Source organism: Amphiprion ocellaris, chromosome 2 (assembly GCF_022539595.1).
Source record: "Amphiprion ocellaris isolate individual 3 ecotype Okinawa chromosome 2, ASM2253959v1, whole genome shotgun sequence".
In the NCBI taxonomy this organism is placed as follows: Eukaryota; Metazoa; Chordata; class Actinopteri; family Pomacentridae; genus Amphiprion; species Amphiprion ocellaris.
In genome coordinates, this window is record NC_072767.1 from 2494021 (window position 1) to 2609191 (window position 115171).

Consider the following 115171-nt stretch of genomic DNA (forward strand, 5'->3'; position numbering starts at 1 on the left):
GAATTGTTGCACCAGCTTGAATTAATTGCTTCATTTGGTGGCATGGAATTGAACTGGATTTATCCAAATTAAGTTAAAAAGTAACAATAATGCCACTTTCTTGAGTTACATGAACACAAATCATTTGAACAGTTTGCTTTGCTGTAGCTTCATTTTAATGAACACCAACATGAAGATCCCTTTTCATCCAACTTTAGTTTTTGCTTTACCCGAACATAAAATGTAAGAAATGATTTTGTCACTAACCTGGTTTGCTTTAGTCAAAAAAAGAAGAGAATATGAAGAAATCTGGATGTCATGGCAGGACTTTAAAGTGAAATTTCAAAGCCAATTTCATTAAATTACCTGAACTTCAATCTAGTTTTAAGTCAAGTAATGCAGAAATATGAGTTCAAATTACACATCATATTAAGCTGGTGCAGTTAGTAACAACTTAAATAGTTTATTTATTGTTGTTAATTGCAATTATGCATTTAATTAAGTGGTTCAAATAGATCCTTTGAATTTCTTTTTAGAGTGCAGACTTAACAATATTGAAAATACAATGAATAAAGGTGACTTGTTCTATAGGAGCCATTGCAGGCTCAGTTGTTATTCAGGCTCTTCATGTTTTCCGTGCTCAGATATCCACATTTGCATACATTAGCGTGTTTAAAATATTCAGAAGGAACCATATTCTAGAAAAAATATCATTTAGAAATATCCAAATCTTACACGTGTATTTATTCAGTGTCTGCAGCAAACATACAGGCTCAGCGTGTTATTTCACAATGTGTTGAGACGTCGGCGTTGGGTCGTGCACCGTTTTTAATCGTGGCAATGTTCTGTTCCTGATATTAATCTTGTAAGTTGAAGCTGCTTCAGAGCCTGAACTCCTGATTCCTGTAATGAGCTCTGATGGTTTGGTGGTTGATTCATAACGGACTGCAGGAGTCACTTTTGTGTTTTCACTGAAAGGAGGCTTGTTTTAATTGGCGGTCAGTGTGGAAAGCGTGCACACACACACACATGCGCACATTATTAATGCACAACACTTAAGAAATACTCCTCACAGTGCATTGTTTGCACGCATTCACGTCCATCCCTGCGATCAGACTTTGAAGCCTCTTCCTCTGCTCCTTCACGCTGCACAGCAGAGATAGTTTAATTAAAGAACAACATTATCTTAGGACAGCTGCACTCCTTGCAGCGAGGAGTGCCCTGTTTTCAGTGCTGCGTCAGGAGAGCATACCGTCTGCTCATGCACTCCTCTAGCCTATGTGGCCCACGCTCTCCCAATAGCTTTTAATGGCGCGATTGTAAAACATCTTGTCACATGAGAGAGTTACAATGATGTTTTACAGCCCCCAGCTTTCAAAGATGAGCCATAATATTGCCCCCTGTAACTTTTAAGACGGCCTCAGTGTGTACAAAGACTTGCATAACGCCAGGGACCAGTGTTTCAAACACTCACTAAAAGTCAGAGCCTGTGTGTCCTGATGTAGCTCATAAAGCAGGTACTTAAACTGATATAGACGCAGATACATGATGCAGATATAATACCGAGCACACTTACGGGGTACTGCATGCACACACACGAGCACGAACGCAAATGCATTTATATGTGGCAGGAAAGAAAGATATTATCCAGAGCTAAGTATAAATTTGAGCCATTTTCGAGCAAAACTGAAGCTTCTCTAAAAAACATAAACACAGGTACACTGCAAAAAGTGAGCTGTAATTGAGGGAAGTACTGTTTTAGATCAATCTCAATTCTATTTTGGTGATTCCAGTTTGTTTTTGTTGATGTTATGAACTTGAAATCACACTTTGTTCCTTTAAACTGGTATATTAATTCTGGCAAAAGTGCTAAAGTTAGGTTTACTTCTCCTTTACGTACGTTGTGATGTCCTCTGTGTCTAATCCTCACGTCTTCCTGCTTTGTGCTGTCTGATAAACTGGGTTAAGACAGTTTTTGAATGGGGCAGTAATCCTCTGTTACAATGGCAGTTTACTTTTGTAGATTCCATCAACTTGAAATTGCACTTTGCACCTTCAAACTAGTATTCTAGTTTTAGCAAAAATGTGTAAAATTGGGTTTACTGCTTCTTAAACGTGTACGTATGATGCAATGGCGTTCACGAGTCTTTAAAATCTTCTAAAACTCAATCAACATTTTCTTTGACTCGGATTGTGGAGTAAAGAAAGAGAAGGTTAAGTCTAATGACAAAATCATGTTTATTTATGCTTACATAATACCTAAAATGAAGCTGTAGCAAAATAAACTGTTCATGTGAGAGAAATCAAATGATTTAACCCTTTGATGCACAACATGGGTCAAAAGTGACCCAAATCCAATGGAAAATGGGTATCTCCTAACCCACACTGCACATCAAAGGATTAAGTAGATCTAACTTGAGCCAGTGGCATTAATATGACTTGTTAACTTAATTTGGATAAACCTAATTAAATACCATAGTACTAATTGAAGCATTTTATTTAATTCGGTCCAACAATTGTCTTTTTTCAATATAATAATACTGATAGTTGCACCAACTTAATATTATGTGTAGTTTAAATTCAAATCTCTCTATTAGTGGATTTAAAACTAAATTGAAGTTGAGGTAACTTAATGAAATTTGCTTGATAACTTTATTTTTTCTCCTTTAAATTAAATTTTTCAAGTCCCTTCTTTTAACTTAATATAATTTCACTGGAAGCAATTCAATGAAGTCGGTTGAACAATTGTCTTTTTTCAGTATAATAATATTGATAGTTGCATCAAATTAATGTTAAGTTGAGTGAAAACTCAAATTTCAGCATTAGTTCATTTAAAAATTAAGTAACTTAATGAAATTAGCTCAATAACTTAATTTTCCTTCACCTTGAGTTTGAGATTTCAAGTCCCTTACTTCATACTAAAATAATTTCATTAGATGTTGTCTGAAGACTGATGCAAACTGTTGGTTTTTAAAGCAGTTTATTGAAGTTGGTCCAACACTTGTCTTTTTTCAGTGCAGACAGATACATAGAGAGTGGACAGACAGACAAAGTAGGTCAATGAGTTGTCATGGGGCAAATGGATTTAAATATTATTTCACATGGACAACAATGTAAAGTTTGCATCCAGTGGTTATTGGCGAGCGTTCCTTTATTTTTAATGAGTGTTTTTAGAGGCTGATCTGTTGGCCAGGTGAGCGCCGGTGGGCCACATGATGTCTGAGGCCAGCAGCCAGGGCGGGCTGTTTAAACACATTTTTTTCTCCCTCTCCTGCTAGTCAACACGATCATAACCCCAGCAGAACAAAGGCATGAATATCCATTTCCAAGGAAAAGGGTGAGTGCCCTCTCCATGCCCCCCTCACCCTCCTCGCCCCTCTGTCTACTGTACCCGTTGCCCTGGTAACCCCATGGACAGAATGCAGATCAGGGGGACCAACGAAGCGACCCCCTTGTCTCCCCTCACAATTCACCCTGATGATGGCTAACACTTTTGTTCATGGAGAGGGCAGGTGGGAGTTACAATACGCTTCAAATCATCGCCCACCCGAGATCTCCCCTTTACTCTTCCTCTCTACGCCCCCCCCAACCTCTGCCTCCCCCGTTTTCTATTCCTCTAACATCTTCGTCTCTTTCTTTAACTGCTTTTTATTCCGTCATCCACTTTGTCTTTTCCGTTCGCTCAGCGAGTCCCGGCAAAGCTCGCCAGCCGCAGATGTGGCGGCGGGTTTAGTGAGAGGTCAGTGTTATCTAAACAGACCCATTGGGCTATTTGCTATAGCACCCTCCATCAGGCAGGAAGCTCCGAGGAATCAGCCCATCACTTCAATCAGCCACGACGGCATACAATGAATTTATAATGGGCCGGAGCTGGGCGAAGGACGAAATCAGATGAGAGAGAAGGAAAGAGAGGAGAGGATGTCGGGGAGGACGAGAGCAAAAAAAGATGGAGAGTAAGAGCCAGAGGAGGGTTTGGAGTCGGTCTGTGTCAATGACCACTATGTGGGGGAGTGTGTTGTTTGCTTGCCGTGTGAAACAAACAAGTGATTGTTGAGGGGCGAGGAGATGAACTATGACTTTGTTTGACAGTAAACTGTACAGGACGTGCGAGTGTGAGGCTGCAGCGTTTAATACAGTACAGTAGATGTTATGTTTGAGTATATACACAAATTATACATACAGTAGAACCTGCTAGCAGCAGTTCACATGCATCCATGTACAGGTGTGTGCACTCAGATGTATTTATTGGCCTGTGTGCAAAGAGAAACAGTAATCTTATCGCCGCTCAGAGGGTAAGTACATGTGACAGTAGATATATACAAACTCTTGATCAGTATCTTGATAGATTGTCAGATAATGACTCTTCAGGCAGATATGGACAATTGCTTCAATATGTATGTTTTCTTGGCTTGTGCGCCGACAGCTTGGCTACGTGCCACCATCTACATTTCATGGTCCAAAAGCTGATGGCGGTCCAGTTTCAGCCTGGACTGACTGTCTGCAGCCAGCCGCCTACTCCCCAGCACAGCCTCTGACCTTCGACCACATTAACCAGCGCAGTCAGACTCATCTCCCCGTCTTCTCTTATCACCTGGAATCAAACATTAAAAGAGGGAGGGAGCCGGAGTTACTCATAAAGTCGGAGAAATATGGACACAGAGAGGGGGGGAAGATAAAGACAGTGAGAAGCTCAGAGAGGAAGAAAAAACACCAGAATAACTTAAAGGCTGCAAAGTGAAAAGAAAGAGAGGAGGAAGTGGTTTGAGGAGTGGTATGAGGAGGATAAACTGGATAAAACACTAACAAAAAAAGAACTGAGCACGCCATCGCCTTATGCGCCGTCACTTGCTGTGTCTCCAAGTTTGGCATCTAAAACAGGCGGGGCGGAGTTCAGCAAACAGGCCGTTTTACGAGTACCATTCTGCAATTACCTGTTACCTTGACTGTCGTGGTTTTAAGAGCGGTCTGGCCTTGGAGTTACCTGGATACACCTGGAGGAGAGGCGATAAAAAGGAGCGGGGGGTGTATTAGAAACTCAGGGCGGGAACGAGCTCCTATCTGAGCGACCACAGCCTCCACCCAAAACTCCCATCTGTCCGCTGGCGCCCACACTCATACCCTATCTGTCTGTCTGTCTGTCTGTCTGCCTGCATGTCTGTCTGTCGCTCTGACTCATTGTGTGCTTTAAGAACTTGCCTCTGCAGTTTCATCATTTCCACCACCGCGTATGTTGCACGGCTGCTCCTGCACGCACAGAGATTTTCAGGCTGATAGTGATGGGTAGGAAAATATTTGATGTCCCCAGCCTGGCCATTTAACATTCTCACCCCATGCTCTGACCTTAAAGACTGCGCACGCATGCATACAGCGCGCACGGCTCGGTGTGTTCTTTGCTAATGCGGATTGGTGCGCAGTGCATCGCTGTGTGTTTGTTCGCTTAGCTTTTAGCCCCGGTTAGCTGACAAGACCCCCTGTTCAGACAGACACACACACACACACACACACACACACACACACACACACACACACACACACACACACACACACACAGTCCTATTAGCAGGACGTATCAGAGCCCATTTGACCTCCACCTTCTCCCTGACCTCTAGCTCCATCCCCTCGGGAGAGCCGGCAAAGCAAGGCGAAGGAAAGTGTGCGAGAGGATGGATGAATGGATGGAGGAGGAGGGGAGCTGCTGCTGCGTCGCTGTCTGAATGTGAGCAAACACTGATGGTCAAACACAGCCTCCTCCACCACTTGTGTTCTCTCTTCCACTCCCTGCAAAACCCTCTTCAGTGACATGCATTGGCATCGGGTCACTGCACCTCTTTTCACTCTAATCGCCCTAAAAATACTGAAAAATGCAGTGGAAAAGTAGTTTTGCTGCAGGGTTATGTAACGCATGACACTGTATGCATACTAGCTTTGTCTTTATTGTACTTGGCTGTGTTTGAAATTTCTTTAATTGCTCAGTTTCCCTTTTCAAATGCTGAGAAATGTGCTGAAAGATTTTCAGTTTATGACCGAACTTGGCAACTTCACGTGTTTTTTAATGCTCTAATTTTAGTATCTGTTATTCACAGTTGCAAAAGGTTGAGTTATGACAGCAGTTTTGCAGGAATGAACACAGTTTCCTAGGGCTTCTTCCACTACAAGGAGCAAGTCATGCTGCTCTTCTTACATCCATCCTCCATGCCGTCCCTTTTCCTTTCTGCTGTATAGATCACCAAGTTATTATCATGAAAAAATGCAATGCTATTTTCAACAAAGTAACTGACATTATATTGAGCTTTGGCCTTCTGCTTATAAATCCTGCACTTTCAGACATTTCTGTTATGTCAACTTTAAACATTTCCCTTAAATCTCCTACTTCCTTCCATTGAGTTACAATTTTTCCACCAACTACACTTCTAAAGTGTTGGATATTGAGCCAAGTTTTGGTGCTGTGGACTTTTACAGTCCAGCTTGGGCAAATTTCAAATAATGAAAAAAAAATATCTGCTGCTGCACAGAAAAAAGGCCCAAGTTAGAGCAGCACAGAGAGAAAACTCTTCTTTTTTTCACACCTCCATCCTGTGTTCTCCAGCAGACAGCGTCTTCCACTGAAAGGGAACAATGGGGTTCTTAATCAGTGGACCTTTCCCCCTCGCCTGTTCCTGGGTCAACTGATGGCCCACACTGCTTTGTAGCAAGTGAACGGCATAAAATATATGTTTATGAAAAGGAGAATTAATCACAGTGGGTATCTTTGGATAAAGTCATATTTGTTTTTTATACCCTTTCTCCAGCTCTGTCTAGGACAGCTTTCATGTGGCTGTAATTACCATATTTCATTAGCGTGTGGAGTGTCACCGCTGGAGCATCAAAGCGGTTGGCTCTTCGTATGTGCGGCAACCACTGCCAGGGAAGTACACAACTATCTGTTTTTTTCCCAGAATAAATTCGCCCTCGCCTGTTTTTGAGTGCACTCTCTCCCTCAAGCTGCTGTCGATATCAAAGAGAACCCATTCCGCATGTGAAGTGCCCCTTGTGCAGAATAATAAAGCAGTGCATCATGGCAAAAAACTGTGAAACACAACACTCTCACCACCATCCTTCAATGCACACGCAAGGACACACACGCACATACACACATGGACACAAGCACACATGGTATTCCTTTCTCCTTTGTACCTACTTTACTCTCCTTGGTACACATTCGCTCCTTCTACCTCAGCACTTAAAAACAAACTATTTTGTCTTCCTGCATGCTGCGATACAGAACGAGCTGTGCAACATATGTGTTTACTGTTCTCGGAAACTACATGTTTATTTTCAACACAACATGCGTGAATCTTTTTTCACAGCAGTGTAGTAGAATAAAAACACAACTGTCTTGTATTATCATTATGAGCAAATCCAACAACTTAAAGTTTATATCTTTGTGTTGTGCAGCTATTAACTATATATCTATTTTTAAAAAGCCAAGGATGTTTATATTCCTTTATCACAGAGACAAAAGCCAATATTGTATATTTTTCTAAGCTTGTCAAACCAGCAAAGCAGGGGTAAACAAGTGACATCTACCAGAGATCACAATTGCAGTCACAGAATAAACAACACTGACTGTGTTGAATGAATAGAAACAATAAGTCACCCATTGCATCAATATCGCCTTTTATTAAGTCTTGAATAGTTTCTGAGTTACATTGAAGCTGCACAAGCAATAGTTTCCACTACAATTGCAGATAGTATTCGTTTTTGGCCGAATAATAAAAGTGAACAAATAATAACATCCTTTAAAACACACAGTGAAGGTGAAACCACAACTTAGCAGCATAATGTGACCCTTTAGTTGTAAACGTTCACCAGATGCTGTGTTGCTTTCGAGACTTGCACCTGACCTGTGTTAAGGCGCTACAAGGCCACAGGGCTCAATCCTGCAGCTCAAAGCCACCCATCTTCAAGGGACTCGGACAATAGGACACAATAATGTCTCAACCAGCACAAACACGGATGAGCTGTGAGTTAGCAGAGCCATCCAAACAGCACCGCTTCCCCTCCGCTATCAGCAGGTTTATCTGCAGGGAGATGAGCTATCTGCCCCTCAGGCTAAACACACTTTTTGTTTTCCCAGAGCTTTATGGCTGCCCTCGGCTAGACGGGGAATCAAAGCTCTCACCACACAGGACATGGTCAGGGTAGACAGATGTTTGCTGCGACTCATAATTACAGATTTTGCGTTTCAAAAAAAAAAAAACACATTTTACCAACATCCTTGAGCAACAGCCGCACAGAATAGACCTGATTAACTGAGAGACAACACATGTGAATGTGAAAGTTGTCTTGACTGTGTGACGACAAACTCCTTGGCGTGTTATTGCTGTGATCCTTGTGGAAGCTGCAGCTCAACAATCAAAGCGATTCACACTTGAAATGCTTTTAACCGCCCCAGAGATCGATGCTCTCCTTGGCGCCCCTGACTTTCACTCTTTATTAGGTATTGATCAAAGATGAGGCTGCGACACTTGTGTCTTCCGCTATTGTGCATTTTTTTCTTCTTCGGCAATTTACTGCACCACGTGTCCTTTTAACACTGTATGTCCAAGACCTTGGACAGGAGCTTTAACAAATGACGCCTTGTTCTGCTGCTGTTTCTTTCCCCTCCGTCTCTGAGTTGTCAGCGAGCACCTTTAACATCCTCTCAGGGGCAAACGCTGCAGTTTGATTCTTAATCCTTTTACCAGAGGTGATTTTTAACAACTTCCTGGTCCCCTTTGAGTCGAGTCAATGGGTCTGAAGCCTGATCCACTGCAGGCTTCCTTCAGGCCCGCTAAGCCTTAACCTGGGAGCCCCCCCACCCCTCCAACACCTTCCTAAGAGGCCGATGGGGAGGCAAAAAAAGGGGGGAGGGGGGGGAGCAGGCCGGAGGGTGCCTGAGGTGTGCGGAGAAACCAAGGACCTGCCACATTATATGCTTTAACATGACTGGCAAATCCACCACGGTTAAACAAACTTAACCTTCATTTGTGAAACGGTGCAAATCAAAGGGCAAAAAACGACTTGTGCAAGTAATTACCACCGGGGGAGAGCAACAGGGCGAAGGAAGGATGGAAGGGGAGGTGGTAGTGGTGGGGATCGAGGGGGGAGGGCAGGGAGGGTCTCAGGGCCAGCTCAGCGTTAACAAGTTGAATGGAAGGAAATGGGAATCATTTAAGGTGAGGGGCATTTTTAATGAGTTTGCTCAGAAATTGATTTTCCACTGTAATCTTTTATTTATATGCGGCAGGCGGTGTGTCCCCGGCAGAGTGAGGGTCAGCCCTCAGAGCGCCCTGTCAAGGCCCCCGCTCCCTCAAACAACACCCCAAAGCCCAGGGAAAATGGTATTCTAGCTAAGGCAAATATTGTCCTGTCTTGGCTTAAGGGGCGAAAAAGCTGTTTGTTCTAAAAAACTTGCTCTTGTCTTGTTTTTTTCCTGCTGCTTAAGAGACGACTGTCAAAAAGAAATACTCTAATGAAAGATGAGTTAAAACTGAAGCAAATCTCTGCAATTAATACTTAGTAGAAACATTTAATGAATTAAAATAAATAAATAAAAATGACACTTAGTGTACATTATCCCTTTATTTCTAGTTCCGTTTCTCATACAATTAAATGATGTGATGCCCAATAAATTCAGATTTATTTGCCTTTAGATATACACATATATAAATACATCGCCCTTGTAATGATTTATGCAAAAAAAAATCATGTTCCACACATTTAATTATAAGAAATGCAAATCAAATTTGCTGAAAATACTAAATGAATTTAAAATTCTTTGCATAATTAAAATTTTCTTAGTAAAGAAGAACGTCTGACAATATTAAATCTGGGTTTTGTTTCTCATTTTCTGACCAGAACTTAAACAAGATAATGTGATAAATGCTGCAGGGCCTGTGACCAGTTTAGTTTGATATTTTTTGCACATAAATTTAGGAATTATAATATATCTGTACATACATTTCAAGTGTGTTTTTTCTTGTGATTATTTCTAGGCTTAAAGCTGAATAATAGATATCAATTTCATTGGTTTAAAATGCGCAAATTGACTTTTTATCCTAAATGATTGGTTGAAATCCCTCTATATGAAGGTTTTAGAGCCATATATAGTATCAGAAAAGCAGCACCTACCTTTCTCTGTGCATGTCTTTACTCTCAGGCTGCTTATGAGGCCTTTAAACAGGTTTTTCATCAGCACCACTGTGTCCGATTTGCTGCTGCTGAAGTTATTATGTGGCTCTAGTGCCGTTTAGTGGCTGAAGTGCTGAACTACAGCAGTGCAGCCATGAAGGCCAGTGTGTCCTTAAAATGATTAGATTTCAACTGTGTGAATGCTGAGAGCAACACTAATATTTTTAAATTAGAACGATCCATTCTTAAACTGACTTATTCATTTTGTAAAACCAGAATTTTCCGCTTTTTGCTGCTTGATCAGCACTTCAGGGGTTAAGTTTCCTGCACACAGACACTGAGATGATACTTATTAAGAGTGGAGAGCGTTCATCGTACACTTTCCTCCTCCAACCTGAAGGCGGTTTAGTTCTACACCACAGTATACTGTAGGGGTTGTCTACATTTCTGCAGCCAGCCTTTTATTTCTTTTTTCTGTTTTAGTGCAACAGTGCTGTCATGTTTGGAAGAAAATCTCAAATATTTTAGTTGACTCACTCTGGATTGATCTCAAACTGGGAAACCTAATGGAATCAAGGTATTGTTGATGAAATTTGCCTCACCAGTGCATTTCCTGCTATGACGAGCGGAAATATATACAATGAAAAAATGTAAGAAAACTGTTTTTCTTTCGTGTTCAACAAACTGAATAAAGGTGTCAAAATTAAAAACAACAGGCAAATGAAATTAGAAACTCACAAGGCTAATATGCAATTAAATTCAATATTAGATGGCACCATCAAGCTGAGCAACTGTTTACAGTCTCTACACAGAATCATTTGTGAATTTTTATTCGTAACACAAAGCACTCTACACTAAAAACACTAAATTTCAAGAAAATTAAATATACAACGCAATAAAAGACCAAGTCAGGAGGTTGAGATTTACCAAGATGAAAGGCCAAAAAGAAGAAGTGAGTCTTCAGCAGTGTCTTAAAAGTTTCTAAAGTCTCAGCAATTCTTACATTAAGAGAAAAACTGTAGGTGCAGCTACTACCAATGCTTTTGACACATCTGTAAGCATCTGGTTGGAAAATGCAAAAGTTCTGCTAAATAAGGAGGTATCGACCAATTTAAAGTCTTAAAAACAAACAGTAAAATCCTAAAATCAATCTTGAAATGGACAGAAAGCCAGTGGAGGGGGGCAGTATTGATGATCATGTTTTCTTTTTCCTGCTTAAAGACAGCAGCTGCATTTTATACCAACTTCAGACCCTGAATAAGCAACTGCTCTACACCCACATACACAGTATTACAATAGTATAGCTTCTAATAATAGTCAAATGATGAATGACTTGACTTCAGCTGAAAGAGATTATGCTATTTTTGAGCTCTCATACAGTTGTGGAGCTTAGAGTAAGTGAACATCTAAGATTTAGATCTTTTGAAAGTGAAGCTCGATCATGCTGATAGCTCAAAGACCGATGTGAACAAAACAGCTACTATAGCATGAAGAATTTATGCAGTGACTGTTTTCTTTTCACTTTATGCACTCAAACCACTCCAAAAAAGAGTCATCTCGATGTTAATATCTCTACAATGTTGGGTAGACTCAAATTAGACTTTGACCAACTTGTCGATACAATTTGATCATTTGACTACTAATTCTTTGACTTACTCAACTTCCTGAACACTTTTCTGAGCCTGTGACTGAAAGATTTAGATTTTAAGTGCATTGTCCTAATATGCATTTACATACTATATACTCAACTTCTTATCTATTAACAATCTGATGCAACCATAACACGCAGATATTCTTGGTTTCTGCCAGCAGATGGCACATTTGGATAACCTGTTGCACAAGTTTCCCTCTTCGCCACTAAAATGCTCTTAACTGCAATTTTTCTTCCAGTTTATGTCTTTATCATGTTTAACCTTTACAGTTTACTCATTAGTTTAGACAGTATTTTTTAATTGAGTCACCTTGAAAACCTTTCTAAATTTGCAGATAAGAATCTGTGCATGGAAAGCAACAGGCAGCGTCTCTCTTTCCCTTTTTTGGCTTCTTCAGGAGGCTTTTGGGTATTTAATGTTTTTTGTTTGCTTCCACTCTTTGTCAGTGACCGTTAAGGATCCCCACACTGTGAAGAAACAGCTCTCAAAACACTTCATTAGTTTTCAGAGTTTATTTTTTTCATTTATCTTTCAAAAAGCAGGAAAATATACTCTTTTCTTCCAGAAATAATAAATATACAATATTTCTTTATGAACAAAATGCACAATTTACAAAGTGGCAACCAAGTGCTCCACCTCATACACAGTACTGTATGCATTCAAATCATTTATCACAGAGTTATAACTGCAATTAGTATGTTCTAGTCTCATTATTAAGGTCAGTCTTATTTGTCTATACAGTATTACAGTTGTCATTAGGTAGAAAATGCCAACTGTTCAAAGTTACAATTCTTCATCTTACTATGCGTTTGTTATTCTCTCTTAATATTTTCATGAGGTTTGGATTCCACCCTTTACAGCCCAACACAATCCATTCATGGCTTGGCTGAGAGCTTATTCCACACATTTTGAGACTTAATTTTGATTAAAAACTTGGCTTTTCTTCAGGCTGGAGCTGATCTTTGACAGCCGAGCTTTTCCTCCTGAGGACGTGTTGTCCCGACCGACTCTATCTCCATCTCCATGTCTGCTGATGGTCATTCCTTTTTCTGTCTTTATCATGTACATTCCATTGCTCTGCTATGGATGCAGTAGTGTCTTAAGTGTTTGCCTGTGAGATAACAACCGTCTTGTGGTCAGGAGGTGAACAACATGTGTGACAACAGCCAGGCTAAAACACAGGACAGAGTGCTGTGGATTACAGGCGACTGGGCTGAGCTGGAGCTCGGCGGAGTCGAGGTGGGTGAACTGGGCTGTTGCTCTGTAGCAAAGATCTCCATCCGTCTGTGCTGCTCCTGATGAGTCAGTGGAGACTCCACCGTTACGTAGCCGTTGATTATCCTCAAGTTAGGTGGTGGAGTTGTGCTGGAGGAAGGAGAAAACACAAAACGATGACCTCAGATGTGTAAACTACGATAGGGTGAAGGTACCAATTCTAAAAAGTAAAGTGAGGTTGTCTTCAGTTCAGTTTATATCAATATTTTATGAAGCGCAACTCACTACATACGTCATCTTATGGCGTTTCACATGGTAAAATGAAGAAGGTAGTAATTTGTAAAGTTCCCCAACAAATCTGAAGTTTCCTTCGGATTCCCTTTAAGCAAGCACTTGGCAACAGTTGAAAGGAAACAAAAACCTCCGGCAGAACCAGGTTCAGAGATGGCAGCCATCTGCCTTACCCGGCTGGGTCAAGGGTAATGGTACTTGTCCAAAGGGACGTTTTTACACAGAAGGCATTGTGAGGCAACATGAAAAATCAAATAATAATGTGGAATAGTAAAGGTGTTCTTGGGGTTTCTTAAGAGGTATATATGATTTACATCAAACAGGAAATGGTAAGATATGAGAGGTTCAGATATGTAGTGGGTAAGAGTTAATAATTTATCCTACTAATTTTCAGACATTATTTAGGCATTTTCAGGTTCTGTTTGTTTTGGTGTGTTTGTTTGTTTTTTTAAAAATCATTGTGTGTGCTCTATTTAGTCTATTTGCATTTATGACACCTTAGAATGTCAAATTAATTACACTAACAAAAATCTAATTGTGCTGCTTCCCAGCATTGGACACTTGATGCTCATCAATGCTCATCAACGCAGGATTCCCACTTTCCTGACCTCCGCTCAACGCTCCACATTTGCCTAAAGTATCTGAGAAGTTGAGAAGTCTCAACTTGAAGCAAATTAGGATTTTTTTGAACATTAAAGCATGTAAACATATCCTAGTAGACCCCAAAACTTTAACTATAAACCTGTAACATGTGCAGAATATGGGTTTTTTAAGAGGATTGATACTGTGCTCAGGTCTGTACAGGAAAATGTAGCTGGAGCCAGTCACTATTTAGATTTGGACCAAAGAAATTGTAGAAAACATGTCATTGCGATATTTCTGACAAATATAGCAACTTGCTTTGCAACTTCAGTATCAAGCTTCAGTTCAATATTCAATGTGCAATAGACTCAAAACGTGATGAGCTTGACTGCCATGCAAGGAGGACGGCATTTTTCACTGTTTTGGTGCACCTTTAATCTTTGTGTGCAGAGATGTTATTGATGATTTCAGTGCCTTTCTTTTTATTACTAACTAATTAATAACATTTTCGCTGTGTTTTCAGCAACTAAGCCCATGATGGTCTTTCTCTCAGGTACAACATTTCAGTCTTCATCAAATCTCATTCGTAAAGTCTTTACAGATGTCCGCCTGTAAAACATTATTCCTGTTTCGGCTGGCTTCGTGAAGCTGAATATCTCTGCAGAGCTAAACATCAGTCACAGATCATAATAGAGATCTCACCCGTCTCCGATGCGAACCCACAGGTCGCTGAAGAGACGAGGTCTGCCGTGGCCTCGGTGAGCTTTGCGAGGCCTTTTGTGCCGTCCGAACTCCTCCAGCTGGCTCAGGCTGTCGGGGAGCAGAATGTGAGGCAGCTCCTCTCCTCCGAGGCCGGGCATGAAGTCCGGTTCTTCCAGCTCCACCTCCGTCTCCGGACTGGTCGGATCGCTGGTGGTAGACACCGTGCTGGTGTCGGTGGTCTCCTCGCTGGATCCTGCTGCAGGTGGTTCTTCATCTGGTTTACTGGTGGAGCAGGACAGAGCCAGTTAATATTAGGGATTGACCAACATGGAGGTCTTTTTTAGGGCCAGGGCCAATGGCAATTATTGGCACTCAAGAAAGGCCGATAACCGATATTTGGAGCCGATATACGTTAAATGTAATGTTTTAACAGCATGAAACAGCAGAGAACTTGTCATTCATAACTAGGTTTCTTAATAAAGTAGACCGTCACTGAATATGTAAAATAGAAACAGGAGTGATTAAATGATCTCCTCTGTTTATGTGGGATCCACTCAGATTGATCAGTTTGCCTCCTGTAGTTACGTCTACTGTTCTTCTTAATCTTTTATTGTTCCACCAGTTTAATTGCTCATGAAGGCCCAGATCTTAAAGTATTGTTAATTATTGTTTTCCCGACTCTGTTTCAGGTTAATCTGTGGCTGCCTTCTAACTTAGCCGCTAGCTGTTAGCATTTGTTAAAGCCGCTGTGAGAGAAGCTAGTTTCCTGGTTTGTGGCAACGGCTTGTGTTTCTTGTTCAGTTTTTGCTGCTTTAGAGACATTTCTGAGACCACAGAGTGACAGAGTGAGAGAGAAGGCTGCGACACACCTGAAGTATTAATATATAATTTATCAATAATCGGTCAATAAAAATACAGATAATCGGAAAAATATGCCAAATATCAGCCATGATAATCAGCCAGACCAATAATCGGTCTATCTGTAGTTAACACTCATTTTTTTACTATATGAATTGTGGCTATATCAAGAGGTTTCAGACACACAGTTTACTTATAGAGTAGTTTTTGTTTTTTTAAGAATTTTTTCCCAAGATTTCAAACTTGCAAATGTTATTGGTGGTGGTTTCTGACTGCTCATTTGCTTTCCACTTACAGCCTCTAACTTCAATGAAGGACACGAACACCACAAGAGATCCTTAGGCTTATTAACGCCATCCTGAGTGGCAGAAATACCCAGCAGGCAGCAGTAGAGGAAGCTGTAATTCATGTGGCCATACTTTGTGCATCACAACTGACAGCTGACCAAAGAAGGCCACCCAGAAACCCTGAAAACCTTTACCACACTCCACCTTCTTCTTCCACCTATTACTCATACTTTCTTGTTCTTTCCCTGTCAATGTGGCTCGCGTGTGACTTTGTGTTTGAAGGTAGAACATAAAAAACATCTTCTACACATCATTTAAGATACTGAAACACAGTAGGAAAAGTAAGAATAAAATACAGTAACATTATTTCTTCTGCAGAATCGTGAATATTACTAAATTGTACAAGTAAACATTTTATGATAGATTGTAAGCTGGATCTTGGTCATGATTTCCACCAGAGCTGCTCACTTATGGTTAGTTTTGTCTGTCCAGTCATTATAAATTTGATGGTCTGCACTTCTGCTTTTACAGGCTCCCCCTTCTCATCCAGGCCCTCATGGCTTGGTCAGCAGCGATGATGGATCCAAACCTGCGGTCAAGCTACTGTAGAGCCAAAACCCTGGTCTGGTCTGTCAGTCATACAATCGCTCTTTAAGACGTTTCGCCGAAACACTCGAGGTCTGAGGCTAACGGCTTTGGTACACGCACATCTTGTGGTGTTTTTTTTTCCCATGCCTGTCACATCACCTTGTATCAGGGAGAGTCTGTGAGTGTGTGGCTGTTTGATGTGTGTGTGTCCAGCGTACACAAGTGTTTTCGCGACCACAGTAAGTCAGTCCACTTGTCAGCTTTTAAACCACCGGCCGAAGCCCACAACTCTGCAAACAGGGTGGAGGGAGATAGAGAGGCTGCTTTTACAGCTGTAATTTGCAGCGAGAAGTTTGCTGGACAGAGACGTTTTTTACTGGTATTAAAAGATTCTTCTCTCTTTGTGCCTTGTTTTTCCATTTTCACTCCGATTCAAGTGGCTGTTGTTATTATTTTATGGCCTCGAGGTGAGAGGGGAGCTGCTCTGTGCCAAGGAATGGGTGGGGGGGGCGCTGCACACACAGATATTAAAAGGGATTGTGAAGAGTTTTTGTGTGTAAAGAAACACTGCAGGGTTGACACCAAGTGTGTATATACTGTTTGAGAGTGTACAACCTTGCTGCCCTGGCTGCCTGGCATGGAGCATCACTGCACTCAACCCTGCATACTCATGCGTATGTATGTGTTTGTGCTGAGAACAGGCAGAACCACCGCTGGCAGTTTGCCTTTGGCAGCTGCGAGAGAGAGAAAGAGGGAGGAAGGAAGGAAGGGAGGGAGGGAGGGAGGAGGGGAGGAAGGTGAGGGAGTTGATGAGGTATCAAAGGATTCCTGCATAGCTGAGCTTTATTTGTTACAGAGCACATTTTGGACCGTGTCAGTAATGTACTTCCATAAATCTGCAGAGGTTAAATGCTTCAACTCTGCAGAGAATTACATGGACTGGCAAAGTTGTTGTTGTTGGGGGGGGGGGCAGATGCCCGTGGACACGCATATGTGCACGCCTGCCAAAAGTATGAGGGCACGAATGCTTTGTTTCGCAGCCCTTATTACCATAACATTATCAGCATGCTGCCGGGACATAATCACACTCTCTCCGTCTTTTTCCATTCATTATCTTGTCAGCTTAGCAGACGCTCTTGGTTCGGTTTCAAAGTGTAACCTGTGACTGATTACCTGCATCACGCTGGAGTCATCCAATACTCAAAACCGAATTAGCTTCGAAATAAAATAATATGTATCATCACCATCAATAACTCAGGCAGACTCCATGATGTCAAGAGTAACCAAAGCAACCATGTAGTTTTGTTTTTTTGGGTTGTTTCTTTGTTACCACAGCACGGTAATCATATGACACGCTCTGTTCTCTGCTCACTCACTCTGTGACCGGCTCTTGGTGATCAGATGGCATGTGGACGATCTCGTAGCCCTCCTGTCTGAGGATGTCCAGAACACTGTGGTTCCCCAAGAAATGACCTAAGAGCAGACAGGAGGTCAGAGGTCAAGACAGATTTCAAGGGAAACAAGAGAGAGTTAAAACTAGGTTCTTTCCAAACATATATTTTAAGTTTGTTGCTAATCATAGTCTGGATTTGTTCTCATGGGAATTGGTTAATGGTATAAACAGTATGTTAATGTTGTTCAGTGCATGAAACTTCCAGAAATTTTCCACATCTTATCAGTGGAATGCAAGAGATGACAATGTTGGTTGGTCAGTCCACCAGTTTAGTAAATGATAAATGGTCTGCACTTATATAGCACCTTTCTACCTTAGTGGTACTCAAAGCGCTTTACAATGTTTCTCATGCACCCATTCACACACTCATTCAAACACTAATGGTGACAGAGCTTCCATGTAAGGTGTCTGCCTACCATCAGGAGCAACTTAGGGTTCGGTGTCTCGCCCAAGGACATGCGAAGGGCCTGAGGAACAAACCGCCAACCTTGCAGTCAGTGAACAACCTGCTCTTCCATATGAGCGGCAGCCGCCCAGACTTAAATGTTTCAAGAATTATCAAATGTATTTGCCATAAAATATTGTACAGACATTAACTTGTGCTTAAAATACTTTACATTTTTAGGTTTAGTTCTGTTAAACAAATCTGTGTGACATCATAGTTGCGTCACCTGCACCTGTTTTTTGTGCACAGTTGGTTTGATTGTTGGCAGAGCTGCTGGTAAAATCAGACATTGATGTTGAAAATGCATCCACATCTTCTGACAAGCTTCTGTTCCATCCATCCATCCATCCATCCATCCATCCATCAGTTTTCTCTATACCGCTTTATGCTGTAGAGGGTTGTGGGGGATTGTTGAAGTCCCTGTCGACAGGTTTTGCTTCAGTTCATTGTTGTAAATATTATCCTTCTATATTTCTATGTAACCGCTGTGTCATGACATTAGTTGCTTTTGGCTCCAGTTATTGTTCAGCAGCTGCAGCAGAGTCACACTCAATGTTAAAGTTTCCAAAAACCCAAGACTTTGACAGAACAGGAGAACTTCAGATGATTTAGAAACATAAAGGTGGTTTGTGAAATGTGGAAAGTTTCGATTGCAGACTACAACAAGAAAAAACATACGTGCTATTCTAGGACATGCACTGCCAAAAAAAGCAAAACCACAACCACTGTTTACTCATTAGTAGGGAGAGCTCTTTGATATCTTTCAGCCTTGTAGCTGCTAAACACACTCATAAAGCTCAAAACTCAGCATTAACTGACCTTAAATGGAATAGTCCTGTTTGATTTTTTGAAGGAAAATTACTCATTGAGATTAATTGACTAATCTCTAAAATAGGAAAGCTTAATTAATAGAAAAATAGTCTACAGTGGTAGCTGTAATTGGATACGTTGCTGTTAAATGTCTGTTTTTGTCTGAAAATTACCACAGATCTTGTCAGAATTTCAAAAAGGGCACCAAATAAAACTAACTGTACTGTAAAATACTAGAGTTGAGCTACAGTTGAAGTAAAAATCTGTTTTCAGTTAATCTCATTTATCATTCTCCCTTGGTGTGTTGGCAGTTTGTGGATTTTACCAACTTGAAATTACACTTTGCACCTTCAAACTGGTATTCTAGGTTTAGCGACAATGCATAAAATCCTGATCCTTTAGCCTCAGCAGTTTGATGCTATGACGTACACTTCTTCAGTTTTCTCCACTGCAACTCAAACGCCATTTTCTTGGAGTAGGACACAGAGAAAAGAAAAGCAATCACCGGAAAATTGAGCAACAAAATGTTTTACGCCTTAGGTTTGGGTAAAAAAAATGGAAACTTCAAGTTTCCTTAAAGTTAAGTTGCAGCAATGCAAATTGTTCATTTGAAAGAAATCTAATTATTTAAGTACATTTAACTAAACCAGTGGCATTAATATTACTTTTTAATTTGGGTAAATTGTTACTAATTCAAGCTTAAGTTCGTCCAACAGTCTTTTTTTTTCAGTGTAATGTTCTGCACAGGATAAACTGATTTGACTTTTCTTGTGACTCACGGAGTCTCCTGATGGACAGGACAGTTTATTTTGACCCCATTCCACAAACATCATTCTCCTACTCTAAATACTCAACACTAAACGTCTATTAATGTGCTGCTGAAAATAGTCACCACTAATGTCTGATACAGCGGCCAGATCTTACCTCCTCGTGACAGAATGACCTCATTAAATCAGACATTTTTCCATCCAAGGCGTCGTTATAGATTGTGGTAGTAGACAGAAGTAGATGGTCTGCGACATAACAAACTGTTCAAATGCAAACTTGCTCTTTATCTGCTGGCCTCACTTGTTACTCAGTAATGACCCCATATCGTCATCACTCCTGCCTCCCTGTCTCACTCTCCATCGCCTCGTGTCTGATTCCTTCAGTCTAACATCAAACATGCAGGCCTCAGCCCCACGCTGATGAAAGCCTCTTTTTTTTTTTGGGTTTCTCCCATCAGCCGATAATCCTGCGCGTCACTCAACCCAGCAATAAGCTGTAATGTAGCCTGACATCACCCTCCTAGCACACACACACCTCACAGAGGAATTCATATTCACATATACACATACCTGCACACACACCTCGGCTTATTAACAACACGTTGACAATATTCGAGCCTCTTACTTGCTTTCTGTCAGGGCCCTCTGCTCCCACTCGCCCCCCTCATCTGCCAATTTTATCATTATGATGTTCCTGATCATTCCTGAGAGTCATAGAAAGAGGCACACCGCGTTACACTTTCTTGGCAGCCGAGTTCAAAGGCAGCAGCGGAGAGAAGAGGCTTCTAACAACAGAGCGTCGGCGAGATCAGATGGGATTACACAGAGGCCTGAGTGTGAGTGTTTGTCAGGGTGAAGGTGAGTGTGTGTGTTCGTCTTTTGTCAAACTTATGCAAAGTAAATATGCTCGTACGAGGAGAAGCTTGGATGTTTTCTCATTCTTGTTTCTTTAAGAGCAGGTTACTTTGACCTGCAGTGAAAATAATGACCTTAACCTACAGGGAGTTTTCACAAAGCATAATACTGTTATATCTGATCTTGTTCTGTATTAAAAGGTAACTATGGAAAACAGAAAAGCTAAAATTAGATAATTTTAATGGTAAAAAATCATTTTAAAAAGCTACAATGTCAGAAATGCACAGTTTTTTACCTGGATTTTTGCTAACAATTTACTTATATTTTATAGACTGTCCCTATTTTGGTAAATTATAGATAGTTAAATAATTGTTCTACTAATATTTTATATATTCTTCCTGTTTTGTTAAGTTATAGAAGCGGATAATATCTAGAAAATCAAGAAATTGTAAATATTGTCTGTAAAAAAAATGGCTAAAACTGAATAACGTCCACATAATTGTTTATTTTTACAAATAGTAAACTTTTTTCTCCACATCATTTGAAAGTAAATTTTCACTTCTTTTTTTTACTGCATTTCAATTAGCAAAAATGTCATTATTTTACAGATATTTACCGTTATTTGAAAGACACATTATGTATATTAATGATCCATAAACAGTATTTTTTAAAAATTTATTATTTAAAATAGGTTTTTGAACAATTTACTGTTATTTTACAGATTTCCCGTTTTGTTAAATTACAAGTATCTAATAAAATAAAATTAAGAATCTACATGTTAACTGTAAAAAAAAAAAGCCCAAAACTGTCCACATAAAAAAATACTTTTTTCACATTGTGACTGCAAAAAATCCCCAACAAAATATAATTAATTTCTATTTACTGATTTTTTGAGAATTTCTTTTAGATTTTTTAGATTTACATTATCAAGTAATTGTTTTTTAAATTTATATTGCTGTGTAGAAATTAGTTTTCTTTGGCATGAAAGAGTCTTTTTTGTATCTTTTTTCTCAAAAAAGCCTAATTAACTGGACCACGATTTAGTGTTGAAAAACAATAAAAAGGTAAAACTTCCAAAGTTACATGCACTTTATACACTCAAAAACTCCATAAATATGTTTGGCTGCTGCCAACAAGAATTCTTCTCGCCTCTGCACCTCTCTAACATTCTTCCCTCTTTCTTTCATCCCCTTCTCCTAACAAGACGTCGGGGCCAAACTGGACTCGTTCGGTGGCTGAACGCTGACAGATTCAACCTGCCTCGTATCTGTGTCAAGCAGCTATTTCATTAATTTGTGCGGTCGGCTGCAGAGAAGATCACGTCCTGTGTGTTCAGCGGGTGTGAGGTCAAGCTGACTGTTTCATGTGTGTTGACTTGATTTCCTCTGCGCTGCCGTCATTCATAACTCGCACAGATGAGGCATTGTGTTTGTGCGCGTTTTTTTCTGGATGATGACATTGTAGTTTTCCCTCACAGCTGGCAAACAACCACATTTCTAAGACACACCTGCTGTAAATCACGAAAACAGTCAATTTTCCTGAAGAATCCTTTCATTCTATACCATATTTGTTGTTTCCAGGATCCTAAATGTGCACTTATTCCTTAAACCACTTACTGCAAACAAACAGCAGAGCAACACAAACACTATTGTCTGATCACACAAACATGACATCATCCTCAGGGTGAAAAACCACCACTTCTTAAATTTTCGCTAACTTTCATGTTTGAGCTCAAACTGAAAGACTGTACGGTTCTCCATGAGTTGGCACAATTTGTCAAACAAACAACAATGTTTTCTCCCAGCGCCTTAAAATCTGGTATTTTGGAAAAAGTTTATTCGCGGGCGTTTCATCTGACAACAGTGGCGTATGTACTGTTTGTTTCTGGTCCCAGTGTGTGCGTACGGAGATAATAGCTCTCTTTCCATGCAGATGAATGCACGTGTGGGAGGCTGAGCTGGTGTGTTTGTTTGTGGAGTATCCAGACAGTAAACAGTGTGGTGCTTCTGAAGCAGAGCGGAGTCCAGGCAAACAGCTCCATTAGCTGAGACGTAATGAGAGGTCAGCTGACTGCTAATCGCTCTCCTGCTGCAGGAGGCCGACTGCACAGGTGGCACACTGCAAAACATGATGCTGCTGCTAAAACTCTTGCTCATTTTGTGGTTTATTGTGTATAAGAGTACATTTCTCCTAAAAGTTTTCATTTCTTCTGGTGCAAACAACAGGTTTAAGTCTCAGTGCAGTGCTCCTGCAGTCACAAATACATAGCTTTCCATTTTCTAATCAGTAAATTTGCTGGAAACTTGACAAACAAGAAGGAAAATTGACAAAAATGTCTTCTTAGAGCTGCCTTGCAAACATCTGTACGCTGTCTGATGATTTGCAGTTATGAGCAGTTTCTCTTTATCCATTATTACCATTTTAATGACTCAGAGCTGATTAATGATCATGATTAAATATCTAAAAAGTGACTCGATCATGGCACGTGGCACGTTCACATTGTTAACTTTTAACCAAAACCACAATCAGTGTGTTTAAATATACACCAGTATCCCAGTTATGATTTTATCCTGGTTTAGATTATATTTAGGATGTGGCGTTTATGTGGTGCATAAAGACATCTTGTTATTCATATTCCTATATACACAATAAATACAAATATTAAAGTTACTTGTTCTGGCATGCTTGATATTTAGAAGACAAGGAGGCGCTAGATGAGAACATGCAGCTGTGATTGGTGGAATAAGGCTGCCAAGAGTTCAGTGAAGACAAACTTTATGTGCCCGAAATCAGTCACTACACCCTATATAGTGCACTTTATACTGTTTGTCATTTTGCAGTGCTGTTCAAATGTTCAGTTATAATTATATAGTGCACTCAAAATATCCCATAATGCACTGTGAGTAGTAGTGTACAGCCGATGGTCACTAACCAAGACATATGTACCACCATACATTGTCCGAAGGAGAACGAGACGAACGAGAGCCTGGAAACTTGACATTAAAATGTAAGTTGGTTAACATTTAGGTTGTGTTGTTGGATTTGAATTTGATGTGTTTGTGTTACGCTGCTACAGCACAAATCACGGCCTGCGAGCTACGTAACAAATATCTGGAGTAGTGTCCGAAATAGTATTTTGCTGCGGTGAACAGGGAGTGAGTGGATGATTGGAGACACAGTCTTGGTTTCTGTTTCTGTTCTGTCTAGGGCTGGACCCGAATATCCGAATATTCGGTCATGACGGTGGTATCCAAATGTTTATTTTGAGATCTGAATATTTGGATCCCACCCCCCGTCGGACAGTGTTGCGCAATCGGTATTCGTCTCATCAGTTCGCCCGACGTCGGACGTTACAATATACACGGCTCGTGTCCACCCCATGCCCCCGGTCAGACGTTGCAAGCTGAACCGAATATTCGGATATTCGTCATTAATCGGGCCGAATATCCGGAGCCCAGCCCTAGTTCTATCACTTGACTGTAACCTCACCTGTACAGGTAGCCAACAGCAATCGGTAACTTAGATAAGCTACACATATATATGTAGCAGTATCCCAGTTTCTTCAAAGTACTCCTGCCCACATATACAAATCTCAAAATTGGGACATAGGCTTAAATCAGGGTATCATGTTTACATGCAGAAACACAAAAACGGGATACTGCTTCAAAAACCCGACCAAAACCAGGATATTCCAGTCCATGTAAACACATCTTTCCCAGTAATCAAAGAGGGTTTGCTGCCCAAATCTATACATTTCCCACAATTCACCCGAACCAGCCTCCTTAGATCTTTATCATCTCCTTCTCTCAAAAAAACATACAATTTTCCACTGAAGACAGTCTGTAAACATGTAATCTGTAGAAAACTGGGACAAACTCAAAACTTCAAGCATTTTACCTCTTCAGACTGTCATTTTCCAGTGTGAAAATAAAACGTAAAACCTGTTTATCACTGATATTAGTATGAATTTGGGGCACAGCTTGTGTCTTCATCATCATTTTTATCACAGCATTTAATCTTAAGCTAAAAATAAGTTCAAAACATAACTTGTGGTAACGTGGCTTCAAACCACAATTACTTTCGCATATCACCCAGCCCTCTGGTTTCTCATTCCAGTAGCCTGTCATCACTCCAATAAAGCAGGTACGCCTTAAATATAATCTGCTTTAAATACGTAGCAGCAACCGTGACTTTTTGCAGCGTTCGCCCTCTGACAGGGTGTTTCCCTTCCCGTGGCTCTGAGAGCAGAGTTAATGATCCAGTGACTCCTCTGTTTAATAACCTTTCCGTCCTGAGTTTCACTTACAGTAGCAGCTTAATGTGCTCCACCTCTGCCTCAGTCTGTGTTTACTGAAGCCACCTCTTCACTCTTTATCTGTCTGGATTTTCAGACTTTATCGTGTCCTCTAGAAACATCTTTGCTTGTCTGGTTGTCATTGCAGCTCTGCATTATTGTTTGTCTTTCTGACTGTTAACTTTTCCACCTTCTTCATGCAAGTTTGGGTGTGAATGCGTCTGTGTTTGTTGCAAAAAGAGGTGCTGCAGCCACCCACGATCGAGTCCAGCCATGTCAGCACATCTTTGCACACTGCCAGCTTTGCTCTGCACTTCTTCCTCTATCTCTCAGCTTCACTGAGCCTCCTTTCATGCCCAGCGCCTCCATCCTATCCACCCATCACTCCATCCTTTCCCTTTTCTACATGCCTCTGGACATCGGTCAGAGTGCAACGAGAAAAAAAAACAATCAAGCAGGAAGAGAGAGGAGAACAGAAAACAGATCGATTCAACAATGGAGAAAATGCACAGGAAGGGAATTATGTTATTTTTCAGTTTTTGCACAAACAAATCTGCTTGCAATTACGCTGTGTAAACACTGCATCAAGTGATATGCACTGGTGGTTTAAAAAAATCCCACATGTGGCTTGCGAGCAGACCACCTGATATGAAAATTGCACAAACAAGAGCACAAAGGAAGACAGAAAACAACACAGAGGAGAGTAGGAATAGCAAACCGGAGAGCGGTTTGAGGGGAGATGGAAAAGAGAAAAAAAAAAAGGAGGAAGGGGTAGAGGATAGATGGAGAGCGGGATCAGAGGGACTGTAGTCTGCCTGCTGGGTTCTGTTGCTACATTATGGTCCAAACAAACACAAGCTGTTACCTCTGAGCCATTCGAGCAGCAGACGAAAGAAGATGAAGGAGGAAGAGCGAGGATACAAGACAGAACTACATTACAGTTGACAAGGGTGTGTTCCACTTAGGATTTGTTTGGAAATGTGAGTGGAAGTGCCAACAGACATGATGAGGGAAAAATTTATCTCATCTTCGCGTGTTTATGAATTGGTGTGTAGGTGTTAAACAGGTGACAGATTAAAGGAAAAACATGCAAGGTGGTGGACCACCATGAATCACCAGAACAGCTTCAATGCCCTAGTCTACTGGGTGATGAACACTGTTCTTCCAAAAATAAAGAGAAACTATTTCTTCCTTTGGTGTTTTGATGATGTTGATGGATACCAATGTCGAAACATCGGTCTAAAATGTTCCATAGGCGTTTACTTGACTTTAATTATCTCTTTTTTAGCCTTTGAAAAAGTAAAAACACAATAATTGAAATGTATAGAATTAATTAGTGTGTTTACCTCATTGACTATATAAAGGCGGACATCACTGAACTGCTCACAGACAATGGCTGTGCCCTATTTTTGCATAACTTTAAGCGTTAATATTATTTAACAAGTGAATTATAGAAAAAAATGCTCCCTATACTGTAATAAAGGGGTAAATTACCAATACAAACCACAACAGTTTCTATACCAGGCTGTAAACATGCTTATCTCTGCCGTAAAGTTGTCTGTTTTAACATGGGAGTCTATGGGGATTTACCTACTTTTGGATCCAGCCTCAAGTGGCCATTTAAGGAACTGCAGTTGCATGTTTTGCCATTAGAGGATTGTTTTTGGAAACCAAATGCTGCTAAATGAGCTTATAAATTACCTGTAAATGCACCGTCCTTCCTTGTACTTGGATTGCAGACCCTCGCACTCTGGTGACTCCAAATCTGTCGAATTTACCATCAGTTTTTAAAGATGTCCTTGACAGCATGTTTCTAGCATTTTAGTGCACATATAGGGTTTTAGATGGTTCTCTATTAAAAGCTAATCAGTGCAATCTGCTCTAACAAAGTCCTCATAGGCAACTCTCTCCATTCAGAAATTATCTTTAGGCATTTATCTCTAACCTATCTAAAAGAACAGGAAGAGAGCAGTAACACAGTGAAAACTACATGTATAGAGTCAAATCTGACAAAAACAAAAAAAAGCTTGGTGATTTTGCCCCAAAATAAGGTTTAAAAAGTGATTTCACTACAAATTATACTTCTACTGCACATACTCAGTTTTATACTAATGTGCTTGTGTCAGTGCAGCAACATGGCTGGATGTGTCCTTGCTAGACTGTGACGAAAGAGATGATTGGCTGTTTTGCAGGAGGGCGGGACATGTTTCATTCAACCACCATCTTTGTCGCTACAAGATTCTTTTCTCTCCCTTATAATGTCTTAGATCCAATTAATCAGTCAACGCAGTTATTTGTGTAGATCTTTACATACTAATGGAATGGAACACAAAGTGCTTTACAGAGCAAAAGGAACAAAAATAAACAACAAAGAAACAATTAACATGATGTTCGAAAGAAAGCACTCAATAAAAACAGGAACTGAGAAAACGTCATAACTGCAGTCACAAAACGCAACAGGCAGGATAAGTCACACATTAGAATATAAAAATAAGAGAATAATAAATAAAGTTGTGACAGAAAGGAAACAAAAAGAAGCAGAATGGTGCTTTTTTTCTACCTGGCAGGAAGTGATAAATCAGACACACCTGGACCAACATGGAGGACAATAGTGAGAAGTGAGAGTGGCAGTAAAGGAGAACTTTCCACCGTCTGTTCAACTTTGCTTGAAAGAGTAATATAATAAAGTCACCAGAGTAGTTTTGGAATCCAGAAAGAGCTGGATGGGTGAATGTTTCCTGGTCCTTAAGAAACTGCTGGATTTAAGCTGATCCACGGAGCAGGACTGGATACGCATCATTTCACCTCTTTGGCTGCTTGAACAGCTGCTCAGATGTCTGTACCTGTTGGACCTTGATTGAGATAAGTCTCCTATTTTATTCTGTTCAAATCTTCAGGCTTCTTCTCTTTCCCATGTGTCAGTTTATGATATATAATCCCTTCTACCTCACTGAAACTCACCCACAACCCTTCAAAACTGAACTGAGGCACGCTGAAATGAACTGACCTGACCTGGGATGAACTGAAATTAATTGAAATGCTCTGAAATTAACTGAAATGGTAATTCATTCAACAAGCATAATACGTTCATTTTTTGAAGTTGATTATGGAACTTTAATCTTCTTTTTCAGAACACTATAATGCAATTTCCAGATTTTTAGTTAAGTTTCTGTTGATTTGTTGTTGTTTGTCAATGAGATTGATTCAGATTTGAGTTTTATCTAACCTGATTTGAATAATGAAATTGTATTGATGGCTATATTTCTATTTTGTGTGATTTCATAGAGTGTCAGGCTATACTTTTTATTTGCTTCGGAAAACATATTTTAAAATAACAGTCGAAGAATAGCATTCAGGACCCAACTTAAGTTGAATGATTTGAATACTTAGGATATCCTTATGTTACATTGTCAAAAATTTACATTTTTGAATAGTTTTTAACTGTTATTTTTTTACAATTTATTTTTATTCAAAAGATTTTACCAGTTTTGTTGAATTGCAGATAACTAGTAAAATCACAGAAAAAATGTTAATTACCATATTAACTGTAAAAAATAATAATAATAATAATAATAATAATAAAAGTACTGGCCCAAACTATGATTTGTTCTTTTACAATTCTGCACAGTAAAATTACTCAAATTTGTTGTATTTAACCAGCTAAAAATAGCATTATTTTACCAACACTTGCTGTTGTTTTCACAGTTTTTATAGTTTTTATGTTACAGTATTGTTTTTTGACATATTCTTTTCAGGCATCTTTGCTGTCAGTTCCAGTTTCTGCCAGGATTTCTTTTTCTCTTACAGTGTACACAAGGAAGCACTGACACATAAAATAGACTAAAATAGAAAACTAAATACAGAAAAATACATTGAAATATGAATAAATAAAATCAATCAAAAACTGAAAGTGAAGCAACTGTTCCTAGCTTGGGGTTTAGCTTGAGAACACTGCATTGTTTCCAGTCATTGTCAGACTTCTGCTTCACGTAAGAGCATCTATGTTTGTTGTACCATCCAGATTAGATTTTTCCTTTAATAAGTCATCTGCTAATGTGCTAACCACTGTGTGTTCTCCTATATATCTGTGCACCTGTCTGTGTTATAGGGGAAAGTCTTTTTCTGTCTTACCCTGCGTAGCTCTACCACGCTTTCCCTGCAAAACACATGAGTAATGCAGCAAAGATTTTAATAAGCCCAGCATCCCTGCGCCTTGCTGTGCACTTCCATTTACAGTTTAACAGTACCGGGATTCCTCTATAAATCACACAGCAGCCCTTTGGATTAACCGAGCAGAGCTGGAGAAACAACTACCCACAGCGCGTCAGGAATAGTTGAACCGCTGCCTTGAAAACAGAGCACGGCTTTCACTTGATGTGTAAATCTAAAATGGTAAATTCCACTTCTCTGCCTCACTCTGGGTCTCTAGAAATGGAAATAATGGCATTCTGGAGCTTCCCCCTCACACCCCCCATCCATTCCTCCTCTCAATAATGACTTCATTTCCTACGTATGCAGCGAGAGTCCATCCGTCTCTCTGCACCACACTGAGGTGTTCTGAGTGACAGCTGTTGACAGGGCTGTTCATGTCCAAGTTCTGGTTGATGTTCTGGTCAAATACAGAGATCAAGAGAGCTGGAAAGGATCGGATCCAGAGGCCGACCGCTGCATGCGGTGGTCCTGACGCCGGTCCATGTTAGAAAGGCTGCAGGGAGGGCTCAGCGGTTCAGTGTCACGAGCTTTAAAGTGATTCCTCACGTTTAAATATTTAGACTGTGTGAGCTCGCTGCTGCAGTTTGCAAAGCTCCCCTGGTGGGCAGCGAGGAAAAGTGGATGAGGTGAGGGGAAAAGTAGGAGAGCAAAGGGAGGTATGAGGAGGAAGCAGTGCTGGAGGAGAAAATTCTTCCCATTGTTTGTTTTTGTTCTTTGGGCTGTAGTCTTCAATATCTCTACATACACGCATGTGATGGAAGAAGTCGTGGCATCCTCAGAGCCTGTCTGATGGTGGTCTTTACCTCTTTCATCTCAAGTTCATTTTTTTTCCCATGTCCTAGTTAAAGCTCCCACACTGAGCCCTTTTTCAGCAAAGTAATCACAATCTGATAACCCCTGGTCTTAGTGCTGTTCAAAACGCGCTGTTTCAGTTTCTGTAGCCTTTAATGCAGTCGAGATGTGGCTGTCCGCACCCCATTCAGGAAGAAAACTCTCTCTGCATCAGTGACTGACAACAAAACACACAGCTAACACTACACTCTTGGCTAAGTGATCATTTGACATGGAAATATCACCAAATATGCAGCTTAGCCGTTGTTTTTAACACATGCGTTTGGGGAGTTCCTCAGATGCTGGGAGTGCATGAAGACTCCTGTGTTAACTCTTGCAGCTAGCAAGATTTAATATGCTAATGACTGAGACATTTTAGGGTTCACAGAAGCAACTTTAGAGAGTAAACAAATGCTGTAGACTAAGAGCCAGCTGATTTTTCTGAACGTCTCACCACGCCAGCAGTGTGCAGCCAGTACACTGTAAAAAGACAGTCGTTGGATCAACTTAAAGGAATTACTTGAATTGGTTTCAGAATTTTGAATTAAGTTATCCAAATCAAATCGACAAGTAATAATGATACCATTGGTTAGATGTGCTTATTTGAGATGAACAGTTTACATTTCTGCAACTTAGTTTTATGTAACTTGAAGTTTCCCATATTTCAAACTTACCTATTTGCTTTGATGAAACTTAAAATGTAAAATGTGATTTTGTCTTACTGTTCTTTCCCTTTCTTTACTTCTGAACACCAGAAAAGTGTAATTTATGTCAGCGGCAGCTTAAATGTGGTTTTTACAGTGTAAAGAGGCAGGATAATGCACATTTTTAGGTCATGACTATCACCCAGCTTCTATATGGAAACTGAATAAAATTTTGACTGGCTTGTAAAGCTGGAATGGGGACTAGATGAGGAAAGGCAGAAGTAAACGTCTTCCTATTCTCACCATATAAAGCCATATTCTGCTTTTATTTTACCCTTCTGAGTTTGTAAAATGTATACAAAACCCGATGAAAATGGCTTTTCACCATATGGGACCTTTTAAAGTTACAGTTTCTGTTAAAAAGGCTTTTTAGAGGCCTTTCTTTTACATGTGAGCAGGTATAAAATAATTACAGATTTCCCTTTATTATAAATGCTTATGTGTGTGTCATCTTGTTTATGTGCTTTAAAGAGTGTGTGTTCGTGCATCAGTATGAAGCATGTGTGTTCTGGTGGAACACGGATACATTACGCAGACCTGCTGCACCGGCAGGCATGAGCTCAGAGATGAAAGTGAGTGTGCAGGTATGTGACTGTGCATGAAGCCTGTGGCGTGTGTGTGTGTGTGTGTGTGTGTGTGTGTGTGTGTGTGTGTGTGTGTGTGTGTGTGTGTGTGAGAGAGAGAGAGTGTGTGGCAGAAATGAGAGTTTCACATCAGCTGTTTCACAGACGCCGGCTGGTTCTCATTCTTATCTTTTAATCAGGCTCTGATGTACACCGGAACAACAGGTGAATGCAGTTAACTACCAGGCAGGAAAACCAGCCGAACTGAGGCTCCCTAGAAGTGAACCGTAGTGTTATCGCATTCATGGGCCGACATAGTTTCTGCTGCGCTCACCGAACCCAATTTAAACGCTCAAAAGATCAAAGTGACGAAGACCGAAGCATCCATGTGTTTATGAAATGTAGCATTAAAGTTATTGGCTCTCGATAAGCAGTGAGATGTTCTTTCAGCTGCTAATGAAGTGTGTAATGTCTGAGCAAGCTAATGAGCTGTACTGATTTAATTACAGTACAGCTAAGAGTTACCATAAGATGGTTTCACGCAAACTCACAGTTACATTCCTGAAATTTTACAAGACGACATAACCTTACATGGGCACCGCCACAGAACGAATTCAGCTCCCAGAGTATTTCAAGGGTGGAAATGTGCAACTGAAGTCAACTGTGCTCATATGAGGAAGAAGCAAGTTGGGTTTATTTGCAATTTTTGTGTATGAAGTTGGAAAAATGGTGAGTTTTGCGGAAAATTCTGATCTTTTTGTTTGAAAGAGAATGTCATACAGTATTTGCCTAAAGCATAAGTAAAATTGTTTGTTGTAGGCCAGAAAAACTGGACACAAAAATGACCAAAACGAGACACAAAATGTGTAAAAATGAAATGGAAAACAACTAAAAATGATACACAAAAGGAGAAAAGCGAGACAGACAAGAACAAATGGCACAAGCTGTTGGAAGATACATTCAGCACGGTGAAACATCTTTGTACAGCTGATGAGCAGAGTAGAGTTTAAAAGTTTCTAGCAGCACTTTTAAATGTAGTCTTCATTTATGTTAAATTAAGTGATTATTAAGTGACTGATACCACGTGTTATGGTGTGTTTGCATCAGGCTTTTAAAAGATGGCAAACTTCCTTAACATTTGGCCTCAGTTTTAGATTAGTCACGAAAAGGGTTTCATAATATATCTGCAAATTTTATTGCACAGCTTTGAGGGCTCTTTATTGGACACTGAAGCCGGACAGAAGTATGTTGATCCACAACAGGACAACGCCGGCTTCTGCCAAACCACTCTCGCGTTAAAAATACATTTAAATGTATGCTGAGGCCAAACTGTCAGGAGGAAAACACTGATAGTATCTTTCTATCTCTTTCTCCCCGTGTCTTCACCACAGAGCTGAAAACTCACAAACACACATGATGTGAATATATGTTATCTCTGCCACTCTATAAAATGTTCCCGCACAGCATGAGGCAAGACGAAGACAAGCAGCAGCAAGAGATGGTGTCGCTTTAATATAAGAGAAAGAGCAGCAGATGGAAGGGACTGATGGAAAGACAACAGATCAGACAGACAGACAGACAGGTAGAAAGATGGAATCTGAGCTGCAGACAGACTGGAGTGGATGTGAAAATGAAGAAAAAAAGGCTGAGAAAAGCAGATATGCAGCGAGGAGGTAAGAGCCACGGAGACAAAGTGTCAGGCAGCCTCCCTCCTTCAGTCATCACTTCAACACCACAACACCACAACACCACAAGTGACTGCAGAACATATGTGTCCGTTCTGCCTGCACAATGGGCTATTATGGGCCTGCACAGCGGAGCACACGCTAAAGTCAGCTTTCAGCAAACACATCCAAAGTGGCTCAGACTTCAAAACAAACAACAGTACATGTGTGTTTTTTGACAGCAGCTGCTCTTTCTGGCCGATAAATATCAGCCCATCATGTGATTTTTGTATTGCAAACAGACACGTGAGCCTGTGAGTGTGTGTGAGTGTGAGTGAAGTGGTGTCTCGGCCGCGGCAGCGTCAGGAAATTCCATGGGATGTTTTCAATAAGAACGGGCAGCAGCAGCCAGGGAACTGGCAAATGAAAACCTGCTGAAGTGCACCACAGAGCTGAACAACACACTGCCTACTCTCATAGCACAAATGATTACTCCGCATGTGTGTGTGTGTGTGTGTGTGTGTGTGTGTGTGTGTGTGTGTGTGTGTGTGTGTGTGTTTTCAGTTTGAGAGGGCGACGGAGGATACGTTTTGTTGAGTGAGCTGAGTGATGGAGGAGGGGGGGAGTCCACTGAGGTTTGTGCCTGTTTACAATAGCAACAGAACAAGTGTCCGGTGCGTGTTCGGCTTGTCGGCGCACATGCTTTTCGCTTTACTGCTATCATCTGGTGTTGCTGTGTCATTTGGTCCAAAGGGGAAACAGTGATGCGCTCGCTTGGCCTCGCGAGGAAACGCTACGTCATGCTACGGTGGGTGCCTCTGATTGGTCCCCGTTACATAATGCTGATAGTAATAGTGAACAGCAGTGACCACAGTTGGTGTTCAGGAAAAGGATGAGAGACTGTGAGGAGACGGAGGCAAAGATGGAAAAGCTGAATAGAAAAACTCGATTAAGATCAGTTCAGTAACACAGTGTTCCTCACTTCACCCTAAAGGCAACAGTCTGATGTTTCTCCATGTTTCCAGTCTGAAGCTGAGTTGGTTTTGTTTTTAATTTACCCCCGTTGACCCTTTGGAGCAATTTGAGGGGGAAATCTGGTCTGGAATCTTGGTTTGAACTGATGTTAAGCCCAGATTATTTGGTAATATTAGAGCTTTACAGATCCAGACTTAAACCTCCCAAACCACCAAACTCATCGTGGCCATCCTAAATAATACAACATAGAACTTTTTTAATCCCAAAAGTAGTTTTTTTTGCCAGATATTGCTCAGAAAAAAACTAAATTACATAAGAAATGCTGTGCCTAGAAGAAACATCTAAGCTAAAATAGGACGAGCATAAAAAAGTAATGCTGGCAATGACTCTAAAGTGCTCAGTAATATTGCACATGAAAAATTAATATTGTACAATAAATTGAAATGTTGCACCTGAAAAATAAAACATTGCACATTACCAGACATGTTTGATAGTTAAAATCGGTCTGGTTGTAATGTGTGGAGCTTTGGATGCTGTTTCCAAACAATGGCATTGTATTCTGTTCTATCCCCTGAGGCTAACATTAGCTTCAGATATTAAAAGTGATAGTTAAAATCTCATCCAAATAATGCTGACCATATCGACCCAACCGGTCGAGGCAGATGGCCACCTTCCCTGAGTCTGGTTCTGTCTGAATGTTTTTTCCTCCTTCTCTACTCCAGGGGTTTTTTGTTCCTTCCATCTCGCTCATAGGGAATCCAAAGGATTGTTGGGTTTTCTGGTCTCTGTTTAGAGTTCATAAGATCTCTACCTACTATGCGAAACGCTGTGAAATGACATATGTTGCGAATCTGTGCTAAACTGAATATCTCTACCATCATTTTCTCACCCAGACTAGTTTAGCCTTTTAGTTTCTTTTCTTCACTGCAACGTATCACAACAAGTGGTTCCAGCATAGTGTCCGTTTTGTTTACATCTGTTTCCCATGAGGTCACAGGAGGTGGTGCGCTGCTACGCTAATCTTAATGATATCCAGTAGCATGTGATGCATTATTTGTAAATCTTGCCATGTGTCCATGTTTAAGATTAGAGTGAAGAATATCTGTGAAGTTTCTCTTTATATGATGCAAAGCTGATTTTACAATCTGATTTTGAAGCTCCTGTGGCGTGAACTCGTCCTCATCGGCTGCTGGCTAGGAGTGAGCAATCTTAAAGGTGTTGTATTGTAGACGATCTTAGTTTTGTAGAGGAATTGTACAGATTGCATCATTAATTAAGCGATAATAGTGCTGTCGTAGCTTTCCTACTCCACCTAGACTCAGCAAAACTGTGATTGGTTGCAACACAATTAGGATGATGCTCAGTGAACACATCTGAAAGGTGTAACTTGTATTATAACCTGAGGACAGCGTGAAGGGTGCAGAATAGTGGCAAGCGAACCAACATCCTGAACGAAGTGTTGTAAATTCTTCTAATCTTACTTAAAGTGAAAAGTGTGACTGTTGCTGTTTACACTAATTGTGTAAGTTAATTACCTGAACTGTGTCTCGGTGCTGTTTAATCATTTAATTGATTCATTACACAGCAGCAGTCCTGTTAAGAAGTCAGATGATGTAAGATTTCCTCCCCATTTTTACGCCACTTTTCAGGTTAATCGTGTTCTTTTTAGGTTTTTTTCACTTTCTGCATTGACATTGAATTGGATGATGAATTTGACTGTATGTACACTGTGTTTATATATAGTATAGTATAATGCATTTAATGCTGTCACTCTTGCAAAGACACTCCTTATTGTAATGTGTTGGGTTAGTTGAGTCTGTACACTTGAAAGTAGTAATTTACTAAATCTGGCATTAACTTCATGTCAGAGTTTTTATATTTATTGTGTTTATATTGTGTTCATTCTATAAAAATTCTGACTTATTTGTAATGTTGCATTTCTGGATGTTCAGTTAATGTCAGAAACTAACACTATCTGTGTATATGTGCAGCAAACAACGATCTGGAATCATGTTCATGCTAATTTCTCCTGAGTAAAGAACATACTTTGCTGGTGCTCTCATTGAAGCTTTGCAGTGATCAATGTTGATTATCCATCTTGTCTTATAGGGTGGAAACTCAACAAACCTCAAAGTGGCGGCGATACAAATCACCACCTCCAGTCAGAGCTACAAGAACAAAAACAGGATGCAGGGATTTGTGAGATTGGCCTTGACTCGAGCTGATAGACTTTGTATCCTGACGGCCACATGCACAACTAATCAGGATTTCAGCTACATCTGTGGGGGGAATTGTGATTCAGATTGTGGATTCTAACCCAAAAAGATTGTCATATGATCTTTTGGCCATTTTTTCCCCCACCCCTACTGTTGGCTGTGGTGTGGACATGGCAGTAGTATAAATCTTTTCTTATAAATCACAGCAACAAAGCAAATTTGCACAAAATATTCTTTGGAGCTGCTTCGGTATTTTCTTTTTTGAATCATTGAGTATATAAGATTAAAAACAACGTAATGGGAGGCAGCCCGAATGCTGAAGTAATTTGAGCTCTAATTTTTTGGTTCCATAAATGTTCTGAGAAAGTTCTACCAATATTTTCAGCGTGACATTTTCTTTAAGTTCCCAGAATGTTCTTCTTAAAGGTGGGATGACCAAAGTGTTTGGTGACCATTAGACTGTCCTAACATGCTCAAAGCTGAACTGAATGTTGCACGGAGAGCATGAGTCTGTATGATAGAACACTGTGAAACCTGGTGGGAATGTTTATAGATTGTGTAATGTGCTCCCTCAAAAACATCCACAACACGTCCTTAGAACGTTGCAGACAGGGTGTTCCACTTTTGTCAATATATCACATTACAGGAATGTCTTATAAAGAACATTCTGCCATCCATCGTCTTGATACGATCTTGAAAATGTTGCATGGAGAACATCCATCCTTTATTATCATTGGTGAAATATTTTATAAAACAACCTTGTTTAATGAGTTTCCTCAACAGCATCCTCAGAACATTGCAGACAGAATGTTCCATTTTTGTCAGTAATTCATGTTACAAGAATGCTTTATAAAATCACTGAAGGCCTTGGTAACATCTGGAAAGCATTTTTTAAATGTTTAGAATGTTGAAAGAAAGAAACAAAGAAACATAATCTGTGGCCATCCTCTAAATGTTAAAACATTATCTATATAGAATGATTACTGGAATTTAAAATATTCTTTAATTATTCTTTGAAAATTAAATTAAGAAGTTTTCTTTAAAACTAGATAATGTTAGTCAATGTTGTAGGAATGTTCTGCTAACTGGGACAACATTGCTGCAGCTAATGTCTTAGCAAATATTGTTTTTAGATCCCCCAAATACAAAAAAACTTTAATTTGTCTCATGTTTCTGTGACATAAAAATCATATTTTTTTCAAATCATGTGCACACTTTTTTTTTTATAGCTCCAACTCCTAAAAAAGAATCCATCTTTTGCTGCTAAAGTTCTTTACTGATGACTAACTTTGTCCGGTCATTTGTTGCTGGGTTTTTAACAACCATTGTGACTAAAACAGCTTTTTGTTCACATTTGACATAGTGTTCATAAAAAATCCAGGCTGAAAAAATAGGCTGCTGATGAGTTTTACTGATGCATTGTCGACTTACAGTAAACTCACCACACAAGAGTCCAACTGCTGTAATCTATTGTGAATTAGTGGCTAAAATATGACTGTTTTATGCGAGCGAGAGAGAAAGAGAGTCGAGCTGGCTGAGCTGCTATTGTCGACCATCAATATCATAAAATGTTGGCCCAACAGCAGCTCCGGTGAGACAGTAATTCTGCTCAGTCAGTCTCTTTTATACTGCCTGGGATAATTCAATTATGCCTGCTGGAGCTCTTTTACCTCTGTAATTTGTATTAATAACCTATTGGTGAAAGTGAAGAAAATAAAGAATGTCTGCTACGACACGTGTGTGCCTCCAGATGTGTGTGAAAGGATGGAGGAGAGAGAGCTTTTCCCAGTACAAAAGCATACATTTTGCACATAAAACAGCCCTTACAATACAGGAAGGTGTAGGTGTACAGCGAGAGGAAAGGGGGAGGCTGGGAAGTAAGGTGCTGAGCTGAGCAGAGATGGATTTCCTGCCTCAACCACTTTATACACACGTCGTATAGTTTAATTACCCCCTGAAAAAACTCCTGGATCGGACCTCGACATCAGTAATTCTAGAGGGCCTTGACCTGAGAGCTGCCCCAGCTCTTTCCCGACAGTCCTGGTTTCCCTCTGAGCTCTGGACCTTGTTCAGGCTGGAGGCGATCGGTCCAACGCGAAGGCTGCTGGAGGGGCTGTTAATATTTATCTGTTGTGTGGCAGAAACGCAGCGATAAACGCAAAAACAGCCACTTGACCTAAATAGCCGCAAGCAGAAGTTTTCAGTAACAAACACATCTGTCACATGCAGAGCCGTGATCCAAAACATCTCACCTCCCACTTTACGATTATTTCATTTTAAAATCTGCAAGAATAAGCTGTGCAGTACAAACTGACCGCCTGCACTTACACACACGTCATGTTCATATAATTTCTGAGATCTGACCATAAAGATTGGATTTTATGTGATCACATTATTGTACGCCCACATTTGGCCTGAGAACGGCTGTAATTCATCTCCCCGGACTGTATTTACTTTAAAATATGTCTGGATAATCTTAACCCTCACACCCCCATCCTCTTTATTTCCCTTCATTACTCAAACTATGCTCTGCGGTTAGATTATGATCAGATTATAAGCAGGGAACCCCTTTTCACAAACCAAGCCTCCCCGTTTCAAGAGCGAGATCTGAAACCTTGAAGAGAAATGCGAGCATGGCCAGATTTGTAGGAGCTCCGGCCGTCACTTAATATGTCCTGGCATCGCCGAATGATAAAATTTCATGGCTGGTTACAGCCAGTGGGAAACTGGGACCAACAGGGACAGTTACAGGACCATAAAGACATGAGTCAACGTCCTGAATACAGAAATAAGACATGAGAAGAAGGAAGCTTTGTGATTAGTGCACCAGAGACGTTTTATTGGGGCTAATTTATGAAGCTTTTTACATGTTAGTTTTTGTAAATCTGGAACTCAGAGGCTCAGTTAGTGATCTGAGACATTACTTATGTCTAATTAGGAAAGTGGATCTCTCTCCTTTATATATGCACTGGTAGGGCATATGATACACATGGCGCCTATAAAACGTATTCACACCCACTGCAAGTTTTCCCCTTTTCTTGATTTTCAAGCATTGAAACATGGTCAGTATAATTTGGCTTTTTTGACAGGAATTTACAAAAAAAAATTTTATGTCAGTGAGAAAAGATATCTTCAAAGTAATCTTAATTAAATCAAAATGGGGGAAAAAAACATGATTGCATTAGTATTGACCACCTTATTGTCTTTAAACTATTTCGGTGTAGCTTTGGCCATTTGCTTCAGCTTATTGCCATTCTGGAAAACAAATCTTCTCCCAAATCACAGTTCGTGTGCATCCTGCATCATGTTGCTCTCCAGGATTTTCCTACCATTTGCTGCATTCATGTATTTTAATTTCTACCTTTACAAGCTTTCTAGGGCCAACTGCTGAGAAGCATCCCCACATCATGATGCTGCCACCGCCATGCTTCATATAATGATGCTGCCACCACCATGCTTCACATCATGATGTTGCCACCACCATGCTTCACATCATGATGCTGCCACCACCATGCTTCACATCATGATGCTGCCACCACCGTGCTTCACATCATGATGCTGCCACCACCGTGCTTCACATCATGATGCTGCCACCACCATGCTTCACATCATGATGCTGCCACCACCATGCTTCATATTATGATGCTGCCACCACCGTGCTTCACATCATGATGTTGCCACCACCGTGCTTCACATCATGATGCTGCCACCACCGTGCTTCACATCATGATGCTGCCACCACCGTGCTTCACATCATGATGCTGCCACCACCATGCTTCACATCATGATGCTGCCACCACCATGCTTCATATAATGATGCTGCCACCACCATGCTTCACATCATGATGCTGCCACCACCATGCTTCACATCATGATGCTGCCACCACCGTGCTTCACATCATGATGCTGCCACCCCGTGCTTCACATCATGATGCTGCCACCCCGTGCTTCACATCATGATGCTGCCACCGCCATGCTTCATATAATGATGCTGCCACCACCGTGCTTCACATAATGATGCTGCCACCACCATGCTTCACATAATGATGCTGCCACCACCGTGCTTCACATCATGATGCTTCCACCACCATGCTTCACATCATGATGCTGCCACCACCATGCTTCACATCATGATGCTGCCACCCCGTGCTTTACAGTGGAGACAGTGTGTTTGTGATGATGCGCAGTGTTTGGTGTCTTTCAAACATGGCATCTAGCTTTTTGGCTAAAAGTTGTAACTTTGGTCTCATCATAGCAAGGAGTGACTTCAGGGACTCCCAAATGCCTTCTCGTAAACTCTAGTAGAGGTTTTGTGAACAGTGGCTTTCTCTTTGCCACTCTTCCATTAAGCTTTGATTGGTGAACAACAGGCAACAGTTTTATGTACAGTCTCTCCCATCTTAGCCACTGAAGCTCATAACTTCTTCAAAGGAGTCATAGGTGTCTTGGTAGCCTCCCTCACTAGTCTCTTTCTTGCACAATCACTGTTTTTTTGTTGTTGTTTTTTTAAACGACCTGCTCCAGGCAGATTTACACGTGCCACTTGATTTATCACTTATTCTACATTATATATTTTTAATGAATTGGCATTACTTTGTAGAAATCTGTTCTCACTTTTTTGTGTAAGAGTTGGTTTTATTTATTTTTTAACAGTTTTTCCCCCAGTAAAGCTAAATTATATTGACCATGATTCAATGTTGCAAGAAGCAATTAAAGGACAAAACTTCCAAGAGGGGTGAATACATTATATGGGCACTGTATCTTTAAGGATAGACGTGTGAGAATTTGTGGAAAAGAATTAGTTTTAAAAGCCTGTATTCCATGGAAAGTTATAATGACTTGGCCGTTAAATCTGCAGTCAAACTTCAATGTCCAGATGATACATTGATTTAAATTTTAAATATGTTCTCTCTAATTTCTGTAGAAATCCATTGCGCTAGGTTAACAAATTCCTTCGAAAATGAGTATTATTCAATCTATATTTACGGCAATAGTTCAACTGTAGAAATAGTAACAGCTACATTCCATAAGCATACTGTAATTAATGAGTATTTCTATTTTAGTGTCACTAGTTTTTGAAGTAAGCAGCCCCAGTAACCAGCACATAATTAGCTGCTGCTGTTGTAAATCAAACACTAATTACATGCAGACTGTGAGCGTAAAATTGAATGAACATGCAGTACGAATGTTCCCTTTACTTTCACGTGTATAAATCTGGTCCTCATTGACTTATATCTGTTTTTTCTTGCCAAAGCTTTTACTGAGACGTCTATGTTCACTGTAGATGTGTGGGTGAATGTGCTTGTTTGTTCATGCTATAAAGCCTGCACTCATACATGCACCGGTATGGCATACATGTCCAAGTATGAGTCTTAGTGTATGCGTGTGCATGCAGCAGACTAACTGTAATGGTTCATATCACTTCACACTAGCTGTCAGGTTTGTCACACACAAGGCTGCAGCCTGTAGGTGACCCGGCACACATGTTCACCTCACGGCTACCCGGGCCACATTGGATATACCGGAAAGCCAACACAAAGCTGCCACACTCAACCTTTTAACAACCTGGAGATCATACAGCTGTATTAAAACTGATGTTAATAGTCTTATGAGGCCAAACATGAAAACCCTTAATGGTTAACTTTAATTGTCTAAATGAATTTAAGCCTCAAATTCTCCTCGTCTTGTTTGAATTGATTCATACAAGATAGCTGGGCCTGTGGTTTACCAGATACTGCATGTTGCAGTGAGGAATGACTGATTTCAGTTTTATGTGTTGCGTGCCATAGTTTTATTCTTGTTCAAAATGCTTGCTAAGTAATACTGGTGGTCTGTTTAATGTAAACTCAGCCTCATTTGCTGTCACATATGCTTCTTAGTGCTTCCCTTCTGTACATTCAGTTACTGTATATGTTCACTTTGCCAGTGCCTCAGCAGTAGTTCATTCAGAGTTTGAAAACCGTTTTAATCTTCTTGGACAGTTTTCATTGTATTATTGAATTATGTAATTGTAGTTTATGCCATTTATTCTCTTACTATGTTTATTTTAGGGCTGCGCAGTGGATCGGTGGTTAGCACTGTCGCCGCCTTACAGCTGGGAGATCCACAGTTTGAGTCCCAGCCTGGGCTTGGGATCTTTCTGCATTCTAAATTGTCTGTAGGTGTGCATTTGAGTGTGCTTGTTTGTCTCTATGTGCAGCCCTGTGATAGACTGGCCACCTGTCCAGGTGTCCCCTGCCTTCGCTCTAATGCTACGTGTCCAGTAGATGCATTTGAATGAAAATGTGTGAAAATCACCCGCTTGGTGGGCGTGTACTTGAGGCCAGTAGCCGGTGTTCAACTCCTGCCAACCCTCTTCTCCAACTATCCTGCCCCTGATTGGACAAACACATTGACTCGGGAGCTGTCTGCTCCTGGATTTCAAGCCGGATTAACATGGCGGCTCGGCCACAAACTTTCTCTTTTATTACAAAACAGTTCAGCAAAAAGTATTTCTGAAAGCATTTGAGGCGAGAAATAACCTGCACAGTAGTTGAATCTGTCTTCATTTTAGTTCACCGACGGCTAGTTTACATGTTTGACGAAAGTTTTGCGATGCGTCGGACCTCTGCACGCTGCGTCGAATTTGCAGAAAGAAGAAGTCGGGTGTATTTTATGCAAATGAGCTGCAGCCCACTCCAGGAAGACACACCGGATCGCAGCTCGAAACGCACCACAACCGGACCAGCATGCAATGCAGTGCGTTTCACATAGACAATGAATGGGATGTGGGAAATTGCCGGATCTTGTGGACATGTACTTTAAGTCAGCTGGAATAGACTCCAGCGCTCCCATGACCCTAATGAGGATTAAGCCGTGTATAGATAATGGATGGATGTATTTCCTTAAGTTTGAACTGAGCACAGACTTAACAGCATTAAAACTACTATCGGGTGAAGTGAAAAACACTGATCATCTCATTAAGAAGCAATGTTCTGTTGGGAAACCTTAGATCCAGGTTTTTGTCTAGATGTCATTCTGAAGTGCATCCTCCTACAATGTAAAAACTGTACATAACTGGCTCGAGAAACATGGCCAAGAGCCCGTAACACTGAACTGCCCTCCAAACTCCCTAGATCCTGATCTGAAGTAGCATCTACCAGCACAACACCTGGCAACCCACAGGACCCATAATATTCCACAGCCAACACCTCAGTGCCAAACACCACAGGATTGTTTTAATGGAATGAAGCACAACTACACAACACGAGGCAGCTGGTCTTAATGTTGTGGCCGATTGGTGTGCTTGTAAATATAATCTGAGGTTCGCTGGCTTTCACATGACTTTCGCTGTTTCGCTGTCTGCAACAGGAGAAGGACGCTATCACCAGGATTTATTTCCTCATATACATGCACCAGTTACTTAAGCGTTATTCCACAAATTCATTCCTCCATCGCAGCCATAGCACATAACTAATGTGCAGTGTTCACTAACATGTGCACAAACAGCTGGATGGTGCAACAGCGGCCCTGTCCAAACACCACAAAGAGCATAGGGAGCAACAATGCTCAAAGGAAGGAACAAGACATTCAGCATTAATCACACACTATGGCACACACATATACGTGTACACAAACACACACACACACACACACACACACACACACACACACACACACACACACACACACACACACACACACACACACACACACACACACACACACACACACCCTAGAGGCAGTACCACCCATTTTCAGATGCACACAGTCATACAGTAAACAGACACACAGGTACCCACCCACCACCTGTTTTTGTGGACAAACACACTTACATGTGCTCACACACACACATACACACTTCCCTGAGGACACACTACACCATTCAGGAAACATTAGCAGCATTAGCCAGGAATGCTAATTGAAACAAACAGCTCATGTTTCTTCATTTCTGAGGTGGGAGCTGGCTGTTATTGAGGCTTCTGTAGTTGTGTATGTGCACATGTGAGTGTGTGAGCATACAATTGCATCGACATACACTTTTTTTTTGCATGAAAGAGATCTGGGAACCATTGTGCACCATTATTGTCCTGCTTTTTCTCCAGTTTTGCTTTCAAAAGAGAGCAAATTTTTTGACCATAAACACACATTAGTATTTACAGAATCTCTGCTGCAGACCGAAGCAAAGCCGATCTCTCTTCCTCTTTACAATTATGGGAAAACACATGCTCTCAGCTCCACTTGCAAAGTACTGCCATGATGCATTCTGATTGTTTAGCCAGCAAGTCGAAGGTCAGCGGATGTGGTGGAGGCTATAAACTGAACCCGTATCTGATCCTACATGCCATGTGAAGGTCTTACCTGCACCGAAAGCAAAGAAGAACGTCTGGTTGGGGTTCCTCTGCAGCAGGGCGGACACCCGTCGGGCCATTCGCTCGTTGCGTTTGTAGATGAGCTCCTGGCGGAAGTAGCTGTCAATCTGCTGGGCCGTCATGCGGTCATGAGCTGGCAGGGAGCTGTTGATGAAGTGAGGCAGCTGAGAGGAAGAAAGAGCGTGAGAATACGAGAGCTTAAAAGCCTTTACATTGGAAATCCCGTGGCAGAATTAAGAGTTGATGAATCATTTAAATTGTACATCAAACGTGAAAAAAGAAAGGAAGGGCGTTAGAGAAAATTTGAGATGGAAAGAAAGGAGTGGGTTGAACGGGGGTGTTGGTGCCCATTTGAGTGTGACACCTGGCAGCCACAAGTGTTTCTGATGTGACGGCTTGACAGAAAAGGACCAACGCTGCTGTATGGGTTGGTTTTTAAATGAGAAAGCATCAATACAAGAAGGAGACAGAGGGCGGAGAGACGTGTCAACACCATATGTGTGTACAGGCTTTACATTTGTAGACAAAGAAGACTGTTTATAAGTGTGTGTGCCGTACTGGGTGGACTGTACCAGTACAGTACATCCATGAGTGTGTTTAATTGCTGTGTGATTTATTACGAGCCAGACAGGACCATGCTGGCTCTGTTCCACTTTTGGCTCCATCGGTGGATTCTACAGGTTGTTAATCTGTGAAGATGAGTGGTGGTTCAGTAGCAGCAACACACAGACACTCCTAAACCTACATAATGTCTCTCTTTCTCCGTCTTCAGCCCTTCTTTATTGCCCAAACTGAGTTATTTTTTAGCTCTTTCACTTGATATATCCATCCATCCATCCATCCATCATCTATACACCGCTTAATCCTCATTAGGGTCGCGGGGGGGCTGGAGCCTATCCCAGCTGACTCAGGTGAAGGCAGGGGACACCCTAGACAGGTCACCAGTCTGTCACAGGGCTACATACAGAGACAAACAAGCACTCTCACATTCACACCTACGGGCAATTTAGAATAATCAATTAACCTCAGCATATTTTTGGACTGTGGGAGGAAGCCGGAGTACCCGGAGAAAACCCACGCATGCACAGGGAGAACATGCAAACTCCATGCAGAAAGATCCCGGGAAAGCCGGGACGCGAACCAGGGACCTTCTCGCTGCAAGGCGAAAGTGCTAACCACTACGCCACTGTGCAGCCCTCACTTGATATATGTGCAATAAAATCTAAAATGCATGAGTGCATCCCATCGTTCGGCTCCATCTATTGATACCGTTTGCTGCTGGTTATAAAGACGTCTTTCCTTAGCTGAGGCCTGTTTGTGCTGTTGTGGTTGAAATTCTTTTCCGTGTGCTGTAATGGATTTTTTTTTCTTGAATAATGGCAGTGTCAGTAAGTATATGATGTTGGCCCCGATGTCTGCTGACCCACTGTGCAGATTACCACAGAATTTGAGTTCCATGCTAATCTTGTTACTGCGCTCTTTGGTTTGTTTTTAAAGAGTCCATGTTGTGCTTTTTGGGTTTTCCGTTTCCTTCAATGTGCTATAGCTTCTCAATGCATGTAAAAAGTCAAAGCCTCAAATCTGAAGGGAGCTGGGGTGTTCTTCCATTACGCATTTGCATAATCATGCGGTACATCTGCATAGCGCCTCCTCTGCAGCTAGTTTAGCTCAAAGAATGAGCAGCTGCCTCACAGTCTGCCATTATGTCCTTGCTATAGCTGCTCCTTTTAGAGCTACTTCCCTCTGCATAGACCCAAACATCTATGATTATAGTATATATCCAGTGTTACCTGCTTTTATCAGACCAGTTGACAAATCAGAGCAGACTAAGGTTGTTTTTTTTTTGTTTTTTTTTAAAGAGACAGGAGATAAAATGCAGCATTTCAGATGAAGATGCTGCAGCAATGTACAGCAGGTGAAAAAGAAAGTCAACGTATTCTAGTAGACCCTAAAAAACAATATTATTAATATGGAAATGTGCTTAGTATGAGGTATTTAAGAAGCTCATGAGTAAAAACTCTATATTGATGTGCTACTTTATTTTATGGGACAGAGATTGGGTAAATAGTGGTCAGAAAATCAGCAAGTGGAGAGGAAATAGTTATTAAATGTTTAAAATGGTGTGTTACTTTAATTGCGGGTAGATTGTTCAAAAATCTGTTACAAAATCGGGTACATTTGGCAGCAGGAGTTACAGAAAACATGGTTAATAAACAGTGAAATACTGTGACATGAAATGGTGAAAATAACTGCAAATATGTGTAATAAGGTACAGATTTTTCATGTAGATGTTACATAGAGTTTTGATTTCTTTTTACAATTGAGATGTAAATTGATACTTTTTAAGAGTTTAAAAGTAAAGTTCAAGAACTGCTCCTTGACGACTTATTATCTGTATGTTCCTGATTTGTTCCCCAGTAATTCCTTGGTACTACATTATAAAAGATTATTTCAAACCTTCCTTTAAATCCTTCCTCCTCCTGTATAACCTGGAGAACATCTGAAGCCACTCAGCCTTCAATCTTTCTTCCCAAGTTGAAAAGAATGAAAAGATGACGAGCCGGAGATAGAAAAGCTTCCGTGCACATATGCAGACATGTTTAATCTGGGCTTGTATTGGAGTGTGACAAGTAAACACAGACATGGATACAGAAAACTGCTGTCTGCAAATGAGCTACAAGTTGACGCAACAGTAGAACAGCTGCAAATGGTGTGTAAATAAATATGTGTGTGTCAGAGTCTGAATACATGGAGGGATTTATTGTTCCACGTGTGAACAAGGTTCTCTTCAGCATCCATCCAAAATCTGTCTCATTTAGTCCCTCAGATGCTCCTCTTAGTCTGTTTCACATAATGATTGAATGGTTCTGATACACAGTTACATCAGATGTGTGTTTATTTTATTTGTGACTTGTGTTGCATGTATTCACAATAAATTAATATGGAGTTCTTCAGTGCCAGTGCTTAGACATTTTACATTTTCCGTAGCTACACTTATGATTTAGATCTCTCTGCATTTCAGCTGCATGACAACCTGGTTGTATTTTGCTTCAATATATAACGTAGAGTAATATTCATAAGAAAGAGAAGAAATTCTAGTCAAAATTATTCACATTTGGCAGGTTGTTGGCTTCAGACTGATCAAATCCAACTAACATTACTCACTTAAGTATCAGTAGACCACTGCCCTGTATTCACTAAAAAAAATAAAATTAAAGTCTTTAATTGTCATTTTTAAAAACAATTTTCTGTTATTTAATAGATTTTTTTCCTGTTTTTGTCAATTACAGAAAGCTAGTAAAGATTTTAGTGCTGTGACATCCCAAGAAATTTTAAAAATCAATATTTTTATAAAAGTTAATTTGTTGTTTTACAGTGGCATGACTGTAAAGTTACACAATTTTCTCCTGTATTTAAATCAGCAAAGAATATTAATTATAGGTATTTGCTGATATTTGAAAGAAAAATTATGTAAATTTAGGACTGAAAAATGGTTAAAGTTTTTTTTTTCCCTGTTTTCAGTCAAATCACAGAAAAAAACATTAATTTAGATGATGACTGATCAAAAATATATAGTATTAAAAATAGTGATTTGTTTTTTTTTACATGTATGACTGTAAATCTACATGTTTACTCATAAACACCTTTATTATTTTAATAAAACTTTACAGTTTTTAACCTATTTTTTGTGGAGGGTTCTTGCTGACAGATTTTCACTGGGTTTTCTTTTTCTTGGTTTTTTGCAGATTCATTTCTTTCTTTACTATCTGTGCTTTCTCATGGTGAGTGAGGTTCATCTGGATTGACAGGACGCCTTGAATAATAGATAAAATGACGCAGATCTGGACAAACATCAGGGAATAAAGTTAAACAGAAAGAGATGTGAAGAAAGACCTCGTTGTTGCTCTGATGAGTGAGGATAGTTTGAGTGTTTCATGACGAGAGGGAAAAAAAAGTGTCCGGTCAGAGAGGGGTCAAGGTGGGAGTGTAGCGGTAAATGCAGATAAGTTATCACAGGGAAGGCCATTAGCTGCTCTCTATCCCGACCTGCACAGGAAATGTAAAGTGACAGCGAGATATTCACTCCCTTTCTCACTACTGGATCTGCTCTGCTCTCACTTTCTCAGTTGCTCTGTCATGTGTCCTGCCAGCAGTTTACTTCTTTTCTTTCCTTTTCTGTTTGATTTGGCTCTTTGAAGTCCTTTTTTCCTCTCCTGTCCACTTACATTTTCTTCTTTCCTTTTATGTTTTTCTTCTTGAACCATAAAAACACATTATACTGAATAATAGATGTGTGTACAAAACAAAGACTAATGCAATTATGTTTCACCTGCAAGCAGATAACTAATATTCTTGAGCTGACACTTAAATAATGTGCATTAACTAATGTTCTGTGCTCTGTTACTATTTATGACACTGTATACTTACATTTTTATTTTCTCATTACAATGCACATTTTTACATTTTATGCTTATACTTTTTTACTTATGTTTGTACCTCTAAACCATATTTTTCTGTTTATGTCTGTCCATCATATATTTTTGCTTATATTTCTGAGACTTGAATGGGAACAACTGTAACGTAAGCAATTTTCCTTCAGGGATCAATAAAGTATCTCTGATTCTGAATTAAATTCCTGTAAAATTTACTTTACAAAACAATGCAGATAGCGGTTGTGGACAAGTGCAGATATCACATTCATTTTCATCGTGCTACATTTGCTTTTAAAGTTTGTGCAGGAAATGTAAAGATGGATTCAATGCAATAAAAAACAAGAAAAGCACTCAGAGAATGCAGTACTCCACCAAGGCTGCTCAGTCGTATCATTTCCGACGGCTGAAAGCTTGAAAAACATTTGAGGATCCACACTATAAGCCACATCACTGTGAAAATCTAACCAGTTGGTTCTTGTGTCATTTCTGACCTTCCCTTAAAATTCCATCCAAATTTGTTAATCCATTTTTGAGTAACGTTACAAACAAACAAACAGACAGACAGACAATCCAACGCTGATCGTCACATAACTCTGCTTAGGCTCCGCCTCCTTGGCAAAGTAATGATTCTTGCCTTTATCTTGTTTCTTTTCTGTGCCTGTTTTCTTTCCTTTCTCGCTTCATCTTTGTTGCTCTGATGGATTTGGGACCAGTCGAACGCTGTGGTGCATTAACCCGTCCTGCCCCCGGTGTTCCGGGTTGTGGTCTGGGGCCCATCATCGGCCTCCTTCCAACATGATGAAGATTGAGCTGTGAGAGCATCAGAGGGTGTCGGAGGCCTCTGGATTAAGTCCTACCTATCAAAAAGCACCTGCTCTTTTACAGCCCTGCTAGTTCACTTTCACACACACAAAAGCCGCTATAGATCACCAGGCTACAGGCTCCGGAGTCGGGCGTCTTGATTGTTGTAGCATATGTTGGGGAATGTTAATACATGTTATTATGACAGGAGGAGCAGGGGCAAAGTGGTATGATTTAAAGCAGGAGTCAACTACAGCCAGACATGCAGGTGAAACTGTGGCTAACAAGCTCTTCGAGGCCTCCGGGGAGAAAGACGTGGATAGACAATGAGAGAGACAGATGGGGAAACAACGGGTGAAAGAGAGGAGATGTGTGGCTTTTGTCAAGGCTTTCGAACAGAACTGTCTGAGTAGGTTTCTCATATTTTGCGTGCAAACGATGTGGAATCTCTGCAGCCGAGCGGTGAGTTGAGGTTGCATGGCGTGTTGGGTTTAATGGGACTTAAGGATCAGTGAGGGCGGTTGACACGGCATAATTGATTTACGAGAAGGGCTTTTGAGCAAATCTGCATTTAAGGGCAGAGACGCTACTGCATGTAGCGTCACAACGGCCTTTCGACTGATGGAGAGCCCATCACCGGAGGAGCAGAGGCGATGTTAGGAAACCCAAAGTTGGAGGAGGTGAGATGGTGTATTTACGGCTGAGTCCAAAGCTATTAAAGTGTCAGACTATCGAGTAACTTGAGGTTGAGAAGGATTAATATGGCAACGTGCAGATTTGTGGAATTGATGTGCAAGCCTAAAAGTTTGAGGTGACGATAGCGTAATGGCAGAGAAGTGGGTATGAGAGATTTGCCAACTCAAATCGAGGGTCTGAGAGATTTTTGGTTCTTGAGCGCTGTTACAGATGTTTTTGGACTGTAGCTGCAAGTAGCTTGTGTTTTATGTGAATATTTGACTCTATCAGAACCTAGACCATTCTCTAGTCCAACAAAACATGATTAACATAGGATTTTTAATCTTGGCAGAATAAAAAAGCCTCTAAAACGACTGTTGCCTAGTGGTAGCCTAAAATTCTGCACTTGGATGGCTCTGTAAAGGGAAAATTACAAAACAGAAATATAATTTCATACTTTTAGTGCAGACACGTTTGTCTTTGATGGCAATTGTCTCAATCTAAGTGATCACTGAATCATAAAATCCTGGCCTAAAGACACTGCAGACGACAATTTGGATCCCAGTTGATCATATTTTGTCTTTTTATACTTGCAGGATACTTTATTTTGTTGGGAAAGAATTACTGGGAGATATGTTCTATGTTTCAGCTACAGTTCTACAGTTTTATTTAGCAGACGCTTTTATCCAAAGCAACGTACATCTGAGAGTTGATACAACACAACCAAGGATCTAGTCAGGAGAAAACAACCAGGGGACGTACATAAAGATCTATGGATATATAAGGATTTTTTGTTTTTTGCCTTTTGCAGTCTGTCAAGTGCAAAGGTGTTCAGTCCACCCAAAATCACCATCAAAAAATATGAAATTTATGTGTGTAAATATGGTTTTATGACTGAAATTAAACCAATTACTATCACTTGGTATTGAAGGCTGAATAGTATTAGTAGAAAAAAGGTGAAAGTGTAAATGTGCAGTGGTAAAAAAGAGTGCAAATGGTGACATCGCCTCCATAGGTGTGATTCATTTTGTAAAATAATCCTGTAAAAGTGAGAAGAAAAGGCTCATATTTTATTTTGTTCTAGTGAAATAGAACCTCAATCTGTTGCTTGCTGCATATCATATGAGATGCTGGGAACTAAGAAAGCAAAAGAAATAAAAATCTGTCAGATTAATAGTTTTGTAGTGACATTAAAAGGTTTCCCTGTTACAACAGTTAGTTGGCTATAACGATAATATACATGGCACGAAACAAACAATAATTAATTCCTGACAACAGCAAAAAGACAAGATTTCAAGAATAAGCAGTCTTCCTTTGTGTTAGTAGACTTTAGCCAGGCCATGATCTTAATTTTAGCTGATTTTTAACCTGAACCTAAATGAGCAGGGGTGTCAAACTCATTTTAGTTCAATGGCCACATACAGCCCAATTCGATCGCAAGTAGTCCGCACCAGTAAAATCACACCACAATAACCTATAAATAACCACAACTCTGAATTTTTCCCTTTGTTTCAGTGCATATAAGTGCATTCTGAAAATACTCACCTTTATTGAGCTATCCTTGTACAAACCATTATAAACATCCTGGAATTTCTCCAAAAAGTGGCCATTTCAACTATATTATGCCTCAGTTTATCATTTACACATTACAACTTGCAGATTGTAGTGTGTTTACAAAGGAACACAACATTCACTCACAGGTATCTGGAACTGAACAATCTAGTATTTTACTTTATGATCAAAACAACTTGTCAAGATCTAGAGATTTTTTTAAATTTACAGTTGTTCTCTGTAATTTTTACACTTTGTAAAGTCATCCCACGGGCCGGACTGGACTGTCTGATGGGCTGATTTTGGCCTGCAGGCCGATTAGAATAGAATAGAATAGAATAGAATAGATTAGAATAAAATAGAATAGAATAGAACAGAATAGCTTTATTGTCATCATACAGATGAAAACATACATAGCTGCCACTATGTATGTTTGACATCGCTGCCTTAATGCAATATAAATGGGTGAGTTATTTAAAAACTCAACCCTGTACAGTTGTCATGACTGAGGAAATTAGCTATAGAGAACAAAACCATACATAAAGTTGTTCATTTTATCATGGGACTCTATGGGGATTGACTCATTTTTGGAGCTGGAGGAGCTGCAGCTTTTGAAACTTGTCTTAAATTTGTCAGTCCTGCAGTTTGCAAGAAGTGTGTGTACGTATATATTGTGAAGAATATTTTTATCCCACGAAAAAAGCTGCAGGTACCTGATGACATATATGGTGTTGACTGCTTTTTGTTCCCGAGTGCCTGCGTTCCAAGCTGAGCTGTTATCAGGATGACACCGAGCAGCATGACCTCAGTGTGAAAGGAATTTAATACGTGACATCTTTTGGCTGCAACTTCACAAAATCTGACGAAACGTACTGTTGAGAGCATAAATGCAGCGATACTTCTCCAGCACATTGTTGTTGTAAGTGGGACAACGTGGGAGATAATATCGCAATTTTGTATGTTTTGGCAAAGTGCAGTAGTGGCAGCAGATCTTTTGCGTTGTGCTCATTTTGTGTTTTGTGCGTTGTCCTTTTGGAAACTAGGTGTTTAAATCGACTCCAGTGTAACTCTGTTTAGCTGAAAGAGAAGCGAATAGGGAGCGATTCTGTTTTGATTTTCTGAACTAGGTTTGGGCGGATGGACCGAATATATCAACTGTCAGTGACTGGCTGAGTCCACTGCCAGTGGTTCTTATGTGGGGGGATTTTTGGATGATTTTGCTACAATTAACCTGTAAATCACAATTCCAAGCTGGGCCAATAGGAGCTGGCAGTTGGAGTTGAAGTGTGTGAGAAGTAAACCAACAGAGGTGATCGAATTACTGCTTATAAGTGTGTATATAGACCCAGATTTCAGTCTAACAGTTATAGAAATGTCATGTATTGGGGTCAGTGGCCTAGAAAAGTAAATAAAGGCTTGATTTTTGCAACATTACGATGGTCTGTCTGTATCTCCTCATCATTGCAGACTTGATTCAGACATTAACGGTCATCATTAACTATGATTCAGACTAATTTTAAGACAATTAGCCTAAAACCAAAGGTCTCCCTAGTTTTATTAGGAGCTGCAACTCTGGAAAGTTAACACAGCACCTCATATGTGCAACTACAACACAAGTGACATTCCACATCTTAACTTGTGAACTTGATCGCTTCAGTTCTTGACAAATTTGTGCATCAGTGTTCATGATACTAACAATTCGTGAGACTGACTGTTCCATGTTTTGGTTTGGAGAGGATTGGCTGTTCACAGATGGATGCACTGTCAATGTGTTTGTGAGACAAAGGCTTTGTTCCAAATCGCATACTTTAGCTTTCAGTACATACTGCAGCTGCTTTTTAAAGTAGCATACGATGGGGACGTACTACTTCATCATAATACTGCACCCTAAACTTCAACTTTCCTCCTCATATATCCATCACACTCTGCATTGCAAAATGAACTGTCATGTGTCTGTGCGCTCTCAGGGGCTCGAGCTTATTTGTACTCACGAGACATTTTGACTTATTTGATGTAGCCATGCAGAGGATTATGGGTCAGAATGGCCAGAAAGGTATGCTGGCTTGTCTACTGCAAAAACCAGCGATGGATGTAGTTGGACATCCTGCTATTTTTGGCATACTGTGTTTGACATACTATGGATTTGGACATCCAAAATCTTTTTCTGGCATTCCATATAGTGTAGTAATGTGGATGTTTGAACACGAAACAGAGGAATGCAGCTGCACTAATGAGATTTTACCCATAAAAGCAATAAAAGTAGAAAAATCAATATTTGCTGGTAAATGTTGATACTGTGGCAGATCACCACACATAAATCAGCTTATGGGAAACACTGATCTGACGCCATCAGAGTCCTTCTGAGATAGTCCCACAAACATTTCAGCAATATCCAGCTGTTAGACAGAGGGTGGCCACTTGGAATATTGAAAAATTATCACCCAAAAATCCTTGAACCATCTTTTATTTCTTAACCCTCCTGTCAGGTTTGTTTCTCAGGAACGGCAATGATGTTCCTGAGTCAGTCTGACCTAGGAACATGTCAGAAACCAAGAAATCCTGATAAACACTGCTTATACCTCTTTATTAACTCTGTTACTAATCATTTCAATCAATATTTAGTGCAATGGTGTTCTTTACCTCTCATAGATCATTGTTCAATGAGGACAACTCACTCGTTTTTCATAAAAAATGCGTCTTAAAACTTTTTAAATATACATTGGAAAGACCTACATATAAAATAGAATAGTTTCACATGGTATTGATTATGAACAATTTTGATTTTATATGTTGATTACACTTATTAAGCCAAGCAGAAGAAGTTCCATACTGGAAAAATACTTTTAACTATTATTGAGATTTTTTCTACTTTAAAGTGGGTCAATATGATCCACAACATAGCAGGAGGGTTGAAGTTATGCAGAGAGGAAGGGGACCAACCTGTGAGGTGTCGTGGTTGAAGATGATGGAGCTGAGGTCACCACAGTTGTAGTGCGTAATGAGGTCCTCGGTGGTGTAGGAGCCCTGCAGGCTGCCTGCTCGGACGCCCTCGTGCTGCAGCAGCGTCTGGTTCAAAGCAAACAACACCTGCGGGGAGAGAGACGGAAAGACAGGAAGGCTGCTGTTACTTTCTGCATCAACAAAACTCCCATTTCTCTGCTTTGCGCTGGAGAGGAATTCACCACAAAGGCGGATAAATTGTGCAAGTGTGGCCAGCGTTCCTCTTTAAAAAATGTAATGTGACCATAATATACAATGAAGGCCGTTATGCTCCGCGTCTGGGAAACGCAAGTTCTTTTGCAGCGTTTTCATTTCTATTCAGGATATTTTCATACACTTTCCATACAGGCTGACTACAGGTAAAAGTAGACCACAAAATACATGGCAAGATTCCCCCGACTTTCTCCTGAAGGAAGGAGAGAACAGGGGAAGAAAAGGGAGAGCTGAAGAGAGAGAGAGACCCTTTAAAAATAAGCCTTCTTTCTCTTTCAGCAGAGCCGAGGTGCCGTAAATTTACAGCGCCCATTAAAATCAAAAGTAAACCCTCTTTAGAGAGAATTTATTGCTTGCAGCCGCCAGCCAGCCTAAAAAACCCCACAGCTGTCCTAGACACTAGGGGTTAACCTCACTGCTCCCTCCCTCCACAATCCCACGCCACCTCTGACTGGTCTGGCAGCCGAGACCGGGTTGTCAATCACCGTTAAGCTCTCTTACAGGAACCAGAGGTGTGTTTGACGGAGAAAATCTGCTTTTTTAAAAATATATCTTTCTTTCTGAATTGCACTGCGACAGATTCACACAGCTGCAGCCACTTAGACAATCTGAGCCGACTTGATCAAAACATTCAGCTCATCGTATCTTCAGACTTACACCAATCTGATCCGTGTCTATGATCCTAATTACCAAGAAATCTGACTTCGGAAAATACTGCAGGGGGAACGCCAGCATCCAGACTCGGATGATTTGTGGAGCAGCTTAAGGCCGATACAGCTGCGCAACTGATTGAGGCCGATGTCAAAAAGTCTGGGTCGTAATTCTCGCAATTAAGTTATGTTTTCACAATCATAAATGCCCATATTGTGCATATTGAATGTTTCAACTCCAGGTAACCTTTATGGCGGGATAATCACAACCAAAGCTCTATAAGCTCAACCTTGTGACTCTCTCTTTCCCTCCCTCTGAGGTCACTGTGTTTGCAAACCAGTCTTGTGGGCTCCTTTTTTGCTTTGGTCTGCTGTTTTTTACATAACGCAAAGAGACAACTGATGAGCTAACGGCATATGTGACTCTCTCATTATCCTCCGTTTTGGTCTTTACTTTGCTCCTTCTCATCTCCCTGCCAGGGCCACATCTCTGCCCCTTTCCTCCTGCTGTTTGTATTTATTCTTTTTGACAAACTTCTCCCAGTGTTTCCACACTGTTGTCCATATCTCAGCTCCAGACTTCCCAAATCCAGAGGCCCTCCTGCTGGCTTCGTAATGACACTACCTCGTTTCAGTTTCTCTTTCCGTGTGCCGTGAGATTCGTTATTCGCTTTAAACTCCAGGTATTATTGAGACGAGATGCCAGGCTCAGAGAGCTTAAATCTGCCTGGTGGCTAACTGGTCAGAGCAGCTAATTCTGCTGCTGTAGAAGCTGATTCTGTGCCAGTGAGTTGCCACTTCCCTAAGTCCTTGACCCACAGGGCTGTCTGCCACGTTTCAAAGGTTTTTCCAAGAGAAACACCAAAGCAGACCCTGAGCAGACTCTGGGTCAGGAGCTGGCACGGCACAAACACACCTGCCAAGATTTTTTTATTTTTTTTTGGCAACGCGGCCAACTTCAGTAGTTTCCCTTAACATGTCAAACTGCTCCAGACGCACAGAGGGGCGAGCGCACGGTTGGTTGTGTTGTTAAGGGAGTTGTTATTTCAATATTGTCCGTCTCCTGGGGGAAGAACATCCCTGCAGCTGTAACCATGGCGCCTGAGTTTGTGCTGGACTGAATGAGAGCACGTCAGTCACTGCAGGGGAGGCGAAGAGGGAGAAGGAGGGGAAATGCAAACATTCCCTGTGTGTGTGTGTGTGTGTGTGTGTGTGTGTGTGTGTGTGTGTGTGTGTGTATAAGTAGATGCATATATGTGTGTGTGTGTTGCGTGCACACGTGTTGACTGACAGAGTGGGTGTTCTCGTGCTGAAGTGGTCGACTCACTCTGACAGACCGACTCTTTTACAGCCAGACGCTTTTCAAAGTAACGAACATTGACTCTGTTCGCCACATAGTTTACTGCTGCAGGTTCTTGCTTCTCTCTTCTGTTTTTTTTTTCATCTCGTCTAATACATGCGTGAGAAACTCCCATTGTAATTAAATAAAAAGCTTTATAAGAACAAAGCTGGAAGGAGCGGGCCGCACGGATTGTCTTGGAACCTGCGATCTGAGAGCAGCACTCCAAAAATTCATTAGCGAGCGCTGGAAGGAAAACAGACAGAAAGGGTCGGGCAGGAGCAGGAGCAACATAAAATAAAATAAAAATCTGATCTTTTCAAGTTTCAGAAAATGTCATTTATCAAGATGTGTGTACATTTGCAGCAATTGACCTTGAAGTGCATTAAATCCTGGCTGTTCGCTTGCCATAGTGTGAGCTTGTTTGAAGGTTTTACGGGTCTGAGACATGTAATGAGTAGGTGCCGATGACAAGGTGCTGGAACAGAGAAAGCTCGCTCTTGTCGGCTACATCACTCCCCTGTTCTACCTCCTTAAATCTGAATCGGAGAATGTGAGTGATGGATGGAGCTAAAGGGCTGTGGGCAGCAATACAACAGAAGGAAGTGTCAAACTGTGGAGGCCAAACACTGAATTCTGGCAGAGAAGAGAAAATCTAATATACAAAATTTACTTAAGAGCTACTCAGAAGTTGCTAAAAACAAATGAAAAGCACACAAAAAAAGAAAGACACATGTTCATCCTGTCTGCTCCGATCTTTTCCCCTCCCTTATGTCCACTTTCCCTTTATTTATGCTGTCCATTACTCACTTTTTCTGTCACAGCTCTGCTAAAACAATGAGATACTTTTCCACGTTCCTGCAAACTGACAGAAAAGAAAGAAAGAACAAAGGAAGGAAAGGAGGAGGAATAGCATGAGGAGGACAGAGAACAATAGCCAAAGTGAGTTGAAAGTGTGAAAGAATGGTATAAGACAAATAAAGCCTTGTTCTCTGTGAGGAGCATGTGTTGTACATATGGAGGTGATTCTTCTCCAGTTGCGCAGTGGAGAGTTTGGGCTAGTGGTTATAAAATCTATGGCTAAGACCTGGAAAGGCTACTGGGTCTAACCAGGCAGTCAGGTGCAGCAGAGCCAGTGTCAGACAGGAGATGTGAGACACTTTGTTCCTTCACACATCTTCCTTCTTTCCCCTCATCCCACTATATTTCTCTCAGCTTTGCCTGCTGCGTTTTGCATCTTTGTGAATATATCAGAACTATATGGCTTCACTTTACCATTTTGTTTTTTATGTGGATGTATTTCATCAAGAAAAAAGGACAAGAAGAGAGAAGATATCATAAATTTAGGCAGTATAACATTCTGTTTTTCTTCTTTCCTGTATCTGTCCTGGTCCCAGGTTGAAAACCACTTTCCACAATGAGCTCTTTTACTGCTAAAACAGCTGTTTTTCAGAATTTCTACAATATGAAGCAAGTGATGTGATTTAATATTATCTTTGTCCTGCTTCTTCAAAACAAGTATCCTGGAACATTGTCTTTGTCTGAAAGCCTAGAGTTGGAGAGGTAAAGACTAATTTCAAGCTATTAGTCACCAAAGGAGTGCTGCACAGTGTAAAAACTGATGCATCAAAAGTGAAGATATCAGCTCTGTCTTAATTTAGGATGTGCATCCTATGAAGAACATGAATTGTAAAGGCTGTAGAAGTCGAAGTAAGTGTTGTTAAATGAGATGGTGCAGCCTACAGAGGACTTCTTCTTCCATCGCTAGCTTTTCCTGCCCTAAACTAGCTTTGCATCTCCTGTCATTTAGTAATATTGACAGTTGAAGTTGACAGTTGGGAGGCAACAAAAGCCAACAAGTTTGACAAGACTGCGTCAATAAATTTAGATTTTACTGTTGTAGTTTTATCATATCATGGAATAAATGGAAATGACCCAACACTTAGATTTAAAAGTGCTGTTTTTGGCTACCAAAGTTCCACTTGCCACCATATTCTCAAAAGTCCAGCCATGCACCGTCATGCATTAGGATAGGTTGGCCCATGAAGCATCCCATGGGTGGAGAAAGACGCATTTTTAAGCCACATTTAGTCTCACTTTTGCAGCCCTTTCTGCAGAAAATGATGCTTTGATTGCACCACATTATCATTCTGCCATAGGGGGACAAGAACTCTGCTTGTTTGTATTTCTTTAAACAATCCTGCTCGTTGTGGGCGTGTCTAATCAAAGGATGCAACTTCGATGTTCCCTTTAATTAACAATGGGTTGTAATGTTGCATGCTGGGAGATGAGTACTGAGATGAAAAAGGATGTCTTATTGCATGGTCCAAATCCCTGGGACTTTTCAGTGTGGTAGTTTGTTGTTGTCATATTCTTTAGTGAAGAAATTGGTAGATCATGGAAAAAAAGACAAGGCCAGCTTAAAGGAGTTTATATCCACATCTTACATGCAGTGAGCCAGACTAGACCACATTTAAAGGAGACTTTGAAATTCAACAGCCTTCGTCCTCCCGGTGTGACGCATTAGGTCTTTAGATGTAGCCTTAGAAGGATACAGGCCCTGAATTAGGACACAACTCTTGTTTGTTTTTGTTTTTTGTGCAGCACATTTGTCTTCCCTGTCAAAAGCTGGCACCTACATTACTCATAATGCATTCTGATGCTTTCTGGTTGGGTCAAAAGTTTGGGGGTTGACGTAGCTGCAAGCAGAGATGAGCAGTGGACTGGTTAGCCCACTTTTTTCTAACTCTACACTCTTCATTTTTTCATTTCAAAACCTGTAGTCTTTAGCTTCAATTAATGCTGATTCAAGTAACGTGATTCTAAGAAATTAATCAATTTTTCACAGCTCACTCAGGAGCTGTAATCGAACTTCATTGCTCCCCTTGATCTTCAAAATCCTCGTAGTACCTTTAACTTCAGACCATCCAAACAGAGTGGGAATTCATCTCTTTCTCCTCCTCATCTTTATCTCTGGTCATTTAATCAGCCCCTGATAAAGAAAACAGTCCAAACGGTTTCAGGGTGGTGCGTTCCTCTCGACCGCTCGCGTCTCCCTGAGAGCTTCTTGTGTTTCACTGCCTGAGAAAGAGAAGATCTGGACCCCTGACCCAGGACACACACTGCTGGCTTCCCCTGTGGGCATCAGCAGCACACTGCAGGAGGGCATTGGGTTCACAGCACCCTGGGGTGACTGAAGGGAATGAGGCAGGGAGTTGAAATAACATCCAGGGCAACCCAAGAATAGGAGAAGTGCGATATCTCATCCCTGTTCCCCACAGAGTCGCCCCCCAAAAAGGGTGGATACGGCCGCTGCAGAGAACCATAAAAAAAACACCCTCGCCTCCATTTTCCTTTAACCTGCTCTATCTCAGTATGACTTCATGCTTAAATGTCCATACAGCAGTAGCCAGGACATTTTAAAAGCTGAGCGTTGTCTGATCTTTGACACCCCACGAGCTCAGAAAAGCACCTTGAATACATTACGCTGCTAAGCTGGTGTCACATAAGACCACATCAAAGTTGTCCAGACAGTCTGACATGGAAGCTTCACTGTTGTCTCCTACAGTTTTATCAAGAAGGCCCTGAAGACCTGATCTTTTTTCCATTCCAAGGAACTCATGTAACCTGTCAGGGGCTTTGCAAAGGAAACATTCAAGCACAGAAATGTTTCAAACGTGACCTTGAATGTCAGAGCTTTGCCAAAATAGCTTTACAGACCTTCAGCAACTTTCTGCATGTATTAGTTGTTTATTGTAATGTAAGCAGCACTTTTAGCTCATCACATCTAGCATGAGCTGGAAGGCATTGCTTTTTGCCAAACATTTATAGTTGTAATACCCACAACACACCTGCATACACACAAACCACATAGACACCCATCCAAATGCTAAAAATCCATCCCAGTCTCTGCAAAATTGGGATCCTACACAACTAAACTGCTTTCTCTGTTGTGTTTTGAGAAAAGCATATTTTCTGTGGGATTAAATCTTTCTCTAATGTATCTCCAGTATGTTTCTAACCATTTATTTTGTTGCTGATTGGATGGGATGGGATTTGTCACCCTGGTAACCCAGAAAATGGAGGAGAAGCTTCAATTGTGTTGTGAAAATCTCATATTTTTACCAAAATCAAGATATTTTCCTTAATCTAAACATCTAGTTCTTGTGTCTAAGCCTAACCAAGCTTCTAACGAGTGGTTATCATTGTGAAAGTTCATGGTTTTTACTCAAAATATGATATTTTTTCTCACCCTAACCAGGCTTCTAACATCTAAAACTGTTGACTAAACCATGATAATTTGCCAAACCTACATGGATGCATAAGGCTAACCTGAAAGCAAGTGAGAACTGAAAGTAAACAATAACAGAAAAGGAAACTTGAGTCAGAGACTGATGGTGTCTCGTCCATAATGCATGACGGGAGTGAATCCTGGTCTTCTGTGTGAAAGCCTGGCCTCTGATTTATGCCTCTGTCCTCCCCTCTAACGTTTTAATGGAGATTTTATGGCTCTTTCTAACTGGGCACCTTTTCCACCATGTCACAGGTGACAAATTACTAAACAAAATTCCCCTCAAAAAATAATTGAGAGTGCAGTTTAGTTAAAAAGGACACAATTTTAATGGAGATGTTTTTAAATAATCATCCAAACCACATTTCCCTTAAATGAATATCATTATAGGAACCAGATATGTCAGAAATCACACCAATATGTGGGTCATTGTGTCTCTTTTGTCGCTGCCTCTCTTTCCCTTCCCACTTCTTTTCTCTCTTTCTGTCTCGCTAAGTCTTTCGCCGTGCCTGGTCTACCTCCTGTCTCTGCTGAGGAAATCCAGGGATTACCAGAAGGACAATCTCAGAGGCAGAGGCCTGCTGCTCCCAGCCTCCACAGAAAGCCTCCCCATTCTCTCCCCTCCTCCTTCCTTCCGTCCTGTCTGATTTCCTTTCCAAGGTAGGGGGTGAGGATCTAATGATGGGAGATATCTCAGTTTGGTAGGGTGAAAAATCATCTAAACATCCACCTCCTTCTCATGTTTTTCTTATCTCCGACTGAAGTTCATTCTCTGCACCTTCCTCTGCTCGCTCTTCTCCTCTTGTTTATCTTCTTTCCTCCAATAAAACCAGAGCTATAGGCACCCATAAACACACTCTTATACCATACACCCCCCTCCAGTCCCCAGAGCCTCCTGTCTCTCCTCTTAATAAGAGTGAGTCTCCAGTGAATGGGGGTGGGTGGGTGTCGCCCCTTCACTTGTCCACAAATAAACCCTGCTGTTTGACTTGGCAGCACCGCCGCTGCGCCAGTCATCCCAGCTTTCCTGCCTCCCCAGAAAACAGAGAAAATAATAAAGTATCACTTGATCTGCAGTGAAAAAGGCAGACAGCTGGTTCCTCGTCATAGAAATGCCCACTAGCTGAGCAGTGTGGGGTGCGAAAAGAGCGGTGGAAAATTACAGGGGGAAGTAGTGCTAATTTTTTGTTTTCCTTCAGCATCAACAGTCCAGAGCTGTTAAAGTGGAATAAGTGCGAGGGCAAATATATGAGGAAACACACGGCAACACTACAGCAGTGATGTAGGCGAGAGCAACAGGAGGAGATTCCTGATTCCTGAAATGGACTCATGTGAAAATATGATGCTAGATTTAAAAAAGACAAATAAAATTTAAAGCTCACCTTATCTATAACAACACAACAGTTAGAATAACTCGGGCTAATGTGAGGTTGTTCATAGTAATTAAGGAGTTTCAGCTCTCTGAAGTGTTCTAGCATCTTTCAACTCACACCTCCTTTGATGAAAATAAGCTTTTTACTTTGCTAACATATCTATATTGTGTTTTTTTAATGCCAGAAGACATATTATGAGCAGAATAGGTGGTCAACACCACTACTCTACTTTGAAACTGCAGAGTATCGATGACAGTCTCAAAAGCAAAGATTCAGACTTCACATGTCAAAAATAACGAAACTAACCATATCATCTTGTAGAATGAGGATTTCTGTATCAATATTCTTCTTCAGAGCCGATTTCCAATTCTAACATGTATGGATTATTAAATTCCAATATTACAACTTGCCATTTTATAGCATGAAGTAGTTTTGCAGAGTTGTAGGAGAGGAAATGTGCTTAACCTGACATGAAATTATCTGATCTGCATTCTAGAAAAGCAACAGTGTAGAGGTACATGTAAGCCATTTTAAGGCATGAAGGGATTATTTTCATGGAACAAACTTCTTAATTTGTAACTTTGAAACACAGGGAAGAGTTTTAGGGATTTGATCAATGACCTGAGTGGAATTTTAGTATTTTGATTCACTCTCAAGCAACAACAGCCATCTGTTTGTATTTGGGCGAAACACAACACAAATTGATATTAACATTGTTCTGCTTCTGCTGAGAGTTAACAGCTACTTGATAAATATGTTTATAGGGTTGGCAAATGTCATTGTTTAGGTAATACCTACAGACCACGTGGCTAAAAGTCAATCAGTGCACTTTATGTGTAAATAAAATGAAATCAAATATTGCTCTTCCAGTGCATTGATGATCGATGCTTTTTGATAACTATTGGAACTACAATTTGGTGAAATGCAGCTCATTCTTTCACTGTTACAATCCAAAAAATTATCTCCTTTAAATCCCTTTCAGAGTCACAGAGAAGAAAAACACTTTCTTAATATTCATGAGGTGCTGGAGAAACAGGCGTTGACAGCACTGCCTCTAATGAAGCTCTTTAAAAGGTTTTATAAAGTGATTTTATTAAAAGATGGCTTCTTAAGTCAGGTATCCTTTTCCTGACCAGATCCATCAGGTGTCTTCAGCTGGTTTTAGGAAAATCTGATTCTTGCAAAGATGCATGAAAGACCAGGTCACTCTGACCTCGTGTCGCCCAAAACTCAAAGTCCACATCGAACGTCACGGCCTCAGCTAATCCAAGCACATTTCACATTCACATTTTTTCCAAGGGAAACACTCTCATTGAATTCCATCGGATTTATCCGGCTCCCATTATGATGTGTGATGCTATGCAAACCAGATGAGCTGGGTCTTCTCCACAGCATGAGAAAGCAGCCGGCAGAAACAGCCGTGTATGTTTAAAACATGCCTCCCCGGCCTCAAACCAGCCCGACCACTCTCTCTTATCTCCTCCAGTCTGCTTTGGTTGGACTAATGGCTTTAGACAGAATAATTCCCAAAGAGTGATTTGTTCTTTGCGGAGTCCACATCTGAGGGCCGGCTGAAACATGAGAGCAACACATAATCTGCTGCGTGAACATAAATTGTGCAACGGAGGGAAACGCTGCACCCAAAACGAGAAACGGCAAGTGTCCGAGCAGCAGGCCGGAGCTGATCCAGGTGACTGAATTCAGGCCAACAAGACGAATCCTTGTGGAGGATTTTGTGGCTGCGTGCAAGTCAAACGCACCGGAGCCTTCAATCATCACACATCATTCTGATGATTTTCAAATGATGTAATGCCAAGTTGAGTTACTCTGGCCTTTACTTAAATAAATCACTATTTCAGCTCAGGTTTGCACGTGCAACTCAGCAACAAACCAACACTGAATTGTTCTTTTTTGCACTATTTGACAGGCAGATTGGATTTCTCCTGGAGAGTGGTGGACACTTTAGAGTGTAATGCCGCAGACCACAGCTGTACGGGAAAAAAGAGCATATTTTCATGTCAAAAGGTTGTGATGGAGAGGCTAGGAGTGTGTCAGCAGAAGGTAAATGGAGTAGAACAGAAAAATAAGCAAAGCGAGATGAAATAAAGTGAGGAGAGCAGGTAGGAAGAAGAAAAAGGACACAGCAGGAGGCATAATGTAGAAAATCCATGAGTCAAAAAAACAGACAAAAGGGCCAGCTGTTTACAGTTAACCAGGAGAGGTAGGGAGAAGAGAAGAAGGAAAAGACTCATTGCCCCTCACCTCTTCCTCCTCCTCCTCTTCCTCCTCAGATCTGGAGCACAGCTGGCCGGTCCCATCCTCCACCATCACCCCCTTTTCTCATCCCCACAAAGCTCCTCCATCCTCCGACCTGTCCCCATCCCTCTAACAACAACTCACGTCTCTCTTCATCTTCCATCAATTCCCAAACCCCTCAATCACCAGCCTTCCTCCCTTTTCCCCACCCAGGTTATGCGCTACACAGTGACAAATCTCTAGATTATACAGTCCAGCCCTTCATCTCTCTCCCACCCATCCCTCTTGCTCTCTTTCATTTGATGGCGGCTCTCCTTCCACCACTGTCACTGATCTCTGTTTATTTAGCTTTCATGTCCTTCCTCCTTCCTGTGCTCCACGTCGAAAACACACTCGCTTCTCTCTGCAGGAGCGTGCGCTTGTAACTTGCGTGCATGCGTGCGGATACTGCACGTTTTGTGTTCCCACATGCGTCTGTCTTCACTCCAGAGTTTGTCCAGATTGCACAGAGCTGCGACTGTCAATAGGCCGGAGCGGCAGAAGTAGCACTAAGTGAACCGAACTTCCCCTCCTCTGTTTCAGTCACGCCTCTATTAGACTCCATGCTGAAGCTAACGCGGCGTAATCCCACACAAGCACACCATTTCACGGCAAATCAGCTGGAGAAATGTTCGATTTCATGCAAGCGCGTTGGGCCTGCAGAAAAACAGAAGAGAGACAGAGTAGGACTGTAATGTAAAACTTTCAGTGAACAAGCGGTGGGTGTGTGAGGGAGTGTTAAATATGAGGGTGGAAATCGCACTACCAGTGAAGGTCATGCAGCTCAGTCATTTCAAAACCTTCTGTCAGCACATCCACGAGGAAGTCCAAATCCAGTAAAAGTGGACGCAAACACACACAATATTTCCTACCTTTCCAACTATTGCCAACCAACGTTTGCCAGCACCTAAAAGTCTTGGGACCACCGGAGAGATTTCTGATGGCTTTGACAGGCAGAAAAGGTATGTTTAACGTTGGAAAATGCATTGGCGGCATCTCCTCCTAGCTTCTCCACGCCATATTCTGACCATTATACTTTTATGTGCTTTTGCATGTCTGATTTTGTCTATGTAAATTTAGTGTTTTATTTAAAACAAGCAGGTGACTAATGCACCTTCCAGAAGCTTCAGAGTTGTTTCTCACATGTTGTCTTCTTATCTGGCCAACTAACCAGCCAGTGGTAAAGCAGCCTGGCGCCACAAACTTCATGAAGTTTTCTTCTCCTCTTTTGCTGTCTGCAACTTAAAATCTCTTTTGCATCTCTCTGGAAAACGACAACCTCTAAACATCAAGTTACATGCTGGCAATGGTAGGTTTTGCTGCAGATTTGATCATGCAATAAGGAAGGTTTGATTGGTTTTTGCAGTGAATTTTCCATTGTAATAACAATCACTTCCCTTTTTGCAAATGTTTCGCTAAATCAGGTCACTTATTACTATTTTGTAGGGGCACCGTGACTGCATCCTGGGCTTAATGCTGCCCAAGATGATTGCAATTGGTTTAAAGAAATGCAAAAAAGCCAAAGTGTTATTTTTGCCCCCGTGACATTATGATTATGAGGTAGAACAGTATGGTGGATGGTGCTGCTTCATGGAGTCACTGAGGTTCAGTTAGCTGGTGGTGGTCGTCAGTAAATACCTCCTGACTGACTGAAATTAAACACTCTAGTTTCTGTCCTTCTTCAAAAAAAGACAATATTTCGACTGGGCCGTTCACACGACTAATGAAGAATAAATCCATTAATATTCCTGCTTACATGCAGCCTGGCAGACTCCAATGTTTGTCAGAGTTTTCCACTGGTTTCAGAATTGTTTGACCTTGCAAAGACAACCTCCGTCTTTCATTCCTTCAACCACCGTCTTGAAAAGGTTGCTGTTGCAATATCCAAAAACCTTTCAGTCTTCCATGATGCTTGAAAGTAGTTTGTTTCTTTTTCCAACCAAAAATGTGAGGTTTTCTTTGGGGCGTGCATTTCTACCCCAGCGTTTTGCATTGTGTACAACCCACAGAGCTGATGGTAAACAGGTCAGAGGCTGTGCATCACAAACTTAGATTAAAAAACAGGGAGGTTCGGGGGCACCATGATAAAGTCTCCCATGATGCTTAATGACATATGACTGGTGTACATGACCTAAACTAAGCCAGGAACTTGTGTAGCAGTCTGATATCCTAGTGGCTAATATAACAGTTGCTTTTATGGAACACATAATGTGGCCATCGCAACAACACGGGATAAATGTTCAGTGTACTCAGTTTGTATCATAAATGAATCATTTGTCAACTGATAATGTTGAATTTACTAGGAAAATTATTTAACTGCAACAGCTGTTTGGTCATATACATAGAATCAAGCTGAGGTTTGTGTCGATACCAATCAATTTAAACTTGCCTTGATCAGCCCTTATTCTGATTTTAGGATTGATTCTGTTCCAGATAAAATACCCAGTTTAACTGAATATGCTGAGTGCACTGTATACAAATCCAATGAATGCTCCTAAAACCTCAATAATATCAGCGCATGTATCCCAAGAGTTTTCTGGAAGTTGTCCATGTGGACACTTAATTTGGAATATCCAACAACAACGTGCTGTTTGCATGACCTGCATATATTTTGATATGTCATTTTCGGAATAATAGCGCAATATTAGTTTGAATGTAGACACAGTCATTGATGCTTGTTTTCAAACAGAGTTGGGCAGTATAACTGAAAGAAGTATAAAGTAATATATAACGTAAGTAACTATTTCTGCTGTTGAATAGTGTAGGTTCCAATTAAAGAAGCTGGCAGCTGGACACTCTGAACATTCTCCGACCTACAAACCACATTCCAAGAAAAAATGCACTGGGCCACTCTGTAAAGTTGTACGGTTTACTTAGAATTTTGAACAATAAAATTACAGTGTACAAAAACAATTCTTCTTTGTCCAAAATCCAGAAAATATTCCAAGGCAATCAAAAAAATAAACAGAGGTCAAAAAACTAAGTGGCTCCCCTCTCCATGCCTGACAGCTGACTACCTAACCACACCCACTATTCCCATAACTCAAGTTACCGCACTTTAATCGTTACACATTAACCTAAACGCATTTAGGCTCCTACAAGTAGTTTGGAAAGCAATGTGATTAGATTTCCAGAAATTAAAAATGACCACAACCTTTCTGCGCTGCCATAATTTAATCATGCAGACTCCTGCCTCTCCTTTATCCCTCTCCTCTGTTTCATTTTCTGTCTGTATGAATGAAAAGCAAATGCCCTTTCCATGTGATGGACTGACTGGGACAATACTGGTGCAGTTAAACGCTTCTTAATCCAGTTCTTCAGTATGCGAACTGATCATATTAAAGGATATCACACAGTCACAGACATACTTTAACACACCCATCCAAAACTCAGTCACTTCACACAGGCTTTTAACCCTTTGATGCACAGCGTTTATCAGGAGATACCCATTTTCCACTGCATTTGGGTCACTTTTGACCCATGTTGTGCATCAAAGGGTTAAAAGCCAGAGGAGTGAAAACTGTGCTGGTGATGAAGCCCAAACCAAAGAAGAACAGGTGAGAAAAAACACAATATGAGAAGGAGGGAAGTGTGTAAAACTGAAAATGAGGTGATATAATAGTTCCTGGTGTTACTGAAGAAGTATTTCACTTACCTATAGAATACATAGCAGTGCAGCAGCCATGTATTTAAAGTCTGTTCTTGGAAATACTGAATTCAAAATGTTACTGCTATAAAACTTTGAGCCATAAGCCAACAATTAAACTAAATGAACTGGGACTCTGCATTTTTGGCTGTTTCTTGCATAAAAAGGGGTTATATATGTTCAGTTAACTTGTTGTAATCTAGCAAATTCTGCAAATCCACATTTTTAATCAAATTCCTTTGAGTAGTTTAAATATGTAAGAGTTGCGCTTTAATTTAAGATCATTTCAAAGTAGAGGAATTAGGAAAATACTGTGAGTTTCAGGAGACTTCTGACTTTGTTTTCTTTAGCTATTTGGAGAACATAATGATCTCCCTTCATCATAATATATTCAAAACTATGAGTTATGTTCTAGGGACATCAGCCAGAAAGCTTTCAAAGTGCTCCTCTTAATTACCAAGGTTAAGAAGTTTTAGCCTTTCCATACTGCAATTAATTAACAGGGTCTGCTCACAGTGACAGCCAAATGAGACATCAAGCCTGTGCTGAAAACTGGACCGAGGAGGAATTAATCATGTTTACATCCCATGAATGAGTCTGCCTGCATCGTCGCAGCAACTAATCAACATTGGAGGAAAGACAGTTGGAGAAAACATGCATTAGTATAAGTGTTTAAGTGTGTTTGTGTGTGACAGACGGAGAAAATAGAGACGGAGGAAAAAATGTATTTGTGTGCGAGAAGGAAGACGGGGAGACGTGGAAGCCAACATGGAAACCGAACAAAACAGACAAACAAACAGACAGCAAAACTCACAGAAGCAGCGAGTGGGAGGCGGCGGAGGGACAGCCCAGTGATAGGATATGGGAATTAAGTGGTCTGAATTAACTGCTGCCAGTGGTTTGGAGGTGGGAGGCAGAGTCTGGACTGCATGTGGTGGAGGGGGTTACAGTAACGCTGGCCATAGATTAGTAGCTCTTCCTTAAGCTGGCCTTGACTAGGAACGCTGCTGGCCGTCACATCAGAGGCCCGGGCATTTAACTGCCCTCATAAGACTCTCATTATTTCATAAATCTGCAGTTTAGGCACTTAGCCTTGTTGATTTGAGCCCCCGCCAGGGCTTAGAGAATGTTTTTTACAGTCTCCTTAATTTATTTACAACCTTGATTCATTCTTGTGTGTGCATGAACGTGTGTGTGTGGGTGTGAGAGTGAAAGGAATCGAGAGAATCAGACTTGCAGTAGACAAAGAGAGATGTAGCTAAAACGTGATGATTCTTGCACCGCGCCAACAACGAATTAAATTTCACCACATCTGGAGCGCAGATGAAATTAACCTTTCATGAATCTGCGACACATATTTCAAGTGTCAATTTTGTTTTGCTGCTCCGTCACATTCTTGGCTGCTTCTTTATGTCCTTAGTGTCTCGTCTGGATCGGTCTCACCACAACCAGGCCGAGGTTTGCTTATCAATTCCATCTACCTCTCTCAAAAACGTGCATGTGCATTATTCCGATGTAAGTAATCTATGGTATAATTACACATAAATACACATATTTATCTTCATTAAACAAGTTTTCTCTCCCATGCAAGAACTTGCTGATATATACATTGAACAACACATACACATTCTTTACATTTTTTCTGTCGTGCTGCTTGCGAGACACTCTCATATACTTCCATATACATCCAGCCTCCAACCACCCAGAGCTGTCGGTGCTGCAGCCTCCCAGGGAAAGTGCTTGGTATGAAGAAATCCAATATGATTAAGACTATGATTGCTGCCTCTAATAGTTTTAGCACCCATACCCTCTATTAAGGAAAACATTGGGTTTGGACCACAGCTCAGCACAGGCTTCTGACAGAAGGGATCAGTCTGTGGGAAAGACCCATAATTCAGTATTTAAGAGTATGTGTGTGTGCAGTAGGTATGAGCTGTACATATGTGGGCACATACATCTGTCTATGTGTGCCTTTTTTCCTACATCTTTTTGTGTGTGTTTGCAGCTACGAGTGTGTCTTGCTGTGTGTGTTTGTGCAGCCCACAGCAGCTCAACAGCAGACTTGGTCAGCCAGTGCCGAGGGTTTGTGGTCACCCCGACCAACAGATCACAAGATTGTGGTTTTAAATGGGCCGCAAATCATCAAAGAGGCCACACCGATGGAGAGGAATGTCGAAGCAGACGGGAGGAGTACTGGATAAACAAGATTACAACTTCTGTAGTTTGTCTTTGCTGGAAGTCAAAGAATAAAACCCCTTGCAAGAAACGGCTTGTAGGAAAAGTAGCAGAGATTAGAACAACGTGTAGTAACCCTGTCTCCGCAAGATTACGTTCCTGGACAGCTGAACTGTATTCTCATTTACATTGTGACAGGAGCACAGTTTCGTTCTACAACCAACTTGTTTTTGTACCTGTGATGTAGTAGGAAAAGCTTCAAGTTTGAAAGAGTCATAAAGTCTGCATAAAGGTCAAAATTATGCTCTCTGTATCTGTGTATGCAGAATGATGCTAATTTAGAAAGAGGACGTGCATGTTGTTGTGTTTATACCACAATAGGTAGGCATTGGTTGGCTACACAATGTTGAACAAAGCAAAACACAGTGGCTCCTGTGGGTGTTTCTAAAAGACTGGCTTTGACTTTACACCTTATACAGGATAAGACAGTTACTTACAGATTTGACTGTAGCATCATTTCAATCTTTAAAGGTGTGCCGAGCATGGTGGACAAATGCAGCACAGCATATCTGGAGAATTTAGAACTTCCCACTGTGTTAAAGTGGTAAGAATATACAATTCAAAGTGTAACTTCAATCATAACTCTTCTAATGATGAGTTATAAAGGTGTGGATCTCCTTGTACAGTCTCTCCTCTTGACATGCATTTGTTTTATGAAGCATTGTAGAAGAAGAGACAAGTGAAGTGAAGATGACTTACTCAAGTTGACAACAACTCACTGAGGCTATTCATTGTATTTTACAGCAGGCTTGTGGTTGTTGCTGTGTTGTTTTTTGTTGGTTGGACTCTCCAGATGTAGGACTTGAGTCTAAGCCTGCCATTGGTCGTCCATTTCAGGTAACCTTCTGCTATCTGCGTGTTACCTTTTTCTTTGTTACGGGAAGCATCAACAACCCTCAACAGGAAACTACCACACTGAAAATTTGCAGAGGTTTTTGGATTTTCAGTAAGGCAGCCCTGCTGCTTGTCTACTGTGGATTATCAATTTTAACGACAGTTAAATGTTCCACCAAAACAATTCCACCCATCAGTGTTTTGGCAACCATCCTTCGCCTAGCTCTGCCCGTGACGACAACCTTTCTCACTGTAAATAAAAGTGAAGAAGAGGAGTATTCTGGTCTGAGATGCTGGTGATCTAGGAACATCCAGTGTTTCTGCACACAGAACCTTTGATTGTGATTTATTGTTTTTTTCGGAACCACAAAATTAGTTGTTCCTCAATAAACTTCATTCTGAAGGACCAGAGGGAACTTTGCAGGGTTTTTGGTCAGTTAAGGTTGTATTTGTGCCTAGGTAAATTAGCATGTCGAAGTTCACCAAAATAGAATGAGACATAGACGTAGTTCCAAGTAAGCAAATTCACTAATTGCACCAATTTCAATGGCAAAAACTGAAACTATTGCACAATTTTGCCATTTTAAATGCTACTACCACAAGGCTTTTACTCTACATGTGGACAGAAGCATTTCCAAGTCGGGCTGTTGCTGGAAAATGCAGCAAGGAACATTTCTCTCACTCTGATGATGCACAGACGCACAGCAGTGTTTGGATAGAAACTACTGAACATGTGCAGCCAGCTACATTTCTAGCAGGACAGTACCCACATGCATATACAGACACACAATTTCTCAGTGACCCTGGTCTAACCTTAGTGTTATCTTCTCCCTGATCACTGCCTGAGACTGCAGGAACAAATGTCTGCCTGAAGTGGAGCCACAGACACACAAACAAGCACATTCTCACAGTCCACATCTGCACACACACACACACACACACACACACACACACACACACACACACACACACACACACACACACACACACACACCTCAGCTTAATAAGCCACCACGGAGGAAATAATTTTCGATCAAATCCACTGTGAGTTTCCACAGCCGGTTATATCGTTTTTATTGTAAGGAGATGACACGCTGGTCCCGAATCTTGCATTAACTTCTGTTTATATGCACACGTGTATTCCTGGTGCCATTATCTAAACATACAAGAGTGTTTTTTTCCACACCACCACACTCTTAGTTTCCACCTCACCACACTCCCTGCTGGGCCAAAGCCTATCTTAATTAACACTGGGATTTTACTAGATCACTGTTGGTTTTAGCAGCAGCTACACGTCGGTTTTGACAATAATGAAGTTGAGACTTGGGCGCGTTAACCGAAACGTTATCGACTCGAGGTTCATTGCAAACAATATCTGTCGGAGTCGGTTTGGTAGAAAACGGAGCCACATCAAACAGAGCCACAGTCTGTGCGAGTGTTTATGTGTTCTCCTGCATGCATGAGTGTGTGCCAGTGACCCACTGGTTCGTGTGGTTACGGGTGAGTAGCTGTGGTTTCATTGACTCCACACACACACATTGAGAGGCTCGTTGACAGATGCTTTACACAGTTCAGGGTTACAACAGACGAACGAAAAAGAACGATTGTACCCTGCAGCTCCCACAAATAAATAGCCCGTCCACCGCAGTCATTGTTGAGAAAATACCATAAAGAAAGTCACACACTCGTATAAACATGCATGCATGCACGAGCACGCGCGAAAATATTTGGATAAAAAGTTCACGGACACGACTTTACCTTTAGAACAACAGAGATAAGCTTAAAAATGTGCAGCCCTTCAAAATAAAAGCCCGTTTTCCATCTATTTCCCACTTCCTCTCGGGTCACCATCCTTCACTCTCCCCCTCGTGGTCTCCCTGCTCTCTCCATTCCATTCTCCCACCAACTGTAACCCTCTATCTCTACCCCTCTACCTCTATCCTTCTATCTCTATCCCTCTACCTCTATCCCTCTATCTCTACCCCTCTACCTATTCCTCTCTATCTCTATCCCTCTACCTCTATCCCTCTATCTCTACCTCTCTACCTCTTCTGTCCCTCTCAACCCCCCCGGCCAGCAGCAGATGGGTCCCCCCACATTAGATCCAGGTTCTGCTCCAGGTTTTTTTCCCTGTTAAAAGGGTGTTTTCCTTGCCACTGTCTCCTTAGGGCTGCTCTGGGGTTCAGGCATATGGGTTCTGTAAAGCATCTCGAGACAATTTGACTGTAATTGGCGCTATATAAATAAAATTGAACTGAATTGAAAATTCCTCCCCCCTGAACACCCATTGACTCCCCCACCTGGTTCATTTCAGGCCAGGCTGGTAGTGACCATGGCAACGCTCCAGGAAGGTGGGCGAGTCAACAGAGGAGCCACAGAGGCCCTTCTCTCAGCCTCCGTCTCTGGGCATGAGATGACGGAGTGAGGGGACCTCAGCTCCCCCGAATGAATGGAGAGGAGAGGAAGTGCAGTAGAGAGGGTGGACAAAATAATGTAAACACTTAAGGAAACAGAAAAGATCCCAATAGCAAACATTCATGTTAGTTTGAAATTGGCTCATGTTGCTTTGAGTTTTTAAAGTGATTTGAACAAAAATCGTATTTATAGGACGAAAAAATGAAGAAAACTGAAAATGCCTTTAGAAAACAGAGCAAAATATGTTGAAGGTTATAGAAAAGTCATAGTTTTGATTGAATCTTGCAGTTCATGTCGGTGTTGATCTTTTTAATAGTTATCTGTGATCACAAGTTGTCAAGAGATCATGCTTATTCACAAACAGATTTTTTAGGGACGTAAACTTAGAATAATGTTTCAGTCTGGAAGTCAGTTCATAAATAAAGCATTTTTATACACTGTCCAAAAAAAGTTGCACACTATTATTTTGTTAGACTTCCTTTAGATTTGAGTATGGCACACATTCGCTGTGGCATCGTTTCGATAAGCTTCTGCAATGTCACAGCATTTATTTCTGTCCAGAGTTGGATTAATTTTCTATCAAGATCTTCTGTTGATGATGGGAGAGTCAGACCACTGACCAAAGTCTTCTCCAGCACATCCCAAAGATTCTCAGTGGGGCTGAGGTCTAGATTCTGTGGAGGCCAATCCTCGTGTGAAAATGTCTCAAGGTCCCTGATCCACTCATTCACAATGTGAGTCCCATGAATCCTGGCATCACCATCTTGGAACATGACTAAAACCTCCACTGATGGAAAGACCTGGTCATTCAGTATCTTCAGGTAGTCAGCTGACCTCATTCTTTGGGAACATAACATTGCTGAACCTGACCAACCCCAGATCATAACTCTAACCCCCACTAGCCATGATGAGGGCATCACTTCATCTGCCTCTCTTCTTACCCTGATGCCCCCATCACTCTGGAACAGGGTAAATCTGGACTCATCAGACCACATGACCTTCTTCCATTGCTCCAGAGTTCAGAGAGAATCTTCATGCTCCACAGCAAATTGAAACCTTGTTTTCCATTTAGCCTCATTGATCAGTGGTTTTCTTAGAGCTACACAGCTGTTTAGTCCCAATCCTTTGAGTTCTCTTTGCATTGTGCATGTGGAAATGCTCTTACTTTCACTATTAAACATAGCAGTGAGTTCTACTGTTTCTTACAATATGATTTCACCAAACGTTTAAGTGATCTCTAATCACGATCATCCAAGAGTTTGTTCTGACCACATTTCTTCCTGAAGATGATGGTTCTCCACTATCCTTCCAGGTTGTAATAATGTGTTGGATGGATCTTAACCTGATTTTAGTAGTTTCATCTCCTTAGTTGTTTTCTTTGCTTGATGCAGGCTAATAATTTGACCCTTCTGAGACAGATCAACATCCTTTCCATGACCACAGGATGTGTCTTCTGACATGGTTGTTTAAGAAATGAGAAGCTCCTCATTGCATCAGCTGGGGTTAAAGAAGTTGTTGCAGCTGAAACGTATTCATCACTGCAGTAATTATCCAATAGAAGGCTCTTGCCTATTTGCTTAGTTAAATCCAGGTGGTGACTTAATTTTGAACATACGGTTTATATTTGTAGATATATATAGGGTTAACCAGAGTAAGTTCTTCAAATGACCTTACTAATCTTAAAATGGCACTGAAATAATTTTACTGGTGGGAGGAAGTTAGAAAAAGTGTTTTTGTGGTATATTCTGACAACACAAATTGGACCTTTGTGGGTTTTTTAACAGAATATACATACTCAAACTTTTCTTTACTATTAATTTTAGATTCACGTGGAGGGTTATCAATTAGTCTGAACAAAAAACTAACAAACTTTTTCTGTAATATTTGAAAATGTCACAGTAGGCCCTTTGAGGGATAGTACTCCCCAATGGATATCAATATTTTTCTAGCTAATGGAAAATTTCTGATCATTTATGTCCATGACGTGTATGGTAGGGGCTGACCGATTATTAGCCAATTATCAGATCCAATATCCAGCATTTTTCTGATTATTGGAGGTGTTTTTTTCTTAACAGCTTCTGGTATAAGTAAAATGTTTTAGCCACTTATACTGTGATGATGTTTTCTTGTCCTTTGCTGACCTCTCATCCAAATTTAATTTACCTAATTCACATTTCTTCCATTATCTCCAGGTTAGAGACTTTGTAAAGAAGCAATTCCCCCATTTTCCCAATCGTCCTCCTGAAACACAATTAGACACCCTTCTGAAAACAGATCCTCAACAAAGAAGATGCGTTTCAGTCCTGTATAGTATACTTGATAGAGCAGTCTTGAAGTCTATTTCTTTAACTAAATCAAGATGGGAAGAAGAACTTCAGATGTGTTTGTCTGATCAACAGTGGAATTTAGCACTAAAGTTAATTAACTCATCCTCAATCCGTGCCCGCCATGCTTTGATTCAATGCAAAGTATTTTATAAAATACATTATACCAACACTAAGTTGTCTAGAATCTATCCAACCGTCAGTGATGCTTGCAGCAGATGTGGACAATCACCTGCCAACCATGCTCACATGTTTTGGGCTTGTCCTAAACTGAATGTATTTTGGAGCGATATCTTTGACACAGTCAGCCAAGCTTATGGCCAAACCATTGTTCCTAATCCCCTCTCAGCTATTTTTGGCATTCCTCCTGATGTTAACCTATCTGGCCCCCTTAGACAGGCATTGGCCTTTACTACCTTATTGGCTCGTAGGCTAATTTTACTGAAGTGGAAGCTTTCGCACCCCCCAACCCATGATCACTGGGTGAAGGAGGTACTATTTAATCTGAAACTGGAAAAACTTAGATTTTCACTAAAAGGTTCTGTTGACAAATTTAAGAAAACATGGAAATCATTTATTTTGTTGACGGATACAGTTATTTTGCTCCCTGAAATTGAGGCGAATTAGTTTTGTAAAAAGCTACTTATATCTGTCAATGTATTATTGTTATTGTCCCCCCCCCTTTTTATGTTATTGTATTTTATTTTACTCTATTTTTGTTTGATTTTATTTTGTACTTCTTTAGTATTTGTGTGTGTGTGCACGTGTCTGAGATTTTTTTTTTGTTGTTTTTTAATGTGAGAGTAGAACTAGATTCCTGCAGTGTTGTATCTGGTCTGGACCTGAACGTGGGTTAGTTCAGGGGTGGGAGGGTGGGGTTAAAACATACAATTCTCTCTGAACTGTTGCTGTCTTCCTGGTTTTGCAACTGTCAATATTGTATGTTATGTTGAAAATAATAAAGAAAGTTGGAATAAAAGGTTTTAGCCTATGGATGCTGAATAAAGCGTTGAAGAGCTCCCCTTAATTAAGGATATCTATCCATCCATCATCTATACACCGCTTAATCCTCTGTAGGGTCGCGGGTAATTAATGATATGTGAAACATACAGTAAATATTAAAACTAAGTTTTGTATGGGAGTTTGTGTTATTCTCCATTTTTATTCATTTTTACTGCAAATGTACTAGAATATTGATTCCAAAAATCTGCCATCTTGATTAATTGGCTTCAGTCAATCCCTATTGTATGAACATAAACCTAAATGGATAGAGTAGAGTATTTGGGAGATCAGCCACTCTTGAAAGTTGCAAATTTGCATACTGTAATGCAGCTGATCGTAACAGCACTGAGAACCAATGAGATTTACACTTAAAGGCTCCTATATATTTTTTTTTAATAATGTATTAGTATTATTGTCTTTTTCCTAGTCCAAAGCAGCAGCTTAGACAGCAGGTGAGGACAGGACTAAAGTTTAAAAACAGGAGCAGAGAATAGAAGAGAATGAAATGCTCCGCTATCTGGCTCCGGTGTTGCTCTGACGGCGTGATGGCTTTTGTCAGTTAACACTCACGCTGTAACGCTTCCCCCCTTCGGCTGTTGCAAAAATGGTGGACGAGGTGTCGGTGTGTGTGTAAGTGTATATGATCATCGCCGCTGTCAGTGTCTGTAAAAACACACACACTGTCTCACACTAACACACACACACACACACGCAGAAATAGAGCTGAGTCCTGGGATGGGTGACACAGACACATGTTTATCATTGAGGGGATTGGCTGGATTCCTTTCATCTGAAAATGGCTGACTGTTCCCTCGCTCTCGGCCTGACCCCTCAGCTGCCTTTATCTCTGCAACTCACTTTCTCCTCAGCTTCACTCTCTCCCTGCGTCTTTCAACCGCTTTTTCTGTCCGACTCTGACCCCTTCGTCTGACTTAACGCCCGTTTTATTCCCCTTCATGTCTCTCGTCGTGTCTCGCTACCATCTGATCCATCTGCTTTTCATCTGAGCCCACATAGACGAATGCAGAAAGAGAGAGGGGAGCCGGTGGTTAAGGCAATGATGCAGTTAAGTGGGGAGGAGGGAGGAAGGGAGGCGCGCTTATCCCTTACATTTCCAATCAAATTCCTAAATATTATTACTGCTGACTGACTGATGCATGCGGACTCTGCGCAATTTAACAGGCGCCTTTCTGCGTGTGTTTGTACGGGTGCATTCCTGCATGCATGCATATGAAAAAGTACGGAGCTCCGACATGGATGTTTGCGTTCTCATAATAAATGCGCACAGATATTTGGCACGGTCGCACACATATATGCACACAGCAGTGCGATGAGCTGTCAGTCCCTGTTAGGCTTGGCATTCTCATTAGCACGCGGTTTAGATCCCCTTTCAGAGGAGCTGAACTCGGGACCTTTTCCCCCCTCGGCACTTCCAGAGCGTCAGAAAGCCAACGCTGGCAGCAAAGCAGAAAACATGAAGGGAAGAGGACAGACAGGAAGAGGGGAGCCGAGGACCTCTCGTGATATCCCAGAGTTTGTATTCGATCATTTGTTGAAATGTCATCCGTGCTGCGTGAGTTTTACAATTTCGCACGCCACTTTCCTAAACAGTTTCAAAGCCCACTTTGTCAATTTTCAAATAATTGAGTCTTCGTTTAAAACTGCCGTGAGGTTCGCCCCTCAAAGGCCCAGCTGTGGTGGGAGAGAAATCAAGCTTACCAAAGCACATTTACCTTATGAATAATGTTACCTTAAGTTTCAATTACATTCCTTCCAAATGAGCCCCCAAAGAGCACACTGCTGATTAAAAGGAATTTATTTGTGTTTCTCCGGGAGACAAAGTGGAATAGAGTTGCCTTTTTTTACAAGAGCCAGATCAGCAGGTCTGCCTGGGTGGGCAGAGGTACCCCGAGAAACGCTGAACCCAAACCAGACATCCTTCAGAATGATCCCCGGTGCACTGATGACTGCAGCCGATCCAAGATAAGCATTTGATTTGTGAGAAAATTGCTTTAGTGGAGGGTAACATCCACTCTCCCACAGACGTGCCCAAAAAATTTTCTTTTTTCCAAAACTTGGCGCTCTACCAGCCGAAAAACACTCGCACCGTCCCGGGTTACCCAGAGTGAAGATGGATGGGATTCCTGGAACAGACTTAAATCAGACCCCAGTTTCTGAAGCTCTCTGTGGTTAAGGGGGGATGTAGGTGAGGTGTGAAGAGGAGAAGCGAATAAGACACATTCAGTTCCAAATAAGAGGATTGTCTCCGCAAAAATTCCACAAACTGATGAATTCCCAGTTGCGGCGGCGTCTTACCAAGAATCCCATGATAAGTGATCGTTTTCTTGCCAAGCTTTGAGGATGATTCACATCAATACCCAGAATAAATGCCTCAGTAAATGCCAGATAGCACTCCCTAGCAATCATCAGTAACAGAGAACGTAAATATTACAGAAATGTTTGTGCAGAAGTCCTGGAAAAATTAATAGAAAAGTAACGAGACGAGTAGTCAAGAGTTACTTTGTGCGAGATCTGAATGAAGAAGAGCACTTTTTAATTTCTTGGTTTGTTTCTTTGACCATCTCGTCATTTTTTCTCCTTTTTTCCCTCCTCGTCATCTCCTCTTCCCATGGTTTCCATGGAGCCTTCCAGCTTTTGTTTGAATCTGGGGCTGTGTTGTGTAAACAGCAGCCGGGTTGAGGTAAGATAGCAAAGTTTATGTGGTTTATACGATCCAACGGGCTTTTTTACACCAGTATTCCTCCTCTGATAAACATGATAAAAATGGATTTTGGCTCTTTGATAGAATGCATTGCTATTAGTTACATATGCTGTTTTATGACACGGAGGCTCGTTAAAAGGTTCACAAAATCCTTTGTTGTTCAGGCAGAGTGAGCTTTCAGATCTTTTTGTCTCCAATAGCAGAAACGGACTCACGGGTAACAACGATGTAGCATGAAACTACCCCTTTACAAGCACAAATTTGTAGAGCCATTTTGTCAATATCAGGCCTTTTTATAAATACAATAAAAGTTTCTTACAGAGAAACACAACAATCACAGATGCATTTTTTTACTTTTGGTCTTTTGAATCACCGGTGTTCACAAAACATATGTAATAAGATCTCCAGAACCCAGTTAAAAAGAGAAAACATGACCATTTCTCTCCTGTTCCTTCCTTTAACATACATTTACAGCCTTATTAGGTTTCAGTCACAGTTTATGTGCAGGAGGATTTTTGTCTCGTTGTAGGAAAATCAGCGCTGGAGTCACAATCAAGGCCAAGACCAGAGTCAAGTCCAAGACGAGACAAGCCAATGCCTTCCTCCTGACCGCTGCCACAATATGGTGAAAATTTGTCACGACTGTTATTGATAGAATATCAGACTTTGTGTTATACTTGTATTGGACGGCATTTCTCAGCAGCATATAAATCCAATTTGAGAGACGTGCGGTCGGTAGCCAGCTGGACGGTCATCTATAGATAGTAGAGCAATGAGGGCAATTACCCCTGTGATTTCCACATAATTGAGACTTCATCTGTGTCAGTCTCAGGCAAAACAACAAGACCTCAAGAAAAATACAGAGAGGATAAATGAGGTAGGAGTCGGAGATGAGACCGCAACATTAAAAATTGTAATAGCATGAAACCCAGATTTCACTTGAGCCCTGCAGCCTGAATGGAGGGCAGCAGTGCAGCGGTGGAGGTCAGCAGGGACCTTCTTGTCTCTCATCCTTTCTCCTCCCCGCCCATCCTTCACCATATCCCTTCATCCACCCCCCCATCCCACTAAATACCCCGGCTGTTAGCAGGCATTAAAAAGCCATTCACACTGCTGTCGAGTGCTTGGGTTGGCCGTCACCATGCAGGCTCTGAGGGGCTCCTGGCCTCTCGCTCTGACTCTCTTTCTCCACGTCTCTCATGCACTCTCCCCCTCTTGCATTTTGGCAAGATGATAGAATAGACTCCCATTCCAATACTCACTCGCCCTTCTGTGAGCTTTTTCACAAAGATCTAGGTTTTTTGGCTGTCAACAACGGCACGCATGCCTGCACCGTCCGTCTGTCAGGCTGCTGTCGCCCGTCAACACTACTACCTGTGAGAATCAACAGCAGAGAAATCTATCAAAAACACTGGATTAGTTCATTTCGATCCAGAGCTCACGCCGAGATCGGTCCATATTTTTCACATTATCAGATTCTGTGAAGTTGCAGAGTGACATGATGCTGAGGAAACACCTCTGTGAAACGTTTCACAACTGACAGACACTAAAACCTGCAGGAATAGATGCCAGTGAAATTCAACTTTAAGGATACAGCCAGACAAAACCACAGGAACAGTGCCTTTATTTGAAAACTATATCCATATTTGCGAGCACGAATATTTGATTTAAAAAACTTGAAAACATCTGTTCCAGTTTATCATTCGATATCTTTGTAGTCGAGATGCTGTAGATCAAAATCTTCAGAGAAAACTGAGACAACTGCTCCCTGTAAATGTAATTTATAATTCTGACTCTCATCCTATTTGAACTCTCTCAGGCCCCGACACCTCACAGCTCTGCCAACCAGCAAACATCCGTCAACATTTATCTTCTTCTCTTCATCGCTCGTCTCTGTCCGATGATTTATTCTGTAAGCGTTCTGGAATTAAGCTGTAGTCGAAGTAAAGTGCTGTTTTTGGTGAAGGCAGTTCACTTTTGTGGATTCTATCAACTTGAAATAACGTTTTATCCCTTTAAAATAGTATTCAGATTCCACAGAAGTGGGAAAATTCGGTTTACTGCTTCTTTAGTGTTGTGGGTGTCACATCCCTATTACTGTTTTCTTCTAGTGTGATTACAGTAGGTCCTCAATTTACGACGTTCCCGACCTACACCATTTCATGGCTACGTCGCCATCTCCCATAAATTTATTCAGAAAGTCTTGTTCCATCATTCCAACGTACGGCATTTGCGACATTAAAACAAATTTCGAGTGGGAACTAGTTGGCGAGTGGTGCAGACAAATACACTGTCACACGGCAATGTACGAAGATGATGGGTTTGTTTACATTTGCCGGTTGTGAGATATGTGAGTTCCTACTTATAGTGAAAATTGTGTTACATCACGCTGTAGAAACAGAATTCCAACATATGTCAAAACCCCCCCAGCCCCCTATACAAAGAAAATCATCATTTAAATGACAAAATCATCATTTAAATCTTACCTTTCAGTAAATTCCAATGTTTGGAAAAAATGGAAACTTCAGGTAAACTTTACTTAAAATAAAGTTGCACCAATGTTTATTTGAGAGTAATCTATTGTTTTAAGTAGATCTGACTTCAACCAATAGCATTTACAATCACTTATTAAATTAGTTTGGATAAATTTCATTCAAGTGCATGCAACGTATTTAAGGTGGTCCAACCATTTTTCTTTTTCAGTGTACAAATAATTGTGGCACTCATCCAAAAACATCATGTGGTGTGACATGTATATATTTATAATAAAGTTGCAGCAAAAGACATAGTTTGTAGTAAATTAGTCAAGAAACCAGAAACTCAACTTTGGGTAGCAACAAACAAGTTATTAAAAGTCCTCAAATTCCTTTTTTAAAAAAATAAAACATTAAAATATAAACCTTTTTGCAAGTTTATATCTTAATCGGTCATTGGGTTAGGGTTAGTTTATCACTTTTTTTTTATATATATATATATATATATATATTAAAAAAAAAGTTTTCAAAAGAGCTTGACTGGAAACTTCCTGAATAATTAAAAACAAAGTATGGATAAACACCTTCCAAAATCAATTTTTCATAAACTGACAGCTCATGTTGAATTGTTGTTGTTAAATTATATAAAGGACTTGCAAATCTGTAAATAATTCATCAATAACTAGCTTCATCCTATAAACTCTTTATGATAGTTGCCTTATTAGCAAGTGGTATCAGAAAAACAACAAAGTTATTTAAAAAATGTGATTCAGATGTTTACGTCTTTGCTAGAAAGTAACATAAATGTGCTTTTGCCTGAACTAGACACCTGCTGGAAATGAAAGGCCCCTTTTTTAGCCATGAAAGGGAACATAGACATAAAGCGGTTTTTCAAGGCAAAACGCGATTGCCACCCACATTGGGCGGTATATTATGGGATGTTGTTACTACCCGAAGGCAGGTGGTTTGGCACAGAGCTGACAGGGGCATCAGAAACCAATAACTGCATGTGCTTACACACCGACTTTCCTCAGCCAAGTTAAACTCACATATCTGAATGGGCTCGTACAGTACGTCCACCAGGTTCTTTATGGCTCTTATTCTTTCCGACGCTCTCTGATTGTTCGTCTCCTCAGCTCAGCTTCAGGAATGTTCACTTCTGCAGCACCTGTTTGTTCCCAGAGTCGACTTCAGCTGAGAAAACTACTGGATAGTAGCTCAATGAGACAGTTTCCTTTGTTTCTGTGAGTTACACTTTTACAATGAGGCCATTTCCATGACAAAATTCAATACAACATTTGAGTATTCTTGACTCTTAAAGGAATAGTTGGACGTTCTGGAAAATACACATATTTATTTAGAGTTAAATTAGAAGTGTGATAAAGCTCTTATGTTTACCTATTAAATATTAAACTAGATGCAGAGTTAAAACTGCCTTTTGGCTTAGCTTAGCTCAGCATAGCATAAAAAAACTGGAATCAAAATGTTTTCTAAATTTTTTCCAGTGTCCCCAGATGTTACCAGTGCTGTAAAAACACATGCTGGCTGCATATAGCATAAATATTTTTCTATTTACATTTTAAATTAGTTTCTGTGCTTGTCTCCTCTCTGACACAGCCTGCAGTTCAACCGAAAAGATGTTTTGTCATGTGACTGTTCTTCTCGGTTGCACCACGGAGCACAGAATATATAGTTGTTTTTTTATTGAATCTGGTGCAAAAGCTTTAATTTTGATTATTTGGAAACAGGGGATTCAAATCTGTCAACCTGCATCTCTGAGACTAAATGATTGAAACTTATTTTTTTCTCAGCTGGTTACTTCACAGTGGCAGCAAGCCCCCTGGAAGTCACTTCTTCCAGTCAGGAAGTAGTGTGGCAAACCACAAGTTATGTGTTACACTCTGTTCTTGATGAATGAATGAGATTTAATTTATTGAGAGAATGACTTTTTAACATTTGGACAGAGCCAGGTGACAAGATCCTCCACTTTACACTCTTTTAGCTTCCCAAAGTACCAAACTTTTGATTTAGAACTAATTTACATGCTGTATGACATTAAAATATAAGCTGGTGTCTATGGTGCATGAAATACAAAGTTGCTGTGAGAGGTTTCAGAGATGCCAGCCCGATCACACAGTGAACTTCTGTTCAGTGTGCGCTGTGGTAAAGTCGAGTCAGGCTTTATGGCGGAGAGCAAAATTTGTATCCTCAAACGTCCTTAAACCACACTGAGCCTCTGGAATATATGAGCGGAGCGCTGACATAATTTAATTTACTGAATGCAAATGAGGCATTGCAAGGCTGTGTACGGGCGAATGTGTCTGTACTGAATAAACTTGTGCAGCTCAAGAGCTCTAGACGTTCGCCCGAGTGCCCACGACAACAAATTTGTCTGCGACAGTCAGCTGGCCCACCTGCTCACCATTAATATAGGCTTCACCCCGTCTAACCATTTCCTACACAATCCCACATCTGTGATTCGCACAGCGCATACATTCACCTCGGCAGCCCCTCAGGCTGACATGTTTCCCTGCTAATCTGTTTGCACAACTCTGGTGTGACCACAGGCCAATTACACATCGTCACATGATGCACACCCACAGGACAGAACGAGGAAGAAAAATGAGAGAACAGCCACCCACCGAGAGACCCTCCCTCTCCACTTCTTCACCCTTGTTTTCTTCCCCCGCTGGACCTCCTTCCTCCATGCTCCCCTCTCCTCCTGGAGCTCTCATTCATCCCGTCCCTTCCATCTTCAGCTCTCCCACTCAGTTTTGTGGCTGTAATTACAGCTGCCCGTCATCCAGGCCCTCCCTAAACAACGACACCCCTCAGAGACCACAGTCCTGCTGCGACTCTCAAAGCAAATTTGATTTCTCATCTCATTTACGTTTGGTAAACTCAGCCATATGTTTGATATTATATTTAAACTGTTCCAGTGGATGCCAAGAGAGTGTATGCTTTGGGAAAAGGTAGGAGAACTGTGTTGGGGGAAAAAACTGCGCTGCTGAATGACAGGTGAAATTGACCGTGATGTGAACGAACACTGGGGGGAAAAACTCCAAACTGAATGTCAAGAAAAGAGAGAAACTTCATGGCCGCATCCTATTTTATTGTTGTCTTTTATATTGGCACAGAGGAAGCTGTTGAGCTGTTGCTTTTTCGCTCTGCAGCACCATCAAACCGAGCGGTTTTATTTTCCAGTTTTGCCTGAGTGGCACTGAGGCTGTTCTGCTTCTTCTTCTCTCTCAGCTCTCTGAATGTCCCTCCACTTTTCTTTTTGATAATCCCCCCCTTTTTTCTTTTCTTTTGGTTCTTTCTCTTGTGGTAGGGATTGACCAGGTCACACGTCAACAGCAGGGCAGCCAACTTTATCATTTTTTTTCCCCTTTTACGCACCAGATGGATGGGAATTTTCACTTAAGTTCGTAGGAAGAATGCCAAACAAGTTCAGTGAAGTATCTGGATAAAATGTTAGTTCACCCTTCATCAGTGTCCCTGCTGTTGCATACTTTCGTTTTGGTGCAAAAAAAAAAAAACAAAAACAGAAATAATCCTCACCCATGCATGTATTCGCTAAACCGCTTATCTTGTTAAAAGCAAATTTGCAAAGACTAATTGACTCGGGCCTGTGTCACTTTGAGGAACTGAAAATGTCATGCTCAGCTGAAGTACAAGGGGGGTAGAGACGGGGCTACTGGGCCTTAGCCAGAGAAATAGGGTCATCCAGGGGGCAAGTGCAAGGGCAACCGAGTCCCAGTCAGTGCGAAAAACTTCTGGGAACTCTAATTTGAATGGTGAAACAGAGGCCTAAATGCACAAATGCCTTAAATCCCCTGAGCTACCAGAGTGCACTGAGGTAAAATAAATTTATTGATTGGGGGCTGACGGATTTCTCTCCAGGAACACAAGGCCTATTGTGAATGCAGGTGGACAGGTGCCGGTTTGGGAGCCATTTATAAAATTCTATGCGTTATAATCCATCGTCACGTGGCGCAGCATTTGGGAAAACACAAGTAGAAGTCAATGCATGATGACGAGAAGAGTTTTTTGAGGACATAGACTCAGACTAGATCAGTTCAGGAAGGAATTTGGTGGTGGGAGGATAAAAGTTTGGACAGAGGGAAACATTTTTCAAATTAGTGACTAAGCTCAGTTTGACCTGCAAAGTTCTGTGTTTGTGCTTTCACTAATCTTTGAAGTAATCTATTCCTGCAGAGCTGTTTGTTCTGGTACCAGAGCATCTGGGGCTCAAGTCTACTTAATAGCACCACTTCCCCTCTGATTCCTACCTGCTGTCTTGTCTTGCTCATCTATTTACTCACTCAGCCTTAGCTCTACTTCTGCCTCTGCTTTCGTCTTTGCCAGTTTGTCCGTCTGCCTCCATTTCCTGCTTCAGCTCAGAGTTATTCTTTTAATAGAGAGGTGTGCAAAGGGAGTTGCTGTACCCAAATTGTTCAGGGGGGGAGATAGGAGGACAGGATTTATGTGCTCCCTAATAAAGTTTACGAGTGGAGCCCTGTTTCAAGAGTTTCAACTGGCAGTTTTCACTAAGAGACACACTCAGTCTGAGGCAGAAAAAGAGGAGTTTTTAACTTCTTCCATATATTTCTAAAGAGGAATTAAATCATGTAAAAATATCACAGACTTCCTGATGGAAAGAAGGTGCATGTAGCTCAGTTGAACTGAAATTATGACCAGGGGAGTTGCTCGGCATTGTTTTTGAGAACCTCTGAGTCCTCCCAACTGGCAATTACACACTTAAATGGAAGCGATTTTTAAACTCTCAATTTGAAGCAGAGGAAATGTTGTCTTTACTCAACACAAATAACAGCTTTCTATATGGTAGTAGAATGAAAGTGTTTTTATCCTGCACAGGTCCAAGTGTGAATATGCATCGTGTTTTACTGCCTGACTGGACAAATACAGGTTAAAACTGGAACTAAAATAATATTATTTGACTTGCTGGTAAATGGTGTGAGAGTGAAAATGAGCTTGAACATGTGTTTTTTTTTTCTTCTTGGAAGGGAGGGGGGGAGTATCGAAAGGTGAGAGGTGCAGGAGGAGGGTGTAAGCAGAGCTGAAGTGCTCCACTGGGTTGTGTATAATGGGGACAGGGCAGAGGGGGCACAAAGAAGCATGGGTCACATTAAAACTGGGTTCAGAGAGAGGACTCTGCTAATGCTACCTAATCCCCAACAAGCCCACATCACACAACACACATACATACGTGCAGTCGCTCTCCACTCGCACCTATTTATGAGTGCTGGCCGGAGGTGTTAGAGGTATGTGTGGCTGATGTCACCGGCGGAGCGGGAAGCTGAGTTCACTTCGGACCACCAAGCATCCGACATGGAAAGTTGCATGCCACAGTGGCACGCTGGCAATCTTTTTTCCATGTTCACCCACCCTGGATGATATCGATACGCCGCGCTGTCTGGTTAGTTAGTTGCTGTGTGCTGCTGTTTGACTCTACATGTTTATTCTGGGTATTTCCATGGCTACTGTGATGTGATTTCAAAGATAGATGGCAGAATTAAGTATGTTCTATTAGACTGTCCAGTTTAGCCAAATCTGTGTCTGTTTATAGCTAGAATTTTAAGAGACACGCTTGTAAACCAAACTTCACATGTTTGGGAGGAGAGTAATAAAGTGACATAAAAATAGAACATAAAGGATAAAAATAGTCCCTTAGCTGTCATATTATGACACTTCTCCACTGCGAGTGAAAGAAGCGTGACAGTGTTTTTGACCCACAAAGTTTGCAGAGGCAGGAGATTGGGGTGACTGAATGGGTCTATCAAATGCTGGACTGTAATTTTAGAAACTTGCTTTCACTTCTCAATTTCTACCAATTTCTACTAATTTTCAAAGTTTTTTTAACTATTCACTAACCTTAAACAACAAAATAAAGATTGTTATTGTTCTTTCAGTGCCACCAAATGTTTGTGTAACCAAACAAAACTGATGTATAGACAATAAACCAAGGATATCCTGAGCCAAAAATTGAGTCTGGGGAAAATTATGATCACTTTTAAGTGACTAGTATTGGCACAAAGCTATCCAAGTTTACATCTGTCACAACGCAGAAACGTGAATAAAGCCACAAACCTCAGCCATCAAATGTTCCACTAGAGTCTAGCATCACTGCCCTACCTTATCCTAGCCTAAGTTTGCACTTGTTTGCTAGCCTGAGGTAAGTAAGCCTCATAGAAGTCTTTATCACGGTGCACCTTTACTAGCTAAGCTCCCACAACGCTCTCTGCTTGCCATCACGAAAGTGCCCGGTATTAAACAGTAAAAGGCTTCACCTGGTGGCACAACCAGGTACTACAGCTAATCTACAACAATATGCCTACAAGAAACATGATCGAAACTTGCTTTTATTTTGCAGTGGTGATTTGTAATGCTAGTTTTACAGTGCATGGACTTCGGATAAGCACATTCTGGAGGGCAATTATTTACATATGATGTATTTTTTCACTTAAAAATGGACTCTGGAGAAAGATTTTTTTAACTAATTGGCATATAAAAATAGTATTTATACAATGTACTAAATTTATTGTCCTCTAACTCTGCCCTCACTCTCTTTCCCCTTGTCCAACCCATGATTATGAACGTGCATGAGCACAAATGTGCACAGAACATACTGAGCCACTTTGTGTCCAGTTTGCAGAGACAGAACTGTGTACAATACTGCACATCCAGCGAACAGAGAAGAATATTTGCAGATTTTGACATAAAGTGTATTGTATTTGATTTGCCTACTTTAACTTTAGTTTGAAGGACTAATTGAAATGATTTTATGCCATTTCCAACTGCAGAAAATACTGCCTGAACACATACTTTTCATGCATTTACAATCTACTAACTGTTGTGTTGCATTTAAGCCACATCTCAAAGCAAAAATTGGATAAAATACACTCCAGAGCCCCCAAAACAAGGGCACGAACTTAAGCTACGCACACACATCCTGATCCTGGGTTCTAGTGGGGCTAACCTGGTTAAACAAAGGTTATAAAACAACGACGTCCCAAAAGACAACAACATTCCAGAGGGGCCAAGTGGGTCTCTGAGGAAATCAGTTAGTCACATTCCTGTCTGTGATCAATCAGCCTCTGGCCCAGACAACCTGGGATTAACCTCAGCCATCATGGAAACTACCTGCCCTTCACACAGAAAACAACCTACAGCTTTGTACAATTTACTGCAGTTTCCCTTGTTGTGATGAGCAAATATGTAACACAGAAATATAATGTGTGTGTCTCTGAGGTTACCTGCCTTTAGGAGTCAAGCGCCGTTTGATTTACGGCAATTTCCACTGTAAGGATGACAAAATAATTATACAGAAACTGAATACAGTTCGGTGTTTGTGTGTGTGTGTGTGTGTGTTTGTGTGTGTGTGTGTGTGTGTGTGTGTGTGTGTGTGTGTGTGTGTGTGTGTGTGTGTGTGTGTGTGTGTGTGTGTGTGTGTGTGCTTAGCAGTTTTGTTCTCATTTCAAGAGAAAAAGAGTGAAGATGGATCCACAGAGTGACGTGAGGTTGCTACAATTTAGGCAGAACTCATTTTCTCCACCAAAAGGCGGAAACGTGGGCGAAGGAAAAGGAGGAGAGGGAAGGATTTTGGCACATTGAATGTGAAAGCATGGAAGAGCACTCTGACCTGCCATGCTTAACTCACTGCCTCAATGTGGTGGAGTCATTTCCTCAGGTCTCTCAGGTACACTCAGAGCGACACTCTTAGATCTGCTGGACGGAGGCGCTGGTTAAGGTTGCACAGGGTTTGCAGGTTTCTTGGTTAGATTGAAATTTGGTTAATAAAGTTTAAGGTGCTAGTTTTGCAGAATTTCAGAAGCAGTTTTATTGCCAAGTAGGTTTTCAAATACAAGGCATTTAACTTAGTGATTTAGTGCATTACGGTAAACTGTAGCACATAGATTTTAAAAAGTGTTGCAAGTCAGTGGACAAAAAGTCTTAAAAGATGAATATGAAGCAGCGTTTGAAGTCAAATTAGCAGCAAATGTAATCAAGGGACTACAGGTCATAAAATAGTCATAGAAATACTTCCAGTGTGCATGAATGTGCAAATTAATTGTCTGAGAATGTGCAAGAATATAGGTAATGTAAACATCTTGTTGTGCAAAAGGATAACAATAGTCCTATTTAAAAGCCGAGCTAGACTCGGTGCAGCTAGGGAATACTACATAGTGAATGTAGGGAGCTCGTCGGACAAAATAACACTTTTGGACATTTCTCAAGTCTCTGCTGTTGCTTAATTAAAACATATTTGATTGATGGCAGCTATGGCAGTGAAACAAGCAACATTTTTGTAATTAATTTATACTGAGAGTGTTTTCCAAAATTAATATAGAAAATCCATGAAATATATTAATATGAATTATTATTTTTAATTTTAATACTTTCGTGCCATAACTCACAGATTTGTCTCATGTCTGTTGTCATTTCGACAACTACACATATAGAAAACATACATTCTGTAGAAAATGTCTTCCCACTATAGGATAGCATCAAAAATCTATGGAAATCCTCACTAGGTTCTCTCTGTCTGCCATTTTAATTCTGTGCAATGCATGATGGGACATAGTGCTGGTTAGTGACCATCAGCTGTACACTACTTTTCACAGTGCACTCTGGGATTCTCTAAGTGCACTATATAGGGTGTAGGAATTGTAATTTAACATTTGGGCAGAACTAGAAACAGAAAAAAGACTATATAGTGTGAAGTGACAGTGCCGGTGTCTATGGGGAAGGGCTGGGGGAAGAGAGAGCCAGGGTCACCTGGGGTCTCTGGTCCACTGCTGTTGGAAAAAAATGTTTTTCTTTTGTAGTGAGGTTCTGGTCTGCAACCACAATTAAGAGGAAAATCAACTCTGGGATGCGCAAGTACTTTTTGGTGCTAGTTCTGGTCGGTTGGTCAAGTTATTCCACTTAAGAAAACGCTAAAATTAGCACCCCGGTAACTCAACTGGTTGAGCAGGCGACCCACGACCAGAGGCTATAGTCTCCGATGCAGCAGTCATGGGTTTGAATCTGACCCACTACCATTTGCTGCATGTCCTTCCCCCACTCTTCTTCCCATGTTTCCTGTCTCTCTCTCCACTGTCCTCTATAATAAAGGCTAAAAAGGCCCAAAAAATAACTTACAAAAAAAAGAAAATACTAAAATTGTTACATTTATTTTCACCTGACCATCTCCTGGAACTACATTCCTCTAGTTTCCTATTCATTCTTGCTGCCTGCTGTTGAACTCACTCATTTTTCTCCAACAAATTTCCTAACAAACCACAAATCAAGTACAAGAATCACGATCTATTCTGTTGTCAAGTGCCCCGTTTTCTCAACGTCCACGCAGAGCCGCTGCACCTCCCTCCGTCTCCGCCTGCAGAGTTCTGGCCAGCACATAATTGTCTAAGTGCTTCTGGATGGCAGTGGGCTATTTGGTCATTAAGGGGCCTATTAAGTCATTAGTGCAACAGTGGGACTGCCGTCTGCCTCCCGACAGGACCAGATGATCTGCCCGATATGTGTTGCCTCGCAGTTTTCCACATATTTGCGCAGGTAATTATAGCTTAGATGTGAAACACCCTCAGATGTCACGCTTAAAAGATGGAATACACGTCGCCAGCACACTTTAAAGGTAATCTCCTCCACCTCCTTGTCCTCCAACTCTTTTTCCACTCGGGTGTGGATGTGTTGATGTGTGCGGATGAGCAATGGGTTAGTAACGGTACAGCCGGGGCCTCAGGACATGTCAGGGAGAAAGATAGGGAGCGAGAAGATGGGAGCAGGGATCCAAAAGAACAAGGAGGTCAGAGGAAACTAGAGCAGAGTGTCGACACAGAATCGCTTTTTCCATCAGTCAGTCTCTGCGGCCAACACATCCCTTCAAACCCAAACCTACACACCCGTCACCTAAAGTAAATATTTGGGAAATGGGTAAGGTCGAATGTTACTTAATTCCTCCCCTTAAAGATGTCCTGTTTAGGTGAACGCCGTCCAAGGAACACAAAGCCCAGTCTCAGCATGATTTGATATGACGCATGAGAGTCTTATTTTGATTTCATTTCTGCTGTTACTCTTAGAAACTCTTGCCAGCCTTTTGCAGACTTTCATTACCCTGAGCGCTCAATATTATATTAACTGCTTACCATAAATGCTCATCAAGTAACTGCCATGCATCCCCAGAGACCCGTGGATCTGCACGGAGCTGGGTATGCCGCATTTTACTGTTTTCAAATCATTTTCAGATCACTGATTTGTATCTTATGGCCGTGTATTTTAGTGGGTTCAATCTGAATTGGAAAACCAAACATATATCAAATTGAATATCATATAAAGTAATAGTGACTTATGGAAAACAGAGACTGTGTGGGTCTAAACACAGTTAAAACAGAATGTCTCTGGCCCAGACAGACACAAGTTTCACTTTGCAACCACTGTGTAAACTCAGAATGGTTGCTATCCTCGCACCATGTTTTTTTTTCATTACATGTTTTCTTGCATAAATTGGATAATGCCTACCATGAAGAAATGCATTGTTGTTGTTATATTTTGGTCACATCTCCGGTGTGCTCCACTGTGACCGCAGCATGTGTGAGTTGAGGCTGCAGCGTCAGCACAGCAGAGAGCCTCAGGCGGAGGGATGGCTGATGGAAGGAGCTGCTCTGATTGCAATAGACACATCAGACTGTCACTGAAGCCGTAAACAGGGTCTGACTGGGAGGAGGACGCCCTCTTGCTGAGAGGAAACCGGATTCTGTCGCCCGCCATCCTCACATCTTTTAACCCCTCTCCAGCCCAAAGGTGGCAACTCTGGGGTCCACCGACGTGTACAGCCACTCTGCTGCACAAGTCACTGCACAAAGCAGCTCGAGCTCCATGGAAACAACCTGGTCAGAGGTTGAGCCAGGAGTTCTATCAGATTGGGAGCTGGCTGCCTGCTCAGCGGTGCCCAGACTGACCCCAGCAGACTGCCAGTCTCCTTAGCGCTCTGCTGCTCGTGGCTCCGCTACCACCTCCCACCGTGACCCATGACCTCTGCCCGGGAGAAAGGCGCCACCGTTATGATGTAATTTCGCTTCGACATGGACCAGTGGCCTCGGCTGCAATGCGACCCAGGGAAAATAAATACGGGTGTTTATTTGCTGGGAACGAGAGAGACTCGCAAGCTGGAGCCGCCCTTGAGTTTCCCAAAAGCAACTTTTGCACAGGAGTCATTTTCTGTTCCACATCTTAACTCTAAAACCTACCAGTGTGTATGTGGAGATAAGCAGCTAGTGTGCACTACCACTCTATCATTGTGATGCTGAGACTGATGACATTGTTACACAGGAGTTTTTCTGTTTCCCCTTGCAGCAGATTTCATCAAAAGCACATTGCATCTTCTGAGCCATTATTATATAGATCGTAGATGCATTTACTTGAGGGAAAGCAAAGTTTACACCATGATACTGACTCCTGGTTGTGCAGCTTCCACCCTCTGAGCAGATGAGGCTTTCTGCAGCCTTTTCCAATCTGCACTCAGGGCAGTTGTAACTAGATGGCCCGCCCAGCTGTCAGCCCACATTGGCCTTCAAAAAACTGGAGAAGAACCATGCACCATGACCTGCCTTTGTTTCAGGCAGCCTCTGAGCTGCCTCTCCCTGAGATATCCACACCTCTCTGTGATCTAAAGAGACCATGGAGAGGTTTCAGACAGACGGCGCTCTTGTTAGACCACAATGGTCGAAAGAGGGCTCTGGCACACTTAATATCACTTCATCCCTCCTACACTTGCCACCAGCTCCACCACTACAAACTGAAGATTTCTGCTTTAAAACACCCGCCTCACCTCCTCCTCCTTTTCCACAGAGGATGATATATTTGCTGTACCTCTATTCGTCCAAAAACTGCTTCCTCTGAGGTCATGAGTCATACAGCAACAAGGAAACTGTGGAGCTGGACAGACCGGTGCTTTCATGACCTCCCAGTGGTCCCAGCTCCATGGCCCTGGAACCACTGGGACCAGGTGCCTTTGAGGAACAGCGTGACAGGTGATAAATCACCAGTTTCTAAGTGCCTGTCTATGACATCACAGGTACAGGATATTGTAAGCAGCTAGTTTTTATTGGGAACAAATAATACGTGGAAAGGTTTGGAAGAGTTCCCAATTCAGATTTCCCTTTGCTCTTGTTTCAGATTAGCATTTGCCTCCCTGCTTTTTCAGCTTAACCACTACTTTTAACCTTTTTCTTCTCTGGTGTTTCGCTTCTCTTTCTTCTGATTCCCACCCACGTGTGTTCCTCCTCGGCTCTCGGTACATCCATCCCTCTGACCTCATCGCTGTTACAGTCAAGCGTAGAGGGATCCAATCAGCCATAGTGTTCAGATTAAATCGCAAATTATTATAATTGAGAATAATGGTTTCCATGTCAGTTTCAGTTCAGCTCTGAATTGTTCTCATACATATCTGGAAACAAGGAGGTTGGAAGCAGACAACTCCAACCCCCTTGTGCTCACGTTGGGGTGAAATTCATGCTATTCCCGATCTAAAATTTGACAGAATTTTCATAGAAGTGAAACTCTTATCTGAATTCGAACACTTGTCTTGTAAAATTTTTATTGCCTGTTGTAAATTTAGTGCATTCTGCCTTTCACGGAAGAATAGATTCCAAAGACTGAAGTCAAATTGAAGTTATCCAGAATTATAAACACCGTTTTCAAAAGTTGGACCTGCACACGTTCGGATGTGATGTAAAACAGTGTTGTTTTTAGAGGTCGCACTAAACATTAAAAGCAGTCTGACTGCACACAGGATACGTGAATCCCTTATGATAATGAGAAAAAGCCATGTCTACATTGCAAAGCCCTTCCAGACATTAGCACTTGTCCTCTTCATTACTGAGATACACAGTGTGCCTCGCCAAGCTTATTTCTAGGGGCAGTAAAGCTCTCAGGCATGTGCAGGGCATGCGGTGCGACTTTGACAGCGTAGTTAGGAGGTGCTGACGAAAGAGGAGAGGCTGGAAGCCCGTTGCCTCTCAAATTAGCTCCGTAGCCCTCCGTCCTGTCACATGGAAGTTCAGGCCCTCGCAGATTCTGTTGCACCACATCACGCCTGTATGGAGCTTTGCACGTCTGCAGAAGGGCCTTCGTGTGTGGCGTGACGTGCATCCGAAGCACATGTGTTGCGTTTGCGAGCGCTTCACGGATGCACATGCTGAGATATTTTACTTCTCAGCGTAGATCAAAGGTTGTATTAGGACATTAACTGGAACAGAGCATCTTCGTCTTACTGTCGAGGCTCATCAGTGATTTTCCCCCTGACCTCCCACAGCTTGAAAAATGGTCTACAGCCTTCATCGTACGTGACCTACAACAGGCTAAATCTTTAAATAGACCTATGTTTCCTTCGTTTCTTCATCACCGTACAAGAAATTAATGATGAACATACGCCCTGTGTTTTGCTCGTCAAGTAATTAGGCTGTTTTGCTCATCTTTCAGTCTCCAGTTACAGTATGAGTCGCACAATCCCGCTGAGAGCCAGACAGACAGTCTGCTTTAATGAAAGAGAAAACTCCATGCTCCTCTCACCTTCTTTAATCTGTTTTTCGTGTCCGTTGCACAGCCTGACACCCTTTCTGCAGATTCAGCTGTTGAGCGTGTTTGTTTAGTGAGCTGGAAGGACATCCATAACCCTAAAGCTGTCTCCAGCTGACAGGTTTTAATCACTTTTTTCTTCTTCTATTGTCTTCTCCCACGTTTCTTTCAAAGAAACACCCAAAATCTGTGCATACACTTAACTTTTAGTGTGGATTATAAAGCAAAGAGCAGAGCTTCTTAACTGCAGGTGGAGGGATGAAGGATACACAAATTTGTTTCCTCTCTAGGCCTGGCTTGTCCTTGCAGCTTCACCAGCTGTGTACACACACAGAGAATCAAAGGCAAACATGTTCATTCCAACTTCTTACCTGAGAGAAGTTGAGCCCGTTGAGGGGGTGGCACTGCTCCTCCACCCGCTCCACCGCCCCCGTCGTCTTTCCCATCCGCTCAGCCTCCTGAGCCAAGAACAGGTCCAGGACCGGAGTCCCTCTGGACCGGACGTCCCACTCGGTCAGGGAATTCACCATCAGCATCACCCACACAGGCCTCTTCCTCTCCCAGTTCCCTGCGATGGCGTTGAACAGGTAGTCGGCGTACAGACCACGGCCCCGCTGGTCGGCCGTCATCCAGTAAGGCATCATGTGCTTCACGTAGTCCAGGTGGCGTTTGAGGCGGCGGTACAAGTCTCGAGGTAGCAGCGTCTGCAGGTTCTCCCCGTGGGGAAGAAGCTGGCAGCTGGTCAGTTTGGAGATGGTCAGCGGGTCCGTCAGGTCAAGCTCAAAAAAGACATTATTGCTTTTGTGGAAAGCCTGCTTGGAGCTGTTGGGGATGAAGTCCCACACTCGGGTGTAGGGCACGTGGATGGTACCGAACAAGTAGGAAGGTGGGTGAGGAGGTGCTCGCTTTACCCTCCACAGGAAAGAGTTCATATCACTTTGCTGCAGAGGAAGAAAGAACAAAATCAGATGGAAGTAAAGATTTTGAGAGGAAAAGGAAACAAAAATACCAGAACCATCATATTAGCACAATTCAACTGGCCTCAAAAGTAAAGCTGACACATTTCCCCTCTATTGTGGTTTACTGGCTCATATAGGCTCAGGTCAACAAGTTAAGGATTGAAATACCATTTTGAGATGACGGCGGGGGGAAGCATGAAGTCTAGGCTGCTCGGGCTCACTGCTGTGGTTCAGGCAGGGAGTTTATAGAGGGGCCTTCTGGACTGTAAACAGACCCCCGTGTATTGTTGAGGTGCATACCTCGGTTGCCAAAAGCCTCTTTGGGCCTGGGAAGCATTTTCAAGGCTGCAGTGCAAATATACTACGCTGGAGCTCATAAAAGGCAAAAACCTGAAAGAAAACCTGCTCTCCAGTCTGACCTCACTGTGATACTTTTGTTTGTGAATTTTTTAACACCAGCCACACGGAGATGTGATGCTGACAGCCCTAAGTGCTGCGCTGTTTTTGTCTTCTATGGTTTATATTACAGGAAGCGTTTGTCTGTTGTGGTTATCTTTACAGAAAACAATGTCAGGATGGAAATGAAATAATCACAGCCATTCTAAATGAGCATAAGGCCTCTATTGCATTTAAAATATGGTTCTTGTTAAGCGCTCTGTGAAATGTGCTGTGCATGTGTTGCAACTTTGATGTTGGCATTATTCAAATATGAAAAAAGAATTAGCTTTTATAAACAATATCAAACTCCTGGCTTCTGAAACATACTGTAATCAGGCATTTGAGGGATGAAACCCATTACTGTAAAATAAAGTTATTCTTAGAAAATGTTTACTTCTTAAATTTAATCAAGATTCCCCTCAGCTGTGCTCCAGTTCTATAGCACACTGCCAACGCTGTCTTTGTCACTGAAACTTTCTTAAATAGCAGCCAAAAGTGAAGTAAAGTCGTTCTGTGGGATGTTCTCTTATCATAATTAATTGCAATGAACATATAATTTCTGGCACAATCCTTCCTCCCCTGCTAGACAAAATAAATCAAAAAATGCCACATTTGATTTCAGAGCAGCCTTTGCGTTCACACTGAAATGTTTAAACAGTTTCAAGGTTTTCTAACTCAATTTTCACATTGGCGGGGCCCACCAGATACTGCACACTAGCGGGAAAGCTTTGGATGCATCGGTGCACTCTTTATGATATTTCTGACGCACAGAAAAAGACGAGCAAATGTGCGCTTTGGCTTTTACCCATAAATTAAGATTTTTTTCGACAAAAAAGTGGAAAAGTGCGATGGTGCAAATCCTAAAGAGAGGCGAGATCCCCACTGCTCTGGCTGCGTGGACTTTTTCTGGAGAACCTTGACGCGCAGGACTTCTTTTTATGGGGGTAATTACTCCTAACAGAAAACAGAGACCACTGTACTGACGCATTACAAATCACATGGAGGAGAAGGAAGCACGAAGGCTTCACTGATCTCTGACAACAGATCCATTATCGGACACTAATCAACCCTCTTTCCTTAATGGGATCCTCAGTAACCTTCACACTCAGTGGCTCCAAACTGTCATATTTTTAAAATTCTGAGGTCATATATTTTTCCAGTGTTGTGATCTTTTATTTCCAGCAGCCGGAAAGCGTGTTGGATCTGATTCCTGCAGTCATGATCGTCATTAATTTTGTTTCTCCCACCCTCACACGTCGAAAATTACGCACGGAGGACGCACGGAGAGGCGCGCTAACGGATCTGGAATATGTCTGGTCTCTGCTGCTGAACTTCCTCGCAAGAGTTCAAGCCACATCCATAATTTTACCAATATGCCCGATAAGTGTTTAAATAAGGGCCGCGCGTTGTGCTGAAATGCGATCGCTTCTGAAAAGGTCAGTGAAACTGTATTTTTCCAAATGAAGTCAAGTCACCCGTGGGTGTTCCCCCATTTGCGTTTTGTCACATAAACAGCCATAAAGTTGGCGAGCAGAAACGATTTCTGTTGGCAGCATCCTTCATTGTTAAGGGCCTGGATCTATAGCTGCAGTGGAGCAGAGAGGAAACACTTGAACCTCCACAAGTCAGGCACTGAACTGTGCTAATGTTAAACTGTGTTTGCTATCTAATAAAAAATATTATTATTATTGATTTAGTTTGGCAATCAATTCATATTTCAATCATAATTTCTGCAGTCATATTTTCTTTTTCTTTTCTTTTTTGTTCTTTTTCTATATTATAATAAATGGAATTCACATTTTAAATTATAAAAATTGTCGTTAAATTAAGTAATAATTAAAAGTATTTTCTTCTAAAGCTATAAGGATTAGAGCTTTTAACATTATTATAGACAAACATATCCAATATGGCACAAATATAATGCATGATAGCCAACATTATATTAACTGTCACCCTCTAAAATTAACACAATTAAGTTTATTTTCACTATACTCTCCAATCAGAGTGAAAACATAACAGTCTGGGTTCATTAGGACAAGTGTCTCAGTTCTGCAGGCTGATAGTAAACTTGTCAGAGTCGAATCTCGCAGTATCCAATTCATGCGTAATCATAGTCCAATGTGCGTATTTCTCAGAAGAAATGAGAGGTCCCTAACTTGGAAGAAGTGCCCAAACACGACTCACCGACTTTGGTGCGTCGCACTGCCTCGGTCTGCCGGCTCGCTGTGCGCCCCAGGGTGCCACAGTTTGCAGGAGAGCGCTCAGGAAGACCCAGCTGATCCCCGGCACAAAAACCATGGTGTCGAGGTGACAGTCAGCTCTCAGGGGATCTTTATCTCTCTCTTTACCCTCTCTTCTCTTCTCTCAGCCTCCCCTTTCTACCGTCTCCTTTGAAGTCAAAACAAAAAACCGTTACCGGTGGCCTCTGGGCTCACATGTGCTGCTCGGCTGGAGGACCATTCCGCCTCTTCGTCATGTTCCGACGCACTCCAGCACTTCTCAACTTTGGCTCGTTTCTGTTTTGAAACTTTTCTCTCGCCTCCCTCCAACTCGGCGCAGTCCTGCAGCAGGAGCCGGGAACTCTTTGGAGAGTTTGCGCTCCTGCGAGTTTGGAGCGTCTTGACTGGGAGAGAAAGAGGGAGGTGGGACGATCCGAGTCCCCCACCCCACCCCGGTACTCACAAACACACATCCCAGCTCGGCTTTTAGGAGGAGGGAGCGCAGGTTCAGGGAGGGATGACAGGTTTGCGTGAGTAAAGCCTCTGTAGGCAGAAAGAGCGCAGAATGTTCTTACAATGTTCTGAAGATTGATCCAGCATGATAGTTTCTGTACCATATTTTGATCTCCAGATACCTTAAAGCAATTCTTCCTTTGCAGAGGGGAGTTTAGATCTTCAGTATCAATATGTACATTGCGTTTTCTTGTTTAAAACTCACCTCTATGTTTGACATTAATAGCACAAACCTACAAAATGACTGGAGCTTTTTATTACGAGCAAAGCCTCTGTTGACAAAAAGAGACCCAAATGTCCTTAAAATGTTCTTGTAATGTCTTATAGTTTGATGCAACATTATAGTTTCAGTATCACATTTTGATCTCCAGATATCTTAGTGTTCATGAAACTCATTAAGCAACCAATTTATACTGAATTGATGCACTTGGTGGCATCCATTTTGTATTTTGTTTTTTTAATTAACTCCTGCAGGTCTAAGATTTTAAAAAGCATTGCTTCCTTTGCAGAGGGGAGTTTAGAATATGTTCGTTGTATTTTCTTGTTTAAAACTCACCTCTGTGTGAGATATAAATAGCACAAACCCACAACCTGATTGGAGCTTTTTATTACAAGCAAAACTGTCAGTGGTGAGGCAGAGCCTGGAGGGCAGGTGGCAGCTCAGTGCAGGCAGCCTATGCAGTTTGTTTTGCTTGATTTTCATCAGAGCCATTTCAAAGATGTAAATGAACAATATTTCAAATGTTGTCATGTGCTTCCTCTTCATCAGGATTGCATTTATCTCCATCCCTTTCTGTTTGACAAGCCCACAGCCGTACGTTTCTACGGGGGTCCATTCAGTCGGATGACCTCGGACTTTACGCGCTTGATTAATGGTCACAAATAAACAGGTCTGAACAAAGACAACTGTGAGAAGTGTGTTATTTATTTTCACTGTAGCGATTTTCTTTAAGATGTACGACGTGGATGTGAAATAAACGCTCGTGTTGAGAGAAAGCGGCCTCCCTCTCGTTCTCCGTGCAGCCCTGCCATGTCAACGCTCCACTACTCGGCCGTGACCTCGGTTATTGTCCAAGTGGCAGACAGTGTGACAGAGTCAAGTAGTGGAAATTTATCATGGGGACCCCTCAAACAAGTGGCACCGGGGCCTCCTCCCCTGCAGGCCGGTGGCAGACAGACCTCAGACAAGCCACTCTTTGTCCTCGGCCATGTTCTCCCCTCCTCTCCACTCCTCTTCTCACCACTCTGAGTTCACCTCTGGGCAGCTCTGACTGTCTCCTCTGGACCCTTGTTGTATTTTCCACACAGATGAAGCAGTTTGTGCTGAGCCTCTTTGATTAGCTCGTCCTTTTTACAAAGTTCCATGTTGTAAAACTGTGACACTTTCTGCCCTTTGACTCTTGACTGTTTTTTTACTGGGTGCCATTTAAGGGACAGGAAAGTCTATATTTCTTTGTTTCATACGTCTGCACACTTGAATGCAGCACATGAAGGAGCAACACAACAGCACCACACTGATCTGATCTAATCTTTATATCCTCGCTGCTCTGTTTCTCCCCCTTTGTGGCTCCTGCTCGGAGACAGGTGTGGGATTTCAGTTAGCGCTCTAATATGGCCACCTGTGGACTCAGGTACCCGCTTTAAACCACACCTTGCAGAAGGCTTCTCTTTGAAGGAGCTTTTTCACATTCTTGGCTGGTTAGAAGAGGGGGCTTATGAGCGGCTGGCTTGCAGGAGATTGCTGGACGGGGGCCAGCGCTTACAGCATGATGCATATATAGCCGGGGACGAAAGAAGACTTTAAAGTTAATGTTCTGTTAGCAGATCGCAGAAATGCTCACTCGGAGAACGCACATCTGGGCAGGCGTTAGACAGAGAGAGAGACGGAGAGAGGGAGGGCCTGGGCTGCTTTAAAGGTATTTTTGAAATGTTAAACAAAGCGTGTCTGCAGTGGAACCCAGCTAATATGCTTCCCAGCACTTTTACTGCATATTTTTCTTGAATATGTCTATTACATGCAGCATGGGCAGATAAAGAGGAAAGCATGCAGAATGAGAGGAAGGGAGGGAGGGAGGCAGTAGAAAAAGAGAGTTTGTTAATGTCTGTGGCCCTGCAGCTCTAAGGATCCTGTGTCTACTTGTCCTTGTGGCTCCGCGGCTGCCTGTCTGCCTGATGTTGTGCAGAAGTCCTGCCGCAAAACCCCAATATTAACTCACTGCCTCTGCCTCAGCATAATGACTTGTCTTTTGGCATGTAATGCTAGAGATTTCACTTCTTTTTTTACAAATACTACCAATGTGTATGCACCACAAGAAGAAGGATGCATCCCCTGAATTATTACCATCCAGAGATGTGTAGGTCAGGGCAGGGAGCAAGTTGTTTTGTTTATTATGTACACAGGGACCCCTAGTGGCGTGAAGAAGAAGTATGCACAAAGGTAAGCGAGTGGGACAGTTGACCCGAGGGCAGAGAGATAGATCTTCAAAGAAAATGTGAGCAGGATGGATATGAAGGAGGGGCTCGTAGCTTCAGGCAGCCATACTTCAGACTGTCAGACTGACAGCGAAGGCCACGATGTGTCTCTCTTTTCTGTTGTCTCTGCTCTCAGCTGGACAACACACACTCATGCTCCCTCCGTTACCTCCACCCGCCCCTCACTCAGGCTCCAATATCCTCTGTCCCGCTTTGAAGATGTCAAGGAATAATATTGACTGAGTCTATGGTGAAATGTTATTGTGGTTTCCCTTTCCGGATGTCCTGAAAAAAGACGGGGGGTAAAAGGAAAGGCTAGGAAGTGGTAGAGAAGAAGGAGGACAATGTTATGAGGTGGAATATATCAAAGAATAGCGGGTTCTGAAATCTATCTGTTTAAGCCAGGTAAGATGGATGGAGATAAGGGGGAGTAGGAGATAAAGTCTGCCAACTAATCTACGTTTTGTTGGTTTTAGAATTTCGGCCACTGTCTGTGAGACACGCTGATTTTAAAAAAAAAAGTTTAGGGATAGCATGCCTGTGTTAAGCTGTTTTTCCACAGTCAGGGCAGTGACGTCTCCTGCAGCACGTCAACACATGCAGCCGATGGCTATCTGTCGATCTTCATCATCCAGAATGAGCTAAAGCAGGAGGAAAGATGAGAAGAAGAGATAAAATGACAGAGGTCACAGTCAGGGTTGTTTTTCTAGCAGCACTGTCTCATGTACTTTTTTTTTGGTCATTGTTTTCAGGTGAAGTAAGGAAAGGAGGACAGGAACCTAGCTAAAGGGATTGTTAGGTACAGTTAGTGATAAAGTATGCCAATTTAGTCAGATCAGAGGGAGTTATATGTTATATACACCAGCACAGACAACTAGTCAATCTGCACAGCTGCCAAAATGTCCATTGTGTCCTCCATCATGTCATACCTGTACATATCTAGTAAAAATTCATCATGCACATTTATACATGTGAAAAGTATACATTGTCTGTGATATATCTTTACTTTCACATTCCTCTTTTGTATCTAGCTGCTGTAACACGTAATATTCACCAGTGAGGGATCAATAAAGTTCATCGTATAAGAAATCAAACAGCAGCAGCTATTGTTTTAAAATTACATTACTGTCAAAGGAGAAACTCAGAAGAACTTGGGAAAGCTCAAAGAAGGGGTAAATATTAAGAACCTTATTTGAAAAAATAGGTCTGAGTCAATATTAACTGAATTTTGAACATAAGTTTTTATATTTGTCAGCAAACCTTCATGTATCAACCCTCTTCCAAACGCCTTCCTTCTCTGCCTTCATCTACTAACCATTTCTAACTTAGATTATTGATTACTCTGATCATCTAGTAGGTGTACATTTTTTACTTCTGCCTGCTCCTGTTAGAAAGCCGAGCATGGACAAATGAATGTAGATATATTCGTATCTTGAAGCACATACATGTAAATGACATTTTCTACCACTTCAAGATGCATCCATCTGCTTCTGCATGCAAAACATTTACAGTTAAGGCAATGACAAGTGTGTACAACTGCAGTAAACCACACATATCGAATGACAATTAAACCATTTCCTAAGGCAGTGGATGTATTTAAGCCAGCAGTAAATGTAAAAGGATATTTTTGTGTATATAATATATTGGTACATATTCTTCCACAGTGATAGACACACAGTAAAGTAACAATTTAAGTTTTAGTTCAATCTTTTTGAGAAATGTTGCTTATTTTGGTTTCTGGTGCAGAATTAGATGAGAAGGCATTGCTGTCAATTTAACATTATTGTTTAATTTCGAATAGAATAGAATTTATTGCAATTTGCACAGGTACATTGGAATTCTTGTGCGTGACTCCGAGTCAAAAAAATTATTTAGCAACAATTAAAAAGAAACAAGAACCCTGAAATAAATCACAGTAAATTTTTATTCCTCTAAGAGTAAGAGGTGCAAGATTCTGAATAATTTTAAACATCAAGCTGCATCAGAATAAAAGAGTAAATTGTCTAAACTGAGGAAGTTGGGTTTTTTTTTTTTAAGAATATTGCAGTAAAGATGATCTCTTGATCTCTTGGCTTTTTGTCTGATACTTTAAGTATTTGCTTAAAGAGCGAGTACACAAGTTTGAGGACAGTCATGCCTACTTGTGACCAGGTTTTAATTCTGTAAACCAATGAGAAAACAGTAGAGTTTACAAAAAGCTTTACAGCAGATGGAGACAACTGCTGCCTGATGCTAATTATTCAAACTAAATTGGTTGTGATCCTACTGACTTGTTTCTTTTCTTTTCTTTTCTTTTCTTTTTGCTTGAAAGACACTTTGGTGTCACTTGTAATGCCTACATATCTGAAATGTGTCAGCTTTACCACTAAATTAAATGTATGGCTTAACTGAGTTATAGTTCCTCACTGTGAAATACTTGCAAATTGTTTTGCTTATGTTGACAATCAAGCAAGAATTTGTTAACCAGTCTGACACGCTGGTAATTGCAGCTGTTAGTTTGGCTGCAACAGGTTCTTTAGATTGTGCCATGAGTGAAAAATAACATACATCTGTACAGTAACGTCTGTACACACTTGAGGAAGGGAATTAATAGATACACGAAATAAAAATGGTCCTAAAATAGATCCTTGAGGGACTCCTGCTCTAAAACTAACGCATACACCGATCTGCCACAACATTTTGACCGCAGACAGTTGAAGTGAATCCCATCAATCATGTTATTATGCAATGTTCTGCTGGGAACCCTTGAGTCCTGACATTCATGTACCACCCACCTAAACATTACAGGCCAAGTAACCCTCCCCCCCCAACCCAGCAGTTGCCAGCCTCAGCAGGACAATTCACAGAACTGCTCAGAATGGCCTGGGGAACACAACAGAGCTAAGGTGTTCACCCGGCTTCCACACTCCACAGATCCAGATCTTATTGAGCATCTATGGGATGTTCCAGGATAAGCCTGATCTAGGTAAGTCCCACCCTGCAACAAACAGGATCCACAGGATTCACTGCCACCATCCTGGTGCCACCAGGACATCCCCAGAGGTCCTGAGTCCATACCCCACTGGATCAGAGGAGTTTTAGCAGCATAAAGGGACCAACACAATATTAGACAGGTGGTCATAATGTCATGTCTGATCGGTGTATCTTTCCATTCTAAGAGTTGCTTGCATAAGAAGCTGCAGCTATAGACTGTCTGGTTATTTCTGTTGAACTGACTGGCTTGTGGCTCTACCATGAGATTTCCCAGGCAGATATGAGGATGACATCAATCTTCTCATCTCACTCTATTTAAGAAAGCCAATAAGTGTATTTCCCTAAAAACTAACTGTTGCTTCACAGGAAAAAATCTGAGTAAAAGGGTGGAAAAACACAGCAAATGTGCATGAAATGCTTCCAGTTTCTATGTGATGATCCGGAAAATTATTTGAATCATCATCTTGGTGATTTTGGATCAACGTATTAGCGTTCACTCTCCACCGCCATCGTTGTGAATGTTTGGAAGAAAAGAGCTGATCCCTTCAGTAGACTAGACAAACTATTCCACGCATATTGAGTTTGTTTTCGCAGCTCGTGGTGGCAAGACGCCTTCGTGTTGAGGTTTCCTTCAATGTGGCAGCCACCTGTTGATGACGTTCCATTTCAAAACAAAGGCGGCCTGTCTTGTTAGTAAGAAAATACTACTACGTGTATGAAAATGGCTCCTGTCCAGAGATTTTGGTCAAGCAACACTTTTTTTTGTATTTTCTCAGAGAACCGTGTATTCTGTTTGTTTTCTGAGATCCTCTTATGCTCTCACATCAAAGCTTTGCTGACAGAGTCGCCCCATGATGCATTGTGCTCTCTCCCACTGATCACTGGCATTGTGGCTATTATAAATCTGGAACCCCCCCCCCGCTATCTTCCCTTCTGCCCCATTTACCCCTCAGAGCCAAAGCAGAAGAGGTGCGAGAGTGAAAAGGCTCCTCCTGCTGTTAAGCACATCTACCTTTTTGCTATTTGAATGGTCAAAGAAAAAGATATGGAGGAATAATCATGTTTCCCCTCTTGTCATTTCAACAAGCATCACGGTGCTGCAACAGATCTCAGCACTTGGACAATAGATGCCTTTGATATCATAATATTATGGAAATACGATATATATATTGCTAATGTTAGTCTCTATAACACTGCTGTTGTTCGTTGTCGGTGTCCTGTTTGTGGTTTGGTTTAGGCAGGGGTTCAACAGAGGCTCATGATGCCAAATAAGGCCCTTTGCATTGACGATATAAACAGCATGTATTGTGTTACCATTAAATCAAAGCCTCCGGTCTGTATGTTGTGAACATGAATTCCAGCCTCAAGGATCAGATGAGCTCTTCTGTGAGTTAAAATGGGATTTGGACTTGACCTTCTTTTGAAGACGGTCATCTGCTCTAATGAGGTTCTTTGAAGATTATCTCATTGTCCGAGGTGTATGGTAAATTCATGGCAAAGATCTGCAAAGAAGGAGACGCTTTGACCGCCATCTGCTAATGTTGTTTTTCTCCACTTCACGCTTCTCCTGTGAGTTTACACCAACTTGTCTGAGGGTTCAGTTCGGTGTGTTTATCCTGCATTTATCCAGCGTTTATTTGGTGTCTTGCACATCTCTGCCTGTGGTCATATTATCCGCCTGCTACTGCTGCTGCTGCTGCTGCCTACGTTGGATATAATTGTGTTTGAGGGGGTTCGTCTTAGTCACAGGCTGTCTTGAGGTTTGTTTATCCACAGCTGTACAGCCAGGTGTCCAGAATATCTCCCAGTGCGTACCTGGCTGTTATGGACAGACATGTAGCTTGAACATGTTTTGGAAAGTATAAAAACATTTTAATAGCCTGACCTGAAGACTGACTTCCTGTTCAGGTCGTGCTCGAACCCCTGCAAAGCTTAAAAACTTGCAAAAATGGACACAAGCATGTTGATGGTTCCACAGATAATAGATGAGTAAAACTGGATTTCAGCTGGGAGGTCAGAGCCAGTGTAAGATTGTGGGAGAAAGGGGCTGAATAATTTAAATTTTTATAATTTTTTTTTTCCGTATGTATGCTGTTTCGGTAACACAATATGACATTTCATGCTTCCTCTCTATCAACTCGTCTTTTTCTGAGGCTCTGTTGGTTTTCAAACTCTGTTTATTTTCAAGATCAGTGCGAGGTTTCCGTAACACTTGGCTCGGTGCACTCCTGGAAACCTCGAGACTTGAGTTCATGTGTCAGTGTGGATATACATTCATCCAAATATGAAGGAAGTGGGGTGAAAAATGAAAAGAAAAAGAAACACAAGAAAAGAAAAAAGAAGGCACTGATGGAGAGCAATTGATGTGAGGAGACACAGGAACGCTATAGAGGGAGATGATTAGGTCTGATTGATGACTCTGTATTGATACAACACAGGCATAATTTATTGCTTTTAAGGGCATATTTCAAGTGTCTAGAATTAATGGTTTGTGGAAAGAGGGAAGAGGAGGAGGAGGCGGCAGGATCTGTCTCTGTAATAACAACCTGACTGGAGTCAAACAAGCACACACACACAGATGTTAAAACAGGTACACACACACACACACACACACACACACACACACACACACACACACACACACACACACACACACTTCTTTCTTCGCTCTGGGCATCGTTCCTGCAGCTTCTCTTCACTCACATTGAGCTGTTCTCATGGTTGACAGGGAGCAGTGGAGCTGTCAACAGGCCTGGAGAAGCAGGCGGCGCAACCACGCTACACACACACACACACACACACACACACACACACACACACACACACACACACACACACACACTGATGTAAACACAGACCCGCACATGAAAACATGTCAGACAGCTCGGCTTCCATGACAAAATACACACAAACGTACGCATAGCGGGTTAAACATGCTCGGTTTTGTATGACTGGACTGTAACACGCAGACAGCGTTAAACAGCCTTTATTATGACCGACTACACACATGTACAAATACACAAACAGTCCAGGCCCAGAGAGGTAATTTTCTGCCTCTTCAGCTGATCCTGAACATGTGTCATGGTTTATACTGTAATCTACTGTAAGAGACTGAAAAAAGAAAATACACTAACTTCGCCTTCTTCTTTCGTTCCCAGGTTTATTTATGGTCTTGCCTGCAGCTCTGTTTGGGCTTCCAGGGGATGTGTGCATGTTTCTGTGTAATGATATAACTAACCACTTACCTTGGTAGTGACAGCTCCAGTGTGTCAAGTGGATAATAATTAAACATTTTCCAGGATTTGTCCTCAAAACGAGCTTGACATTTTTCATATTATTGTCATATTGCACTGGGTAAAGATTCCCCAATGTGCTTTCTTTGAGAAAACCATGCTGAGAATAAAACTCGCATCAATAACGTCATGTCGACAGCTTCCAGTCTCCACCTGGTCTCACTGAAGACGAATTACATCCTGATTCTGACTGAGCTCTGATGCTCAGGTCCAAGTGGAGGCCGAACCAGGAGCCTTAATGCTCCAACAGGGAAATCAGAAATACAGTAGCAGCAATATAAACTGTATAACGAGACACACGTTCTGTATACTGTAACCTGCACACATATGCACATGCCTCACATTTGTGATAGAATATGCTGTGAATGGTGAGAACTTGGACATCAGTTTTAAGTTTTAAAGGTCCCATATGTTGAAAATCCCCTTCATTGTGTTTTGTGGTTGTTATAAAGTTGGAGGTGTAAAATAAAAGCTTTTACGATATGAAGACTTATTCTACTGCCATTCCTGAAGCCCTGCTCCAGCTGTCAATCACAGATGCAGAGAGCGTTTTCTTCCTGAAGGGGGCGGGAACAACAGCAGCTCACTGGTTGATATAATAGCAGTTATACAGTCATGGTAAAATTATCCATCTTTGCAGTATTTTGAGCTGAAAAACTGAAACTGCAGAGACATGTAAGACTTTGATTAATTAGCAGAAAAAAGGTGGATTATGGGACCTTTATAGCAGGACTTTTACATACAATGGACATTCAAGTCAAGCAAGTTCACACAATGCTAATTAAACAAATCAACAGAAGGTGAATCATCTGTGATTAGAAGTATACCAGAGTTTTAAATTTCATGTCATCAGTGACTATCCCACACTGGAGTACTGGTAGCGATTTTCATCTGCTAGCAACTGCAGCACTGCAGCTAGTGTAGGCTACAATAACTAGGACTATGATGTAAAATCCGGGGAATTGTCCAGGACAAGTTTCAGAAGCTCCACATAAACAAAATTCAGCATTCAGATAAAGAATTACAGTCTAAAAAAACAAAGAGATTAACAGGCCATAAACACCTGACAACACTTTGTGTACTTTGAATGATCGCAAGAAGGGGTGACAAACATTTCACAATGGGGGTTTAAAATAGGAGTATATATATATATATATATATATATATATATATATATATATATATATATATATATATATATATATGGACATAGCTTCTCATTCAATGTTTTTCATTTTATTAATTTATATATTGTAGAAATTATACATTAATACTGAAGGTATCAAAACTATAAAAGAATACATATGGGATTATGTTTTAAACAAAAAACGTGTTCCTCTTCAGTATGAATCTACAGTGTAGAAAAAAAATACAAATTTAAATAAGCATTGAATGAGAACGTGTGTCCAAAACTTTGACTGGTAGTGTATATAGTAAAAACTGTAAAAAGTTTGTAAAAATAACATTTGCAAAAGGACATAAAATACCATAAAATACTAAAACAGGGAAAAACAAGATATCCACATGTGAAATTATTTTCTACGATAAAATAAGTTTAAAATACTAAAAAGTAATACTACTACAAGCTTCCAAAAGCCACTGAAAAGATGCACATGTTGAGATTTTTCTTCATGTCAATGAATGAATGAATGAATGAAGATGTCACTGAAGGCTGAGGGCAGCTAACACAAAGGCTCATACATAGGAAAATGTTGTCTGTTTAAGTGAAGTCTTTGTGCTGTTTATGTCACTTGATCAAACCCCAGCGGATCAAAATAGTGAGTAGGATTAATCCTCTGGGCACCATGAACATTTGTTTTTATAGCCATTTTTTTAACAAGGTCCAATAATCACAAAGATATGGAACTTTTTTGTAATTACAATTTACAGTGTATGTCCTTTGAAAGCCTCCAGTCAAGTATAAAACATCAGTTATGTGCAGTAGTGTTGTAGGACAACAATGCGTCTCCAATGATGACCCTGCTGATCACTGAGACCGAGCATTAGTTCTGACCAGAGTAGCCTGTTGCGGCTGCAGAGGGTTAAAACATTCGTTACACGGTGGGGAGTTCAGAACTCTGCAGCCGACTCACTGAGACAGTGGGTTGATTTATGAGCCGGAGCTGAGCTCAGCGGAGTCTACGGGCTTCAGGCACGCCACCATGATTGAAAGTCACATCTAAGCCAATGCACCGGGCTCTCAGTCACCACACTGCACACGCCCAGAGATGGCTGCGCTCTGTTTTGATATCGGATTCTCTCAAATTAAGCTGACAGAGTAACATTTACAAAGTAATTTGAGCACGCGGTATACAGGAGTCCACTGTTCTTGTGAAGCAGCTATTAGGTTTAGTTGGTCGTAAGTCTTTCTTTTGTGGCCATTTTATCTTTTTTTCTCCCCTGATCCATATTATTCCTACATTCACATGCAATTGGATATAGAGAATTTGATACTTGGACAATTTACAGCTATTTGAAACCAAATGGTGCAGAAGATGGAGATATTTTGGTGGTCCGTATATCTCTTGATTACTTCCTGCATGAATGTAGTTTTATCCACTTGTGCACATACCTTTTACATTCTTGCTGAAACTGGAATTGCAGCAGCATAGTCTGTGCAAGAAAGAAGAATTATGTCCACTGAAATTAGGTTTGTGTTTGCTTTTCCAGTCCTGGATGTCAGACATCAAGCACATGATCGCACAGTGTTTTGCTACTTAGTCTCATGTGCTGTTCAAGACTGTGTGGCATCATGTTTGGATGCTGTAGAGTCACGTCACAACAACAGCCAGCCAGCAGTGTCTTAGCAAGCTATCTAGCAGCATTCAGTGATAATATCTAAGAAAATAAATGAAGCATGGCTTGTTGTTGACCATGCTGCTTTGCAAAACAGGAGATGAGTACAGAGGAGTGACGCAGGCTTTGGCAAACCACTCAGACCAGCAGACCGATGCACAACAAAACATTTTGCAATGAACCTTGTGTTGATTGGTTAGTGGTTAGAAGATGACTGCACTAAGCAAATATTGTCATCACAGTGAAATTACACAGGCGACACTATTGTTTAATCGAGTTCCAAGGCAATAAATATTGAACAGTTTCCTAAATAAGCACCTGATCAAAGACTGCGATTTGTAGGGTAAATAATACTGTGAATCGACTGTTTATACAGAGGAGACATGTCTGCATTACCAAAAGTTGGCTACTCATTATCATCAGTTATTCTCCGATCAAAACTCTTTGTATTTGCCTTTTTTTTTTTTTACATACTTCTGTCCTCAGTTCAGCCCTGTAAAAATGCTCTATCTCACTGTAATGAAGGGAATTAAAGAAGCTAGCCTACTGCTGCTTCTATAAGTTGTGTTTCTGCAGAGCGACAACATGCAAATTACTCATTTCCACTAATAATGACTTGTTTTTCTTGTCTCCTCCCTGACATCATTCATTCCATCCTACTCTGTCTTATTCTGCAGCCATTTCTTCTCCTGCTCTCGCTGAAACGTTCACTTAAGTGCCCACAGCGTCTTTACTTTTGTCCGTGCTCTTGCCTTTCACATCCTCAATGTGCTGTAACATCAAACGTTACACATAAAAGCCTTTTCTTCTGCAGCGCTGGGAAAAGAGTTTCTCTCTTCAAATGTGTTTCTCATTTCATGCTATTATCATATCACTGGACATGTCCACATGCAACTTTTGTTTTGCAGACCGTGGACTCAGAGAGTAAATGAGCCACAGAGTCAGTAATTTGAGCTCTAATCCCACCGTAAGCCTCGACGGAGACTCGGCTGTTTAGTGGAAACATTTCCGAAGCCACACATCATTCGAGGGAAGGGGAAGTGAAGAAGATGTTGATAAAAATGACAGAATAATCCAGTTCCTGTTTGTCTTGCCTTTGCTGGTTGCTATGTGATAATTGAAAGTGTGGAAGAGAAACAGAGAGAAACAGGGATAGAGGAAGTGAGTTTGTGACGTAAGAAGGGAAGAAAAAGTTTGATGTTAAAAATCACAGTCTATGAGTTTTTGCTTATGTAGCATTGAAAAAGTATTGAGAAAGAAAAAAACTGAGACTTTCAATTAATTATTAGAAAATGAGTAAACAGGGAGCCATGTTGGTGGAGATGCTCTCATATTATGATGTCAAACAGTATTATTTACTTTTTTTTTTTTGTCTTTTTTTATGGTCCAGTTGAAAAAGTGAACCAAAATGACCAAATTACAGATGTTTCTATAAAGGTACGTATCTTAACTTCTAGAAAAATAAAATTCAGCAAATAGAAATTGGAAAAAAAAATGCTTTTCTAAAAAATTAGATTTTTTTTAATGATGCTACTTTCCATTTGTATTCAAGCTACAAGTAAGAAATGAAAGGATTATTGGAATTACATCCCTGCAGTCATTTAAATATAAGCACATCAAATAATGTCCATAAAGTCGATAAATTCAAAACTAATTTAGCTGCATTTGGAGTGAATTAAGTTGATTCAGTTCACTGGAAGTTGACCACATTTTCAAAGAATAATAATAAGTTAGTAAGATTAAATATTCCACTTTAAGAACATGGTGTTTTTTGGATTGCAGGGTTTCCTCAGAGAGAACTTTTCTATAAAAGGTCTCGCTGCCTTCACAGATAAATGGAACTGGAGCGACTGAAGCTGCAGGATTGTAAAAATGAAGAAGTAATCTTTATGATGAAAGCAACACGGTGGTTTTGAATTACTGCACACTAAATCATTTTTATGCAAAGGAGTAACTCCAGCTCAATCATCACATAGCTGTGGGCGAGGCCCCGGTTCAGACAAGGGGTTATGATTGCATCTTAATGGGTTTAGTGGGAACAAGGTGTCACAGTAAGTACTGTGGGATTAGTGATTAGAAAAATGTCTCCTCCAACCCAAAGCTTTTGGAGTGAGCTGCTAATGTATCCTTCAGGAGCACAAACCTGAATCCCGACAGCCAAATTTCAATGGATGTTTTGTCAAACTCGCCAAAGCTGAGGTGCTGGAAAATAGACACCTGCTAATGAAATTACTGCAAAGCTGTTTTGGAGTTGCCAGGGTGAAATTTGTGTTTCTGTTTCGGTATTAAAACTATTACGGTGCAATTATAGGCCTGTGTATGTTAGCGTTTGTGTCTCCACAAAGTTCCCCAGTGTTTTTCATAGCCGGCTAGTTGGAGGTTTGACTACAGGCTGGACTTGTGGGCTCCCCCCCACCCCGATTACTGACTGTGATTTATCAACAAGCCAGTGCTGCTCTGCTGCTCGTGAGGCTTCAACAAACCTCCCTGAGCTTGTCTAAACCCAGAAGGCCACTCAGCTCTCAGGCAACAGGGCCGTATTGCGGTTAACCATCACTCTTTAAAACAAATCTTATAATGATCCATGCTGTGGGCCGCTACAGAGGCGGCGGATTTGGATCAGAGCCACATTCCCAACTGGCCCCGTCCCAGTACCAGAGCTGCTATCCTCAGTGTCTGACCATCCCGACCGAGCCAAGTATAGCTGCTGCCCTAATGGTCAACCATAAAAACAATAGAGGGCAGCAACGGAGAACCAAAATTTGGAGCAACCTCCACTCCTCTGTCAAAACCCAATCCAAACCTGAACATTTCGAAACCTGTGATCTCGAGAAACTTGGCCAAATAATTGCAAGTCTTTTCCCGCTATTCAAAACATGTTCTAGCAATTACAAAGAAGGAGGTTTAATTTTCTCAGAGTGCTCCATCGATTGCAAGAATGGTTTCCCCGAACATATCGCAGGCTGCACCACTTTGGCACACCGTAGCGTAAAAACCCACACATGGACACAATGAAGAAGCATAATGAAACCATCTATCTTCTTGACACTCACAGCTAGCATACAGAAGGAGCTCACTGTCTTATAAATCTCCCTCATAACCCGGGCCAGTTCGGTGTGTGCCGTTATTAGGATCAAGATAAAATGCGCCATGCTGTCTTTGTGCGTCTCTTTCTGCAAGTTTTTCCATG

General features: G+C 41.3%; 1 protein-coding gene across 1 annotated transcript; it reads right to left on the bottom strand.

Annotated features, from left to right (window-relative positions):
* Positions 1-12280: 12280 nt before the first annotated feature.
* Positions 12281-100361, bottom strand: trabd2b (TraB domain containing 2B). The gene is made up of 7 exons (XM_023277805.3): positions 99900-100361; positions 96690-97259; positions 54847-54993; positions 44436-44610; positions 17683-17779; positions 14574-14855; positions 12281-13148 (listed from the first exon to the last, which is right to left on the bottom strand). The coding sequence occupies exons 1-7, from the start codon at positions 100011-100013 to the stop codon at positions 12920-12922; spliced, it is 1614 nt and encodes a 537-aa protein (XP_023133573.2). The 5' UTR covers positions 100014-100361; the 3' UTR covers positions 12281-12919.
* Between the last annotated feature and the right edge of the window lie 14810 nt (positions 100362-115171).

What these genes read in the sequence shown, in the direction of transcription:
- trabd2b (XM_023277805.3), bottom strand. Translation starts at nt 100,013, where the DNA reads ATGGTTTTTGTGCCGGGGATCAGCTGGGTCTTCCTGAGCGCTCTCCTG. An exon ending in TCAACCACGACACCTCACAG is followed by an intron (nt 44,611 to 54,846) that starts GTTGGTCCCCTT and finishes TCTTCCTCTCAG; the next exon opens with CTGCCTCACTTCATCAACAG. An exon ending in CTTCTTTGCTTTCGGTGCAG is followed by an intron (nt 17,780 to 44,435) that starts GTAAGACCTTCA and finishes GTCTGCTCTTAG; the next exon opens with GTCATTTCTTGGGGAACCAC.